Source organism: Oncorhynchus clarkii, chromosome 2 (genome assembly GCF_045791955.1).
Source record: "Oncorhynchus clarkii lewisi isolate Uvic-CL-2024 chromosome 2, UVic_Ocla_1.0, whole genome shotgun sequence".
NCBI classification, from domain to species: Eukaryota; Metazoa; Chordata; class Actinopteri; order Salmoniformes; family Salmonidae; genus Oncorhynchus; species Oncorhynchus clarkii.
In genome coordinates this window covers 81,970,474-82,113,719 of record NC_092148.1, presented here as the reverse complement: position 1 = coordinate 82,113,719, position 143,246 = coordinate 81,970,474, and the positions used below count along the sequence as shown (strand labels likewise).

General features: G+C 42.7%; 7 protein-coding genes across 11 annotated transcripts in view; 5 read left to right on the top strand and 2 right to left on the bottom strand.

Moving 5' to 3' along the window:
• Positions 1-14,570, bottom strand: part of LOC139374915 (ankyrin repeat domain 27 (VPS9 domain)) — a 32,899-nt gene extending 18,329 nt beyond the window's left edge. Inside the window, exons 1-17 of one of the 5 annotated variants that reach the window (XM_071116178.1) lie at positions 14,429-14,570; positions 6,144-6,263; positions 5,169-5,279; positions 4,661-4,817; positions 4,384-4,538; positions 4,019-4,078; positions 3,845-3,898; positions 3,597-3,662; positions 3,416-3,492; positions 2,979-3,100; positions 2,157-2,235; positions 1,852-1,990; positions 1,485-1,577; positions 1,152-1,270; positions 869-951; positions 579-694; positions 302-394 (exon numbers count right to left, since the gene is read on the bottom strand). In XM_071116178.1, coding sequence (XP_070972279.1) covers positions 302-394; positions 579-694; positions 869-951; positions 1,152-1,270; positions 1,485-1,577; positions 1,852-1,990; positions 2,157-2,235; positions 2,979-3,100; positions 3,416-3,492; positions 3,597-3,662; positions 3,845-3,898; positions 4,019-4,078; positions 4,384-4,538; positions 4,661-4,817; positions 5,169-5,279; positions 6,144-6,245 — 1,626 coding nt within the window. In that variant the 5' untranslated portion in view covers positions 6,246-6,263; positions 14,429-14,570. Of the gene's footprint in view, positions 1-301; positions 395-578; positions 695-868; positions 952-1,151; positions 1,271-1,484; positions 1,578-1,851; positions 1,991-2,156; positions 2,236-2,978; positions 3,101-3,415; positions 3,493-3,596; positions 3,663-3,844; positions 3,899-4,018; positions 4,079-4,383; positions 4,539-4,660; positions 4,818-5,168; positions 5,280-6,143; positions 6,365-14,428 lie in introns of those variants that run through there. The other 4 variants (XM_071116151.1, XM_071116169.1, XM_071116160.1 and 1 more) reach the window with 4 other exon arrangements.
• Positions 14,571-22,844: 8,274 nt separating this feature from the next.
• LOC139382784 (tudor domain containing 12) lies at positions 22,845-50,384 on the bottom strand. The gene is made up of 34 exons (XM_071126934.1): positions 50,361-50,384; positions 50,043-50,210; positions 49,642-49,778; positions 49,346-49,468; positions 49,151-49,206; positions 48,932-49,017; positions 48,612-48,834; positions 48,383-48,456; positions 48,160-48,272; positions 47,968-48,039; positions 47,819-47,873; positions 47,466-47,590; positions 46,205-46,349; positions 45,923-46,030; positions 45,335-45,520; positions 44,806-44,959; positions 44,582-44,709; positions 43,901-44,092; positions 43,113-43,241; positions 42,742-42,859; positions 42,403-42,542; positions 41,927-42,147; positions 41,587-41,668; positions 41,220-41,401; positions 40,774-40,981; positions 36,111-36,203; positions 35,718-35,893; positions 34,868-35,389; positions 34,579-34,646; positions 31,683-31,776; positions 31,381-31,494; positions 30,447-30,600; positions 30,129-30,189; positions 22,845-22,912 (listed from the first exon to the last, which is right to left on the bottom strand). The coding sequence occupies exons 1-34, from the start codon at positions 50,382-50,384 to the stop codon at positions 22,845-22,847; spliced, it is 4,599 nt and encodes a 1,532-aa protein (XP_070983035.1).
• A 6,608-nt stretch (positions 50,385-56,992) lies between these two features.
• Positions 56,993-61,883, top strand: LOC139374907 (Fanconi anemia core complex-associated protein 24-like). Its single transcript, XM_071116129.1, has 4 exons — positions 56,993-57,198; positions 57,640-57,785; positions 57,940-58,095; positions 58,383-61,883. Exons 1-4 carry the CDS (start codon positions 57,096-57,098, stop codon positions 58,623-58,625), a joined length of 648 nt encoding a protein of 215 aa, XP_070972230.1. The 5' UTR covers positions 56,993-57,095; the 3' UTR covers positions 58,626-61,883.
• LOC139374896 (solute carrier family 7 member 10b) lies at positions 61,408-77,010 on the top strand. Its single transcript, XM_071116117.1, has 11 exons — positions 61,408-61,579; positions 65,994-66,198; positions 66,441-66,592; positions 70,887-71,012; positions 71,292-71,445; positions 72,094-72,217; positions 72,428-72,531; positions 72,698-72,794; positions 73,003-73,152; positions 74,923-75,100; positions 75,364-77,010. Exons 1-11 carry the CDS (start codon positions 61,408-61,410, stop codon positions 75,486-75,488), a joined length of 1,587 nt encoding a protein of 528 aa, XP_070972218.1. The 3' UTR covers positions 75,489-77,010.
• A 354-nt stretch (positions 77,011-77,364) lies between these two features.
• On the top strand, positions 77,365-83,978 carry LOC139374889 (dihydrouridine synthase 2). The gene is made up of 16 exons (XM_071116105.1): positions 77,365-77,462; positions 77,784-77,927; positions 78,053-78,098; positions 78,259-78,350; positions 78,513-78,556; positions 78,771-78,831; positions 78,960-79,007; positions 79,096-79,161; positions 79,329-79,399; positions 80,578-80,664; positions 80,768-80,936; positions 81,217-81,338; positions 81,531-81,674; positions 82,238-82,325; positions 82,431-82,504; positions 82,742-83,978. The coding sequence occupies exons 1-16, from the start codon at positions 77,457-77,459 to the stop codon at positions 82,989-82,991; spliced, it is 1,512 nt and encodes a 503-aa protein (XP_070972206.1). The 5' UTR covers positions 77,365-77,456; the 3' UTR covers positions 82,992-83,978.
• Positions 83,952-109,053, top strand: LOC139374885 (nuclear factor of activated T-cells, cytoplasmic 3-like). Its single transcript, XM_071116092.1, has 9 exons — positions 83,952-84,415; positions 89,300-90,485; positions 90,906-91,068; positions 93,919-94,118; positions 97,654-97,826; positions 98,627-98,767; positions 98,845-98,900; positions 99,010-100,072; positions 104,947-109,053. Exons 1-9 carry the CDS (start codon positions 84,328-84,330, stop codon positions 105,054-105,056), a joined length of 3,180 nt encoding a protein of 1,059 aa, XP_070972193.1. The 5' UTR covers positions 83,952-84,327; the 3' UTR covers positions 105,057-109,053.
• A 9,883-nt stretch (positions 109,054-118,936) lies between these two features.
• Positions 118,937-134,351, top strand: LOC139374946 (autocrine motility factor receptor a). Its single transcript, XM_071116219.1, has 13 exons — positions 118,937-120,061; positions 125,630-125,722; positions 126,152-126,316; positions 126,540-126,692; positions 126,955-126,995; positions 127,667-127,799; positions 127,998-128,131; positions 128,332-128,442; positions 128,620-128,819; positions 131,180-131,286; positions 131,469-131,603; positions 131,845-132,035; positions 133,949-134,351. The coding sequence occupies exons 1-13, from the start codon at positions 119,813-119,815 to the stop codon at positions 134,127-134,129; spliced, it is 1,893 nt and encodes a 630-aa protein (XP_070972320.1). The 5' UTR covers positions 118,937-119,812; the 3' UTR covers positions 134,130-134,351.
• Positions 134,352-143,246: the final 8,895 nt, after the last annotated feature.

Genomic DNA, 143,246 nt, shown 5'->3' with positions numbered 1-143,246 from the left:
ACTGTGACTGCTATCCCATGTACTGTGACTGGTATCCCATGTACTGTGACTGGTATCCCATGTACTGTGACTGCTATCCCATGTACTGTGACTGCTATCCCATGTACTGTGACTGCTATCCCATGTACTGTGACTGGTATCCCATGTACTGTGACTGGTATCCCATGTACTGTGACTGGTTACATTTCTTCAGCTTTATCACTCAGGTTACCACACAAAGTGGCACAGTCAAGGCTGTTGGAATAAACTGTGCGTTTAAATCCAGATTTTAATTGGAGAGTGACTCCCCAAACTGACGTACATCCTCGTGTCCGTACATACAGGCCAGGTGCAGAGGAGTGTTGCCATTGTTATCCTGGGCACCGGAGTAAGCCTTATAGTGCAAGAGCAGCAGCTGGAGTACAGAGAGAGACAGATGGAGACAAACAGAATGAGAAAAATATAAATATGTCAGGGACAATTTTTGCATCTTTAGTGTAGCTCTCCTAGCCTGGTTCAAGATCTGTTTAGGAGTAGGCAAGGCAGCACAAACAGATCTGGGACCAGGCTATAGCTGTCCTGCTAGCGTCCTGGCTCACCGTGACTCGCTGGTAGCCCTTCTGGCAGGAGAGGTGAAGGGGTGAGAGGGCATGGTAGTCTGTGGCATTCACCAGGGCTCCCTTAGACACTAGCAGGTCGATCAACAGGGACTGACCTGCCACGGCAAAGACAGGCTTTTTATTTTATTTAGACAGTGGGAAATGAGGGAGAGAGATGGAAAGGGATGAACAGTACAGAATGTGGCAGACCAGGAATCCCCTGTTGTGTGGCCTGGTGGCAGTTTTCTGGACAACTTTATGTACCTCTGAAACCTGTTGGTATCTCTTACCGCAGATAGCAGCGACATGAAGTGGTGTGTATCCCCTGTCGTCTCGAGAGAAGGGCGTTATGATGGAGGGGTCATTCAGGCTCCTGTGGGCAGACAGAGTTGAAGAATAATCACATTTTTCAGTTCCTAAGCCATTAAATGGGCAGAAAGGGGAAATGATTGTTTCAGGTGAAAACCCGAGATGTAGTGAAAGAAATAACTTTTCCTACTGAGAATATATAATTTTTTATGATAGAGGAGTTGTATGTGTGTGTGTGTGTGTGTGTGTGGGAGCGGTACTCACCCAGAGAGACGGAGCTCACAGTGGTCACAGGAGCAGAGGGGGTGGCACCCCTTTACACCATCACTCTGGTTCTCACTCAACACACGCTGGACCTCTACCTCGTTACCATTGGCTATGTGCTGCAGGATCCATCAATCCACACGCAATCAGCAAAGATAAATAAAATGGATCAACACACACAATTGAGTAAAAAAAAAGAAAAAAGTGAATCAAACGTTTTCATATTAAAATGAAATGCTGAATGAAATTAGGTGTCCATCTGATGAATGAAGCATAACGTTATGCACAGTATAGCTTTCTCCCCTTCTTAAGGTCGGGGGACAGGGTTCTCACCTGAAACAGACAGTCTATGGGGGTAGCAGAGTTCTGGGAGAGCAGGTTTATCTTCTGGGTGAAATGCACTTTGTCGTTCAGGTCCCCTAAGCCCTGCAAACCTCACACACAGCCATAGTCACTCACTCTGCACAGGGGAGTGTTTTTCTCAATATCATTTTTCAGTCATTATTGTGGCCTGCTATCACAGGAATTGCAGTGATAAGTTGGTGTATCTAAGTCAACAATGTGCTTGGATAGGATATCAGCTACAACAACATATGTGCTTGTGGTGTATAAAGCCCCCTTCACAATATTGAGCCAAGCCAAGCAGGCCAGGACTAATGTCATGTAAACGACACCCTGTGTACTACTGTACTGCACTCACCACGCCTCCCTGGCTCAGGCCGAAGTTTCCCTGTCTGATGAACTCCACGGCGGCCTCGAACGACGTCAGGCAGTAGCTCAGCTCCTCCTTGGTGGAATTACAGAAATGGAAGTTCTTGATGTAGCTCAGGTTGGCCATCCTGGAAGAGTATGCTTGTTAGTTTAACATGGCTGTTAGTCATTAATTAATGACTATATTTAATTACTAGGTCCAAGTTATTCACTTATTCATTAAATGAGTAGTTCAAGTAGTCACCAGGCCCTTTAATGGTCAGTGGTATTACTAGGTTATAACTCCTTACTCACCAATTGGGGATTTCCGTCTTCACCAGTAAGTACAGAATCACAGACAGAAGGTCGTCTGCACACAGGGCCTCTAAACTAACTGCATATGGAGAAAAGGGAAATGAAAGAAGTTATTAAATGACTGTGGTTGCGTCTAAGGTTCAGTGACTGTGTGAGGTTTACAACTAGAGCATACAACAGGGAGAAATGGCTCTTCAAAATGAAGACATAAAACATCTTCATCCTACAAAACAGGAAAGTGTCCACACAGTCAGTGTAACCACTCAGACACTCTGCCTCTGTCCTCATTTAGGCTTTAAATTGGTAAATTGGTTGTTTGGCCATCAGAAATTAGGAGCGGATTGCAGCACTCTGCAGAGACAGGGTCTGGTTGTTATGTGGCAAACAAGGTTGGATTTGCAAAACAAACTGGACATACACATTAGGGCCCTACAGTTTCTGTTCTGTGGACCGAGTGTACACACCAAGTTATTATATTACCAGGGAGGGAGTGAATAGAACAGACAACAAATCCTGATCTGGGTTACAATGACCAGCCTTGAAAGACTTGTAGGCTGCTTATAATAATGTCATGTCTACATAAAACATTGGTAAATCAGCTTTTTATGCATTTTATGCATTTCTGGATGAAAGCAAACATTTTATTTGATGATACAACAATCAGCCCATTGAGAGTGGAATGCAAATGTGCCTTTAAAATGGAATCCGTCCCATTTGTGACGGTTCCATGCAAGTCTGTAACACTGTGTAAACTGCTGCTGATGTGACATGAAATGGCATAGGTAGGATGGACAGAGACAGACATAAAAAACAGACACATACCCGAGTGGCTGGGGGACTGCATGATTGTGAGAGACACCTTCCTGAGGCAGAGCAGTTTGTGTAGAGGAGAGGTGCAGCGGTTCAACTGGCTCAGCTCCCTCTTGGCCCGAGGGATATTTATACTGTAGGAGGAGACATAACATGGAAGTACAACAGGATAAGTTAATATTGATACTGTACGAGAGTGGAAAGACAAACATACTCCTATAGTCTATAGACACAACAACAGTAGTGGTGAAATGACCTGATAGGGATCTACTGCTATAAACCTGCTTGACACTATGGAGATCAATATGGTGTCAGTTCATTTTTGTTTGTGTTGTATGCAGACTTGTTTTTTGGCCAGCACAGAATTATAATGTGATGTGCATCACGTTATTGAGTTGTAATCATAAAAAGCAGAAATTAAAAAAGAGACCACGTGGAAAGAAAACAACCTAAATTCAGATTTGACCCCAAAGTCTTTCTGCTGCAGGTCCTGCAGGCCTCTGGTGGTTTTGTTGAAGGCAGAATCCTGTTGGAACAGTGATAATAAAACATATTAACCTTCACTGCATGGGAATTCTGGGCCTATAAATGACAGCATTATCAAATACTGTATAGTATTTATTTACATACCTGGCTGGCTTCAAGAGTCCCCACAAAATTAAAGATGAAATCATGGATACCATGATGTATATACATCTAAAAGAGAAAAAATATTTACTGACAACTTTACATAAAAATATATTACATCATTATAGCATCACACAACAGAATTTCACTGAGGACCAGCATGAAGAAACAGTCCAAAAAGAACCTAAAGAAGTAGCAGACATGTCAAATTTGAAAGTAAGTGTGAGGGATGACGACTAGGATAGAACTACCTCAACCGCCTGTTTGAGGAGAGTCATCTGGAGCTCCTGTTTGACCAGCAATTTCTGAAAGGAGGTTTAACAAATCAGCTTTACTTCTCAGGATTGTGTCCAATACGCAAGAAACAGTAGAAAATTATTTGAAAATGGGTTTTGTTTTTGCGTAGCAAAAAACATGCTACTCACCAGGCGCGAGTCTCTCAACAGGCACTGAAGACATTTCGTATAAAGAGAATTCACAGAGTCCTGAGGGGAGAGCACAGTTCCATGTTAAAGCAGTACGTCACAGCAGAAGTCATATAACTTATCTTATTATACATCTATAGCATACAATACATTAGTGTACATTACTATAGTATAGCCATTTCATATTATACATTAGTGTGTCATATTACTGTACACCGAGTGTACAAAACATTATGAACGCCTTCCTAATATTGAGTTGTACCCCTTTTGCCCTCAGAACAGCCTCAATTGGTCGGGGCATAGACTCTACATGGTGTCGAAAGCAGTCTAGCGTCAGATAGGTGTTGTTTAGGGTCAGTACTTACGATGTGGTGTCGCAGTCCCTTCTTTTCCTGCTCCTTAAATGAGTGGCAAAAGCTGCTGATGAACTTGTCCAGTTTCTCAACATGGCGGCCCAGGAACTCCCTGACATCCTCCACATTCTTCAGATAGTACGGGGCTGGGCTGGGGGCCACCTCCACTGTGAGAGAAAATAGGGAGAGAAGAAAGGTGAGTGAGATGGTGGCTGTATCTGATTCAATATGGACTAAACCATACACTAACTCAATCAACTTTTGTCACTTTGGAGGATAGCAGTACTACCTGGGCTTTGGTTGGTGTCAATGGGCCTGGCGATACACAGGATACTGTAGCTCTGCTCCTTCTCATTGTAGAAGGTCTCCTCAAACAGGATGGGCACATTGGCTGGGGCCTGGAACCCTAAGCCCAGTCTCACCAAGCTGTCCTGGATGGTCAGCTCCTATCAGACAGGACAAAAACACACAGGTAGTATCGTTGACCAAGATGTCTTAACCAAGAACGTTCTGCTTTATAGCGGCTGTTTACAATCAACTAAATGAGTATATAGCAGTGAAGGCTGCTGAGAGGAGGACTGCTCATAGTAATGGCTGGAACAGAGCTAATGGAATGTAATGAAACATGTGTTTAATGCATTTGACACCATTCCACTCTAGCCTTTATCACAAGCCTGTCCTCCCCAATTAAGGTGCCACCAACCTCCTGTGGTATAGAGAAAATGAAACTGCATGATATTTTGTGTAGTTGCACCAATGATACAACAGGAACTGTAGCGTTGGCAGATGGATCTTACCTTCCCATCTACAGTCTGATACCCTTCTCCAGATGGGTGTAAAACGTAGGTTTCAAACTGGGATGCTGTGTATGCACTAAGGGTTATGCTTCCACAGCACGGCACCAAAACCTGGGGCACAACCACACCATCATCAACAAGAGTAATCAACAATGCTTCTCGTGACTGACAGAATGGATTCATCAAAAGGTTTTATTGGTGAAGTACCCACAATAAAAAGCACCTGAGCCGACTGTAAAAAATGCTACTTCACATTTAAGACCGTAGCATTTATTTCTCTGGTACGGCCTACCACCCACATGCGATTCAACACCTATGACAGTAGTGTCTGCATGAGCTTTCTCTCACCCCCACTCCTTCCCACACTGTAGGAGGTGGTTACTAGACAGAGGTCTCCTTTGAGAACTTCCCAGAACACTAACAGTGGTGAGTCCTAGTAATGGTCCAGATATTATCCTCTTGATATTCCTTTGCTAACCACCAAGTAGGCTGAGAACCTTCTAAGTGGCCATTTTCTACAAATGGCAAGATAAAACTATTTCCCAAAGCAATAACATGGCCTCCCTCAACTATGAAAAATGTACTCTTTTCCTTTATGTTCTTCTTCTCTCTGCATAAATGGATGCTCTCGTGTCCTACATCTCAACCTAGCAGCTGAATCTTCAGCCTGTGTGGTACCAAATTGTCCTGCATTTTCTGGACAGTCGCGCTGGCCTAGCCCCATATGTTGAACCTTTACATGGTTTGATTCTGGTCCAAGTCTACACACAGCTCACAAAGAAGAAATGTCACTCTCTTAAATCCTGCATTTTCAGACAGAGGGGAGTAGTGCATTATAGCTGGAATATTTACTGTATATGATCATGCAAGCCTGAACACAATAGTTTTATTTCTGCTGAGCTTGGTAACATACACAATATAAAAAGGGCTGAGTACTATAGTATGGCCCCACAGCCACAGCTGTCCGTCACTCACAATGCCATGTAGCTCTGCCACTCTGCTGCACAGGTCGGGTCTCTGCTTCTCCAGTGCCAGGTAAAAAGGGTTCTTCAGGAGGTTCTCATCATACACAGCCATAAGGATCTGGATCTCTGGCTCCAGGGGGGAGGAAAAGAGGTGGACAGTTAACAGTAAATATGTGGTAGGAGGGAAGGATTCCATATTAGGTGACTGTCTGGCTGACAATTACAACAACAAAAAAATGCTTTCATGTTGCTCCATAAGGACGAAGACTCAGCCCAGGCTGGACAGAGAACATGTTAAAGTTGTTGACATGAAGTAGCCTAGGTAAGAGCTAAGTGGCTGGTTAGCTAGGGGTTTAGTCCACCAGCCAAATCTCTGTCGAACATGCAGTATATGTTGGCTATTTAAGGTAGCAATTAGCCTGGGGACGAGGTTAAGGGTTTGCCAAAGACTACAAACAGCTGCTTCTGTCTAGGTCCAGAGAGAGTCCTCTTTCCTGAAGCGTCTGAAACCACAACAGGAACAACAAGAATATTGTTCCTGTCTCCAGGGTTGCTCTCCTCCTCCCTCTCCCTAGCCAGCTGCCTCTCAGCTGAGCTCGTTAACATTCTCGGAAATTACATTACAAAAGCTGGTTCCCCACATAAGTGCATCTCTAGGGCCAGAGATTCTGTGTGTATATGACATGTTTAGAAGAACTTCATGAAACATCAACCTTTATTAAAGCAGTCAGTCTCTCAGAGACACACAGCAGGAAGGATCGAACCAACAGGTTGTTAAGGGCTCAATGCAGCATTCTCTCTCTCTCTCAATATCAAAACATTTCTGGGTAACAATTAAGTAACTTACTTTATTATACATAAATAGCTTCTTAGCAAGAGCACTTTCGAGCAAGAATTTAGCTATGACTGTCTTGAAGTGGTCTGAGTGGGGAGGGAAAACTTAAAACAAGTCATTATTGGCAGAGAGGTTGTGTCTATTGACTAATTTACCGAAAAGTGATGTCACCAGGCAGGGCAAAACTCCATCCCACCAAAAAAGGTTGGCCTGAAATCTTTATTTTCAAACAGCTCTAACACTAAAAGGGCATCAGCATCTTCACAAATTCACAGTATTCCAACCTCAATGTAGAAATAAATAAATAAATACAAAATCACATTTGACTGCACCAAGCCTTTACAAAATGTTCCAAGCCTCATCTCCTGTTGAAACTATTTTAAAAAAGATGAGATTTAGCCAGGTCATATGATGCCGTCCCTTATGTCTCCTTCTGATATAAAACTCCAAACATTCCATTGGAACATCATAAATACATAATGTGAGCATCATCCCCAAAATGGAGAACACCTGAATATGAAATCCATTTAAAGTCTCATCATCTGATAGAATAGATCAGGCTACTCACTTGTTTGCGCCGAGTAAAGCGGACTTGAGATGCTGAGCTCAACATCATTTTTACGAATCGCAGGAAAGATAGTAGATCAGCAGTAGCTCAGGCTCAGTGTGAAGACAGGAGCACTATCAACTTCCACCCTCATCTCTCTGTGTGCTCCCTGCCTGGTAGGCTATCAGATAGACGCTGCCTGATGGCCTGAAACCCTGAAGAATGTGCCGTGTGACCTGTCTGCAGGGTCTGAACCAGCCTGGTTTGTGGAAAACTTCCTTCAAACTTGTGGCCAGTGAACTGCACGGCTCGTAAGCATAAAGACGCATCTGTTTTCTTCAAGATAACGGACAAAGTATTTTCCTTCATCTGACCTTTCATGCTGTTTGGTCAAGCTATACCGTATATCTATATTACATTGAGACATCTTCTGATGGAAGTCCTTTTGTCTACTATATACACACTATACCGTGCATTTGGAAAGTCAAAACTGATCCAGCTCCTTCAAGTTGGATGGGTTCCGCTGGTGTACAGCAATCTAAGTCCTACCACAGATTCTCAATCCAACTGAGGTCTGGGCTTTGACTAGGCCATTCCAAGACATGTAAATGTTTCCCCTTAAACAACGCGAGTGTTGCTTTAGCAGTATGCTTAGGTTCATTGCCCTGCTGGAAGGTGAACCTCCGTCCCAGTCTCAAATCTCGACAAACAAGTTTCCCCCAAGAATTTCCCTGTATTTAGCACCATCCATCATTCCTTCAATTCTGAACAGTTTCCCAGTCCCTGCCAATGAAAAACGTCTCCACAGCATGATGCTGCCACCACGCTTCACTGTGGGGATGGTTTTCTCGGGGTGATGAGCGGTATTGGGTTTGCGCCAGACATAGCATTTTCCTTCATGGCCAAAAAGCTACATTTTAGTCTCATCTGACCAGAGTACCTTCTTCCATATGTTTGGGGAGTCTTCCACATGCCTTTTGGCCAACACCAAACGTGTTTACTTATTTTTTTCTTTAAGCAATGGCTTTTTTCTGACCACTCTTCCATAAAGCCCAGCTCTGTGACGTGTACGGCTTAAAGTGGTCCTATGGACAGATGCTCCACAGCGGAGATCGGAGCTTTGCAGCTCCTTCAAGGTTATCTTTGGTCTCTTTGTTGCCTCTCTGATGAATGCCCTCCTTGCCTGGTCCGTGAGTTTTGGTGGGTGGCCTTCTCCTGGCAGGTTTGTTGTGGTGCCATATTATTTCCATTTTTTAATAATGGATTTAAAAATAGGTGCTCCGTGGAATGTTCAAAGTTGTATTTTTTATAACCCAACCCTGATCTGTACAACTCCAAAACGTTGTCCCTGACCTGTTTGGAGAGGACCTTGGTCTTCATGGTGCCGCTTGCTTGGTGGTGCCCCTTGCTTAGTGTTATTGCAGACTCTGGGGCCTTTCAGAACAGGTGTGTTCACATATACACAGATCATGTGACACTTAGATTGCACACAGATTTACTTTAATTGTGTGACAGAAAGGTAATTTGGTTGCACCAGATCTTATTTAGGGGCTTCTGGGCAAAGGGGGTGAAGACACATGCATAACACTTTTCCGTTTTTTCTTTTAAAAACTAGTTATTTTATTCAGTTCACTTCACCAATTTGGACTATTTTGTGTATGTCCATTACATGAAATCCAGATAAATGTAAAATTACAGGTTGTAATGCAACAAAATAGGAAAAAACACAAAGGGGGTGAATACCTTTGCAAGACTGTACCCATCTATATAAAAAAGGTCCCAAAGTTGACAGTGCATGTCAGAGCTATTTGCAAGCCACGAGGTCGAAGGAATTGTCCGTAGCGCTCCGAGATAGGATTGTGTCGAGGCACAGATCCAGGGAAGGGTACCAAAATATTTCTGCAGCATTGAAGGTCCCCAAGAAAACAATGGCCTCCATCATTCTTAAATGGAAGAAGTTTGGAACCACCTAGACTCTTCCTAGAGCTGGCCGCCTGGCCAAACTGAGGGGCGAATCAGGGGAGAAGGGCCTTGGTCAGGGAAGTGACCAAGAACCCGATGGTCACTCTGACAGAGCTCCAGAGTTCCTCTGTGGAGATGGGAGAACCTTCTAGAAGGACACCCATCTCTGTAGCACCAATCAGGCCTTTATGGTAGAGTGGCCAGACGGAAGCCACTCCTCAGTAAAAGGCACGACAGCACGCTTAGATTTTTCTAAAAGACTCTCAGACCATGAGAAACAAGATTCAGGACCTCAGACTGGGGCGAAGGTTCACCTTCCAACAGGACAACGACCATAAGCACACAGCCAAGACAACGCGGGAGTGGACAGACCTGACATTAGCTGTATAAAAAAATAAAAATAATTTTGCTTTATCATTATAGGGCATGGTGTGTAGATGGATGAAGGAAAATCATAAGGCTGTAACATAACAAAATGTGGAAAAAGTCAAGGGGTCTGAATATTTTTCAAATGCACTGTTTATACAAAGGTATGTGGACAACCCTTCAAAATTAGGGCATTCAGCTATTTCCGCCACACTGTTGCTGACAGGTGTATACAATCGAGTACAGCCATGAAGTCTCCATAGACAAACATTTACAGTAGAATGGCCTCACTGAACTGTCATAGGATGCCACCTTTCCAACAAGTCAGTTTGTCAAATTTCTTCCTCAGTCAACTGTAAGTGCAGTTATTGTGAAGTGGAAACATCTAGGCGCAACAACGGCTCAGCCGCGAAGTGGTAGGCCACCCAAGCTCACAGAACCGTACCGCTGAGTGCTGAAGCGCGTAAAAAAAAGAATTTGTCCAACACTCACTACTGAGTTCCAAACTGCCTCTGGAAGCAATGTCAGCACAATAACTGTTCGTTGAGAGCGTCATGAAATGGGTTTCCATGGCCGAGCATCCGCACGCACGCACACAAGCCTAAGATCACCACGCGCAATGCCAAGCGTCAGCTGGTGTGGTGTAAAGCTTGCCGCCATTGTACTCTGGAGCAGTGGAAAAGTGTTCTCAGGAGTGATGAATCACGCTTCACCATCTGGCAGTGCGATGGACGAATCTGGGTTTGGCGGATGCCAGGAGAACACTACCAGCCAGAATGCAGTGCCAACTGTAAAGTTTGTTGGAGGAGGAATAATGGTCTGCGGCGGTTTTTCATGGTTCAGTCTAGGCACCTTACATCCAGTGAAGGGAAGTCAACACTACAGCATACACTGACATGCTATACAATTCTGTGCTTCCAACTTTGTGGCATTTTGGGGAAGGGCCTTTACAGTTTCAGCATAACAATTCCCCTGAGCACAAAGCGAGGGCCATATACAAAATGGTTTGTCAAGATTGGTGTGGAAGAACTTGACAGGCCCACAGAGCCCTGACCTCATCCACCTTAAGGATGAATTGGAACGCTAACTGCGAGCCAGGCCTAATAGCCCAACCTCACTAATGCTCGTGGCTGAATGGAATCAAGTCCCCAAAGCATGTTCCTACATCTAGTGGAAAGCCTTCCTAGAGCAGTGGAGGCTTTTATACAATAGCAGCAACAGAGGGACCAACTCCATACTAATGCCCATAATTTAGGAATGAGATGTTAGAAGAGCATGTGTCCACATACTTTGTCATGTAGTGTACATCGATTTCACACGGTTGTCAGCGTATAGTACTTCTCTGTTAAAAACAGACTGACCTCTAGCCAGTAAAGAACAATTGGATCACCTAATTTGAAGAGGCACCCTGAACACTTTCCTGAAGACAACACTTGTCTAACTTTCTTGCCTTTGTTTTGACTAGCTCTAGAATAAACAGAGTTAAAAATAGCAACATCCTGTCTAAGGCCTGTTTTAGGTTAGTAGTCTATTGGATTAGACTTATCGTGCCAGATCTCATCTTGATAACAAGTGCCTTCAACCTGTTTTATCTATAATGAAAGACACTTGTGAGAACAGTCAAGTACACTTTACAAATAGACTGGAGGCAATCCCATGCCTGGCTACGAGAAATGACAAATGTTGGAGACAAAACATAGGCCAGCCTAAACAATAAAGTCCTAGGGAAATGATACCAAGTGGAGCACATAACCAGGTTGGTCCACTACCTAAGGCGACATGTTACAATAGAAGGTCCCATGTTGTAACACACTGATCAATAGACTCCTTCTAGACGAGCAGTAACAATGATTGCAATTCAAACAAGAAGGTTTTAAAAACGTACTGATTCAATTGCACTTGAAATGAATAGGCCCATCGTTTCCTCTGCCAAAGCCATGGCAATGTTTGCAGAGTTGGACTCTGGTTTTAATTACCCAACACAGCTAACATCCATCCTGTTTTTTCCATGGAAAGAAGTGTACCCAGGCGAAAGCACAAGCACATACGTCGACAACATAGGCCTATCATAGATTACTGGAGTAAACTTGAAACATTGTGTCAGCCCCAAAGTTAACTGAAATGGACACTGCATCGTATGATCATGTGCTTGTCCAACAGAAAAAAATAAATGCAATTGATTTAATGTACTAGGCTAATTTAGAGTTCACTAATTTAGTATCCCATGGATAACAAGCCAAAACTGTATACAATTTGATGTCCCCACAAATCAGATTTCATGGACGACAGTCTTAAAACGTGCTCATCAAAGGCGCTGTAAAACCATGGCGTCTTGAATGCATAGGCTTGCCGGTATGATGCATGACTGACTTCATGGTCAGGAATAGAGCTTACCAGCTTATAGTTATAAAAAACAGAAATTAGTTACCTCTGGTTTGTAAGGCCATTCCATTCAGCCAGCGGAGTTCGCCGTCCATCACGTAGACAGGAAGAAACTCTCCGGAATAGAAAGGTGGAGGTGTGTGGTTCATGATGCTGTGATTGTGGTAACATACAGGAACTCAAGTCCTTCGGTTTTCCCGATCTGGAATACCTCACCATCAAATGCAGACTGCATTACCTCCCAAAATAATTTTATTCGGTCATCGTCACTGCCATGTATATTCCCCAACAAGCAGACACCCAGACAGCTCAAGGAACTACACTAGACTTTGTACAAACTGGAAAACGCATATCTTGAGGCTGCATTTATAGTAGCTGGGGACTTTAATAAAATAAACATGGGGAAAATGCTAACAAAATTTTATCAAACACATCTCCTGTACTACACGCAAATCAAAGACTCTGGATCATTGCTACTCTACCTTCCGGGATGACAAGTCCCTCCTTGGGCAAGTAACTGAAAAGTAACTGGCCAGTATAACTGAAAAGTTTGCAGGTTTGAAAACCTGAGCCAACACGGTGAAAAATATGTCCATGTGCCCTCGAGCGAGGCACTTAACCCCAATTTTCTCCAGCCATACTACTATGGCTGACCCTGTACAACAATACATTTCACTGTACCTATCTGGTATATGTGACAAAGCATTGTTTATTTTTGCTCCTCCCCAACTATAGGCAGAAACTTAAGCAGGAATCACCCGTGGTAAGCACTGTTCAATGTTAGTCTGACCAATCGGAATCTATGCTTCAAGATTGTTTTGATCACGAGGACTGGGAAATGTTCGGGTAGTTCATCAGGACATGCATAGAGGATGTTGTTTCCACTGTATCATAATCATGAAATGCTTTGAGAGGTTAGTTAAGGATCATATCATCTCCACCTTACCCGACACCCTAAACCCACTACAATTTGCATACCACACCAACTAATCCACGGACAATGCAATCACCATTGCACCCCCAGGGGTACAATAGTGCACAGGTTGAACAATTCCAGGAATTAGGTTACATTATAGATATATATACTGCAAAATTACACTTGATATATTGCAGGTAAGGGGTGTCATGTGTTTGCAATTTTCAGGCTGTAAGAGACAGTCAAAGTTCAATATCATACAAATACTTGCTTTGGAAGTGGACAAAAATATGGCCTGGAACAATGCTCACAAGACAGCATTGAAATCCATAATAGCTGGCCAGATTAGGGGGCACAAATTACTCTAGCAATGTAAGCAATGTTCTGTCAATTGGACATCGATCATTCCCTGCAAATAGAGACTTAGTAAGTGGACTGCACAAGCTACATGGGCAGAGGTTTCAGTGCCAGGTTTTTGTATTCTTAACTACATTAAACACGTTAGCTAGCCCAAGATGTACTCTTAAAAGGAGCCTACCGTTACTCCTTAATTTAACGTATGCTATTTACAAATGTAGACTGGCAGCCAAAACAGACAAATAAAATGTAATTGGCCACATACAAATATTTAGTAGATGTAATTGCGTGTGTAACGAAATGCTTGTATACTCCATCTAAAACGTGAATAGATTTTCAATTGTGAAACTTTCCTACAAAAATAAATAAAGCAATTTGTTCAGATCACATCAAAAATAACTTCACAAAATGAAACACTTAAAACACTGTTTTAACGGGTTTATCACAGTTGCAGCTGACATTTTTCAGTGACAAGTTTCTGACGGCCTTCTTCCGTTACACAGGTGTTCGGAGCACGCTAGGTATCACAGGTGGCCTCTCTTTCGTAAACACAACCCATAACATGGCGATATGGCTGTGTGGCAACACTAACCATATAAAAAGGTGTATCAATTTAACCTTTTGTTTTCATTAAATTATTTATTGGTGATATGAAATATCCTTATGCTTCCAAAACCGTACCGCAAGCAATGCGTGTACATGTTCAGACCGAGCATCAGGGCTTTTAACAAAACTCCCCCGCACAGAAGACGCATTCGTCCAATGATTTATGTGTTAATGGAACTGAGTCATGATCAAGGGATAACACGCTGCTTATCTTTCAGCTATCTAGCTGCAGTGGTTAGCTAGCTAGCTAGCTCACAGCAACAACGACGTCGGCTTACATTTAACGTTACATTCATACAAACACAATATGTCCATCTAACTTACCTCTATTTGCTAAACCCCGAGGAATTGCATTCCAAAATGCTCTTCTTCAAAAGACGTGCAGTAAACAGAAGTCACCATCTGATCCACCGATGTCTGTCAACACTTGACACCAGTCTCCATAATTTACTACTATTCTGAAAGCAGCAATAAAGGTGACGTCACTATCATAATGAGGAACGCTTCCAAATTAAAGCCCATATTTCAATCCATTGCATGGTTAACTCATTCAAAATATATATTTTAATCAACATCGATATGCATTGTGTTTGTAAGCAAATGCAAGAAGGAATTTATATATATTTTTTAATTATTTAGCCCACTCCTGAAAAATAAAATGTTAAAACTGGTATGTTGATAATATTGGGATTATAAGGAAAAAATATATTGTGTTGATGTAAAAGTGGGGTTTGGAGTACTCGGTATGGTCTGTAGATATGTTGTAATTTCATGGGGCAGTGAAAAATACGACGTGTTGTTGACCGTTTACTACACACATTTTACTACACCCAAATTCAGCATGTCTTTGTAAGGGGACTCTTATTTTGAGATAAAACAAATCCGCGATCGTGATCCCAGCATCATATCCTGCTGCATGGAGAACGGTAATCCCTCATTTGATGAGGGAAATAAACCCGAGTTCGGTTTTGTCAACAGGTGAAGGAAGGTTCGCCGATTTACAGCAAACCAATCCCGCTAATCCAGGTCAAATTGTTCAACGGCCTGGCTCAAATCATCAACCGAAAGGATGACACTCCACTGCGCATAATGAAGCCAAGTTACACTGTAAATCAACATACAGTATAATACTAAAGAAGCCTCTACTGCTCTCTAACACGTTCTTGAACTTGATTTGCAGAATAACATAGGTTTAAGTGTTTCTTTCACAGTGTAATGTAATAAAATGTTGCAATGTCAGTGTGCAATCGGGATACTTAAATGTGTACGTGACCTTTTACTCTTTTCTTATCCATCACTTATTCAAAAAGGGCTGTGATTTGTATTTTATATTCTAACATGAAACAGGGCTTTAAATCAGCAACACAGTGAACGTTTAGGCCTCAATTGCATAGGCGCTGGGAACCACTGGGAGCAAATGTCACAGGTCCCCTACCTACCCGTGGTAAACAATTAGTTTGTAATAGAGGGCCCTTTCAATATATTTAAAATGGGCCCAAATTAGGCATGTACAGTACCTTCAGAAAGTATTTACATCCCTTGACTATTTTCACATTTTGGAGTGACAGCCTGAATTTCAAATATATTTTATTTAGATTGTGTCACTGGCCTACACACAATACCCCAACATTTCAGTGGAATTGTTATTTATTTTTTTACAAATGAATACAAATCTGAAATGTTTTGAGTCAATAAGTATTCAACCCTTTTGGTCTTGCAAGCATAAATAAATTCAGGTGTAACATTTTGCTTAACTTACAAATTGCATGGGTTCATTCTGCGCAATAAGTGTTTAACATGATTTTTGAATTACTCCCTCATCTCTGTACCCCACATATACAGATAATTGTAAGGTCCCTCAGACCAGCAGTGAATTTCAAACAGAGGTTTTCCAATGCCTCGCAAAGGTCACCTATTGGTAGATGGGTAAATATTTTTAAAAAGCAGACATTGAATAGCTCTTTGAGCATGGTGAAGTAATTAATTACACTTTGGATGGTGTATCAATACACCCAGCCAATACAAAGATACAGGCGTCCTTCCTAACTCAGTTGCCGGAGAGGAAGGAAACCACTCAGTGACTAAAACAGTTAAGAGTTTATTGGCTGTGATAGGAGAAAAATGAGGATGGATCAACTACATTGTAGTTACACCACAATACTAACCTAATTGACAAAGTGAAAAGAAGGAAGTCGGCACGTTTGGGGCATATCCAACACATCACTGGGTACCACTTCATATTTTCAAGCATGGTGGTGGCTGCATCATATTATAGGTAGGGAGTGTTTTAGGATAAAAGGAAACAAAATAAAGTTAAGCACAGGCAAAAATCTTAGAGGAAAACCTGGTTCAGTCTGCTTTCCAACAGACACTGGGAGACAAATTCACCTTTCAGCAAGACAACAACCTAAAACGAAAGACTGGGTATACACCGGAGTTGCTTACCAAGACGACATTGAATGTGCCGGAGTGGCCTAGTTACAGTTGACTAAAATAGTCTTGAAATTCTAACATGTATTCACACCCGAGTCAATACTTATGTAAATGAGATATCTGTATTTAATTTTCAATAGATTAACAAAACATAAAAAAATTAAAAATAAAGTGTTTTAACTTTGTCATTATGAAAAAAAATCGATTTAATACATTTTTAATTCAGGCTATTACAACAAAATGCAAAATAAGTCAAGGGAATATGAACACTATATCAGACTTACACTGCCACCTGCTGATAAAGGTACAATGTTGAAATGTGTGTTAGTGAAAAGAGGAAGTAGGAAAGCAGCTATTAGATTTTGAAGCATGTCCATTCATGAGATCCCACCAATGTTTACCGACCATACCCTGTTCACCTCTTTACAGGTATTGTAATGAGTAGAAATGTTACATGTTTGGTGTTCCAGTAGTTACTAGGGTGATCCAGTTCTAAGTGTAATAAACTAATTATAACAGGGAAATTCAAGAAACAAAGAACTTTAATTTAACCCAAAAAACAAAGCTTTACATGGATTTTGAGACAAAAAAAAAACAATATGATACATGTTAATTGACAAGATCACACAAGCTACATGGGTATAGGTTTGCGTGATAGATTTTTGCCAGAACATCAGCACCCTCTTCAAAATTTAACAAATGCCTCTTCAGTAATCAACAAATGCCTCATTAGTAATCAACAAACGCAAGTTTGGACTACACACAAATATGGCCATTCTGTGAAAAGGTGAGACTCTCACAAACACAGGCCTCACAAGACTCTTCTGAAGGTCCCCCCAGGACCAGTTCAAACATTGAAAGGAAGTATATACACAGTCGTGGCCAAGGGTTTTGAGAATGACACAAATATAAATTTTAGAAGTCTGCTGCATCAGTTTGCATGATGGCAATTTGCATATACTCCAGAATGCTATGAAGAGTGATCAGATGAATTGCAATTAATTGCAAAGTCCCTCTTTGCTATGCAAATGAACTGAATCCCCCAAAAACATTTCCACTGCATTTCAGCCCTGCCACAAAAGGACCAGCTGACATGTCAGTGATTCTCTGATTAACACAGGTGTGAGTGTTGATGAGGACAAGGCTGGAGATCCCTCTGTCATGCTGGTTGAGTTCAAACTGGAAGCTTCAAAAGGAGGGTGGTGCTTGGAATCATTGTTCTTCTTCCTCTGTCAACCATGGTTACCCGCAAGGAAACACGTGCCGTCATCATAGCTTTGCACAAAAAGGGCTTCACAGGCAAGGATATTGCTGACGATAAGATTGCACCTAAATAAACCATCTTTCGCATCATCAAGAACTTCAAGAAGAGCGGTTCAATTGTTGTGAAGGCTTCAGGGCGCAAAAAAATTCCAGCAAGCTCCAGGACCGTGTCCTAAAGTCGATTCAGCTGCGGGATCGGCGCACCACCAGTACAGAGCTTGCTCAGGAATAGCAACAGGCAGGTGTGAGTGCATCTGCACGCACAGTGAGGCAAAGACTGAGGGACAGACTGATATTCTGCAAAAGGTACAGGGATTGGACTGCTGAGGACTGGGGTAAAGTCATTTACTCTGATGAATCCCCTTTACGATTGTTTGGGGCATCCGGAAAAAAGCTTGTCTGGAGAAGACAAGGTGAGCGCTACCATCAGTCCTGTGTCATGCCAACAGTAAAGCATCCTGAGACCATTCATGTGTGGGGTTGCTTCTCAGCCTAGGGAGTGGGCTCACTCACAATTTTGCCTAAGAACAGCCATGAATAAAGAATGGTACCAACACATCCTCTGAGAGCAACTTCTCCAAACGATCCAGGAACAGTTTGGTGACGAACAACGCCTTTTCCAGCATGATGGAGCACTTTGCCATAAGGCAAAAGTGATAACTAAGTAGCTCGGGGAACAAAACATCGATATTTTGGGTCCATGGTCAGGAAACTCCCAGACCTTAATCCCATTGAGAACTTGTGGTCGATCCTCAACAGGCAGGTGGACAAACAAACAACCAACAAATTCTGACAAACTCCAAGCATTGATTATGCAAGAATGGGCTGCCATCAGTCAGGATGTGGCCCAGGAGTTAATTGACAGCATGCCAGGGTAGATTGCAGAGGTCTTGAAAAAGAAGGGTCAACACTGCAAATATTGACTCTTTGCAGCAACTTCATGTAATTGTCAATAAAATCCTTTGACACTTCTGAAATGCTTGTAATTATATTTCATAGTAACATCTGACAAAAATATCTAAAGACACTGAAGCAGCAAACTTTGTGAAAATTAATGTGTCATTCAAAACTTTTGGCCACGACTATGTTAACAGTTTAGTGCCAGAAATAAGGGGTTAAATACATGGACAAATAAAAATGTTTCCTGATCTTTCTTATACTGTAGCTCTCAGATATAGGACAGACACTTCAGAACAAACTTCCTTTAAACATTTTTTTGGGGGGATATCCATTGTTCCATGTAGTTGATCTGTTATTCAATTTCTTTTGCATGGGCTAATAGCAGCAAAGACAAAAAAATAGTTTTTTCATATATTTTTTTTGATACTTCAAGGGCTCTTAAAATTCTAAATCAAATTGCAAAATGATGCTTGGTATGACCTTCTTTAAATAATTCCATATAGTTTAGCAGACCCCCCCACCTTACACAGGGCTTAGACTGTAACAGGTGAAACTGAGTTTAACCAACAAAAAACAGAATCTATATGAAGGAAATCCGTCGTAAATCCCAAATTAGAAAATAACATTTGTTTCTTTCCCTGTAAGCAGTCTATGGACAAGGTATGACAGCAATCCAAGATTTAGTTTCCTTGGCACCATTTTCAAATGGTAATGTTTTAGCATTTGTGGCACAAATCCCATTCAAGTCATAGTACTTATATTAGCATTTTTTATGGCTCATTACGTCCAAATTATCCTAAATTATCAAACATTGATTGCGCAGCTCAACTAATTTACTTAGATGATTTTGACCAGATGCACTAAAAATGCTAATTTAGGTACCATGACTTGCAGGGGAATTGTGCCACAAATGCAAAAATGAAAACACTTTTTACAACAAGTGCTTCACAGTGACATAGTCTAATCTGCCAAAGAACAAGCAGAAGCACAGAGGCAAGGAAAAACACCCAGATGGAAGAAACCTTGAGAGGAGTCAAACTATGGCAAAAACACTAACAGAGCCATCTTTTAAAGCTGCCATCAGCAGTTGAAACAAAATGTAAGCCTCACCAGTTTCGGTAAAAAGCTGAGGAATGGGCATGGAAAAATGCAACCACTCAAATTCATAGAGCTATTGATGCAAGGACTGACCAGCCATGATATTCAAAATGATAGTTTAACCATGTTGAGGTTATATAAATGTTTACATTTACTTTGTGAACAAACATTGGAGGAAAACAAGCTTTAATTTTGGGTTCTGATGGGGTACAACAGTTGAACTAAGCTCATAAGGGATTTCTAAGTTATATTCTTCAAGAATCAATGGGTACATATATTTAAGTCCAAAAATGGATGTAGCAACTGCAGATTGGATGAACTAACCCTTTAAATGGTCAATCTACATGCTTGGGTGAAATTAATCTACAATGGCTGCGTTTATACAGGCAGACCAATTTAGTTTAATGCACAATTACAGTGCATTCAGAAAGTATTCAGACCCCTTGACTTTTTCCACATTTTGTTACGTTACAGCCTTATTCTAAAATTGTATGGACCTTTTTTTTATTTTTATCATTTTTTTCTTCAGCCACTCAGTTAAAAAGGCACATGGCAGCCCACTTGGAGTTTACCAAAAGGCACCTAAAGGACTCTGACCATGAGAAACAAGATTCTCTGGTCTGATGAAACTAAGATTGAACTCTTTGGCCTGAATGCCAAGCATCACGTCTGGAGGAAACCTGGCACCAACCCTACGGTGAAGCATGGTGGTGGCTTCATCATACTGTGGGGATGTTTTTCAGCGGCAGGGACAGGGAGACTAGTCAGGATCGAGGGAAAGAGGAACGGAGCAAAGTACAGAGAGATCCTTGATGAAAACCTGCTCCAGAGCACTGAGGACTTCAGGCTGGGGCGAAGGTTCACCTTCCAACAGGACAACGACCCTAAGCACACAGCCAAGACAACACAGGAGTGGCTTTGGGAGAAGTCGGAATGTCCTTGAGTTGCCCAGCCAGAGCCTGGACTTGAACACAATCTAACATCTCTGGAGAGACCTGAAAATAGCTGTGCAGCGACCCTCCCCATCCAATCTGACAGAGTTTGAGATGATTTGCAGACAAGAATGGGAACCCCCCCCCAAAAAAAATCTCCGTTATTTTACCAGGTAAGTTGACTGAGAACACATTCTCATTTACAGCAACAACTGGGGAATAGTTACAGGGGAGAGGAGGATGAATGAGCTCAAGAAAACCTTGAGTATAATATAACGTCAATCGTTCTATACCTCTCTGAAGTGACAGCATCCACGATAATCCATTGTTTACTTTTGCTACAGCTAGCTTGATTAGATAAACTATCCATTTCATTTAGAGAAATTCCAAGTGTTTACATTTTTTTACTACACAACCCACTCCACACTTCGTAAGGGTGTTTACATATTTAGCTTGGAACTTCATTGTACTGCTGAAAGGTTCATTTTTAGCATAGAAGACTACTGAGTGTAGCTGTTGTTTTGTTAACTTTTATTTTGAAGGCTTTATTAAGGCCGAAGTTAATCTTTCGGTTCTTCTGGCGGGATTTGGGTCATACCGAATTAGTCCATGTATTGAAAGTAAAATCATTTATATTAGTTTACAAAGCAACTATTCCAAAACCATTGCACTTTAATTGAAAAATCACAGCAAAAATGCAGGTAGTCTGGAAGAACGTTTGTCTGAAAGTTGATTAATGATCATTAAGATTCATGAAAAAAAAATGTAAGTTCCATAATGGAGCTTTAAACGCCTCATGAGCAAAGCACAACCGTCGGTCTTCATCATAACCCAAAATATTTGGTTTTATTACACCATTGTTTACAAATGACAATAATGTAAACAATGTATAGCTTGGATGTCATGGACTGGTCCTCTCAGTTGGTAGAGCATGTCTCTTGCAACACCAGGATAGTTGGTTCAATTCCTAGGACCACTCATACGTAAAATATTGACGCACGAAGCATGCATGACTACGTCACTGTGGATAAAAGCGTCTGGTAAATGGCATATATACTGTTAGTCCTTGCACCTTGAACGCAGTCTATGAATTTGAGGGGTTACGTCTTACTAGCCCCATCCCTCAGCTGTATGCCAAAACAAGTGACAGGGCAGCAAGTAGACACGTGTCAAGTAGACACATGCTTGAAAACAAGGACTGTTTTCTTGAAATTGAACGTAACTTAAACCTATAATAAAACTGATTCGCGTTTTAGCCAACAACTATGTGTGAAAACGCTTATTGTAATTGTCCAGTCAAAATCTCAATTAAAAGTTCAGTTAACTCTTACCCAAATAATTGTGTTAACTCATCCTATACTCATGTGGCCAAAGCATAAATTGGAGGGGGGGACACTTCAGACAGTTTCAGAAACGCCTTCCATTTCTTCATAGAGGATGATGAGCTGGCCAATTAGCAGTCTACTTGCTTGAATATTTTTGATGACGGGTAAACGCCCTCACCATTCTGTTGTTGAGGTACGCCCTCACCATTCTGTTGTTGAGGTACGCCCACACCATTCTTTTGTTGAGGTACGCCCACACCATTCTAACACAGGAAAGCTGCTTTTTAACATACTTTTTTAAAAAACTTCAGGATTTTGGCAATGAGGCCCTTTCTCTACTTCCCCAGAGTCATATGAACTGGAGGATATCATTGTTATATCTGTGTCCAGTATGAAGGAAGTTAAAGGGTGTTTCGCAAGCCAATTCTAACTAGCGTTAACACAATGACTAGACGTCATGGGTATCTGCTAGTTTGTCAATTCCTAAGTAGTAAGTACTTTGATGTACCATTGTCGTAACAGATTTGAATACTCCATCATTATTCTCAATTCACTTGTGTTGAGTCTGATAGCTTAACATCAAAAAATCTTTAAACAATAAACCTGAAAACATGGAATTGTCATATGAAATGTGCTAAAATAGCCAAAGAGATGTGTCCTTCAAGTAGACATGAACGAAAAGTGTATAATAGTTAACTGGCTGAATTTATGTATTTTGGGGGGGATTGGCACTAGGTTCTTCTCAGTTGATGATTGGAGGGAGGATCGATGAGGGCCGTCTGTCTGCAGTCAGTCACTGCTACTGTCTGAGCTCACGTAGCAGCCTTCCTCCCCAGTGTGCCCCACAAAGCAGAGACCTGGGGAACACCAGCAACAGAACAAGGTGGTCATTCAGAACTACACTGTATATGCAAAAGTATGTGGACACCCCTTCAAATGAGTGAATTTGGCTATTTCAGCCACACCGTTGCTGACAGATGTATACAGTTGAGCACATAGCCATGCAATCACTATAGTCAAACATTGGCAGTAGAATGGCCTTACTGAAGAGCTAAGTGACTTTCACCGTGGCACCGTCATAGGATGCCACCTTTCCAACAAGTCAGTTCATCAAATTTCTACCTTGCTAGAGCTTCCCCAGTCAACTGTAACTGCAGTTATTGTGAAGTGGAAACATCTAGGAGCAACAACGGCTCAGCCGCGAATTGGTAGGCTACACAAGCCCACAGAACAGGACCACTGAGTGCTGAAGTGCGTCAAAATTGTCTGTCCTCAGTTGCAACACTTACTGAGTTCCAAACTGCCACTGGAAGCAACGTCAGCACAAGCCCTGTTCATCGGGAGTTTCCTGAAATGGGTTTCCATGGCCGAGCAGCCGCACACACAAGCCTAAGATCCCCATGTGCAATGCCAAGCATCGGCAGGAGTGGTGTAAACCTGGCCGTTTTTTCATGGTCCAGACTAGGCACCTTACATCCAGTGAAGGGAAGTCAACGCTACAGCATATGCCAGGAGAACGCTACCTGCCCAAATGGCGTCTTTCTTTTACCCCAACACAGTTAATCCTAAACCACACCCCGTTAATCAGAGAGGCGTTCTACTACGCTTCCATTGGCTAGCTAGAGTTCTCTCACTCACAGGCGATCAGAGCAGAGACAGTGACCTTCCAAGGTAAGGATGGAAAGTGTAATTTAACAAATTAGCTGCCTACCATAATGCAGGCCTATTATCATCATGTTTGGTAACATTTGCCCATGTATTTATTTTCAGAGTTTGAATGAGTTGTAAAAATGTCAGAGAACTCTTGTGAATTCCCTCTATTGAAGGTCAGCTAAGTTAACGTAGGCTACTTAACGTTACTAGCTCTGTATTTGAAGTTATAATATCATTAGTAGACTATTATCAGGTAAAAACATTCTAATTATTCATAATTTCTCAAATATTTATTCGCTAATCATTCAGTCGAACACTATGCTACAGCCATTGAATCTGTCTTTGAGCGTTAAGTGACGTTAATGGTTAGCTCGGTCCACGACATTATGTTATTACATTTTTCAATCTTGAAATACAAGGGAAAATGTTATTAATCAGTGATAAATTTCGTGCCGCGATATTCACTTCCAAACTTGGAGACCTCTCAAAGAATTGTAGGATGTCCCTCTGAATAACTGGGAGTGGTTTTGGCTTAACTGCGTTACGAAAAAGACGCACCCAAACGCACCCAAATGCCAACTGTAGTTTGGTGGAGGAGGAATAATGGTCTGGGGATGTTTTTCATGGATCGAGCAAAGTCCCTTAGTTCCAGTGAAGGGAAATCTTAATGCTACAGCATACAATGACATTCTAGACAATTATTTGGCAACAGTTTGGGGAAGGCTCTTTCCTGTTTAAGCATTACAATGCCCCAATGCACTGACCTCACCTATGCTCTTGTGGCTGAATGGAAGCAAGTCACTGGAGCAATGTTCCAACATCTAGTGGAAAGCCTTCCCAGAAGAGTAGAGGCTGTTATAGCAGCAAAGGGGGGGGGACCAACCAATTAATGCCCATGAGTTCGGAATGCGATGTTTGATGTGTCCACATACTTTGAAAATGTAGAGTATTTTGTTCTCTCTATGGCAAATTTTTATTTCACCTTTATTTAACCAGGTAGGCCAGTTGAGAACAAGTTCTCATTTAAAACTGCGACCTGGCCAAGATAAAGCAAAGCGACAAAAACAACACAGAGCAACACAAACAAATGTATAGTTAATAACACAATAGAAAAATCTATGTACAGTGTGTGCAAATGTAGAAGAGTAGGGAGGTAAGGCAATTACAATTTAGCTTTAACACTTAAGTGATAGATGTGCGGATGATGATGTCAAAGTAGAGATTTTGGGTTGCAAAATAGCAAGAGGGTAAGTAATAATATGGGGATGAGGAAGTTGGGTGTGCTATTTACAGATTGGTTGTGTACAGGTAAACTGCTCTGACAGCTGTTGCTTAAAGTTAGAGAGGGAGATATAAGACTCCAGCATCAGTGATTGTTGCAATTCGTTCCAGTCATTGGCAGCAGAGAACTGGAAGGAAAGGCGGTTGAAGTCGGAAGATAACCTTCAGCCAAATACATTTAAACTCAGTTTCACAATTCCTGACATTTAATCCTAGTAAAAATTCCTTGTCTTAGGACCACCACTTTATTTTAAGAATGTGAAATGTCTGAATAATAGCAGAGAGAAGGATTTATTTCAACTTTTATTTCTTACATCACATTCCCAGTGGGTCAGAAGTTTACACACACTCAATTAGTATTTGGTAGCAATGCCTTTAAAATGGCTTAACATGGGTCAAACGTTTCGGGTAGCCTTCCACAAGCTTCCCACATTAAGTTGGGTGAATTTTGGCCCATTCCTCCTGACAGAGCTGGTGTAACTAAGTCAGGTTTGTAGGCCTCCTTGCTCGCACACACTTTTTCAGTTCTGCCCACCAATTTTCTACATGATTGAGGTCAGGGCTTTGTGATGGCCACTCCAATACCTTGACTTTGTTGTCCTTAAGCCATTTTGCCACAACTTTGGAAGGATGCTTTGGGTCATTGTCCATTTGGAAGACCCATTTGCGACCAAGCTTCAACTTCCTGACTCATGTCTTGAGATGTTGCTTCAATATATCCACATAATTTTCCATCCTCATGAAGCCATCTTTTTTGTGAAGTGCACCAGTCCCTCCTGCAGCAAAGCACACCCACAACAAGATGCTGCCACCTCCGTGCTTCACGGTTGGGATGGTGTACTTCAGCTTGCAAGCCTCCCCTTTTTCCTCCTAACATAACAATGGTCATTATGACCAAACAGTTCTATTTTTTGTTTCATTAGACCAGAGGACATTTCTCCAAAAAGTACGATCTTTGTACCCATGTGGAGTTGCAAACCGTAGTCTGGCACATTTTATGGCGGTTTTGGAGCAGGGGCTTCTTCCGTGCTGAGTGGCCTTTCAGGTTATGTCGATATAGGACTGTGGATACAGATATTGTTGTACCGGTTTCCTCCAGCATCTTCACAAGGTAATTTTGTTGTTCTGGGATTGATTTGCACTTTTCGCACCAGAGGAACATTCATCTCTAGGAGACAGAACAAGTCTCATTCCTGAGCAGTATGACGGCTGCGTGGTCTCATGGTGTTTATACTTCCGTGCTATTGTTTGTACAGATGAACATGGTACGTTCAGGTGTTTGGAAATTGCTCCCAAGGATGAACAAGACTTGTGGAGGTCTACAATTTATTTTCTGAGGTCAAAGAGGAGTAAAAAGGCAAGCAAAGAGGCACTGAGTTTGAAGGTAGGCCTTTAAATACATCCACAGGTACACCTCCAATTGACTCAAATTATGTCAATTAGCCTATCAGAAGCTTCTAATGCCATGACATTATTTTCTGGAATTTTCCAAGCTCTTTAAAAGGCACAGTCAACTTAGCGTATGTAAACTTTTGACCCATTGGAATTATGATACAGTGAATTATAAGTGAAATAATCTGTCTGTAAATAATTGTTGAAAAAATTACTTGTGTCATGCACAAAGTAGATGTCCTAACCGACTTGCCGAAACTATGTTTTGTTAACAAGAAATTTGTGCAGTGGTTGAAAAAAAAAGTTAATGACTGCCACCTAAGTGTATGTAACCTTCAACTGCACCTGCTGGAGCGCGTGCTACGGGTGGGTGTTGCTATGACCAGTGAGCTGAGATAAGGTAAGGCTTTACCCTAGCAAAGACTTATAGTTGACCTGGAGCAAGTGGGTTTGGTGACGAATATGTAGTGAGGGCCAGCCAACGAGAGCATAAAGGTCACAGTGGTGGGTAGTATATGGGGCTTTGGTGACAAAACGGATGGCACTGTGATAGCAAACTGGACGTAGTCTGAGAAGAGTGTTGGAGGCTATTTTGTAAATGATGTCGCCGAAATCAAGGATCGGTAGGATAGTCAGTTTTACGAGGGTATGTTTTGGCAGCATGAGTGAAGAAGGCTTTGTTGCAAAATAGGAAGCCGATTCTAGATTTAATTTTGGATTGGAGATGCTTAATGTGAGTCTGGAACGAGAGTTTACAGTCTAACCAGACACCTAGTTATTTGAAGCTGTCCACATATTCTAAGTCAGAACCGTCCAGTAGTGATGCTAGTTGGGCAGCAATCGGTTGAAGAGCACGCACTTAGTTTTATTTATGCATTTAAAAGCAGTTGGAGGCCACGGAAGGAGTGTTGTATGGCATCGAAGCTCATCTGGAGGTTTGTTAACAATGTCCAAAGAAGGGCCAGATGTAAACAGAATGGTGTCGTCTGCGTAGAGGTGGATCAGAGAATCACCAGTAGCAAGAGCGACATCATTTATATACACAGAGAAAAGAGTCGGCCCGAAAATTGAACCTTGTGGCATCCCCATAGAGACAGCCAGAGGTCCGGGCAACAGGCCCTCCGATTTGACACACTGAATTCTATCTGAGAAGTACTTGCTGAGCCAGGCGTGGCAGTCATTTGAGAAACAAAGGCTATGGAGTCTGCTGATAAGAATATGGTGATTGACAGGGTCGAAAGCCTTGGCCAGGTCGATGAAGACAGCTGCACAGTACTGTCTTTTATCGATGGCGGTTGTGATATCGTTTAGGACCTTGAGCTTGGCTGAGGTGAACCCATGAAGGTACGGTGGGATTCTAAATGGTCGGTGATCTGTTTGTTAACTTGGCTTCTGAAGATTTTAGAAAGGCTGGGCTGGATGGATATAGGTCTATAACAGTTTGGGTCTATTTGAAGAAGGGGATGACCGAGGCAGCTTTCCAATCTTTGGGGATCTCAGACGATACGAAAGAGAGGTTGAACAGGCTAGTAATAGGGGTTGCAACAATTTTGGCATATCATTTTAGAAAGAGAGTCCAGATTGTGTAGGCCAGCTGATTTGTAGGGATCCAGATTTTTCAGCTCTTTCAGAACATCAGCTGTCTGGATTTGTGTGAAGGAGAAGCTGCTGCAGGGGGTGCAGAGCTGTTGGCCGGGGTAGGGGTAGCCAGGTGGAAAGCATGGCCAGCCATAGAAAAATGCTTATTGAAACGATTGATTATCGTAGATTTATCGGTGGTGACATTGTTTCCTATCCTCAGTGCAGTGGGCAGCTGGGAGGAGGTGCTCTTATTCTCCATGAACTTTACAGTGTTTCGGAATTAGTGCAACAGGATGCAAATTTCTGTTTGAAAAAGCTAGTCTTTGCTTTCCTAATTGACTGAGTATATTTGTTCCTGTCTTCCCTGAGACGTTGCATATCGTGGGGGCGTGAAAGCATTACTGGAGCCTCCTTGTCATTTTAAGTAGCTTGATACAATGATAGAAAGCGAGTGAAGCTAGTTAAAGGTTAAATAAATACATTTTAAAAAGTGAAAGAGTTTTGCGGCGGTAGCTACAGCGGGGAGAACAAGTATTTGATACATTGCCGATTTTGCAGGTTTTCCTACTTACAAAGCATGTAGAGGTCTGTAATTCTTATCATAGGTACACTTCAACTGTGAGACGGAATCTAAAACAAAAATCCAGAAAATCACATTGTATGATTTTTAAGTAATTCATTTGCATTTTATTGCATGACATAAGTATTTGATACATCAGAAAAGCAGAACTTAATATTTGGAACAGAAACCTTTGTTTGCAATTACAGAGATCATACGTTTCTTGACCAGGTTTGTACACACTGCAGCAGGGATTTTGACCCACTCCTCCATACAGACGTTCTCCAGATCCTTCAGGTTTCGGGGCTGTCGCTGGGCAATACGGACTTTCAGCTCCCTCCAAAGATTTTCTATTAGGTTCAGGCCTGGAGACTGGCTAGGCCACTCCAGGACCTTGAGATGCTTCTTACGGAGCCACTCAGTTGCCCTGGCTGTGTGTTACGGGTCGTTGTCCTGCTGGAAGACCCAGCCACGACCCATCTTCAATGCTCTTACTGAGGGAAGGAGGTTGTTGGCCAAGATCTCACGACACATGACCCCATCCATCCTCCCCTCATTACGGTGCAGTCATCCTGTCCCCTTTGCATAAAAGCATCCCCAAAGAATGATGTTTCCACCTCCATGCTTCACGGTTGGGATGGTGTTCTTGGGGTTGTATTCATCCTTCTTCCTCCAAACACGGCGAGTGTAGTTTAGACCAAAAAGCTCTATTTTTTTCTCAGCAGACCACATGACCTTCTCCCATTCCTCCTCTGGATCATCCAGATGGTCATTGGCAAACTTCAGACGGGCCTGGACATGCACTGGCTTGAGCAGGGGGACCTAGTGTGCGCTGCAGGATTTTAATCCATGACGGCGTAGTGTGTTTCTAATGATTTTCTTTGAGACTGTGGTCCCAGCTCTCTTCAGGTCATTGACCAGGTCCTGCCGTGTAGTTCTGGCCTGATCCCTCATGTTCCTCATGATCATTGATGCCCCAGGAGGTGAGATCTTGCATGGAGCCCCAGACCGAGGGTGATTGACCGTCATCTTGAACTTCTTCCATTTTCTAATAATTGCACCAACAGTTGTTGCCTTCTCACCAAGCTGCTTGCCTATTGTCCTGTAGCCCATCCCAGCCTTGTGCAGGTCTACAATTTTATCCCTGATGTCCTTACACAACTCTCTGGTCTTGGCCATTGTGGAGAGGTTGGAGACTGTTTGATTGAGTGTGTGGACAGGTGTATTTTATACAGGTAACGAGTTCAAACAGGTGCAGTTAATACAGGTAATGAATGGAGAACAGAAGGGATTCTTAAAGAAAAACTAACAGATCTGTGAGAGCCGGAATTCTTACTGGTTGGTAGGTAATCAAATACTTATGTCATGCAATAAAATGCAAATTAATTACTTAAAAATCATACAATGTGATTTTCTGTATTTTTGTTTTAGATTCCGTCTCTCACAGTTGAAGTGTACCTATGATAAAAATGACAGACCTCTACATGCTTTGTAAGTAGGAAAACCTGCAAAATCGGCAGTGTATCAAATACTTGTTCTCCCCACTGTAACTGACTGCAAATAACTCTAGCTTCTGGAATTTAGTGCAAATGGTTCTAAAATCTTACCATTTGAAGTCTTCTTTTCATCTTCCTCAAATCGGTCGAAATCCAAACTAACAAAAGCACTCTGAGGACATCACAATTCACCTTAATCAATATTCATTATGAATAAACAACGAGGCATGACATCTACTAGAACATTCTGTTACTGTAAGCAAAACTCTCACAACTCCTCATCTGAAAGGCCATGTCTTTTATTTTTTAGTTCTCAAATGCCAAAAGGACAAAATATCCAAAGTATTTTTACCTACAGGTATTGCTAGCTGTACAAAGGAGGTTAGGAGATAAACATACTATATTTTTCCCTCTAATGAAAAGCACTACCTTTTGCTTGAGGAGCATCTTCCAGTCTCCCCTCTCCTGTTTGACGAGCCTGATGACTGGCTCATTGCACTTCATCTCCCAGGAGCACCTCTCTGCAGTGATGTTACTGTGGAGCTCCAGGTCAGCACGATAAGGCCTGTCATTCACACACGCACTATAGGCAATAGTTAGAGATGTAATATCAAATTAAATGCTTCTCTCATTTGTGATGCAGGGAATTTACAGCCCCAATGTTGACTTCATCCTGCACACAAAATGTTACCTTGCACGGGGAGTTATTTAAAAAAAAAATATATATATATATATATATATTTTTTTTTTTTTACCCCTTTTTCTCCCCAATTTCGTGGTATCCAATTGTTGTAGTAGCTACTATCTTGTCTCATCGCTACAACTCCCGTACGGGCTCGGGAGAGACGAAGGTTGAAAGTCATGCGTCCTCCGATACACAAGCCGCACTGCTTCTTAACACAGCGTGCATCCAACCCGGAAGCCAGCCGCACCAATGCGCCGGAGGAAACACCGTGCACCTGGCCACCTTGGTTAGCGCACACCGCGCCCAGCCCGCCACAGGAGTCGCTGGTGCGCGATGAGACAAGGACACCCCTACCGACCAAGCCCTCCCTAACCCAGGCGACGCTAGGCCAATTGTGCGTCGCCCCACGGACCTCCCGGTCGCGGCCGGTTACGACAGAGCCTGGGCGCGAACCCAGGGACTCTGATGGCACAGCTAGCGCTGCAGTACAGCGCCCTTAACCACTGTGCCATAGAATAGAAACATTAACAGCTCAGCACTTGCCTCAAGCTACTTAAGATTTGTTTAAACTAAAAAACATGACGAGAAAAATAACCTCAATCTAATGGTGACACCTCATTGCTCATTTACAAAAGGCACAAAGAAAAACAAGAAACTGAATAAGAACACATGACAGACCTGTACACCACTCTGTCAGGGAAGAATTCACATCTCTGATCCACTGGTTCTCTGAGCTTTATGTTCAGTGTGACTGTGTCATCTCTCTGGAACCACTTGATCTGTGGATGGAAACTGAAAAATACTAACTAAATGTAAATCTGCGATGGATTAGAGTCAGTTCAGTCAATTCATATATTTATTAAGTAAACTGCTTTTAAAAATGGAATTGACCCCATGCAACACTGATGCGCAATACGTAAATAGAAAATCAGCTTAATTTGACTATTCAGAAATATAAGGGATACGTGTATCTCAAATACCTTTTTGGTGCATCCACATCAACCTTGACAACACTGATGACTTTCTCACTGTTGACTTGCTGGCCGTTGACTTGCTTCTCATCGATCAAATGACCTGAATAAGACAAATCAAACTTTGTCACATGCGCCGAATACAACAAGTGTAGACCTTCCCGTGAAATGCTAAATTACAAGCCCTTAACCAACAGTGCAGTTCAAGAAGAGTTAAGAAAATATTTACCAAATTAAAAAAAATTATAAAAACACAATAACGAGGCTATATACAGAGGGTACCTGTACCGAGTCAGTGTGCGGGGGTACAGCTTAGAGGTAATTTGTACATGTAGGTAGGGGTGAAGTGACAATGCATAGATAATAAACAGCGGGTTGCAACAAAAGGAGGGGGGGGGTCAATGTAATAGTCTGGTGGCCAATTGATTAATTGTTCAGCAGTCTTATGGCTTGAGGGTAGAAGCTGTTAAGGAGCTTTTTGGTCCTAGACTTAGCGCTCTGGTACTGCTTGCCGTGCAGTAGCAGAGAAAACAGTCTATGACTTGGGTAACCGGAGTCTCTGAAAATGTTATGGGCTTTCCTCTAACACGCCTATTATATAGGTCCTGGACTGCAGGAAGCTTGGCCCCAGTGATGTACTGGGCCATACACACACCCTCTGTAGCGCCTTACGGTCAGATGCTGAGCAGTTGCCATACCAGGTAGTGTTGCTACCGGTCAGGATGCTCTCGATGGTGCAGCTGTAAAACTATGAAGATGTGGGGACCCTTGACATATTTTTCAGTCTCCTGATGGGGAAAAGGTTTTGTTGTGCCCTCTTCACGACTGCATTGGTGTGTTTGGACCATGATAGATTGTTGGTGATGTGGACACCAAGGATTTTGAAACTCCCGACCTGCTCCACTACAGCCTCGTTGATGTTAATAGGGGCCTGTTCAGCCCGCCTTTTCCTGTAGTCCACGATCAGTTCCTTTGTCTTGCTCACATTGAGGGAGAGGTTGTTATGCTGAGGGAGAGGTGGTTGTCTGACCTCCCTATAGGCTGCCTCATCGTTGTCGGTGATCAGGCCTACCACTTGAGTCATCAGCAAACTTGATGGTGTTGGAGTCGTGTTTGGCCACCCAGTTGTGGGTGAACAGGGAGTACAGGAGGGGACTAAGTACACACCCCTGAGGGCCCCCAGTGTTGAGGATCAGCATGGCAGACGTGTCGTTGCCTACCCTTACCACCTGGGGGCTGCCTGTCAGGAAGTCCAAGATCCAGTTGCAGAGGGAGGTGTGTAGCTCTAGGGTCCTTCGTTTAGTGATGAGCTTTGTGGGTGTAACCGGAGTGAAATGGCTAGCTAGTTAGCAGGGTGCGCGCTAATAGTGTTTCCGTGACGTCACTCGCTCTGAGACCTTGAAGTAGTTGTTCCCCTTGCTCTGCAAGGACCCCGGCTTTTGTGGAGCGATGGGTAACGATGCTTCGAGGGTGGCTGTTGTCAATGTGTGCAGAGGGTCCCTGGTTCAAGTCCAGGTAGGGGCGAGGAGAGGGACAGAAGCTATACTGTTACATGGGCACTGTGGTGTTGAACACTGAGCTGTAGTCAATGAACAGCATTCTCACATAGGTGTTCCTTTGGTCCTGGTGGGAAAGGTCAGTGTGGAGTGCGATTGAGATTGCCTCATCTGTGGATCTGTTGGGGTGGTATGCAAATTGGAGTGGGTCTAGGGTATCCGGGAGGATGCTGTTGATGTAAGCCAGGACCAGACTTTAAAAGTACTTCATGGCTACCGACGTGAGTGCTACGGGGTGGTAATAATTTTGGCAGGTTAACTTCGCTTCCTTGGGCACAGGGACTATGGTGGTCTGCTTGAAACATGTAGGTATTACAGAGTCAGTCAGGAAGAGGTTGACAATGTCAGTGAAGACACTTGCCAGTTGGTCTGTTCATGATTTGAGTACACGTCCTGGTAATCCATCTGGTTCCGTGGCTGACCTGTCTAAGTCTTGCTCACAGGCTACCGAGAGCGTTATTACCCAGAACAGCTGGTGCTCTCGTGCATGCTTCAGTGATGCTTTCCTCGAATCGAGCATAAAAGGCATTTAGCTCGTTTGGTTGGCTCGCGTTATTGGGCAGCTCGCGTCTGGGTTTCCCTTTATAGTCCGCAATAGTTTTCGAGCCCTGCCACATCCGACGAGCGTCAGAGCCGGTGTAGTAGGATTCAATCTTAATCCTGTAGTGACGCTTTACTTGTTTGATGGGTAGTCTGAGGGCATAGCGGGATTTCTTACAGGCGTCCGGATTAATGTCCCACTCCTCGAAAGCAGCAGCTCTAGCCTTTAGCTCGATACGGATGTTGCCTGTAATTCATGGCTTCTGGTTGGGATATGTACGTACGGTCACTGTGAGGACGACATCGTAAATGCACTTATTGATGAAGCCGACAACTGAGGTGGAAAATTCCTCAATGCCATTGGATGAATCCCAGTACATATTCCATTCTGTGCAATCAAAACAGTCCTGTAGCGTAGCATCCGCGTCATCTGACCACTTCCGTATTGAGCGAGTCACTGGTACTTCCAGCTTTAGTTTTTGCTTGTAAGCAGGAGGATACAATTATAGTCAGATTTGCCAAATGGAAGGTGGGGGAGAGCTTTGTATGCATCTCTGTGTGTGGAGTAAAGGTGGTCTAGAGTTTTTTTCCTCTGGTTGCACATGTGACATGCTTGGAGTAGTATGAAGAGCCAGCCTTATGAGGTACAACAATGGTGAATGGCATATTAGACTACTCAAAATATTTGAGTCTTTATACATCTTTGTTGATCATTATCAACTTCTGTTTTCAACAATAGTGAACGTCATGGTTCAGACCATACTTTTTGTACATTGTTGATCACTATCAAACTAAAATAGTTTTCATACCATTTTCAATGGGGCGGGGAACTGCAGAAATCCAGTCTTTGGGGGTGAATCCTTGTAGAGCTGTATGCCTGCATGACAACACAAGTCTTGTGAACATCACATGTTGAAGTGAGATCAATGCAACACTAGCCATTGATCCCATTTAGAGCACTCATAGTGAAAGAATCAAACATCAGAAAATGTATTTTTATTGACCGACTGCATCAAAGAAAAAAAAACTATACTAAGAACAGTAAGCGAGCAGCAAGGAAGAAGCCCCTGTTTCCCAGTGAAAATGAAGAACACCAACCTCCATGTTTGTGTGGCGCCTTGGAGGTTAGCTATGAGGCTCCTCCACTGCTCCATTTTGGGGTCGTTGTGCTCAGTTGTTGGGGCAGGTAACTGTGGCTCGCTAGTTGATGGGAGTGGGGCAGATATCTGGGCTTCGCTAGGTGTTGGGAGAGCGGAAGGTATCTGGGTCCTGTCCATGAGTGTTGGTAGTTGAGCCTCGCTCGGATCAGGAACTGCTGCTAATGGGGCCTCCTGTGGCTTGGGCGAGAGCTGGGACGGGTATATAAAGACATTGTTCATCCGAGGCTGGGGTGCATGAGCAAAGACTTTCTGGTCCATCTGGTGCAGATCTGCTGAGGCCTTCATATGGCACTGGGACAAGTCTGTCTGGGCATGAAGCACAGACGTTTGGGTCTGGGGCTGGTCTACAGAAACCTCCTGGCCACAGTGTAAGCGCTCGACAGCTGCCCTCATCCTGTGGACCAGGGCCTCCTCTGCAGCCTGCACCTTGTCCTCCAAGGTCACCCCAGAGCCATCCGGCCTAACAAACAAACAAACAAACAAACAAACCAACCAAGCAGACGAGTCACGACACACAATCGTAATAGGTTGGTAATGCAGTGCTCTCATTAAGTACTGAGGATTTTTTTTTTTAAATGTATGATTGACCTCCATGTCCTATCTGACGTGACTCCCATATCTGCACACAGCCCCTGGTGTAGCAGCATCCATTTTAACATGTTGTATTACATTGTGCCGTATTATAAGTGGAGAATGCTGTTGGATGTCAGTGTACAGTGTCTTGTGTTATGGAGGTCCCATGGTGCACGAAAGCCTGGTTACCCATGGGCATAGAGGACTGAACTCACACTGTGGTGAGCGGGGCATCCACAGCACTGGCTCCAGGCCCAGCCCACTGACAGAGCTCATTCAGCAGGTCCAGGTGCTGAGGGTTGCTGGTGCCCATCCCCGTGCTCAGGATCTCAGCGTGGACGTTGTATTCATTTATGAAGGTCTTCAGGCCTGGTAGTCGTGTCATCCGCACCTGAGAACAAAGCACATTTTTACATTTTAGAAATTTTGCAGACACTCTTATCCAGAGCCATTTACTGGAGCAATTAGGGTTAAATGCCTTGCACAGACAGATTTTACACCTAGCCTAACGCTCTTAACCGCTAGGCTACCTGCCGCACAAGGATTAAGTGTTTGTGTTGAAGATTTGTTGAAATTCAGCTGTCTGTAGTTGTAGTAGAAAAACCTACCATGGGATCTACGAAGACAGTGTTTCCCAAACACAGAACAACCTTGGCTTGGTGCTGCAGGCCTTTGATCTTCTGACTGATGGCCCTGGTGACCTGAAACCACACCATTATAATAATGTCATTGTAACTTGTTGTTCTAGAGTCATTCGTTATACACTTTGAAAAGGTAAAGGTCCAACAATAGCAATTGGCATTCACAATATGAGTCTCAGCAATCACATTCCACCACGCCAGGAAATCTGTTCCTTTTATTCTCTGTTCCCAACGCACTAGACGGCCAGTTCTTATAGCCTTCAGCCATAAACTTTTCCTACTTCTCCTCTGGTGATGTAGAGGTTAACCCAGGCCCTGTAGCCCCCAGTTCCACTCCTATTCCCCAGGCGCCATCATTTTTTGACTTCTGTAACTGTAAAAGCCTTGGTTTCACGCATGTTAACATTAGGAGCCTCCTCTCTAAGTTTGTTTTATTCACTGCTTTAGCACACTCCACCAACCCGGATGTCCTAGCAGTGTCTGAATCCTGGCTTAGGAAGGCCACCAAAAATTCAGAAATTTCCATCCAACTACAACATTTTCAACAAGATAGAACTGCCAAAAGGGGTGGAGTTGCAATCTACTACAGAGATAGCATGACAGAACTCTGCAGACTATCCAGATCTGTGCCCAAAAAGTTTGAGCTTCTACTTTAAAAAATCCACCTTTCCAGAAATAAGTCTCTCACTGTTGCCGCTTGTTATAGGCCCCCCTCAGCCCCCAGCTGTGCCCTGAACACAATATGTGAAATAATTACCCCCCATTTATCTTCGGAGTTCGTACTGTTAGGTGACCTAAACTGGGATATGCTTAACACCCCGGCCATCCTACAATCAAATCATCAAGAAACCTACCAGGTACAACCCTAAATCCGTAAACACGGGCACGTTCATAGATATTATCCTGACCAACTTGCCCTCTAAATACATCTCTGCTGTCTTCAACCAGGATCTCAGTGATCACTGCTTCTTTGCTTGCGTCCGTAATGGGTCCGCGGGCAACCACACCTCATCACTGTCAAACGCTCCCTAAAACACCTTTCTGATCTAAGTGGCCCAGGTATCCTGGAAGGATATTGACCTCATCCCATCAGTAGAGGATGCCTGGTTATTCTTTAAAATTGCTTTCCTCACCACTTTAAAAAAGCATACCCCGTTCAAAAAAATGTTTGAACTAAGAACAGTTAAAGCCCTTGGTTCACTCCAGACTTGACCAGAACAAAAACATCCTGTGGCGTACTGCATTAGCATCGAATAGCCCCCGCGATATGCAACTTTTAAGGGAAGACAGGAACCAATATACACAGGCAGTTAGGAAAGCAAAGGCTAGCTTTTTCAAACAAAAATGTGCATCCTGTAACACAAACTCCAAAACGTTCTGGGACACTGTAAAGTCCATGGAGAATAAGAGCACCTCCTCACAGCTGCCCACTGCACTGAGGATAGGAAACACTGTCATCACCGACAAATCCACTATAATTGAGAATTTCAATAAGCATTTTTCTACGGCTGGCCATGCTTTCCACCTGGCTACCCCTACCCCAGACAACAGCTCTGCACCCCCCACAGCACAAGCCTCCCACACTTCTCCTTCACCCAAATCCAGATAGCTGATGTTCTGAAAGAGCTGCAAAATCTGGACCCCTACAAATCAGCTGGGCTAGACAATCTGGACCCTCTCTAAATTGTTGCAACCCCTATTACTAGCCTGTTCAACCTCTCATTCGTATTGTCACAGATCCCTAAAGATTGGAAAGATGCACGGTCATCCCCCTCTTCAAAGGGGAAGACACTCTAGACTAGAGGTCGACTGATTATGATTTTTCAACGCAGATACAGATTATTGGAGGACCAAAAAAGCCGATACCGATTAAATCGGACGATTTCTTTTTAAATTTATTTGTAATAATGACAATTACAACAATACTGAATGAACACTTATTTTAACTTAATATAATCCATCAATAAAATCAATTTAGCCTCAAGTAAATAATGGAACATGTTCAATTTGGTTTAAATAATGCAAAAACAAAGTGTTGGAGAAGAAAATAAAAGTGCAATATGTGCCATGTAAAAAGCTAACGTTTAAGTTCCTTGCTCAGAACATGAGAACATATGAAAGCTGGTGGTTCCTTTTAACATGAGTCTTCAATATTCCCAGGTAAGAAGTTTTATGTTGTAGTTATTATAGGAATTATAGGACTCTCTCTCTATACCATTTGTATTTCATTAACCTTTGACTATTGGATGTTCTTATAGGCACTTTAGTATTGCCAGTGTAACAGTATGAGCTTCCGTCCTTCTCCTCGCTCCTCCAAACAGTCACCATCAAAGCAGCGTTGCAGAGCAAGGGGAACAACTACTAGAAGGCTCAGAGCGAGTGACGTTTGAAACTCTATTAGCGTGCGCTAACTAGCTAGCCATTTCACTTCGGTTACACCAGCCTCATCTCGGGAGTTGATAGGCTTGAAGTCAAACAGCGCAATGCTTGACGCACAACGAAGAGCTGCTGGGAAAACGCACTAAAGTGCTGTTTGAATGAATGTTTACGCGCCTGATACTTGTATGCTCAGTCAGATTATATGCAACGCAGGACACGCTAGATAATATCTAGTAATATCAACCATGTGTAGTTAATTAGTGATTATGATTGATTGTTTTTTATATGATAAGTTTAATGCTAGCTAGCAACTTACCTTGGCTTACTGCATTCGCGTAACAGGCAGTCTCCTTGTGGAGTGCAACAAGAGAGAGGCAGGTCGTTATTGCATTGGACTAGTTAACTGTAAGGTTGCAAGATTGGATCCCCCGAGCTGACAAGGTGAAAATCTGTCGTTCTGCCCCTGAACAAGGCAGTTAACCCACCGTTCCTAGGCCGTCACTGAAAAATAAGAATGTGTTCTTAACTGACTTGCCTAGTTAAATAAAGGTATATATAAAATATATATATACATTTTTTTTTCTTCTTTTAAACGATTTCCGATTGTTATGAAAACTTGAAATCGGCCCTAATTAAGCGGCCATTCCGATTAATCGGTCGACCTCTACTCTAGACCCAAACTGTTACAGACCTATATCTATCTTACCCTGCCTTTCTAAAGTCTTTGAAAGCCAAGTTAACAAACAGATGACCTACCATTTAGAATCCCACCGTACCTTCACTGCTATGCTATCTGGTTTCCGAGCTGGTCATGGGTGCACCTCAGCCATGCTCAAGGTCCTAAACGATATCATAACTGCCATCAATAAAAGACAGTGCTGTGCAGCCATCTTCGTCAACCTGGTCAAGGCTTTCGACTGTCAATCACCGCATTCCTATCGGCAGACTCAACAGCCTTGGTTTCTCAAATGACTTCCTCGCCTGGTTCACCAACTACTTCTCAGATAGAATTCAGTGTGTCAAATCGGAGGGCCTGTTGTCCGAACCTCTGGCAGTCTCTGGGGGTTCCACAGGGTTCAATTCTCGGGCCGACTCTCTTCTCTGTATATATCTATGATGTCGCTCTTGCTGCTGGTGATTCTTTGATCCACCTCTGTATACACCTGGCCCTTTGGACATTGTGTTAACAAACCTCCAGACAAGCTTTGATGCCATACAACACTCCTTCCGTGGCCTCTAACTACTCTTAAAATGCAAGTAAAACTAAATGCATGCTCTTCAACCGATCGCTGCTCGCACCCGCCCGCCTGTCTAGCATCACTACTCTGGACTGTTCGGACTTGAGGAACACTAGAAATACCTAGGTGTCTGGCTAGACTGTAAACTCTCCTTCCAGACTCACATTAAGCATCTCCAATCCAAAATCAAATCTATAAATCGGCTTCCTATTTCTCAACAAAGCCTGCTTCACTTATGCTGCTAAACATACCCTCGTAAAACTGATCCTTGACTTCGGCGATGTCATATGCAAAATAGCCTCCAACACACTGTCTTTGCTAGGTAAAGCCCCGCCTTATCTCAACTCACTGGTCACAATAGCAACACCCACTCATAGCACGCGCTCCAGGCGGTATATTTCACTGGTCATCCCCAAAGCCAACTCCTCCTTTGGCCGCCTTTCCTTCCAGTTCTCTGCTGCCAATGATTGGAACAAATTGCAAAAATCACCGAAGCTGGAGACATATCTCCCTCACTTACTTTAAGCATCAGCTGTCAGAGCAGGTTGCCAATCAATGCACCTGTACACAGCCCACCCACCTCATCCCCATATTGCTATTTACTTTTTTGCTCCTTTGCACACTAGTATCTCTACTTTCACATATTCTGCCACTATCGCCTATTTTTTGCCTTACCTCCGTAATCTTACTACATATAGGTTTATCTATTGTGTTATTTGACTGTACATTTGTTCATCCCATGTGTAACTGTGTTGTTTGTGTCGCAAGGGCTTTGCATTATCTTGGCCAGGTCGCAGTTGTAAATGAGAACTTGTTCTCAACTGGCCTACCTGGTTAAATAATAGTGAAACATATATATTTTTTTTATTTTAAAAATCTCAACACATAATTTTAGCTTCTGTAACATAGTCCATGGTCATTGGTTCTAATAATTTAAATGTTCTACCGCTAAAGATGAGCTGCCAAAAAGTGAGTGAGAAAGAGCCCAGTGAGTGTAGCCTGGTGTAAGAGACCTTGGGGTTCCATTTGACCTCAGCGTCGATGGGCATGGCCCTGCAGACAATGATTTCCAAAGCCTGGGGCGGCAGTGTGTGGAACTGGGCCGGCAGCTGCAGCAGCTGGTGGGATTTCACCTCCTGCTCACGCCCCTCATCCAGGAAAAGAGCCCTCACGCTGCAGAACATCCACTCACCCTTGTCCGGCACCAAAGTCACCCGCACCCTGCAAGACAGGTAGGAGAGGAGCAGTGGGAGGAGTTGTTAAGGAACGTGAGGTAGAGTGTGCATTGGGTTGATATGTGACAAAAGCATTTGACCCACCCAGAGGATTTGGACTACACTTCACTGCATGTAACTGCATGTAACCATTACTTGGTATGTTGTTTAAACCTGCTTCATGGCCATATAACATACATCATCAGTTATGAAAGTGACTGAATTAATGTTGTTTGTTTTCTGACCTGTGGTAGACCTCATCCTCTTGTACTCCGTACAGCCCTCCCTCCAGAACCTCCTTAGCACCCAGCTTCTCAGCGGCGTAGTATGTAGTCATTGCTGCTGCCAGGCTCTCATAACGGTCCTCCTTCTTACTCACAATGCGTCCGTAGTAGACGGAAGCAGTCTTGATGAACAAGGGCAGAACCTTTAAAACGTAAGAGTGAAAAAAATATAGATATTCATTTGAATACATTCGGATAGTATATTAAGCTATATTACACCTGTGATCTCATTGGAAAAGCTTGAGAGGATATGTCCAACTTTGGCATCTGTTCTTGCCTGATTTCTACACCCCCGAAACAAGTGTTATCATATAATATGCTGACTCACCACAATAGTTCCAGAGTCTGGTTGCAGTGGCTGGTCTGTTATGGGGCTGATGCTGTGTCGATAAGAACAAACACTGCTGTCCCTGCAATAGAGCAAGAGTCACATTAAGCACTACATAAAGAATATCAGGTGCCACCTATTGCTGCTGTGCCCTTGAGCAAAGCAATGAATTACAAAACTATAAAGTTCTATTCTTAAGTGCATAGAACAAGTACCCAAATGCAAGGTTCAGCTCATGTCTGAGTATTGTAACATGCATAACAGCAAATCAAATCTAGCTTTAATGTCCCATGGAGAAATGCTCTTGACAGGGTATTGTCTGCATCTCAGCTGCACTGACCTGCAGAAGCCAAAGCTCTTGAGGTATCTGCACAGAGGCTTGTCTGACTTCTGTTCCTCCTTGGCCCGCAGGACTCCCTGGGCGAAGTGCAGCAGCTCTGGAGGCAGCGAGGCCTCAGTACGCTTTAGGTAGCGCAGGACCCCGGTTACGTGACGGGCATTCCTCTCAGATAGAAGTAGCACTGACTTGGCAGGGTGAGACGTGCTCTCTGCAGCACGCTCCTGTCAATCACAGAATCCAATATGAAAAGGAATTCACAAAGTAGACTATCCTCATACAGTCAAAGAAGATACACTTACACAGGTGCCATCTGAATAAATTATGTAAAAGGAGACCACTCAGGGCCATCTTCTGACTTGAGATCTGCCCGCTAAACTAGACGTCTCCCAGAAAAAGTCAGAGCTGTGCACGCTTATCTCAGCTCTGAATCCAGGACTGAGCAAGAGAAAGAACATATTAGTTTGTCCTAACGTTACCTTGTCTGAAAGGTTCTGGAAGTTCTGGGACATGCAAAACAGACGGCTGCCAAACAGCTTAGGTGAGCTTGGGAAGCCGTAGTGCACAACACACGTTGCATCACAGATACCCAAAGACTTCATACACTCATTGGTGGTGACTGGTAGACAGAAAGACAAGGAAAGAAAAACAGGTCAGATTGGACAAAGGGCAAATTGGAGAAAAAAAATAGAGACAAGCTTACTTTCAATCAAGCAAACTGAGCTGACAGACTATGCCATAAAATGGAAAGATGTATGATATTTTTTAATCATTGCAACTGTCAACTCCTAAGAAAATGCAATTGTGCATCAGTTCACCCAGAATGACATGAGTGCCAGGTCCAATGGGCTTCTTCCACTGCTCAGTCACAAAGTCAAACTGGTAGGTTAACTCCTCGTGGACCTTCAGGGAGAAGGCTGATGTGTTTGAAACAGCCTGAATGACAGATACAAGAAACAAACATTTAGTTGACTAAATATACATGAACAATGTATTTTTTGTTTTTCTAGTGCTGTACACTTGTGGTAAGATGTCCAAAAATAAGGTTGCAAAATGCAAATCGTACAACTTTTGAAATGTAGCAATGTCTTTTTCTTTCTATAGTACCCCGTACCAGCAGGGGACAGGACGTCCAAAAATAAGGTTGCCAAAAGAAGAGATATAGAGAGATATAGATTGCTGTAGTTACCTTGAAGACATTTTCAGCCTCCTCAGCAGAGTTGGTGATGACGAGGGTCTTCTGGGCCACGTCGGGGGTGAAGTCCAGCGCCCCGAGCAGGACAGAGATCTTAGTGCAGTCCAGACACAACAGGATAATCTTGGGGAGGCAGAAGAGAGATGAGAGAAGGCTTTCTATTTTTTTTTTACTTTTTATTGAAGAATATATACATGAGTGAAACTTTGCTTTGAGAGACTTTTAGACCTTGTTTGACTCTTGGACCCTTCTTCCCTTACTAAAAGTAATGACTAGTCTAAATGAGATACGATGAAAGCAATTTTACTGCCCCATTACATAGTTTTAATCAATCACAAATCCAACCAACAGGCCCTTCAAATCAGAGACAGCTACACACTTAAAGGGATAGTTCAGACAAAATCTATATTTGAGTGGAATCACCCTTAACTTGTGTCTGAAGGCACAAAGTGGCATAATCCACAATAATCCATTACTTTAGTTTAAAGTGTTTTTGAGGAAGTTTCTGCTTGCGATGCAGCTTTGCTAACATCGGTCCGGCTGTTTACATTCATGAATTTGGACGAGGCTAATTATGCTTGATCCTGGCTGCGGCAGAAGTAAACAATGGATTATTGCGGATTCTGTCACTATGGGCCTTCAGACAACTCAAAGTAAGGGTAATTCCACTTAAATATAGATTTTGCCTGAACTATCCCTTTAACCAGCTCTCTGATGGTGGAGACCCTCCAACCTTTGTAGGTTTTCAGATTTATTTTGTTGTCAGTCCTCTCAAAACTGACCTGGTGCACATTGCCGTAGAGTGCGGCCTCCTCCATCACCGTGACGACAACGGTGGGGTTGCTCATGTGGTTGAGGAGCAGGCCCTCCAGGGGGCGGCTCCAGCGCTTTCCCACTGCGATGATCTGTCTGGGGCACGACACACGCTCCTCGCTGGCTGTCACCCTCTGGAAGTGCTGCAGGATGATGGTCATCTGAGGAAAGCGGGAGAACAGTCAGACAAACTGCTGAGGAGACAGTGGCGAGGGAGGAAAACAGACGAGACAGGGGTATTTTATTAGGACCCCCATTAGCTATTGCGAAAGCCACAACTACTCTTCCTGGGGTCCACAGAACATGAAACATGACATAATACAGAACATTAATAGACAAGAACAGCTCAAGGACAGAACAACATATATTTAAAAAACGGCACACACAACCTACATATCAGTACATACACACAAAATATCAAGGTCAAATAGGGGAGAGGCGGTGTGCCGTGAGGTGTTGCCTTTGAAGCGCAGATGACCGGGATTACTGCTTTAAGCAGTTGAAAGCACTGGAGTCTGGTCTTTGAGCACTGGAGTCTGGTTTGAGTCCCATCTTGGCTATTTTCCGGTCTGTGCCCCTTTACCATGTGTATCTCCTGTTCTCTCCTTTTGTCTTATCACTACAGTTGAAGAACAGTCAGTGTCTCTCACCTCGTCCGGGGCTCTAGAAAATAGCAGGTCCACTTCGTCCAGCGCCAGGTGACACAGCCGCAGGAACAGGAAACAGTGCAAACGGAGCAGACGCACAAGGCTGAACGGAGTGGTCACCACCACCTGGCCTGGAGAGACACACACAAAACACAGCAGGAGAGGAATGTAGTAATACTCCTGTCTGTCAAACCGAACTGTCCTGATCCTGTGAATAATGGTCTTACAGTTGTTCTGGATCTTAACAGTCTTTGCCTCGTCCTTTCCCAGTCCCAACAGTATGACCATGGGGTGGAGGACTTGGAAAGTCTGGCTCTCCTCCAGCAGGTCAATCACAGTCTGGGCTTTCTCCCACCCCGGGCACAGGATCACCGCTATGGGCTGAAGGAGACCGCACATAATGTGGTATTAGATAAAACGGAATAAACACAAATGGATCCTTTAAATGCAGATTTGTCAGCAGAAAACCATGCCTGACTTACTGGACATAGTTAGGTAGGTTACTGCTGTTTGTCATTGAACCCTAACAAACCAATTAAACACCCAGATTTCTACATACTACTTTGTCTACATAGAGTGGTATCACCATGAACGGAGCTGCAGAGGCCTGTACCAAAACTAAGATTTTCAACTGTCTAATTGAAGCTAGACAATTTTATTAGGGGGCAAACAGAGATAGTTATCCACCACAATAATAGCAGGGGAAACACTGGAAATCACACCATTCCTGTCTAGTGCTCTACTTGCTCAACTCACCCCGGTGCGAGCAGAGAGGGCGCTGAAGACGGAGGAGAGCTGCATGTGGGCCAGGAACGGGGGAATGTAGGTGAGGGGCTGGTCTCCGCTGTGGGAGATGAGGACCGTGTCACAGCCCCTGGCCACCGCCGGCCAGCAGTAACTCTCAGCCACAGACGGGCCGGCATACTTATTCCTCATCAAGATCTGAAAAGAAACACAATGCACATTACCAATCTTCATGACATACTAGTCTAGACATTTACAGATTTTTCACCTAGTCAGCTTGGGGATTAGAACCAGCGACCTTCAGTTATTGGCCCAATGCTCTTAACCTAGGCTACCTGCTGCCCATGCGACAGGACATTATTATTGCCTAAGATCTTCAGGGTAAAATGTTGAACAGTCATTTCAAATGTTCAACTAATTATATTTATACAGAACAATCTCAACTTCCATTATCATATTCCTAACATTACATTTTCACAGTTGTAAATACGTCGACTATAGTCATTTAGCAGGAGCTCTTATCCAGAGCAATGTACAGCGCTCAGTGCATTCAAAATACGTTCCATTTGAAAGTTAGAACATAGTTGAAAGCAAACCAACCCTCCGGAAGGTGTCAGTGATTGGAGCATTGGCCAGACTGGTGCAGGGGTCCAGAGTAAAGGCAGAATGCACCATTATCCCACTCCTGCTTGGATCAGTATGGACGATCTGACATGAGGAACACTTAAGTCAGTCATGGACAGTAGATATTATTGTATGTGCACAAAACATGTCAATATATTTGGTGACAGCTACCCAAGGAAGTGAAGAGTATATCTGCATCCAGTCCATTGATGATTATTTGAACTTTTTTTTATAAATTAAGGTTGATTCGATACTTACAGTGACTTCTGATGAGCCTACATCTGTGTTCAGAGGGTCAGGGTTTAGCAACTGCAACAACCGAGCGCAGACAAGCTCCTCCTCAATGGTTGGCTGCTCTGTGAAGACAAACTCTTGTGTCCGGTCTACTAGGTCACTAGGAGTACTGGAAACACAGATTACACTTTAGTACAGACATTCACATTAATAACAAAAATATAAACGAAACATGTAAAAGTGTTGGTTCCATGTTTCATGACCTGAAATAAAAAATCCCAGACACTTTCCATATGCTCAAAAAGCTTACTACTCTCAAATTTTGTGCACAAATGTGTTTACATCCCTGTTAGTGAGCATTTCTCCTTTGTCAAGATAATCCATCCACCTTACAGGTGTGGCATATCAAGAAGCTGATTAAACAGCACGATCATTACACAGGTGCACCTCGTGCTGGGGACAATAAAAGGCTTCTCTAAAATGTGCAGTTGTGTCAGACAATGCCACAGATGTCTCAAGTTGAGGGAGCATGCAGTGCATGGCGTCATGTGGCTGAGCGGTTTGCTGATGTCAACGGTGTGAACAGAGTGCCCCGTGGTGGTGGTGGGGTTATAGTATGGGCAGGCAAACTATGGACGGACAACGAGCACAATTGCATTTTATCAATGGCAATTTGAATGCACAGAATTACTGTGACAAGATCATGAGGCTCATTATTTAAAGTTCTGTGACTGACAGATACATATCTATATTCTGTAGTCATGTGAAACCCATAGATTAGGGCCTAATGAACTTCATTTCAAATTGACTGATTTCCTCATATGAACTGTAACTCAGAAAAATCTTTGAAAATTGTTGCATGTTCCGTTTATGTTCAGTATTTAAATCTAGAAAAACTTTCACCCAAGAAATTCAACAACGTTTAATTGTGAGAAAACACACATATCACTTGTCTTAGCTCTTAATGTGATATACTTTTGTTCACTGCATTTTGGATCCACAGGTTGACTTTCACCGTTACTATGAAAGCATTCAGCAGATGGCGCTTTAAAACAACTCTGACAAATTCACTAACTTACATATGGGCAAAGTCATGGTTGAAAGGGAGGTAGCATTAGAATGGTTGAAAGGATGGCAGCAGTTTATTTGACAATTTAAAATACACATTGCAAAGATACACATGCCAAAATTGTTGAGGATTAAAGTCACAATACTTTTTTTCCATTAGGTCCTCTAATTAGAACAGAGAAAGTGAGTGGTAGTGGCAGGAGGGTTGTGTTCATACCATACAGCCGTTTCAGTCTGTTGTCCGATCTGTTGAGCTGCAGTGACCGTCTCTTCCTCTGCTTTCTCCGTGACCGCAGAGATCCTCTGAACACCACGTTCCTCCTTCTGTTCAATAAGCTCAGTCTGACAATTAAACAAAAGGTGCTTTACAGCATTAGTCCACGTCTCTTTTTGACCCAAGATTCACTACGGAGATTCCATTTTGGTTCACATAGTGCAAAAGTTTGGGAACTTTTGCACTATGTGAACCAAAATGGAATCTCCGACTTAGAAACATATAGAAGCCGAGTTCTTGTGCAAGTGAATTTTTACAAAAACAAGAACGGCTATTGAGATCATCCAGAAACTCACATTGGGAATAGCAGCCCTTTGAGTGCTCGAAGTAGGATTCAGAAACTTCTTGAATCTGTCGAGATCCAGAACAAGTAAGAATTTTATTAAATGTCATTCAAAGCAGATTAGAACCGTAGCATGAAAGTAGAAGACTAAAGCATTCTCACCTTAACAGATTCAGATTTCTGGACAGTTCTGACTCAAGAGACATGTCGGTTTCCTCTCCGGGCTCATCGTCCCTGAAAGAAGAACGCTATGATTAAAAACAACAATGTGACATAATCGTACTACAAAAGGCAGCCCCACTGCCAAATGACCTGTTGAGCAATAAAAACAATAACTAAAGCTATATAACAAACCTCTCGACTTCGTCGCCATCAATCTCTGAAAATGTCTTGAATTTCTTGTTCTGCGGCTGCGCTGCCTTCTTTTTTCCTCCCTCTAAGGGATTTCTTCCATTTTCTAGGCTTTTCTGTAAAACAACAAGTAAATAACGTAAGTGTTGATTTCACAGGATATAACTTTTTGTTTGTGCCATGATTCCAACTGCTGCACCTTATTGAGGGTAAAATAGTCAGTCACCTTTGGATTTGATATCTCATTGGAAGTCTTCGATGCCTCCTTCACAGATGCCGTTAGCTGGCACTGATCAGACACTAAAGAGATCAATAAAGAAGGTTAAATTAAGAAAATCTTACTAAGAGTTTCCCCCTCAAGTTCATGCAGTGATATTTTACAACGAAAACTTTTTGAAAGACATATAATAAACTGTTCTTAATGAAGACTTCACAATAACTGAAGGTGCATTCACCTTGATTATGAACGATTGGGTCCTGCTGCCGGAGCCGGAAATCAGAAAGTGATCGTACGGTACAGCCGTCAGTAGCCAGGAAGTTCTGAGTTTCAGAAAAGATGTCACAAGCCAAGACGGCTGGGGATCTATCAACAACACCATTTTTTCCACTGGTTTGATGGGCCTTCTGGCTTGTGAAGTACGCAAACTTCTTTGAGACCAGATCATCGTTCACACAGATCTAGAGAGATAACCATCTTTTAGCTTCAAAGTTGTATAGAAAAACTGTGATCGCTAGTTATGGGAGGCATCACCACTGATTGTATGTTGTACAATACCTTGACATTTTTGACAGTCAAGTAGAGCTCAATGGCAGTGCAATCTGCCTGTGTTTCACACAACACTGCCTCCATCTCAGTAGAAGCTTCAGATCAGAGAATCGAACAGAGAGCACAGTTAGGACTGATATAAAGCAATGAGACTCCAGCACTACGAACTGTGCTTTCTCAATTCAGTGATCTCTATTGAAACTGACCTTGCAGGAGAGGATTACGTACCTTGTAAGAGATTGTGCAAATAGCGTGTGGCAGAGCTGTCCCATTGCGTTGATGGTCTAGAATGAAAACAAGAGCTCTATAGGGTGAGTAGTAATAACTACTAACAAAGGTGATTTTAATTGTACAAAATAATTACAGTAATGTTGATGCATATTTTAGTACATCAATTTATTCGGCACTGCAGTCCACCCTTACATGAGCTCAGCTTTCTCCAGGCAGTCTCCAGACACGTGCAGCGTCATGGGATGAACACCAGCGAGCTGAAACTTCCTCACCCAGAAGGGCAGCTGCAAAAACGTATCTAACAGAGCCCGAATCCTGGGGAAGAATGGAAGGGCTCCGTGATCAGCCAATTACATTTCATGACATACATTAATCAAGTGCAAAACCAAGAAGATGGACAAAGACTGTCAGAAGTCGAGAGCCTTTTTGGTTGCCCTTTGCATCAGCTGGCACAATGGGGATGTGTGAGTAAGTGAATTAGGACATACTCATCTGAGCTGACGATGACGCGCTCTCCGTGGTCAACTAGGAAACACATGGCCTGGGTTCCAACGGTGCCCAGGAAAAGAGACTCAACGATGGCTCGGCACCAGCTCCTTAGGGCAGACCAGTACACCACACACACCTGGGGAACACTACAATTATGATGCTCAATTTTTTCATATAGCAGTGTAGTAACTAGTCAGTCAACTAATAGATGAATTTATCATTCATGACCTATGCCAGTCAAGCAGAGCTGTAAATGCACATTCACTTTCAAAAACAAGAAATGTCTTTAATCATGTGCCATATACTCAAGTTGATTACCCTAAACTCAAGATACTAAAACAAACATTCCACAGATTACATTGAGCTCTAATCACCCTTCACTCTCTCCACAGACTATTACCTGTCCCGACTCTATAGTTGAGAGTTTGATCTTCTGCACATGTAGGTTGACCTCATGATAGAAAAGGTTCATTTTCATTTGCAGATCATCATATTCTTTTTTATTCTCGACCGCTTCTATCCCTGGTCCCTTCACAAACCGACCCCACAGACAGGACGGGTTCTCCACCTGTCAAAAGAAAACATGGTGGTGAAACCGTTTTCAATTTGTAAAGCAACAACATACATTTGCAAGGTAACAAAGACAGCCCATTGGCAATCTAGATAGATATGTTAGTTGCAATGTTGTGTGGAATAGCACGCATAGATAGCTACTTACTTTCAACAAATTTATTTCAAGCATGATTTCAACCGTCACTGACAGTTTGGTCACCTGCAAGACATGGGGTTCAAATTCATAAAACTACTGTAGCTAGCAAATGTACATCATTTATCTGAATTTGCTACACGCATATAGTTACTTAAAAAAAAAAAAAATGATGACCAACAAATACAAAAAAAACTGAAATATACAAACAAGAGTACATAAACCTAACAGACAGTGGTATTACATATCAAGATTCATTTTCCATTTGTTAAATACTTTCATGGTGCGTATTGCTTTTACATTTACTGTTCATTTCAAAATAGAATTGATATATTATCTTAAATAATGTGAAGAAGGATTGTTCTCTGCCCACTTCCTTTTATTGACAAAGAATCTTCCATGAAAAATAAACAAATTAACAATGAAAGTTAAATCAGGGTCCATTGCATTTGGTTCAAAATAAAACATAATATCAGTCTCTCAGATTAAAATTAATAGTCGTTTCTTTTCAAATTAAATCTTCTAACTCACTCCAAAATCTTCTGACATAAGAACAGTCCCAAAATAAATGGTCAAGTCTCTGGGTCACAATCACAAAATACACATTTGTTATCAATAGCTATTTTAAATGTGTATAATAAAAAGGTCTTTCCAGGGTAAATTCTATGAATGAGTTTGTATGATACTTCTTTCACCTTAGATATACAATATTTACTAGATAACAACTCAACTTTGTTCCAGTTCACTTGTCCTAGGGCTGCATTCCAATACATTTTAGCAGAGGGAATAGTAACATATTGACAGTTTCGTTATATACATGTTATTACACTTATAGTTTAAAATGTAAATTCCTTCTAGTTGTATTGAGTCTACAAAATCCTCAACAGTTGCACTTGGAGTATTGTTATATTCTCCTAAAAGAAGAATAGCACCTTTAGGGATAGCTCTAACAATTTGATACTCCTCAGGAGTGAATGTAAGTAGCTTTCCATCATTGTGATTGGTCTCCAATTTTCTATCATCATAGAATCTTTGTTTGGTTTGGGTATTACAGAAATTAGGCCCTGTGTCATAGAAATATGCAGGACCCCTAAATCAATTGCTTCCTTAAAAACATTCAATATAAATTCAATAATATCCTCCTGAACATATTTATAGTCATTCCCTGGAGATGTGTTATTTTTATTTTTTTTCATTAATAGAAATAATTTCATCACAAGACTTTTGGAAGTCTTCATCTATGAATTTTGCACAGGCTTTGACAGAGTCAAGAAAGGCAGATATGTCACTAGTAGGACAGGCATTACTGGTATAAAAGTTACCATAGAATTCTGAAACATCTTTGGGGTTTTCATTTTCTTTGCCATCTATATTGAGCTTATGAATAAGTTCATCTTCCCTCAATCTTTTAAGTTCAGCAATTTCTTTACCTCTCTTCATGGCTGTTTGTCTTATTTCATATTTCATTAGTTCCCAATATTTTCCATAAGACTAAAATAGTTGGGCTTTCCTCCAATTGTCTTGTATAATATATTTGGCATCCATCTTGAAATTATCATCTTCCAACAGTCTACTATTGAGTTTCCAATAACTTCGATTCGGTTTAACTTCAAATCCATTCATATTTAAAAGATAATATAACTTTATGATCAGTAAGAATTTATGGATACCTTGACTACATAATTATCTAATGAATTAGAAAGTCAAGAATTGACTTCTGGTTGATGTCTGGACATGTCCTTGTTATGCCAAGTGAATTCCTTTTTATCAGGATATTTAGATATCCAAATATCGACTAATCCAAGACATAATTAATCCTGAGTTTAATAACCTATGCTGGATCTGTTAGGAAGGGATATCTGTCAATCATCACATTAGATACAGAATCAAAATCTCCAACTAAGATAATTTTCATATCCTGAAATACACCTAACTCTTAATTTCTTCAAATTCTTGAAATAATATCCTGTTGTTTTGTTTGGATGCATAAATATTCCCTAAAAAAACATTTCACTGTTGAAATTTACTGTTAAAATTAACCAACGTCCAGAGTGGTGAGTCTTACTACTGATGACCTTCCCTTTAAATGCACCTCTTAAAACTGCTACACCTGCAGAGTGGTTGTTGCCATATGATAACCAGATATCGGCCCATTGATTTTTCCAAAAAGATAGATCGGAAGAATAAGCATGAGTCTCTTGTAAAAGTCTGCATTAAACCATTTGCAATACAGGAAAATAGCCTTACCCTTGAGTAAATTACAAATACCCCTGACATTAATTGAACAAAGAGATAGACAAACTTCAACCAACAACCTTGTTATGCTAATACAAGCTTTTCCTAAGGATATGTAACTCAAAAGTATTTCCATCCCATTATTAACCTCTCCAACAAAAAAACTAACAAATATAGGTCATGAAGTTACCAAAGTATTCTTACTCCCACAAGGGGGAGACATTGTGTAGACTTTACAATAAGCAGTTATTCATCTATAGTTAGTGTTTAGTTGACCAGTTCTCAGGTCAGCCTTTTCTCATTCAAGTGTTTGTGTACATTTTTATAATAAAAGGCTGCTTTTCACCTGGTAATCAGTTTTTTGGCCTGACAGTTCTGTCTGAGTTAGACTCTGGCTTTCACTCAAATGTTCTGATTTGGCCGCATTTCTTTCCCATCGATGATCACTCTTGCACCGATAAAAAAAAATGCAATTTTCCCTGCCTTTCGAGCTGCAGCCACAGTTTCTCTCGTCACTTTGGCTGCTGAGGTCAGATCCTCCGTAAACCTCAATTTGCGCTTGATGAGGAATTCACAATTCTTAGCTCGCCTCCAAAGATCCTGTGTAGATCTGTTGGTTGTCCTCGGTCTCTTGTCTTGATCCATAAGTCTTCCCAAACGATGTCTACATTTTCCTGAAGTTTGGCTTTTGAGTCGGGAATGACAGCTCACAGATGTCAACTCTGCATTTGATGTCCTCCGCCTGCTCTGGAATTCCATGGAGCCTCAGGTTCCACCTGCGCTGGTATCTATCCGCCTCATTCCCCTTTTGCTTGAGTTCAGCAGCTTCTTTTCATTTTCCTGGCTGATAACTTCCACTTTCTTCATGTCACTTTTGAGGGTTTTCACTTCTCCAAAGATAGTCAGATTTTTTAATGGCCTCAATTTTCATTGTATTCTCCCTAACCATGACCTCCAAGACATTTGCCCTTTCATCTATCTTTGCTGTCAAAAGCATTGCGATATGGTTTTGTATCTCAAGAAGTGACATATCCTCTTGGCCTCTCATCTTTTCCCCCTGGGGCTTGACTGAAGTTCGGGGGTCATAAGGTAAAGGCCTGAGCTGGGGACTGGAGGGGCGCAAGTTGTGAGCAATGTTGTCTGTGCTCACCACATTTTCATCACCCCATTGCAGTATTTCCCCCCACAGTTACATTCCGAAGAGGAGTACCCAAAATCATACTCTCTTTTGTGGTTAATTGTCCATCTGAAGATCTCTCAATTTCTTTCAAATCGTGGCAGTTTCCATGTACGTTTGACAAGTTAGTTTGAGCTAGCTAGTGTTGTCGCAAACTTAAGTTTTAGAGGTGAATAACTTGCAGAAAGTAATAAATTACTTTGGTAAATAAACTAAACCATATTCATACAGGGTTTTATGACCGTAGAACTAATCCAATGGTCATAATCGGGTAAGGAAATCCAATAATTCCTTCAGCTACCAAAACAAATTATCTGCACTGATCGCCATCTTGCGCGCCATCCAATGACACGCATATATTTACTGCAAGGTAGCTAGCTAGCGCACCTTGTTAGTTTAGCTAGCTAAGTTATAGTAGCAACTTTACTTACACTAGCAACTTAAATTGACATTTTACTTCACATTTAAAAGTCTGCTTTTGGTTGTAGTTGTGCATTTCTCTGATTAAGCTAACTTAGCTAGAAAGCTGAATGATTTGAAAGTGTATCGGGAAATGCAGTCTGAGTAGTTACAAAAAGGTAATTGTTAATAATGATCAACTTTGCAGTGCCAAAGACCACTGTAATGATCTAAAAAGGTATTTGAATGATCGCTTACAAACATTTAGTGACATGGTGGCTGTCGTGCATGACAAACAATTGGTATTAGCTGCTACCTTGTTTTGAAACTGAATGAACTTATCAGCTGAAAGTCATTACTACATAAATTCATGGTCGGTCAAATCAATGAGGTTCAGGTTCAAACATATCGAGCTCACACTATTTTGCCCAACATCACTGTCATGAGGAAGAGCGAAGCCTAGACAATAATATATATAGTATTTGGTACAGTATCGCATTCAGTCCGAGGTTTTGGGTAGCTGTGTTTCTTACCTGTTTCAACTGATTCCGAGCGCGAGCGTGTAGTTGTCGAGACTGCGCATCATCACGACCGCAACGTGGTGATGGATCGATAAAAAAAAGTATACAGTTCAATGTACTTGCTAGTCCACAGGATGGCGCTATTTATTGTATTTATTTAACTTTTATTTAACTAGGCACGTCAGTTCAGAACAATTTCTTATTTACAATGACGGCCAGTCAAAAGGTATCCTGCTGGGACGGGGGCTGGGATACAAATATTTTATATATTTTTTAATAAATATAGGACAAAACACACATCATGACAAGACAGACAACACTACATAAATAGAGACCAGGCAACAACACAGTGTAACAGTATAATTTTAGACCGTCCCCTCGCGCGAACCAGGGACCTTCTGCACACATCAACAACTGACACCCACGAAGCATCGTTACCCATCGCTCCACAAAAGGCACCGCTAAATAAGCTAGCCGTTTAACATCCGTTACAACAGCATGGTAGCTCACAGCTGCCCTTGTCCATTAAAGTTGATGACGTGGTTGTTACTGACAAGAAGCACATGGCTGAGCTTTTTAATCACCACTTCATTAAGTCAGGATTCCTATTGGGCTCAGCCATGCCTCCTTGCCCATCAAACATTTCTAATCTCCCACACCTTCTAATTACAACTAACCTCGATGCTCCTCCCTCTTTTTCCCCTGCCCTGATATAAAGTTTCTCCCTGAGTCACTGAGTCTGAGGTGCTAAAAGAGCTCCTTAAACTTGACCCCAAAAAACCATCTGGGTCAAATGGTTTAGACCCTTTCTTCTTTAAGGTTGCTGCCCCTATAATCGCCAAGCTTATCTTTCCTCTCTGGGGAGGTTCACATTGCTTAGAAGGTAGCCAAGGTTAGTCCTTGAATTAAACTGTTATAGGCTTAATTCTATTTTGCCCTGTTTATCAAAAGTGTTGGAAAACGTGTCAATAATCAACTGACTGGCTTTCTTGATGTCTATAGTATTCTCTCTTGTATGCAATCTGGTTTCCGCTCAGGTTACGGATGTGTCACTGCAACCTTAAAGGTCCTCAATGATGTCACCATTGCCCATGATTCTAAGAAATGTTGTGCTGCTATTTTTATTGACTTGGCCGAAGCTTTTGATATGGTAGACCATATCCAGCTCAGCGAACATTCTTGTGGGCCAGCTAAGTAGAATTGGTGTCTGAGGGCCTGGTTTGCTAACTTCCTCTCTCAAAGAGTGCAGCGTATAAAGTCAGAACATCTGCTGTATCAGCCACTGCCTGTCACCAAAGGAGTACCCCAAGGCTCGATCCTAGGCCCCATGTTATTCACAATTTACATCAACAACATAGCTCAGGCAGTAGGAAGTTCTCTTATCCATTTATACGCAGATGATACAGTCTTATACTCAGCTGGCCTCTCCCCGGATTTTGTGTTAAAAGCTCTACAACAAAGCTTTCTTAGTGTCCAACAAGCTTTCTCTGCCCTTAACCTTGTTCTGAACACCTCCAAAACAAAGGTCATGTGGTTTGGTAAGAAGAATGCCACTCTCCCCACAGGTGTGATTACTACCTCGGAGAGTTTAGAGCTTGAGGTAGTCACCTCATACAAGTACTTGGGAGTATGGCTAGACGGAACACTGTCCTTTTCTCAGCACATATCAAAGATAAGGGCTGAAGTTAAATCTAAACTTGGTTTCCTCAAGCTTCCAAACTAACCCTGATTCAGATAACCATTCTACCAATGCTAGATTACAGAGACGTAATTTATAGATCGGCAGGAAAGGGTGCTCTCGAGTGGCTAGATGTTTTTTACCATTCGGCCATCAGATTTGCCACCAATGCTCCTTATAGGACTCATCGCTGCACTCTATACTTCTCTGTAAACTGGTCATCTCTGTATACCTGTCGCAAGACCCACTGGTTGATGCTGATTTATAAAACCCTTAGGCCTCACTCCCCCCTATCTGAAAGATCTACCGCAGCCCTCATCCTCCACATACAACACCCGTTATTTTGCCTTTTGGTAGGCTGTCATTGTAAATAATAATTTGTTCTTAACTGATTCGCCTAGTTAAATAAAGGTTAAATAAACAAATAAAATAAAATCAGAAGAGTTACAGGGTGTGTTAAGTGGTGATGTCCCATCCTTTCAGGTTGTTGACCTGAGGTAGGACTAAATAGATTTAAATAGTGGAGTAGGGTGGTGTTTATTTCTTTTAAAGTATTGTGTTATGGTATTTGTTTAAGGGAGTATAAGGGAGTTGTACTCCAGTCTAGTAGGTGGCGGTAATGCAACATTTATTGGATGCCAACCGCCGTTAAACCTCATCGAAGAAGAGTTATTTATTGAACATTTGGAGGAAAGCTAACTTTGCTTTGAATGAAGAGCTGACATATCGTTGTCAAAATGGCGATAAAACCTCCCGTTCTTATGAACGCCGTTCCCCCGTACGGGCATGTTATTGCCAACGAGAAGTGGAGAAGCTCAGTCCTCGTGCAAAGTTTGAAAGGTAACAGTAGCTAAGTCTCTTGCCAGAGAGTAGCTACAGTAGCTAAGGCAACTAAAGTTATTATATTAACTAACCTGTGGCTAAGGGTTGGCTAGCTAGCTAACGTTAGATAACATTGTAAACAAACAACTTAGCCAGCCCAACTTCAGTCACTGTATTTACTTTATTAGTTACACATGTCATTGAAGTTACGTTACATTACAACGGAAATACATTTTACAAACAAGTTTAAACAAACATTCGATACACTAGTTACCAGTAGGAACAAACAATCGATATTATCAGCGGACACCCCATTGTCAGTGCTAGCGCACAATGTCGCTTCATGTCTGTTTTAATATAAGACATGACGATTAGATAGTAAATACTGAGTGATTGTAAATAAAGTCTATTCTCGTTTGTTACATTCTGAACATGGTGTCGTTGAATTCCTGATTTCAGGAACTGGAAGTGTGAAAACAATATTTGAAGAAGAACTTGGCGTGGTGGACTTTCATCTATCTAACAAGAGCTGCATCTTGTATGTCTCTGAAACTGACATTGTGGCTGGAAACAACTACAAAAGAAAACTTGTTAGGTTTAGAAATGTAAGTCTACTTTTGGTGTTCGGCACTACACTATTACACTACTACTACACACTTGATTATGCTGCTACATTCTAATGTATAGAATGACTGATATAATATTTTAATGTCAATTTTTCCTTGGTGATGTTCTAATCTTCTCCCCTCTCTGTTGCAGGCCAACATCAGCCTCCAGGGCATAGTGCTGGTGGAGAAGACCCAGCTCAGCGAACAGTACTTTTCTGCAATGCAGAAGTTTGTGGTGTTTGAGCTTGGTCTGACACTGCTACCTGTTGCCAGCCAGCTTGAAGCCTCCCAGCTACTCACACAAATAGTAAGTCATACTTTCACACGAGAGAAAACGAGTGAAGAGTTTTGTTTAGAATTGTCACTTTACAAGTTTTCCTGGTTACATAAATGCGCATTAAACTCAAACTGGCATACAGCCATTTAGAACTCAATAAATCAAATTGTATTTGTCACATGTGCCAAATACAACAGGTGTAGACTTCACAGTGAAATGCTTGGTTATGAGCCCTTCCCAACGATGCAGTTTAAAAATGATAATAGTCTAACCATGTATGATGACAGTTGACTAATGAGTTGTCCTCTCCTCTGCAGGTGCACGGAGAAAGTAAAGACAACCCGTTCCGCAGGAGGAGTGTGTCTTGGCTGCTAGACCCCTTGATCATGTCCCTGGTTCAGCAGATCCCTGGGGTAGGGAAGGTCAAAGCCATGGCCCTGCTCCAGCACTACTCCAGTATCCACCAGCTGTGCAACGCAGGAACACACGAACTGGAACACATCGTGGGCCCGGCCACGGCTCAGCACATACGCAACTTCTTCCACGACCCATTGGTCTGACTCTGACCAAACGCCACAGCTCATTGACAAATCAATACTTGTTTTATGTTCAAGTGTGTAAGGAGGGCAACAGTGAACCTGACACAATGCTGTAAAGCTAGAGAGACTTCCTTAGTTGGAAATCTAGTGGAATTTATAGTTTGTTTTTTCTTCACATCTCTATGATACAAGTTTATACAAACAGAATGCTTTGGTGCCTCTCTGTGTAATGAAAAAATTTATTGCAGTTCTTGTGACCCATGGGCCTATAATATGGGTCAGTGCTATTAGGGATCCTTGGAATATCCCTACCCTTAACCCTAACCCTTACCTAACCATTGTAAATTGAAACTTCAATGAAGGGGTCCCAAGGATTCTCAATATCATGTGTTGCACAAGACATCACAGAGCTACATTGAAAGTGTGTGTGTAACTGACCACAAGATGGAGTAGATGATGCTCTTTCCTCATCCAGAACAATTCATAAACTTCCATTGGAATAAATCAACCTTAACCAAGGACTGTTTTACTTGAACTGATTGCAGGTGCAAATGGTAATACAATATGGGTACCTTTTCCAACCGACGTTAGAGCCTACAGGGAAACCTTATAACTTCAATGAAATGGCAGATCCCCTGGCTTAGTTCAATCCAATCCATTTGCACTAAAGCATTCCGCCTCAATGAAGGCACACTTTCTTGGCACAGCTGTCAAAGGCCTTCTTTCCCAACCACAGTCAGGACTGCCTTTTATACCATTCTGACCATGTGACCTGGGTTGGCTGCGTGGAGCTTTCCCTGGCCAGTGACTTCTCTCTGTGATACCATTCCATCCCTTCCAAATCCAACAGGAACTAACACTGGCATGCTGGCCAAAGCATGAATTGACTGAATGAATTGACTCCTACCTCGGCTCCCCCATTCTTAAGAACTGGAACTACATTTCTTCAAAAAAAAACTTTACTCATTTTGGGATCTTATGAGTGTTAATGCATTTGGACAGGACAGACTTTGTTTGCTTGTTTATTGATATGGGCTCCTGAGTGGTGCAGTGGTCTAAGGCACTGCATCTTAGTGCTAGACGTGTCACTACAGACCCTGGTTCGATTCCAGGCTGTATCACAACCGGCTGTGATTGGGAGTCCCATAGGGCGGTACACAATTGACCCAGCGTCGTTAGGGTTTGGCAGGGGTAGGCTGTCACTGTAAATAAGAATTTGTTCTTAACTGACGTGCCTATTTAAAGGTTAAATAAAATATCTATTTCAATTTTGTGCTTCATCTAAACTTTTGACCCAGTGTGATGCTGTGAACGTTTGCGTTTCACAATGAGATAATACCCTGCTGGCAGTTAAAAGGCAGTCTAACCTACTGGCAGTTAAAAAGCATTTGGTTGAAGAAGTCTTCTCTTTGTTTTTATCACTCCTTCCCTCTGTCCACCATCCAGTTACCCAGAGTGGCTCCTGTGACGTATTGGTTTTCTGCTCGGCTTCCTCCTTTAAGCGTCGCAGCACACTGCTGGCAGTGTTCGTCTTTCCTCCCTCCCTGCCTGCACACAAAGCAGCTGGCCGTTTTATTGGCCTTCTAACAGGATCAGCTGAATCCAGGCCCTTTATTGTGCAGTCTGTGGTGTTAGCGAGAGAGGCAGAGAAAAGACCTGGTACGACTGCACAACTTGACTTCCTAAATTCCACTAGGGTCCTTTAGAGAGGAAGGGAAGCATGAAGAAGGCCGCCTTTGGGATGCGTGCGCTGGTGGAGCAGAGGCGTGAGCCCTCCTCTTTGGGTTTCCTCTCCCGGACAGTTCAAATGTGGGCTCTCTCATCAGGAGGCTGTTCAGAGTTGCATCAATGTAACATGACAGGCTAATTTTAGAAACAAGACAACAGAGGGGCAGAGTTGTGTGAATGGGAGTGTATCTGGCATGAAATGCACACAGAGGAGAGTATTTGCTAAAATATGTTCACAAGTAAATTATAAAGCTGGTACATGATTTTAATGATTTTTTTTTGGGGGGGGGGGTCCCTGTCATCCATATGTTTTGTAATCTATTTATGCTATTTTTTTCCCCTAGAATTGAAAATAGTAATTATGTTGAGGATGATTAGACTACTTTTATTTGGAGTCCGTTTCTACTGTAGTAGTAGATAAGGCATAGTAGGTGGTGTGTATGCTTGTTAAATTCATTATTGCATTTGCTCTTTCATCCCCTATAAAATATTGATCAGTTGGTCAATAATTTAGTATATTCTATTACTCCATAATGGAGTGCCTATGTTCACTGTGGTCACAGTTGTATAGTTTTATTTAACATGTATTTTCTATGACTGTTTGCAATTCACAAGATGTAATACTCTGATAGTTGAGGACATTGATGAAGAGAATGTGTGTACTCTGAAAGGAGGGCATGAACACTGAGCAGTCGAGATTATGCACACACAGTTGTGTTCAAGATGGGGGGGTTTACTCAAATTGGAGAGTTCACCAAACGATGATGTTTGCAAGCCTCAGCTAAAAAGCATGCCATCCTATCATGTCCGGTATTGAAACAGAACATTTGGTATAACCAAATATTTATTGTGAAACTATGGACTTCGAAGTTCGAGGGGATCTTCGAGTGAGGTTGAGTGATTGTACGAAAAGTCCTGCGCAGCGACGCTCAAGTACTTGATGGGCCATGGCACGAGAGTGGGGTAGTTAGCATTCTACCCTGGACAGCGGCAGATTATTGCGCAAGCGCACCCTATTCAGTGTGCATCAATACCGTGTGTGAGTTCAAGAGAGGGATTCGAGAAAGCCTTTGATATGGTTGCAGACATGGATGGAGGAAAGCGGAAAAGAAGTATCTGCTCACGGCAAGAGCCGTTGGCTTCACTGAAGATCTTGAAAGATGGGAACAACAAGCGTGACGAAATCCCCGATAGAGTGACTCTGAAAAAAGAAATAGGACTTTTAAGCGCCTGTACAATAATCATAGGTAAGGTTGGTAAAAATGTATTGCATTTTAGAGACTTAGGGGGTGTTTGTTCATTGTTTTATTTGAATGCGCACTTTATAAAATAACGTTGTAAATTTGCTATTGACAACATTTGCCGTTACTGAATGAAGTTTTCCAACGATGGATTATGTAGTAGGCCTATTATTCAAGTTAATATCTTATCTTTAGTCACAAGTTTAATGTTTAGAAATAGGCCCATCTTCTCACCTGTGATGCTAAGAATATGGTACTATTTGATCTGATCGTGTGGTAACATGACAAATAAATATGTGCATTAAATATCTACCTCAATGCTTACGTGGCCAAAATATATTAAGTCAGTCAAGTAGCACATTGGTTGTCAAGCAGAAGCAAATTTTCTGCTGAAGCAGAATAAATGGCAGGGACTGCTTTAATAAATCTAATCTGCTTGTTGAAGGGTGCAAATTAAGATATAAACCCAAGTGTCACCTACTAACCAGTTACATTACCAGGAAGAAATATTGTAATCAGATTACAGATACTTTTGAAAAACTAGATGGATTACTTTTAAATTCAAGATGTTTGCAAAAAATACATTACGACACCTTTCTGTTTTCGCAATGACATTCAATTCAGCATTGGAAAAAAAATAGCAAATTTAAATTTGTTCCACCAAAGGGAGTCCACAAGTCAGAGGCCACTACAATGACACACCACAGATGTTAGATGGATCCTCATCAGGCCAAAGTAATCAGGTTACATGACTGATTTGGGGTAATCCCAAAATATCACTACTGATTTACAGTAAAGTAAATCCCACTATACAGTCTGGAAGATGCATATGTATCATGACTAATAAAGTCAATTTTAGGTGGTTTTGGTTTTCAGACTAATGATAAATATGCTGAAGATTTCAGCATGCTCTGTTGCCATTATTACATATGTTCTGACTTGACTGTTTACATTTGTTTTAGAGTTACTGTAAAATGGTTATTTAACTGAAAGTCTAAAGTGTAAAGAAAAGGCCTATGCTCTATGCCATTTCTACTGACAGTTATGTTTTTCAATTACATTTCCTCACAGCAGGCCCCAACCTACTCTAGTGGCTTTTGATAAGTTACATTAAGTAAACTTTTTTTCATCAAGATCGGTCCTGGAGAAAAAAGTGAAAATCCCTTTGACTCCTGGAAGGTCTGTTCCACCACAGAATGCAGATATTTTTTATTTAACCTTTATTTTGACAGGGAGTCATGCTGAGACCACAGTCTCTTTCACAGATGAGCCCTGTATACACATCAATATACACTACACACATATACACCATATTATGCACATCAAAACACGAAAAGCAAAACACAATCATAGAAAATAGTACACAAATTGATGCACCAATGCGTGTGTGGAAGAGAAACACAGTACAGACCACCAACTGTGATTGGACAAATTGAGCAATCCAGACCAGGAAGTCTATGCTGGCATCCACCCTGTTGTTTAAAAGTTATACATCCCAGTATTAGCATTTCTGACAGGGGCACAAACCTAAATGAAAGCCGGCCGTGTAGAGTCTAGAAATAATGCAGGAGATGAGTTGAATTCAATTCTTGCGGATGGCTCATGCCTGAGCTCGACAGTTAAGAGTAAATAATTTATGTCCAGTTATGTAATGGAGGTCTGTGCCACTTGGCTGCCTTCTGCTGTGCTACTCTGAGTGCTCTACCCTGAATGTGTTGGTTGGGATACACTTGGTCTTCGTCTAAAATGGCACCCAATTCCATAATGGCACTACTTTTCAACGGGGCCATTTCCCTTGGACATGGTACAGCCATATTGGAACCCAGCTCATTTTATTACTTCAATGAGTGTGGTTGATGTTGAAGCAAGCCTCTTGAGTTAGATGGTAGCACTTCCTACTTTGACTGCTTGATCTCCTGTCTAAAGCTCTGTTCACTCACATCAACAGTATAATTGTTCCATTTCTGAGGTCCGCTGTGGACGATGTGTTAACTTGTAATGATCGTCAGGGAGGATATTTTTCTCAAGTATATCTGAAGAGAGAGAGCCATATCATTTCAGGGTTGATGTGAGGATAAATCAGTGAGTACCCTTTAGCTAGCTCAATCGGAAGTGTATAGACCAGATTATATAATATCCCCACTTTCTATATATCTGTTGTTTAGATCTCAATGTATTGTTTAGTGTTTTTCTTTGTTTCCAAACACATGATACAGTTTTATCAGATTTTATAATAGCCATATAAATATATACAGTACCAGTTAAAGGTTTGGACACACCTACTCATTCAAGGGTTTGTATTTATTTTTACAATTTTCTACATTGTAGAATATTTTTGAAGACATCAAAACTATGAAATAACACGTTGAGTCATGTAGTAAGCAAAAAAGTGTTAAACAAATCAAAATATATTTTATATTTGAGATTCTTCAAAGTAGTCACCCTTTGCTTTGAAGACAGCTTTGAACACTCTTGGCATTCTCTCAACCAGCTTCATGAGGTAGTCACCTGGAATGCATTTCAATTAACAGGTGTGCCTTGTTAGAAGTTAATTTGTGGAATTTATGTCCTTCTTAATGCAAAGAGAAACAACAGTCCATCATTACTTTAAGACATGAAGGTCAGTCAATACGGAACATTTCAAGAACTTTGAAAGTTCTTCAAGTGCAGTCGCAAAAACTATCAAGCGCTATGATGAAACTGGCTCGCCACAGGAAAGGAAGACCCAGAGTTAACTGCACCTCAGACTACAGCCCAAATAAAAGCTTAAAAGGGTTCAAGTATCAGACACATCTCAACATCAACTGTTCAGTGGAGACTGCGTGAATCAGGCCTTCATGGTAAAAATGCTGCAAAGAAACCACTACTAAAGGACACCAATAATAAGAAGAGACTTGCTTGGGCCAAGAAACACGAGCAATGGACATTAGACTGGTGGAAATCTGTCCTTTGGTCTGATGAGTCCAAATTTGCGATTTTTGGTTCCAACCGCCGTGTCTTTGTGAGACGCCAAGTAGGTGAACATATGATCTCCGCATGTGTGGTTCCCACTGTGAAGCATGGAGGAGGAGGTGTGATGGTGTGGGGGTGCTTTGCTGGTGACATTGTCTGGGATTTATTTAGAATTCAAGGCACACTTCACCAGCATAGCTATCACAGCATTTTGCAGCGATACGCCATCCCTTCTGGTTTGCACTTAGTGGGACTATCATTTGTTTTTCAACAGGACAATGACCAAAACACACCTCCAGGCTGTGTAAGGGCTATTTGACCAAGAAGGAGAGTGATGGAGTGCTGCATCAGATGACCCGGCCTCCACAACCCCCAGACCTCAAACAAATTGAAATGGTTTGGGATGAGTCGGACTGCCGAGTGAAGGAAAAGCAGCCAACAAGTGCTCGGCATATGTGGGAACTCCTTCAAGACTGTGTGGAAAGCATCCCAAGTTAAGCTAGTTGAGAGATGCCAAGAGTGTGCAAAGCTGTCATCTAGGCAAAGGGTGGCTAATTGAAGTATATTTTGATTTGTTTAACACTTTCTTTGGTTACTACATGATTCCAAATGTGTTATTTCATAGTTTTAATATCTTCACTATTATTCTACAATGTAGAAAATAGTAAAAATAAAGAAAAACCCTTGAATGAATAGGTGTTCTAAAACCTTGTAGCTGGAAACGGCAGATTTTTGTAATGGAATATCTACATAGGCATACAGAGGCCCACTATCAGCAACCATCACTCCTGTGTTCCAATGGGACGTTGTGTTAGCTAATCCAAGTTTATCATTTTAGAAGGCTAATTGATCATTATAAAACCCTTTTGCAATTATGTTAGCACAGTAGAAAACTGTTGTTCTGATTTACAGAAGGAATAAAACTGGCCTTCTTTAAACTAGTTCGATTCGATAACAGGCTCAAAATGGCCAGAAGCAAAGAACTCTTCTGAAACTCGTCAGTTTATTCTTGTTTTGAGAAAGGAAGGCAATTCCATGCGAGACATTTCCAAGAAACTGAAGATCTCGTACAACGCTGTGTACTACTCCCTTCACAGAACAGTGCAAACTGGCCCTAACCAGAATAGAAAGAGGAGTGGGAGGCCCCGGTGCACAATTGAGCAAGAAGACAAGTACTTTAGAGTGTCTAGTTTGAGAAATAATAGGCCTCTATACGCATATGTTGATATTCCATAAAAATCTGCTGTTTTCAGCTACAATAGTCATTTACAACATTAACAATGTCTGCACTGTATTTCTGATCAATTTGATGTTATTTTAAGGGACAAAAAAAATTGATTTTCTTTCAAAAACAAGGAATTTCTAAGCGACCCCAAACTTTTGAACGGTAGTGTATATTTTTAAACAGTATTTACATTGCTTGTTTTTGTGTGTATGCATTCTAGTAATACCTTCTCCCTCTCCACAGGGAACATCATAGGTTCTGGAATCTTCATATCTCCTAAAGGGGTTCTAGAGCACTCGGGTTCAGTGGGTCTAGCCCTGATTGTGTGGATACTAGGGGGATGTATAGCTGCCCTGGGCTCCCTCTGCTATGCTGAGCTGGGGGTTACCATCCCCAAGTCAGGGGGGGACTACTCCTACGTCACAGAAATATTTGGAGGCCTTGTTGGGTAGGTACCTCTGTCTCCCACACCTACAGTTTATTTCACACCCAATGTGTATAGTTTGCAAGCTGATTATGAAATATGTAACATTAGGTTGGATCAATGCAGACTACTTTGGGAATACATTTTTAATTTATACTTTCATGTGCTTTTCTCTGTGATGAAATTCACATGTTGTTGATGTAGCCTATGCATTACTTTTTACCCCAAATACAATTCTGTTCAATTCTGTTTCTTTCCCATCCTAGGTTCCTTCTGCTGTGGAGTGCAGTGCTCATCATGTACCCTACCACCCTGGCTGTCATCGCCCTGACCTTTTCTAACTATGTCCTACAGCCTGTCTTCCCAGACTGTGTCCCACCCTACATGGCCACACGCTTGCTGTCAACAGTCTGTCTATGTGAGTACTGCACCATGCGTCTGACTGTGTGTGTGCGTGCATGCTTGTGTTATGTTTTATGGGAAGTTTATCTGGTGCAACAGAGTAAAATATATCTTATGTAACAATTGCCTCTAAGCCTTTTAAAACTCTCAGAGAGGAGGTAGGAATATTAACATGCATGGTGTATCATTTAGAGAATGGAAGGGGGAGACAGGGATATTAACATGCATGGTGTATCATTTAGAGAATGGAAGGAGGAGACAGGGATATTAACATGCATGGTGTATCAAATAGAAAATGTAAGGGGGAGACAGGAATATTAACATGCATGGTGTATCAAATAGAAAATGGAAGGGGGAGACAGGAATATTAACATGCATGGTGTATCAAATAGAAAATGGAAGGGGGAGACAGGAATATTAACATGCATGGTGTATCAAATAGAAAATGGAAGGGGGAGACAGGAATATTAACATGCATGGTGTATCAAATAGAAAATGGAAGGGGGAGACAGGAATATTAACATGCATGGTGTATCAAATAGAAAATGGAAGGGGGAGACAGGAATATTAACATGCATGGTGTATCAAATAGAAAATGGAAGGGGGAGACAGGAATATTAACATGCATGGTGTATCAAATAGAAAATGGAAGGGGGAGACAGGAGGGGGAAGAGTGAGCCGGAAAGTTAGGGAAACAAAGACTGATGTAGAGTACAGTTTCTAAAGTATGTATAAAATCATCCCAATGGGCAAAATATGCCATGGGATGTCCTAGTGGCCTAATTCTCTGGTTGTAAATTAGTTTTAAGTTCTTTATCAAGGAGACATTTGGTTTTTAGGTGGTTATAGACATCCTTTTATTGGTCGCTAAAAATACATCTAAAAACATCCTTTTACAACGAAGTTGACTGTGACGCCACAAAAGACATTCGAATGACGTCACTGCAACCATTTTTGTGAACCTGGAGGAACTTGGACTTAAATTCAATGTCATGTACAGTGTCTGTCCCATTCGCTAAAGTTAGAGCCAATTTTGTCGCCTGTGATTTGTGTATTGCTTTTCACAGGGGTGCAACACCCCTCACTCTGTCTACAATTTGGACATGCTAGTATTACTAATTACTTGGCAACAAGCCTGAGGGGACCTCCACTGTACCTCCACTGAACCCCATGAAGTAGAGAAAAAAAAAACACAAAATCCCCATTGTACCATGATTGAGCTGCGGAAAAGCCAACAAGCCAACAGCATTGTGGCCCATGTTTTTTTTTATTGTGTTCCTTGCTTTTAGGAGCCATTATTCTCACTTGTTTTTGGGGGGACTGGATGCCAAGGATCTGGAGAAAACGTGAGCTTTCTCTCAGCCTCTTCAGGGACCTGCCCGCCTGTCCTCTCTGGGTTTTGTTCTGTTGCATCGGAAGCGGTTTGTTTTGGGGGCCTTGACACCTAGCCTTTGTTTGTGAGAGCCAGGCCACCATGAGAAAGAGAGGCAAGCCAATGACAGTGATGGACGAGGTGAAACAATTGTGTCCACCCCTTTGCCTTACCATTTCCCACATTCCAGTCTGCCATGGCAACTGCTAGGCCGCTGCCGCCCGACCAACACCATGTGCCCAGGCGTGAGCCCTGACTGACTGGGATAGAACATGTCACATTACTGTGCACCTCACGGCTTGCCTGGCATCCCTAATGCCACATTCCGATTGGGCGAGAGCTCCCCTATGTGAGGACAAACATGACTTTTGACTAATCATTGTTGGTAACATTCTTAGGCTACCATATTCTATACCTGGGTTTAAATAGTATTTTGTTTTCTCAATAAATGCTTGCCTTAAAGTAACTGTCCAGTGTTTCCAGATTTCTATGAAATATGACCTATAATTAATTATAATGAGTGAAATAGTTTTCTTTACAAATTTTTTATTATTTAAGTATGCTAAAAAGCAGCTTTTCTGTGTTAGAATGGTGTGGGCGTACCCCAACAACAGAATGGTGTGGGCGTACCCCAACAACAGAATGGTGTGGGCGTACCTCAACAACAGAATGGTGTGGGCATACCTCAACAACAGAATGGTGTGGGCGTACCTCAACAACAGAATGGTGTGGGCGTACCCCAACAACAGAATGGTGTGGGCGTACCCCAACAACAGAATGGTGTGGGCATACCTCAATAACAGAATGGTGTGGGCATACCCCAACAACAGAATGGTGTGGGCGTACCCCAACAACAGAATGGTGAGGGCATACCTCAACAACAGAATGGTGTGGGCGTACCCCAACAACAGAATGGTGTGGGCGTACCCCAACAACAGAATGGTGTGGGCACACCTCAACAACAGAACGGTGTGGGCATACCTCAACAACAGAACGGTGTGGGCGTACTTCAACAACAGAACGGTGTGGGCGTACCCCAACAACAGAACGGTGTGGGCGTACCCCAACAACAGAATGGTGTGGGCGTACCCCAACAACAGAATGGTGTGGGCATACCCCAACAACAGAATGGTGTGGGCGTACCCCAACAACATAATGGTGTGGGCATACCCCAACAACAGAATGGTGTGGGCATACCTCAACAACAGAATGGTGTGGGCATACCTCAACAACAGAATGGTGTGGGCATACCTCAACAACAGAATGGTGTGGGCATACCCCAACAACAGAATGGTGTGGGCGTACCCCAACAACAGAATGGTGTGGGCGTACCTCAACAACAGAATGGTGTGGGCGTACCTCAACAACAGAATGGTGTGGGCGTACCCCAACAACAGAATGGTGTGGGCGTACCCCAACAACAGAATGGTGTGGGCGTACCTCAACAACAGAATGGTGTGGGCATACCTCAACAACAGAATGGTGTGGGCGTACCTCAACAACAGAATGGTGTGGGCGTACCTCAACAACAGAATGGTGTGGGCGTACCCCAACAACAGAATGGTGTGGGCGTACCCCAACAACAGAATGGTGTGGGCATACCTCAATAACAGAATGGTGTGGGCATACCCCAACAACAGAATGGTGTGGGCGTACCCCAACAACAGAATGGTGAGGGCATACCTCAACAACAGAATGGTGTGGGCGTACCCCAACAACAGAATGGTGTGGGCGTACCCCAACAACAGAATGGTGTGGGCGTACCTCAACAACAGAATGGTGTGGGCATACCTCAACAACAGAATGGTGTGGGCGTACCTCAACAACAGAATGGTGTGGGCGTACCTCAACAACAGAATGGTGTGGGCGTACCCCAACAACAGAATGGTGTGGGCGTACCCCAACAACAGAATGGTGTGGGCATACCTCAATAACAGAATGGTGTGGGCATACCCCAACAACAGAATGGTGTGGGCGTACCCCAACAACAGAATGGTGAGGGCATACCTCAACAACAGAATGGTGTGGGCGTACCCCAACAACAGAATGGTGTGGGCGTACCCCAACAACAGAATGGTGTGGGCATACCTCAACAACAGAACGGTGTGGGCATACCTCAACAACAGAACGGTGTGGGCGTACCTCAACAACAGAACGGTGTGGGCGTACCCCAACAACAGAACGATGTGGGCGTACCCCAACAACAGAATGGTGTGGGCGTACCCCAACAACAGAATGGTGTGGGCATACCCCAACAACAGAATGGTGTGGGCGTACCCCAACAACATAATGGTGTGGGCATACCCCAACAACAGAATGGTGTGGGCATACCTCAACAACAGAATGGTGTGGGCATACCTCAACAACAGAATGGTGTGGGCATACCCCAACAACAGAATGGTGTGGGCGTACCCCAACAACAGAATGGTGTGGGCGTACCCCAACAACAGAATGGTGTGGGCATACCTCAACAACAGAATGGTGTGGGCATACCCCAACAACTGAATGGTGTGGGCGTACCCCAACAACAGAATGGTGTGGGCATACCCCAACAACAGAATGGTGTGGGCGTACCCCAACAACAGAATGGTGTGGGCATACCCCAACAACAGAATGGTGTGGGCGTACCCCAACAACAGAATGGTGTGGGCGTATACTGATCATAAAAAATATTAATGCAAGTCGACTGCTGACTGGCAAGCCTCTATGAGAAATAGCAAACATTTTTAAACATTCTGTTTGAGATACAAGCTTGAGGTGTTTTTTTTTACTGGTTTTTTTCTCAAATGTATGCTTTGGCCACAAATACGAGTATAGGACGAGTCAACAACGTTATTTGGGTATGAGTTTTTTTTTTTGAGAAATTTCAAAAGTCCGATTTTCACTGGACAATTACATTAAAGTATTTGTGTGTGTGTGTGTGTGTGTGTGTCTGCAGTGTTCCTGACCTGGGTGAACTGTTCCAGTGTACGTCTGGCCACCAGGATCCAGGATGTGTTCACGGTGGGGAAGCTGGCGGCCCTGGGTCTCATCATAGTGGTCGGCCTGGTGCAGATCTGCAAGGGTGAGACACACACACACACACACTCACCCTCTCTCTAGATTGGTTTTCATTATAGCAATCCGGGGACATGCAAGACGTTTTGCAACTGAGTAGTAGGTTTCTTATTTAGCAAGTTCAGATAGTACCTCCCCGTTTCCGTTTGCTTTCTTCGGTTTTGTGTCTACTGAACATGACCCAGGTGCCGAAGGTCATTAGCACCTTTAAATGGTCAAAGAGACTATCAAGCTATTTCCCTAAAACAGCCCCCCAGACATTGATGGTGAATTTGTACTTCTCCAGGTAACTACGAGGGACTGACGCCTCAGGTGGCCTTTGAGTTCAGCACGACTCCCTCGGTTGGGCAGATCGCTCTGGCTTTCCTTCAGGCCTCATTCGCCTTCAGTGGATGGAACTTCCTGAACTATGTCACAGAGGAAGTGGTTGAACCGAGACGGTGAGCTTCTGGTTCACCAAACATTATTTTCTTTTGTATTCTATTCTATTCTGTTTATCAATCCAATGTTGTGTACTGAATATGTAGTCCGGCTGTGAATGCATGAAAGCAAGCATTGTGGAGTGATGCATAGTTGTATGTTGTGATGTTATATCAATGAACATATTGCTAAGGAAAACATTCTATAGAGTTATATTTTTGCATATCACCTGCCTTCTTATTTCTCTAACAGTGCATGATATATGAGACTGTGTGTTGATTGCATGGTTTGTATACAGTGTAGATTACCTCATCAATGGTTTGTGTACCGTGTGGATGACCTCATCGGTAGTTTGTGTACCGTGTGGATGACCTCATCGGTAGTTTGTGTACCGTGTGGATGACCTCATCGGTAGTTTGTGTACCGTGTGGATGACCTCATCGTTAGTTTGTGTACCGTGTGGATGACCTCATCGGTAGTTTGTGTACCGTGTGGATGACCTCATCGGTAGTTTGTGTACCGTGTGGATGACCTCATCGGTAGTTTGTGTACCGTGTGGATGACCTCATCGGTAGTTTGTGTACCGTGTGGATGACCTCATCGGTAGTTTGTGTACCGTGTGGATGACCTCATCGGTAGTTTGTGTACCGTGTGGATTACCTCATCAGGAACCTACCTCGTGCCATCTACATCTCTATCCCATTGGTGACCTTTGTGTACACGCTCACCAACATCGCCTACTTCTCCGCCATGTCACCCGAGGAGCTGCTGTCATCCAATGCTGTGGCTGTTGTGAGTAACGCTGTTCGCTTTGCTTTGCAAAATGACAAAAACTGCATTGCGTACTGTACTTTAATGGTGCCCTTATTTGATTTATTGACCTTTAATGAATGTTCAACACAATGCATGTTTACATAGAGATTACCTTTCATTTGCTGTACATCAAGAGTTATCCCTGGCTTGAATTGTGTCTTAAATGTAAACCTTCTTGTTCTGCTGCAGACATTTGGAGAGAAGCTGCTGGGGATGTTCTCTGTCATTATGCCCATCTCTGTAGCCTTGTCTACGTTTGGAGGCATCAACGGCTACCTCTTCACATCTTCTAGGTGAGGGGTCAACCCCGGTGGATGGTGTCCTCTAGACTGGCTTTGTCTCAATCCACAAGGATGCAGCCTTTGGATTGAGACACAGCCATAGAAACGGAGGCGTGTGTGTGTTTTTTAAGTAAATTAAATGTTTATAAGCCCTCTAGGTTTTTATTTGTCTTTCTAGATTGTGTTTCTCTGGGGCCAGAGAGGGACATCTACCCAGCCTGCTGGCTATGATCCACTTTAAGAACTGCACCCCTATCCCTGCTCTCCTCTGCTGCGTAAGACTACCTAACACTACTACGTCTCTACTGTATGTTTTGTTTCACAAACAACACTCAGTGGCCAACATGCAGGTCCTATATCCCTCTACCTTATGTCTTCAATAACGGTCTCTCTCTCTCTCTCTCTCTTTCTCTCTCTCTCTCTCTCTCTCTCTCTCTCTCCCTCTGTCTCTCTCCCTTCTCTCCCTCTCTCTATGTCTTGCAGTGTACTGCCACCATTGTAATCCTGTGTATAGGAGAGACACACAACCTGATCAACTATGTGTCCTTCATCAACTACCTCTCCTATGGAGTCACCATCGCAGGCCTGCTCTATTACCGATGGAAGAAGCCCAAACTTTACAGACCAATTAAGGTATTATTAATACAGGCATGGTTCAATCATGGCCCCTCAGATAAATGATTGCCACAGTAATTGACAAAAAATAACAAACTACAGCAACACAGTGAACCTGTTCTCATCACCTGTTAAAAACAGAGTAGAAGCAGCTATTTTCCTCTGTCCTCTTCACTCGGGTGATTCATTGGAAAGTGAGACGTCATGTTGACTCTCTCTTCATTATAAAAACACAATCTGTTCTCATCGACCTGGCCAAGGCTTTCGACTCTGTCAATCACCGTATTAGCCTTGGTTTTTCTATTAGACTCAATAGCCTTGGTTTTTCTAATGACTGCCTCGCCTGGTTCACCAACTACTTTGCAGACAGAGTTCAGTGTGTCAAATCGGAGGGCATGTTGTCCGGACCTCTAGCAGTCTCTATGCGGGTACCACAGGGTTCAATTCTCAGGCCGACTCTTTTCTCTGTATATATCAATGATGTCGCTCTTGCTGCGGGCGATTCTCTGATCCACATCTATGCAGACGACACCATTCTGTATACTTCTGGCCCTTCCTTCGACACTGTGCTAACTAACCTCCAAATGAGCTTCAATGCCATACAACACTCCTTCCGTGGCCTCCAACTGCTCTTAAACGCTAGTAAAACAAAATGCATGCTTTTCAACTGTTCGCTGCCCACATTCGCCCGCCCGACTAGCATCACCACCCTGGACGGTTCCGACCTAGAATATGCAGACAACGATAAATACCTAGGTGTCTGGCTAGACTGTAAACTCTCCTTCCAGACTCATATTAAATATCTCCAATCCAAAATCAAATCTAGAATCTGCTTTCTATTTCGCAACAAAGCCTCATTCACTCATGCCGCCAAACTTACCCTAGTAAAACTGACTATCCTACCGATCCTCGGCGATGTCATCTACAAAATAGCTTCCAATACTCTACTCAGCAAACTGGATGGAGTTTATCACAGTGCCATCCGTTTTGTTACTGAAGCACCTTATACCACCCACCACTGCGACCTGTATGCTCTAGTCGGCTGGCCCTTGCTACATATTCGTCGCCAAACCCACTGGCTCCAGGTCATCTATAAGTCTATGCTAGGTAAAGCTCCGCCTTATCTCAGTTCACTGGTCACGATAACAACACCCACCCGTAGCACACGTTCCAGCAGGTATATCTCACTGATCATCCCCAAAGCCAACACCTCATTTGGCCGCCTTTCCTTCCAGTTCTCTGCTGCCAGTGACTGGAACGAATTGCGAAAATCCCTGAAGTTGGAGACTTTTATTTCCCTCACCAACTTTAAACATCAACTATCTGAGCAGCTAACCAATTGCTGCAGCTGTACATAGTCCCTCTGTAAATAGCCCATCCAATCTACCTACCTCATCCCCATACTGTTTTTATTTGATTTATTTTTCTGCTCTTTTGCACACCAGTAGCTCTACTTGCAAATCATCATCTTCTCATTTATCACTCCAGTGTTAATCTGCTAAATTGTAATTATTCGCTCCTATGGCCTATTTATTGCCTTCCTCCTCATGCATTTTGCACACACTGTATATAGACTTTCTTTTTTCTACTGTTTCATTGACTTGTTTATTGTGTTATTGGCTTGTTTATTGTTTACTCCATGTGTAACTCTGTGTTGTTGTCTGTGTCACACTGCTTTGCTTTATCTTGGTCAGGTCGCAGTTGTAAATGAGAACTTGTTCTCAACTAGCCTACCTGGTTAAATAAAGGTGAAATAAAATAAAATGAAAATAAATCCCTTCTCATCAGGTAAACCTACTTGTTCCTATCACCTACCTGATGTTCTGGGCCCTGTTACTGGGCTTCAGCCTGTACTCTGAGCCTGTAGTGTGTGGTGTTGGGCTGGTCATCATGCTCACTGGTGTACCAGTCTACTTCCTGGGGGTGCACTGGAAAGCCAAGCCAAAGTGTATCTATGACTTCATCGGTGAGTGTCCTCTTGAGTCCTGCAAATACATGCTTGTTTTAGTAATCCTGGCCTCTTTCTTTGCCCCCCAAAATATCTGAATTTCTGAATTCAACCACATATTTTTAATGGTATTCAAACTCCCTAAACCCTATATTTAACAAGTATCAAACCATTCTTTATTTAAGGAGACCCAGATATATGGCATTTAAAAGGAATACTATGTTAGTGGTCTGGTCAGACACTTTTTTGAGATGCTAAACATGGGACCTGTTTTCTCACAGAGTCAGCAACCTACGTGGCACAGAGGCTGTGTTTCGTGGTCTTCCCTCAGTTCGACCCCATCGAGATCAGTCCAATCGAAGAATGGCCCGACAAATCTTCTGACACTCTATCTAGGAAGTCTTAAACTCTTTTTGCCTTCTGAAGTATTTTTCTTTTTGTATATTCTGTCACTGTATGAGTACAGACACGGCCTGTTCCTTATAGTGGAGCCCCTTGTCTGGTCTCTGGTAACCTCAGACTCATATCCATTTCTTTACAGCTAGGTGGAATTGCCTGCGTTTTGATGCATGGGCCACTTGCAAAAAAAATGTATTCTCTTTTTGTACTAAGTCGCCAAGGACAACAAGCTAATGGCAACAGTATCACATTTTGAAACAAACTTCATATGCCCTAAGGAAGTATTTGAGCCTTTGGGTTTTAATTGACCTAAGATTTACTGTGCATCATTGTGCCTTTTAGGGGAAATTGTGTACCTTTTTAACAAAAATGTACCTTACCTATTATTTGAATTTGGAATTTGCTTTGCTTTGTGTGTTCCTTATGAGAATTTGAAAAGCACTGTGGTCTTCCATGTTCTGCTTCTTGCCAGTTGTTAATTTGCCACATGTCATGACTTCCTCAGATTTGTGAACATATTCAAAACTATCTGAACAAAGACCTCAGAGCCTTTGACTGGAATCCTTTGGAAATTAATCTCTTTAGCCAGCAACAGCCAACAACATAGATGTGTTCTGATTGTATACTGCTGAATGATAGATGGTTGTAGTTGAGTGTCACTATGTTTTTACAGTAATTAGTTTGTTTAACTTTTGCCATTGCCTTTAACACTACTGATTCTATGTCATATACTGTAAATACACGACAACTGTAATGTTCACAGCTGACATAATTACCCAAACACCAATTTATACCGATGTTATGTGGAAGTAAAACTGCTCACAAAATGCTTGCTGGACTTTTCTAATGCTTGTTTCTAAACTAAGATTCTAATATCAAGTTAACTTATTTTATTTTCTATTCTCTACCACACTTAAAACTAAATGCTGTGCTGGTAACCTGACAAAAACATACAAAAGGCCTTTGCTTTTCCTGTGGTGCACTGTACTGCCATTCCATTTATTTTCCCTAAACAGAGCTCTTTAACTGATATTGTGTTCTTCATATGACCAGGCCCTTGACTGTTACTGTAAAAAAAAAAAAAAAAGATGATGATGATATGTTGCATTTCTTTTGAAATTAACATACATTTTAAGTAGCCTAGATTTATAGATATATATACTGTATTGTAGTAGATATATGGATACTGTACTTGATACCACACATTACTCAAGGAACATATTTAATGCCAATAACCAGATAATGATGTAGGTTTAGGATATCATTATGTAGTTTGTTAGTACTACGTGAGTCTGAGTTGTCTCTCCAACAACTGCCATGATCATTAAGCCAGTCAGGTAAAACACAGTGCTTATGCAAGATTTATTACTACTTTATATCCATTTTAGTTCAGATTTCTAGAGCAGTCTTGATATGAAGAGCTTTTACACTGTAAATTATTTGTAAAGCATCAGGTGTTTACAATGGGTTCAGTACTTGGAATGTTAACTGGAATGTATTTTAGTGCACTTTTTTGTAAATGAGAAAATGACAATAATACCACAATAAATCAAATACCTATCGGAAATGAATGACTTCATGCTTTGTCTGCTTTGTTTCATTGCCATCATCATTTATCATAATGTTGCACTCACTATAAAGTATTCAACTGTTTAAATTTGCCAATAATGTACCAGTAACTGCCAGCCAGAGAGAAAATGTAAAAAAAAGTATTTATATGTGGCTTTAAAATATTGTAGCTTATAATGTGTTTTACGTTCATCAGGTTTACACCGCCGGTACAGTTAGGTATGCAGCACACAACACACAAAGGACCACTTTAGAACAACGTTACTCGTAGTGAATTTGTCTGTTCTATGCAGTAATTTCTATTCCAAATCGGCGAGGTTTGATGATGCAAGATTTCAAACAGGAAGTAGAGTCAACACGCGTTCCGGGGGATCAAATGAAGACCACTATAATGTACTTTCTGTAAATGACGGTGAGTTATTTTGATTATGGAGTAAAAACAGGATATCGTAAGTGCCAGATGTGTGTCCTCCAATATTACCAGCAATACGTTATATCTGCCACGTTTCTCTGGTTGTACGCAAGCGAACAGCGACACCAAACATGTTTGTCAACGCAGCTAAAACTGTCTTTGGCTAAAGCAATGCTGTTATTACCCTGATTCGTATAGAATTATACCCACCATTCGTTGTTGATTACTTCACGTAACCTAACCTCTTCACCAAGAAGAGACTCAGGACATGGACAGCTTGTTGTAATCGCTTTGCCTGTTTTCTGTTTCCATTCGAACCAGGCGAATAAAGAAAAAATGACGGCCAATACAGTGGGTAGACTGTGTTTCCGCAATGTAAATGCACTGGCACCTATGGTGCGTGTTGGCACCTTACCAACGAGACTGCTGTCCCTGGATTATGGTGCTGATATTGTGTACTCTGAGGTAAGTCTGTCAGTGGAGAAGGTGTGCTTCATTTTATGGCTTTGGGGCAATTGCCTGTCAATCTATCTTTTGAAACTGTTGTCTTTGATTACTGTGTTCAATCCATTTTATTGTATGTTTTGTAGGAGTTGATTGACATCAAAATGGCACAGTGTCAGAGAGTTGTCAATGGTAAGTTTGTCTCACCTACCCTACTACAGTCCTTTGATTACTGTTGTTGTAACAACTGTCACTGTGAGGTGTGTGTGTGTGTGTGTGTGTGTGTGTGTGTGTGTGTGTGTGTGTGTGTGTGTGTGTGTGTGTGTGTGTGTGTGCACGCTGTGATTTGCAGAGGTCTTGGAGACGGTGGATTTCGTGGCTCCTGATGAGAGAGTGATGTTCAGGACCTGCGAAAAGGAGAAAGACCGTGTTGTCTTCCAGATGGTAGGCTATACACGAGAGCCTTCACTGTCTGCAATGTTTCATTAGAGGAATTGGGGGGGGGCTATTGAAGTCAATATTTTACATAGACAGGACTCATGTCCTTATTTATTCAACATGTCAAAGATGGGACCAACATGACTATGCCTCTTACTGTTTCTGCAGGGAACTGCGGACCCAGACAGAGCACTGATTGTGGCGCGACTAGTGTGAGTCTTGAACATTGTATTTCTGTTGTCCATCTATTCTTTCTGTTCCATTTCTACTGGTATATAGGAAGAACATGTAAGCATATTTTGTCAGCAACTGAGGTCTAGGTTGAGAGGCACTATAGTCTGTTCTATGGTCTACCTCACAAGTGAAAAGAAAAGCCTTATTGCCCCATGGCACCTGTTCTTATATATTCCTCTTTGTAATGTGTAGGGAGAATGATGTGGCTGCCATCGATGTGAACATGGGCTGTCCTAAGGAATACTCTACTAAGGTGGGCTATGAGTGACACAGTCAGCAGCCAACAAATAGTCAATGAATGGTCAGTCAGTTCAGACCTAATATAATGTTCACACTAAGGTATCTGTCTGCTGACCCCTCACTTTTCTGTATCTCCTGTAGGGTGGGATGGGAGCTGCTCTGCTCTCAGACCCCGACAAAATCGAAGCGGTGAGTTGTCAATCTTCTCCCCCATCAGAAAGCTAATTGAATTTGTTGAGAAATAATATCTATATTTTTGTCATCTCTCTTTTTCTAGATTCTTAGAACACTTGTGAAAGGAGTGTCCAAACCAGTGACATGTAAAATCAGAATATTGCCCACAGTAAGTTTTAAAAGGACAATGCCTTTTCTACAGCAATTAGATGGGTGTCATGTGTTTTGAGCCAAATTCATTAGTCTTTTGACCTCACTTGTTAAAGATTACATTCACCATTAAAATTGTACTTGTGAGGCAGACTGACTGACCCCTGTGTTTATGTGTGTGTTCAGCTGGAAGATACTCTTAGTCTGGTAAAGAGAATTGAGAACACGGGTGTGGCAGCTATTGCCGTTCATGGCAGGTAAAGTCCTGTTCTTATCATACCCTTTGTTATACTACATGATCAAAAGTTTGTGGACACCTGCTCGTCGAACATCTCATTTCAAAATCATGGGCATTAATATGGATTTGGTCCCCCCTTTGCTTCTATAACAGCCTCCATCCACTCTTCTGGGAAGGCTTTCCATTAGATGTTGGAACGTTGCTGCAGGGAATTGCTTCCATTCAGCAACAAGCATTAGTGAGGTTGGGCCCTGATGTTGGGTGATTAGGCCAGGCTCGCAGTCTGTGTTCATCCCAAATGTGTTCGATGGGGTTGAGGTCAGGGCTCTGTGCAGGCCAGTCAAGTTCTTCCACACTGATCTCGACAAACCATTTCTGTATGGACCTTTCTTTGTGCATGGGGGCATTGTAATGCTGAAACAGGAAACTGAAACAAAGGGGCCCCAGACCATTAATCCTCCTCCACAAAACTTTACAGTTGGCACTATGCATTGGGGCAGGTAGCGTTCTCCTAGCATCCGCCAAACCCAGATTTGTCCGTCAGACTGCTAGATGGTGAAGCGTGATTCATCACTCCAGAGAACGCTTTGCTTGGCAATGCTCATGGTGATCTTAGGCTTGTGTGCGGCTGCTTGGCCATGATGCTCCCGGCGAACAATAATTGTGCCGACGTTGCTTCCAGAGGCAGATTGGAACTCGGTAGTGAGTGCAATCAACGGTCCAGTTCTGTGAGCTTGTGTAGCCTACCACTTTGAGGCTGAGCCGTTGTTGCTCCTAGAAGTATTCACTTCACAATAACAGAACTTATAGTTGACCAGGGCAGCTCTAGCAGGGCAGAAATTTGACAAACTGACTTGCTAGAAAGGTGGCATTCTATGACGGTGCCACGTTGAAAGTCACTGAGCTCTATAGTAAGGCCATTTTACTGCCAATAATTATCTGTGGAGATTGCATGGTTGTGTGCTCGATTTCATACACCTGTCAGCAACGAGTGTGGCTGAAATAGCCAAATCCACTCATTTGAAGGGGTGTCCACATACTTTTGTATATATATTGCATTTTGCATTCATCTGATTTTAGATGCTTGATTTTGTGTGAAACTAGTGATTTATAGAGATCCAAATCTTTTTGTGGCTCATTTTCTTTTTTGGCATTTTGCATATCCAAATTGATTTGTGACTGCCTCTACTTCCTCAGGTTAAAAGATGAAAGACCAAGACACCCTGTTCACTGTGACTTCATCCAGGCAATAGCTGAGGCGGTGTCCATTCCTGTCATCGCTAAGTGAGTCGCTCTGTCTCTCTCAAAGGTGTTGTGAACACGGAGATAAATAAATTATTATGTGACCGACTGTCCTTGCCTTCGACACTTACTGTATTTTGTGTAGCGGAGGTTCTCTGGACCGGGTCAAAGCCCACGCTGACATCGAGGAGTTCCGGAAGGCCACCGGGGCGTCCTCTGTGATGGTTGCCAGGGCGGCTATGTGGAACCCCTCAGTGTTCCGCAGTCAGGGACTGCTGTCTGTGGAGGAGGTCATGGAGGAATACCTCAAATACGTGAGTCTACCGCCCTTCGTCCACCTTATCTCACTCTGCAGGAGACCCACTGTGTTAAAATGCCAAATTCAACTATCACTTTCATATTGTAGATTGACATATTGTGGTATGACATAGGAAAGTTACCTAGGCTTGTTTTTTGATCTGATAATGACGCAATCACAAACTACAGGGACGTTAATCAAAGATTACTTGCTATATGCCAACTTTACCAAGCATAAAATACATTGTGTCATGTTAGAAGCCAATTAAGAAACATTTGTGCTTTTTTTATTTGTAGGCCATCCGCTACGACAACCATGCCTTCAACACCAAGTACTGCCTCTGTCAGATGCTGAGGGATAAGGTGGAGTCTCCACTGGGGAAGCAACTCAAATCTGCCCAAACCAACAAAGAGATCTGGTACATGTCTTTTGAATCATGATGTCAGAGAACTTCAGAATTCCAGTATTCTATTTAAATTCCTAGTAAATGTAGTTCTATTTCATATATTATTCTATTGGTGAACATTTTTGGTAATAAGTACTCAAAAATTGTAGTATTGGTACTCAAGTTTGATGTTTGGGTATTTAACTCTACACCTGTGTTTTCCAGTGAGGGATATGGGCTGCAGGAGTACTATACGAAGACCCAGGCAGAACTACAAGCCAGAAGGGAAGCCATCCAAACCAACCACAATCACCCCAACCAGCCTGTTCTAGATGGTGATGTCACCACAATGCATGTCAAATTTGAACGGTTTGTTCTAAGGCCATTTGGAACTCCTCTTACACATCTCTCTCATTGGGTTACAGCAGCTCTACTCTGTCTGGTGGATAATGTTTAAGGGATGACCTGACCAAATTTGCATAGAAATTTAATTTACAGATTGTTACTCTAATTGAAAGCAATACTAAGAAGCTGTAGATCTGTTCTATGTGCATTATTTCTATGCTCCCTGTTCTTAAGTTTAGTTTTTGCATCTTGTACTGTTAGTTTTGTACACCAGCTACTATATTTTTGGTTATGGAAAAGATATGTCACAGCGGTTTAGATGGTACAATGATTCTCTACACAATAACTGGTGGTTTTGTCAAAATCTGAAATTAGGCGAACTATTAGAATTTCAGCAACCAGGAAACGTCGGAGCAATTTCTGCATAGTGCACCTTTAAGACCATTGGTTTATGTCTAGTAAGTCACTAGTTGAGTTGTGTAGGCAGGTAGTGGGAAGTCCTGTAATATATTACTGTGAATATTACATATTGCACGTATTATTATGACTGTACATAGTATGATGGATGTGTGATGTTGGTGTGTCAGGAGGGAGTACCCTGGAGAATTCAGCCCTAAGATGTTCCTGCTGGAGTGGAGCCGCAAGGAGAACTTAGAGCAACCACGATATGAGACAGTAAGATGACCACTTTAGATTAGCCATGGTCTTTCAACATACATGTCAAAACCAGAGTGCATTTATGTGTAGTGTGCCTATGTGCATTGTGTATGATGTTTTCAGGTACAGCGCTCTCAAGACCGGGCCTTCCAATCCATGGTAACGATGACAGGGAAAAAGTACAGATCCACTCTGTGGTGAGTTAATAGTGAAAGTGTTATAGACATTTTAAATGTTAGTCATTTAGCAGATGTTAGTTCACAAAAGGCTTAATTAATTTTATTTATATTTATGACCAAGTTAAACCCTGGGAATTTAAAGCTTGATAACACTGTTATAACACACAATGCTTAAAACAGTGTTATTTACTCATACAAATGCTAAAGTACACTGTATTCACACATAAAAACACATTCTCTTTTATAACCATGCAGGGAGAAGTCAAAGAAATATGCAGAGCAGGCTTCTGCTATAGTATGTCTACGTGTTTTGGGGCTACCAGAGGGGCGGGCTGGTGAAGAGTACTCTGGGTTGGTGGGCAAGAGGAAGAGGGAGGAGAAGAGCAACGAGACGCCAGATAAGGAGGACACCACTACATACTTTGGAGCCAGGAAAAGACACCTGAAGCACCTGAAGACATCTGAAAACCCAGAAGAGCAACGGGTCACCAACTATTCCAAATAGTGTACAGCACAAGACATGCACAGCCTGACTACTACACTGTGTAACAACTGTGTAAAATTATTGCTTTACGACCGCAATAAGACAGCATGTACCTTTTATATTAAATGGTGACGACTGTTTTGCAGCAGGGGTCAGCTCTTACCATGGGGAGTGATTGATACAGTAGCGGTCATATTATTGTGAGATTGAGACATGGCAACGAGTAGTGTACAGTGTCTGAGATATTCTGTCAGCTCCCCCCCCAAATAGTCAAACAGACATCAGCATGAGGTGTTCAATGCTATTTATTTTTTCTCCTGGATTATTTTGTTTAGTGACAACAAGCCTGTTCGGTGTTGGTTTGCAGAAAACATGCTCTGCATGGGATTATTAAATGGCCCTATTATTATTTTATTTTTTGATAAACCAAACTGGTAATCGGATTAGTTTACAAAGAAACCGGTCCAAATGTGTAACAAGACAGTTTGTCAGGCTACTTGAAATCATGCATTCTGCTTACTCTTGCAATATTCAAAGGTTTCTTCTGTAAAGTCACAATAGAAAACCACTTATCAACTTTCTGCACTACTCATATTGACCAGAAGCAAGTTTTTATTTTATAATTCTTGACAGGAGTGTATGTACAGTGTAGTGAAATCTGCCAGAGGAGGGCGGCACAGGAGCTGTATAAAGAGAGTTAATTTTCTCAGGCAGTATTTATTGCACCATTGTCTCACATGGGACCTTACAAAATTAGGAAAACTTGCTTTTTATGTTTTCATCCCAAATTAATTGGTTGTTGCTCTTTCACGTTAAACAATAAACGTTTTTGTTGATTGTATACATTGACAGTTGGCTGCTATTGAATCAATTGTTTTTAATTAAACAGTTTGATTCTAATTATCTTTATTCGTATCCAGAGACACTGCCGTGTCAGGTGATTTGATACTCTAATAATCTCTCACCAGCTACTGTACTTGTACGCAGGCTGATGCCTGTGGTGGATTTAGCTGACGTCATGAACGGAGCTGTCTGTCAATGCTTTGTTTGTAATATGGAAGTTTAGTGAGTAGACTGACTGCTTCTTCAAGGGTAATCGAGAATAACTACAGACAAACTATTGTCTATGCGTCTTTTTTATTTGCATAACTGAACTGGTAAAGTATCGAGAGATTATAACGTCGTTATAAATGTCGTCTGGAGGGAACACGCATTTTGGATTCGTTTTAACTATTTACAACTTCGGATAGGCTTCTTGCTGTTAATAGTAAAAACAAAAAGTATTTCCTCCTTACGTCGTTAATCTTGAATGCAGTTCTGAAACAACGGCAAAAAAAAAAACGACTCGTCAGACCGAATGAGTACTGTAAATTTTAGCGGCAATGAGGAGCTGGACTTCAGACTTATTTTCGGGGAGGAGGCGCAACAACAGCTAGGCCCCGTAGGTGAGTTCTCTTCTTTTTTTGATGCAACAATGTATTCGCCAAAGCCGTAATAGAATGTTATAAAGTTAACCATTCGATGCCAATTTGCCTTGGCTACCTGGTCCTGGAGCTAAAGTAGAAGAACTACGAATGTAGGCTGCAGTCATTGACCTATATGTGTCGCTACTGTCTTGTAGGGCAGGGTTCACCAACTGGCGGCCCACGGACCGAATTTGGCTCGCGGGTGATTTTATTTGGCCCCAAAATTTTCTGGAACAAAAAACCCCAAATGTTTTTATTTTTATTTGTTGAACATAAAATACTGTAAAAACACCAGCAAATCATCTCCCAAGTGATTTAAATGTTTGAAATCTGTTCCAAAGTATGCATAATAAAGAGATATGTGATTGTACACAAATGTAAACAAGGTTTGAAATTGTGTTTTAATCAAATATATCTGGTCTACAAATGATTTGCAATTATGTTCTGGCCCCCTAAACCACCCGCTCAAGAAAAAAATTGTCCCGCTGCTGAATCTAGTTAATTATCCCCATTGTAGCCTAATAAACCTAGACTGTCAGATTCAGTTGAATAAGCATTTGCTTGTTATATCTTTAAATGTGTAGCTGACTTAGGCAACATTAATATTTTGAAAGTTCTAAAACGTATAACACACATGTAAAATACTAGACCAGTGTTTTACGATCACACTGCATAATACACCAGCCATTCTGAATGATGTAGAGTTTATTCACTGGTGTAAAGTACTTAAGGGAAAATACTTGACAGTACTACTTAAGTAGTTTTTTGGGGTATCTGTACCAGACAATTTATTTAACTAGGCAAGTCAGTTAAGAACAAATTCTTATTTACAATGACAGCCTACCAGGGATCAGTGGGTTAACTGCCTTGTTCAGGGGCACAATGACAGATTTTTACCTTGTCAGCTCAGGGATTCGATCCAGCAACCTTTCGGTTACTGGCCCAACACTCCAACCACTAGGCTTCCTGCCGTCCCAATGGGACTCATCTCGTCCAAAAAGTTGACTCAAGTTTGCCAAAAATCACCTGGATGATCATCAAGACTCTTGGAGGAATGTCCTATGGACAGATGAGTCAAAAGTATAACTTTTTGGACAACATGGGTCCCATTATGCCTGGCGAAAACCAAACTCTGTATTCCACAGTAAGAACCTTATACCAACAGTCAAGCATGGTGGTGGTAGTGTGATGGTTTGGGGATGATTTTCTTATTTTCCTCAGGACCTGGATTACTTCCCTTAATAGAAGGAACCATGAATTTTCCATCTGTGCGCTGAAGCTGAAATGCAGCTGGGTCATGCAGCAAGACAATGATCCAAAACACACGATCAAGTCTACATGAAAATGTCAAAAAAGCAACACATTTGAAGTTTGGAAGGGCCTAGTCAAAGTCCAGACCTAATCCCAATTGAGATGTTGTGGCAGAACTTGAAATGAGCAGTTCATTCTTGAAAACCTCTGAGTTAAAGCAGTTCTGCATGCAAGAGTGGGCCAAAATTCCTCCACAGCGATGTGAGACTGATCAACGACTACAGGAAGCATTTGCAATGTATTGAGTGTAAGGAGGCAATTGCTTCTTCACACAGGGGAATTGGGTGTTGCGTAACTTTGTTAATTAAATAGAGTAAGTATCATTTTTTTTATTTTCACTTTTTATTATTTATTTGTAAACTCAGGTTCCCTTTATCTAATATTAAGTTTTGGTTGAAGATCTGATAACATTCAGTATAAAAAATATGCAACATTTTAGGGAAGGGATTGATTTCACGGCACTGTACCTTAAAAAAAGAGGTAGGGGTGTGGATCAGAAAACCAGCCAGTATCTGGTGTGACCACCATTTGCCTCATGCAGCGCGACACATCTCCTTCGCATAGAGCTGACCAGGCTGTTGATTATTGCCCCACTCCTCTTCAAAGGCTGTGCGAAGTTGCTGGATTTGGCGGGAACTGAAACACGCTGTAGTACATGTCGATCCAGAGTATCCCAAACATGCCCAATGGGTGACATGTCTGGTGAATATGCAAGCCATGGAAGAACTGGGACATTTTCAGCTTCCAGGAATTGTGTACAGATCCTTGCGACATGGGGCTGGCTGTATGTTGTCATGCTGAAACATGAGGTGATAGCGGGTCAATGGCACGATAATGGGCCTCAGGATCTCGTAACGGTATCTCTGTGCTTTCAAATTGGCATCAATAAAATGCAATTGTGTTTGTTGTCTGTAGCTTATCCCTGCCCATACCATAACCCCACCTCCACCATGGGGCACTCTGTTCACAACGTTGACATCAGCAAACTGCTCACCAACACGTTGCCATACACACTGTCTGCCACCTGCCCGGTACAGTTGAAATCGGGATTTATCTGTGAAGAGCACACTTCTCCAGCGTGCCAGTGGCCATCGAAGGTGAGCATTTGCCCACTGATGTCGGTTAATACGACAAACTGCAGTCAGGTCAAGACCCTGGAGAGGACGACGAGCACGCAGATAAGCTTCCCTGAGATGTTTTCTGACAGTTTGTGCAGAAATTATTTGATTGTGCAAACCCACAGTTTCATCAGCTGTCCGGATGGCTGGTCTCAGACAATCCTGCAGGTGAAGCTGGATGTGGAGATTCTGGGCAAGCATGGTTACACGTGGTCTGTGGTTGTGAGGCCGGTTGGACGTACTGCTCACTTTCAGGGATGGAAGCAAATTTGTGCACACAATTTGAGATAAATAAGCTTTTTGTGCATGTGGCAAATTTCTGGGATGTTTTATTTCAGCTCATGAAACATGGAACCAACACTTTACATGTTGCGTTTATATTTTAGGTCAGTATAATTTTTACTCCAAACATTTTCCCCCGACACCCAAAAGTACTCATTAGCAGTACAGGAAAATGGTCCAATTCATGCACTTATCAAGAGAACATCCCATTGTCATCTCTACTGCCTCTGTTCTGGCCTACCTCACTAAACACAAATGCTTTATTGTAAATGATGTCTGAGTGTTGGAGCGTGCCCCTGGCTATCTGTAAAAATAAAACAAGACAATTTTGCCATCTGGTTTGCTTTAATATATGGAATTACATACTTTATTATATTTAAAACCAAATCTTTTTTGATTTTTACTCAAGTAGTATTTTACTGGGAGACTTTCACTTTTACTTGAGTCATTTTCTATTACGGTATCTTTATTTATACTCAAGTATGACAATTGGGCAATTTTCCACCACTGAGTTTATTACACAGTTATAAATTGCACTGATACATTGGATTATATCTAATCAGATCCTGGTCCAGTTTAAATTTGGACAGCACTGACATGCAAAATCCCAGTGGCTCAATATACGCTGAGTGCACAACACATTATGAACACCTGCTCTTTCCATGACATAGACTGACCAGGTGAATCCAGGTGAAAGCTATGATCCCTTATGGATGTCACTTGTTAAAATGGCAATATGTAACTTTTTGGGCAACCTGACCAAATTCACAGAAATGTGAGTTATAGATCTATCATTCTACTTGAAAGTAAGTCTTAAGAAGTTGTAGATCTGTTCTATGTGCGCTATTTCTATGATTCCTGTTCTTAAGTGGTGTTTTTGCTCTTTTATTTTTGGTTTTGTCACCAGCTGAAAATACAATATTTTTGATTATCGAAAATATATTTCACAGAGGTTTAGATGGTACAATAATTCTTTACACTATACCAGCTTATTTTGTTACAATAGGCGAACTAGAGTTATAGCAACCAGGAAATGGTGTAGCGAGTTCTACATAGTACAACTTTAAATCCACTTCAATCAGTGTAGATGAAGGGGAGGAGAAAGGTAAAGAAGGATTTTTAAGCCTAGAGACAATTGAGACATGGATTGTGTATGTGTGCAACTCAATATTACGAAGGTGTTCTTAAGGTTGTTATACTCAGTGTATAACTATGTACTTTGTAGGATAAAATACTATTTTACTGACAACTGCCCATTTTGCCATTTTAGATAAAGATTTCAGCAGCAGTTTTCAGTAGAAAGGGACTCATAAGGGGTCAAATGCCAGCGACATTGGGGTATGAAAAGTGAAAGGTCATGTCTACTGTAATATAAGAGTATAAATCATAATAACAGCCGCCCACTCCCTTCTTGCCATAAGCCCTTCTCTTGTCTGTTTCCTTCCTTATTTCTAAGGGTTGTAAATGGCACCCGCAGCTCATTCAGGCGCCACACTCTACCACTCAGCCAGAGGGGTTGCTGAGCCCATGTTGCATCAGATAATATTTATATTCATTACATTCATTGCATTTGCAAATAAGTCAAAGCCAAAGGCAATTATTTTATGTGCTCCATATCAAGGCACAATCAGCCATTTGACCTTTCACCCTCTTTGCATTTTGCATGCAGACCAGACCAGGCCAGAGATAAACAGTGTGCGTGGGCGTGTGTCCTGTGTGAAACTGTTTATTAGTAGTAGGCCAATTCTAATGCTGCTGCTTCTGCTCTGTTGACAGCTGTGAGCACATACAGTTATGCGAACTAGCCTGGCGAGTGCTGCTGTTAATCTATATATCGCCATTCCACAGTGGCCCCGCTAAACAGGTCAGTCTCTAGTCTTCCCCACATTTTGTAGAGACTGCAATGGCATTTATGACAAACCTTTCCCAGTGGGTTAACCTATAGATGGCTAGTCTAGGCTGTTGTCGGATAGATGCAAATAGAGAGTAATAGATCAGAGAATTATAATTTGTTTGTCTGTTCTTTTGTCTGGACTCCGGATTAATACAGGGCGCAGTGGCACTGTTTTTATCTGCTACGCTCTAAAGAGTAGACACTTTTCATTGCAAATGAACAACCCTCTCAATTGGCCTACTTTCTTTCTATACCCAGCTGGTCCAGACCCTGATGACAGCACGCAATACTACACCACCCAGCCTATTGGCCAGGCCCAGGACGTACAACAGAGTCACCAGCGCCATCAAGCTGTCTCTAACCAGGCTCCTCTGCAGGCCCATGGTAACTACCACCCTAGCTCCAGCTATGAAGATCACGGTTCCACATACAGTGCCACTGGACACATCCCCAAGGCATTTGACTGCCCAAGCATCCAAATCACATCCATTAGTCACCAAGAGCTGGTCTCCAGCCAGGATGCCGTGCTCATCAGCGGGGCAGATGGCGGGGGGGAGTGCAGCCACGAGCGTTCCTTGTCCACGGACCACCTCTACCTGTCCCTGGACCCCTGTTACAGGGACTCATCCTCCCTGAACCCCAGCCCCTGCAGCAGCCTGTCCTCCAGGAGCTGGCTGTCTGACATGTCTTCCTGCGAGTCCTTCTCCCATGTGTATGACGACGTGGAGGCTGAGCTAAACGAGGCGGCCGCCCGCTTCACCCTGGGCTCCCCGCTGGCTTCTCCCCTGGCCTCCCCTGTCTGCTCGCCACAGGGCCAGGCCGCAGGGGGATTTGGGGTAGAGCTGTGGCAGCAGCAGTACTTCATGAACACCTACTCACTCTCGCCCCGACAGTCCCCTCGCGGGTCCCCCCACCAGTCCCCTCGCCAATCGCCCCGCCAGTCCCCCTGTCACTCCCCGTGCAACAGCGTCACAGATGAGAACTGGCTGAACCTGCGTCCCACCTCCAGGTCTGGCTCAAGACCCACATCCCCTTGTGGGAAAAGAAGGCACTCCAGTGCCGACGTCCACTTAGCCTCCCCCTCCCCCTCGCCACACCACTCCCCCAGCCCCACACCGGGCCACTCTCCCAGGGGCAGTGTGACAGAGGATACCTGGGTGGTTGGAAGCCCTGGTGCCATGGGGGCCCTCCTGTACAGCTTCCCTGAGGTAGACGTTCCGTCCAAGACCAGGAGGACCTCTCATCACATGGGTCTATTGCAAGCACAGGGAGATTCCGGGCAGAGGCTGGAAGACCACAGAGCGGCTTTGCCTAACCTGGATTCACCTGCAGAGGAGTCTGGGTCTACTCTAAAACAGGATGGTCTTTTTGAAGAACTTTTTCTCTCGGTTCCTTCACACTTCACCTGGAGCAAACCCAAACTTGGCAACACACCCCTTTTCAGGTTTGTTATTCATAATCACATTGGCATCAATACTCACATGTGTGCTTCATAATGCCAACCACTGGTTGAAAACGTGCTCTCATTTCCCCGATCACTCAGCATGGTGCAGACATTGTACTACCATAGAACCCTAGCAAGGCAAAGGGTCAGCACAGCTTAACTAAAGGTGAAGAACAAACACAGACCCCCATGGTATTTTTAACACCAAATCTGAATGACTATGTTTATGAGAAAGAACTGCTGGGTCATATTCATTAGTGCACACACTGTGGCAAAATTTACCAAAACGTAACAAAACAAACTACATTTAAAATGAGCATTGCTTATTGGACAAGTTCAGGTAGTTCCCTCCCTGTTTCAGTCTGTTTTCTTCCATTTGCTGCCTAATTAATACAGCCCTGTGTTGCCTCCCCCACCCAGAACCTCGTCCCTGCCCCCTCTGGACTGGCCCCTGCCCAGCCAGTTTGGCCAGTGTGAGCTGAAGGTAGATGTGCAGCCGCGGGGCCACCACAGGGCCCACTATGAGACAGAGGGCAGTCGGGGGGCCATCAAGGCTGCCTCAGGTGGACACCCTTTAGTCAAGGTAAAAAGCAAGACTTACACAAAATCATGACACCAGACCTGGATTCAATTAGTATTTTAACTTGGCAAGCTCAATCTAACACAGCTAAAGTATTTAGACACCTTCTATGTAAATCCAAGTCAACATGACAAATGTATCAGGGTCAGTGTCAGGCTCTCACCTAGAATATCAATATGGTTGTGCTATTGATACAATGCAAACTTTGAGGGTCTCTAAGAGATCAAAGCAAAACAGAAAATGGTTAAAACGTTATGCCTGGTTCACATAAATTGTGTTTTGATTAGCTGCTGTTTGCAGTTCAGTTGTAGCCTTGAAGTGTCAATCAACGTGTTATATCCTGAGATATCAAAGGAAGTGTTACATTGAATTGACTCTGATGCTAAAGCCACACAGCTTCACTCTCTAGTCCTCTGTAATGCCACTAATAACAGTGTTTCCCCGTACATTACATCACATAGGCGGGTTCAACATTCCTCAATCTCATGCTCCTTTATGGCACAACAAATTTGTGGTGACCTCAATTGGTTTCAATTTGGACATTTCATTGCGGGCAATTCTGGATATTCCTTACAGGACTCCTGTAGGGAAAGCGCACTACAAACCCTCCATAAGTAAACTAAATAGTGCTCATCCTTCAGGTCACATTTTAGACGTTCTCTGAGTGTAATGCTATCTGTACAGAGCTTTGGTATTGTTTTGGCATACTGTTTATAAATAGACCCAAACATGATGAACACAGTTATGCATATGTAGTGAAATGTACATTATTCAGTTCATGTTGTCATTATAATCACATTATAATCAGGTCTTCTTAGAAAACAGCTCAGAAAAAGAGTGCTCATAATTGACTATGTATGATAAATTGAGTTGGCGTTTTGTGCAATTACTCACTGCTGTTGCTTGAATCAGACATTTATATAACAATAAGGTTTATCAGAGGTTTGTGAAGCTTGTTGATATACAGTATATTAGGTTCAGTAAATATGAGGGTAGCGTATTCAAATTCTACCAACCACAAAAGCACTAATCTCATACTGTATGATAGCCAAGTCCCCAACAGCAAAAATATACAGAGCTCCCCCCTCCGCCCTTTCTCTCTCTCTCTCTCTCCCCCTCTCTCTTTCTCTCCCCCCTTTCTCTCTCTCTGTCTCTCTCAATTCAATTCAAGGGGCTTTATTGGTATGGGAAACATATGTTAACATTGCCAAAGCAAGTGAAGTAGATAATATACAAAAGTGAAATAAACAATAAAAATGGATTAGACTCTCTCTCTCTCTGTCTCACTCTCGCTCACACTATCTCTCTCTCCCTCTCTCTGTCTCTGTCTCTCTCTATTTGTCTCTCTCTCCCGCCTCTCTCTCCCTCTCCCCCCTATATCCCCCTCTCTCTCTGTCTCTCTCTGTCTCCCTCTCTCTACCTCTATCTCTCTCTCCCCCCTCTCTGTCTCTCAGTCGCTCTCTCTCTTTGTCTCTCCCTCTCCCCCTATATCTCTCTGTCTCTCTCTTTGTCTCTCCCCCCTCTCCCTCTCCCCCTATATCTCTCCCCCCTCTCTCTGTCTCTCTCTGTATATCTCTGTATCTCTTTGTCTCTCTTTGTCTCTCTCTCTCTCTCTCTCTCTCTCTCTCTATCTCTCTCTCTCCCCCTCTCTCTCTGTCTCTCTCTCTCTTTGTTTCTCTTTCTTCCCTCTCTCTCCCTCCCCACTATATCTCTCGCCCCCATCTCTCTCTGTCTGTCTCTCTGTCTCTCTCTCCACCCTCTCTCTCTGTCTCTCTCTGTCTCGCCCCCCTCTCAGTTTATTGACATTGCATTATGTAAATGATTGATACATGGTAACCCTCAGACAGACAGCCTTTTGCCAGTGGGCTGCAATGGGACTGTATCACCTAACGTCTAGCAGAGCACTTTTTGCCAGTGGGCTGCAATGGGACTGTATCACCTAACGTCTAGCAGAGCACTTTTTGCCAGTGGGCTGCAGTGGGACTGTATCACCTAACGTCTAGCAGAGCACTTTTTGCCAGTGGGCTGCAGTGGAACTGTATCACCTAACGTCTAGCAGAGCACTTTTTGCCAGTGGGCTGCAGTGGAACTGTATCACCTAACGTCTAGCAGAGCACTTTTTGCCAGTGGGCTGCAGTGGGACTGGACTACTACTCTGGATCAGGGTGCAGCCATTCTGGAACAGATGAAAGCTGAGATAAACAAAGCTTTACCAAGGCCTTCATGTAATGTACACCAGCTGGTTTATTTTGGGGAGGGGGGCTTAATTACTCTGGTGTTAAAGCCACACAGCTTCACTCTCTAGTCCTCTGTAATGCCACTAACAGTGTTTCCCCGTACATTACATCACATAGGCGGGTTCAACATTCCTCAATCTCATGCTCCTTTATGGCACAACAAATTTGTGGTGACCTCAATTGGTTTCAATTTGGACATGTCATTGCGGGCAATTCTGGATATTCCTTACAGGACTCCTGTAGGGAAAGCGCACTACAAACCCTCCATAAGTAAACTAAATAGTGCTCATCCTTCAGGTCACATTTTAGACGTTCTCTGAGTGTAATGCTATCTGTACAGAGCTTTGGTATTGTTTTGGCATACTGTTTATAAATAGACCCAAACATGATGAACACAGTTATGCATATGTAGTGAAATATATTTATATATTTACATTATTCAGTTCATGTTGTCATTATAATCACATTATAATCAGTTATAATTATAAAACAGCTCAGAAAAATAGTGTTCATAAGAAGAAGTGAAACAGTGTATTTATAGCTTTGTAAATCAAATGCTCTAGTATGCTTCAATAGTATGCTTATTAAAATCTCTATGGATTGGTTTCATTTTCAGCTCATTGGATACAACGAGAAGCCAGTCAACCTGCAGATTTTCATTGGAACGGCAGACGATCGCTACTTGAGACCGCATGCCTTCTACCAGGTGCACAGAGTAACAGGGAAAACGGTGGCTACTGCTTGCCAGGAAAGTGTAATAAGCAGTACAAAGGTTCTGGAAATACCTCTGCTCCCCGAAAACAATATGTCCAGCAGGTACTGGTCATAACCATGCAAGATTTATGTTTTCAAATGCTAAAAATATAACATTTGTGCTTCTGATTTATTGGTTTTATGATCTAAAATGTAAAATGGTTCCCACTGTGAATTCTATTCCTTTTTTAAGATTTAGAATAGATCATAGCATGTAAAAATGGGAACGGGTTGTTATCTGAAGAATAAGCATATTTCTACATAGTGAAAAAAAATGTTTAACAGACCATAGCTTTGCTAAACTCAGCAAAAAAAGAAATGTCCTCTCACTGTCAACTGCATTTATTTTCAGCAAACTTAACATGTGTAAGTATTTGTATGAACATAACAAGATTCAACAACTGAGACATAAACTGGACAAGTTCCACAGACATGTGACTTACAGAAATGGAATAATGTGTCCCTGAACAAAGGGGGGTCAAAATCAAAAGTAACAGTCAGTATCTGGTGTGGCCACCAGCTGCATTAAGTACTGCAGTGCATCTCATCCTCATGGACTGCACCAGATTTGCCAGTTCTTGCTGTGAGTTGTTACCCCACTCTTCTACCAAGGCACCTGCAAGTTTCCAGACATTTCTGGGGGGAATGGCCCAAGCCCTCATCCTCCGATCCAACAGGTCCCAGACGTGCTCAATGGGATTGAGATCCGGGCTCTTCGCTGGCCATGGCAGAACACTGACATTCCTGTCTTGCAGGAAATCACGCACAGAACGAGCAGTGTGGCTGATGGCATTGTCATGCTGGAGGGTCATGTCAGGATGAGCCTGCAGGAAGGGTACCACATGAGGGAGGAGGACATCTTCCCTGTAACGCACAGCATTGAGATTGCCTGCAATGACAACAAGCTCAGTCCGATGATGCTGTGACACACCGTCCCAGACCATGACGGACCCTACACCTCCAAATCGATCCCACTCCAGAGTACAGGCCTGGGTGTAACGCTCATTCTTTCGACGATAAACTCAAATCTGACCATCACCCCCGGTGAAACAAAACCGCGACTCGTCAGTGAAGAGCACTTTTTGCCAGTCCTGTCTGGTCCAGCGACGGTGGGTTTCTGCCCGTTGTTGCCGGTAATGTTTGGTGAGGACCTGCCTTACAACAGGCCTACAAGCCCTCAGTCCAGCTTCTCTCAGCCTATTGCGGACAATCTGAGCACTGATGGAGGGATTGTGCATTCCTGGTGTAACTCGGAGAGTTGTTGTTGCCATCCTGTACCTGTCCCGCAGGTGTGATGTTCGGATGTACCGATCCTGTGCAGGTGTTGTTATACGTGGTCTGCCACTGCGAGGACGATCAGCTGTCCATCCTGTCTCCCTGTATTGCTGTCTTAGGCGTCTCACAGTACGGACATTACAATTTTATGCCCTGGCCACATCTGCAGTCCTCATGCCTCCTTGCAGCATGCTTAAGGCACATTCACGCAGATAAGCAGGGATCCTGGGCATCTTTCTTTTGGTGTTTTTCAGAGTCAGTAGAAAGGCCTCTTTAGTGTCCTAAGTTTTCTGTGACTTTCATTGCCTACCGTCTGTAAGCTGTTAGTGTCTTAACGACCATTCCATAGGTGCATGTTTATTAATTGGTTATGGTTCATTGAACAAGCATGGGAAACCGTGTTTAAACCCTTTACAATGAAGATCTGTGAAGTTATTTGGATTTTTACAAATTATCTTTGGAAGACAGGGTCCTGAAAAAGGGAGGTTTCCTTTTTTGCTGAGTTTATTTTGTCATGGAAATGTGGCTGCCTTCCATAGTAGAAAAATCCAGGTATTATTTTGTCTCAAGACTAGATCTCTCTCACACTATCTGATACATGTTGTGACTAATCAACAAACTCCATAAAACCATCAAATTACTATTCATAGCATTATGGGCCTATTTTATTAGCTTACTACACTGCTCAAAAAAATAAAGGGAACACTTAAACAACACAATGTAACTCCAAGTCAATCACACTTCTGTGAAATCAAAAAGTCCACTTAGGAAGCAACACTGATTGACAATACATTTCACATGCTGTTGTGCAAATGGAATAGACAACAGGTGGAAATTATAGGCAATTAGCAAGACACCCCCAATAAAGGAGTGGTTCTGCAGGTGGTGACCACAGACCACTTCTCAGTTCCTATGCTTCCTGGCTGATGTTTTGGTCACTTTTGAATGCTGGCGGTGCTTTCACTCTAGTGGTAGCATGAGACGGAGTCTACAACCCACACAAGTGGCTCAGGTAGTGCAGTTCATCCAGGATGGCACATCAATGCGAGCTATGGCAAGAAGGTTTGCTGTGTCTGTCAGCGTAGTGTCCAGAGCATGGAGGCGCTACCAGGAGACAGGCCAGTACATCAGGAGACGTGGAGGAGGCCGTAGGAGGGCAACAACCCAGCAGCAGGACCGCTACCTCCGCCTTTGTGCAAGGAGGAGCACTGCCAGAGCCCTGCAAAATGACCTCCAGCAGGCCACAAATGTGCATGTGTCTGCTCAAACGGTCAGAAACAGACTCCATGAGGGTGGCATGAGGGCCCGACGTCCACAGGTGGGGGTTGTGCTTACAGCCCAACACCGTGCAGGACGTTTGGCATTTGCCAGAGAACACCAAGATTGGCAAATTCGCCACTGGCGCCCTGTGCTCTTCACAGATTAAAGCAGGTTCACACTGAGCACATGTGACAGACGTGACAGAGTCTGGAGACGCCGTGGAGAACGTTCTGCTGCCTGCAACATCCTCCAGCATGACCGGTTTGGCGGTGGGTCAGTCATGGTGTGGGGTGGCATTTCTTTGGGGGGCCGCACAGCCCCCATGTGCTCGCCAGAGGTAGCCTGACTGCCATTAGGTACTGAGATGAGATCCTCAGACCCCTTGTGAGACCATATGCGGGCGTGGTTGGCCCTGGGTTCCTCCTAATGCAAGACAATGCTAGAACTCATGTGGCTGGAGTGTGTCAGCAGTTCCTGCAAGAGGAAGGCATTGATGCTATGGACTGGCCCGCCCGTTCCCCAGACCTGAATCCAATTGAGCACATCTGGGACATCATGTCTCGCTCCATCCACCAACGCCACGTTGCACCACAGACTGTCCAGGAGTTGGCGGATGCTTTAGTCCAGGTCTGGGAGGAGATCCCTCGGGAGACCATCCGCCACCTCATCAGGAGCATGCCCAGGCGTTGTAGGGAGGTCATACAGGCATGTGGAGGCCACACACACAACTGATCCTCATGTTGACTTGTTTTAAGGACATTACATCAAAGTTGGATCAGCCTGTAGTGTGGTTTTCCACTTTAATTTTGAGTGTGACTCCAAATCCAGACCTCCATGGGTTGATTTGATTTCCATTGATAATTTTTGTGTGATATTGTTGTCAGCACATTCAACTATGTAAAGGAAAAAGTATTTAATAAGAACATTTCATTCATTCAGATCTAGGATGTGTTATTTTAGTGTTCCCTTAATTTTTTTGAGCAGTGTATATTCAATTATTAGCTTTTATATTCAAATGGCCTTTATATAATGTTGTCTTGTACTTGTATGTCTCCCTCTATAGTATTGACTGTGCAGGCATCTTGAAGCTGAGGAACTCTGACATTGAGCTCAGGAAGGGGGAGACAGACATCGGGAGGAAGAACACGCGTGTGCGAGTGGCATTCCGTGTGTATATCCCTCAGCCTAGTGGAAAGGTCATGTGTCTGCAAGCTGCCTCTATTCCTGTGGAGTGCTGTGAGTATCTTCAGTAGGGCTACATATTGTATATGGCAGGGTTCCCCAACTGGCGGCCCACAGGCCAAATTTGGCCCGCGCGGGATTTTATTTTTCTGAGCAAAAAAGAATAAAATATATATCTTTTTTTAAAGATATATTTTTTATAGATTGTTGGACATAAAAACACTAGCATATCATAATTTTGGAAATCTGTTCCAAAGTATTCCCATGCATAATAGAGAAATATATATGATCGTATACAAATGTAGCAAGGTTTGAAATTATTATGTTTTAGTTAAATATATCTGGTCCACAAATTATCTGTAATTATGTACCGGCCCCCTGACCATCCTCTAGTTGATGGTCCCTGGTATATGGTATGTACATACATTCAAAGATACATGTACATGATTCATAGAGTCCTGAGTTTTTCTCCATTATGGGACTTAAAAAAAAATGTTTACCTTTATTTAACAAGTCAGTTAAGAACAAATTCTTATTTTCAAGACAGCTTAGGAACAGTGGGTTAACTGCCTTGTTCAGGGGCAGAACAACACATTTTTACCTTGTCAGCTCGGGGATTCGATCTTGCAACCTTTCGGTTACTAGTCCAACGCTCTAACCACTAGGCCAGCCTGCCGACTTGACCAAGAATACTCTTTATTTATGTAACCTGTATTAAATTATTGGCTATAATAATTAGGCAAGGCTATAACTAGAAGTCAGAGGTTTCCCCTTGAATTTATTTTATACAGTAGCTTACATAATGTTGTTTTACTGTATAGTATATTTAATAGTTAAATGTAATTGGCTTGCAGCCCAGCGCTCGGCCACAGACCTTCCCCAGATGGAGAGCTGCAGTCCCGTCAGCTGCTTGGTCAGTGGGGGGGAGGAGATGGTCATCACCGGCTCCAACATATCCCCAGAGTCAAAGGTCATCTTCCTGGAGAAAAGCCCTGGTAAGAGATGGTGATGCTGCCCAACTTTAGCAGAGGTTTATTAACGTGTTATTAATTGTGATGTTTTATCTCTCCAGATGGACACACACAATGGGAAGTTGATGGAAAAGTTATTGGTGAAAAGAGTAAAATAGTAAGTAGTAATGTACATTACGTTAATAAAAGTTACATGAAATGGACCTCACAGAAACTGTGGATCCCTTGAATAGATAATAAATCATTTTGAAACATTCTCTTTGCAGTCCAGAATCGTGGTTGAGATTCCTACCTACCACAACACAACTGTGAGCTCTGCAGTCCAGGTGCAGTTCTATGTGTGTAATGGGAAGAGGAGAAGAAGCCAGACACAAAACTTCACATACTTGGCTGGTGCTTCTCCACACCATTATCCCACTGCCATTGACTGTGCAGTTGTGGCTACTCGGGTGAAGCAAGAGCACGGAGACTCATCCTATCTGTCTACCTGCACCAATCCCCCTGGCCTATATCCAACCAGCAGCCAGCTGACTTCTCCTGACGGGGCCTTCTCTCAGGACAAGCCCTTGTATGGTTCCTCTGGTGGTCACCCAGTGCCTTGTGATCCACCCTCCCAGGCAGCATACACTCCCTCTGGCTCCTCGCCTCTTCAGCACTCCCCTCACCTCCACAGCTACAGCCCCAGTATGGGATACCAGCAGATAAGCCTTGTGCATACACCTGACCCCATGCCACCCATTCGGACTAGGCCTGTCTATCAGGTCACACAACACAATGTGCCTTACAGTGGCCAGGCCAGCTCTCCCATGAGACCTGGCCCTGCCGCACCCCAGGTCAATCGACCTCAGTCTGCCCAGACCAGACCAGCTGCCTCCAGCCCTCATAGGGAAATGTACCAGAGCCTCATTGGACCTGATCTCTCTGGCGCCACTCTCCAGTCTGCGGGAAACCACACCCAGAATACAACCCAGCTTCACTCTCTAAGCTACCACTGCTCCCAATCAGACTCTGATCTGGTAGCCCTACAGGCTGAGTATAATCTGAGCTATCACTCTGCAAGAAACTTGCCTGCCTCGTATTCCCCCACCCCTGGAGCACAAGCAACCTGCTCCACCTCCCCGTCAGCATCAGCCTCCTCTGGGGGTCCTCTGAGGCAACTGTCCCCCAGCAGAGCCCAGGGCCTGGCCTCTAGTAGTGACCCCCAGGAATGTCCCCCGGCCCCCCATTTCCATTTCTCAAACGACCAAGGGAAAGTGAACATCAAGCAGGAACCAGAGGAGAAGCTGCCTCTCGGCAACATGGGGCTCCAGGAGATCACACTGGATGATGGTAAGAGGCTCAGATGATAAATGTTCTCTAGGGCAGGTATTCCCAAACTGGGGTACTGGGGTATGCGCAATGCTGTTGAGGGTACGGCAAATAAAAATGTGATTAATATAAAAATATGTATTTTTTATTATTAAAAACATTTATATAAAACATTTAAATATTCTAACATTTTCAAACAGTATATTTTTCAACGGCGCTATACATTTGTGTGAGGTTTTTTTCTCGCCTGAGTATCCTCGTTTTACTGCCAAAGGTAAAATTAAACAATCTGGTGTTCAGCAAAATAACAACACAATGTTCAATACAGGTAGCCTAGTCAAATAATTAACATCCAGTTACATTAACCGTTACTCTTTCGGGAATTCCACTAATTCCACTGTAGTCAAACGTAGCTGCTGCTCATTCCGTTTGCTCAAAAATAGTTAAATGGTTAAAAAAAGTTGTTCTGCTTCCACGAGCACATCAGTAATTCTAATTTGTTGTTAGCCCAGCTAGCATGGACACTGACAGTTGTGAATCTGATGCAGCCGAAGAGCTACTGCCCCCTTACCCGGGAAAGCACCTAACAACAGACAGGGACGTTGGACCATCGAAGAGACACAAATATGATGAGAACTACATTGATTTGGGGTTCACTTGTATTGGGAGTAGTGCCTTTCCTCATCCACAGTGTGCTATATGTGCAAAAGTACTATCTTACAACTTGATGAGACCATCACTCTTGCGCAGACATTTATAAACAAAACACGGCAATTTGAAAAATAAGCCGCGGGAGTTTTTTGAGCGAGAATTAAGACTACTTTTATGTATAAAAGCAGATACCATTAATAAGAAGGGGCTGGAAGAGTCTTATATGGTGAGCTACCGAGTGACGAGGACAGGCAAGCCCCATACTATTGTGGAGGACTTCATTCTTCCTGCTGCTGCAGATATCGGCAGCAGGGTAGCCTAGTGGTTTGAACATTGGAATAGTAACTGGAATGTTGCAAGTTCAAACCCCCAAGCTGACAAGGTACAAATCTGTCTTTCTGCCCCTAAACAGGCAGTTAACCCACTGTTCCTAGGCCGTCATTGAAAATAAGAATTTGTTCTTAACTGACTTGCCTAGTTAAATAAAGGTAAAATATATATATTGCTGGGGGAAGGCCAAAAAAGCTATACAGACAATGACTTTATCAAACAACACTGTTTCAGGACGCATCAGTGACATGGCAGGAGATGTTTTGAAACAATTACTTCTTCGCATACAAGCCAGTGAATTATATGCGTTACAGCTGGATGAGTCAACAGACATGGTGGACCTAACACAGCTCCTGGTATATGTCTGTTACATTTATGGGGGGGTCAATTAAGGAAGACATCCTCGTCTGCAAACCACTGGAAACCAGGACAACAGGAGAGGATATTTTTTAAGTACTGGACAGCTTTGTGACATCAAATGGACTTTGGTGGTCAAGATGTGTTGGTATCTGTACTGATGCCGCAAAATGACAGGGAGACATAACGGAGTGGTAACGAGCGTGCAAGCAGTTGCTCCAGACGCCACTTGGGTACACTGCAGCATCCACCGAGAGGCTCTTGCTGCCAAAGGAATGCCTGACAGCTTGCATGATGACGGGTTTCTCACACGACTGGCCTATCTGGGGGATGTTTTTTCTTACCTGAATGATCTGAATCTAGGATTACAGGAACAATATTCAATGGACTGTCTGCAACTATATTTAATGTGTGGGACAAAATTGAGGCTATGATTAAGAAGTTGGAGCTCTTCTCGGTCTGCATTAACAAGGACAACACACAGGTCTTTCCATCATTGTATGATTTTTTTGTGTGCAAATGGACGACATCAAATGTGATATAGTGAAGCACCTGAGTGAGTTGGGTGTGCAATTACGCAGTTACATTCCCGAAACAGATGACACAAACAACTGGATTCGTTATCCCTTTCATGCCCTGCCTAAAGTCCACTTACCGATATCTGAACAAGAGAGCCTCATCGAAATTGAAACAAGCGGTTCTGTGAAAATGTAATTTAATCAGAAGCCACTGGCAGATTTCTATCCTGCATTGGAAAATCGCACTGTTAAGACACTGATGTCCTTTGCAACCACGTACCTATGTGAGAGTGGATTCTAGGCCCTCACTAGCATGACAAAATAAATACAGGCACAGACCGTGTGTGGAAAATGATTTAAGACTCCAATACAAAACAAAATTGCAGAGTTATGAGCATCATTTTAAGCACACCCTTCTCATTAACCTGTGGTGAGTTATTCACAATTTTCAATTAACAAATAAAGTTTTATATGTAAGATGGCAAAATAAAGAGCAAAATTATTGATTATTATTATTTGTGACCTGGTCCTATAAGAGCTCTTTGTCACTTCCCACGAGCTGCCTTGTGACAAAAACTCACACTTATTCTTATGTTTAATAAATGTATCGTATAGTGTGTGTGCTTACAATGATGACAAAAAACAACATTTGAGAGTGCGCTGACCCTTGTGCTAGAGGGGGTATGTAGCTGGAGGTTGAATGTTTAAAGGGGTACGGGACTATAAAATGTTTGATCTTGGGTATTTAGAGCACAGTTATTACTGGGCCATTAGTTATGAATGAAGGGGTAGAATAGATGATTTTTCCCTATCTGATCGGTCTTATTTATTTTATTCTCAGGGGAGTTACTTTAAAGAAATCGGTTAGAAAGCAAAAATAAAGAACATTACAGTGCAGGAATCAATGGATGCCATTGCACTGTGGGCTAGGTGATAGGCAGCATTAGGGCTGGCTGTAATTACAAGCCTTCAGGGGCCAGGCAATGAACCATTAAGCTCTCAGGCTCTCACCATGCCGACCAGATATTTTAATGAATCACCTCTCGCTGGACGGACTGTGTTTGTCCCAACCACACAGTCGGTCACTGTTGCCCAGTTTTCTTGTCACCATAGGCATATGCCCACTGGGTCTTTGTTTGCTGTCCTACAGGGCTGCATGGCTGCCTGCCCATGCATGTGTGTGTGCGCGCTTGTGCACATATGTCTATGTGTGTTTGCGTACAATACGATCTAGGTCAGGGCTCTCCAACCCTGTTCCTGGAGAGCTAGGTTATCTAGCATACCTGATTCTAATAATTAGCTGGTTGATCAGCTGCATCAGGTTAGTCACAACTGGGGTTGGAGTGAAAACCTATTACCAGGTAGCTCTCCAGGAACATAGTTGAAGAATGCTGATCTAGGTTAATTATAGGCAGGGGCCCTGGTTGCTAGTTGAGGAGATAACACTTTTAACTGTGATTGGTATAGCATAGACACTATAATCACACAGAAGAGACTAAAGGTACTTTGCATGCTAATCTTCTTCAGTTACCGTCTGTGGCACAGCTGTCACAGCGCAGTGATGACAGGTATTCATAACAACCCCACAACCCCCTCACTACATATGGCTTGGAAATAAGACCCCTGGTCTGAGTTTGGTGGAAGGGTCCTCTTTGAACTTGGACTTTCACCCTACAGGGTTTCTGCGACTCTGATACATAAATTAGGGTACAGCAAGCTTATGCCACATTAGGTGATAATGATTTAATTAAAATGATTTAATCCACGACAAGCATTTCGCTACACTCGCATTAACATCTGCTAACCATGTGTATGTGACAAATAAAATTTGATTTGATTTGATTTTAATTTCAAATGACAGTGATTTCATTGATTTACAGTGCTGGGATCTTTTAGGTTTAGTAATTTTGTTTTGCTTAAAGCATAAAATAGTTTACGGCCCTTACAGTGTCTTGTAACTGGTCTTGGAGGAAGGGAGCTGGTGCAGTCAAGCTGTCTTGAGTTCCCGTCAGTCTGTTGGTTGGGAAAGCCAGGGACTTGTTATTTTGGTACCAACAGTGCTAGCCTGGTGCTGTGTGTTTGTTTACATATGTTTGTTTGGGCGGCAGGTAAGCAGTTAGAGCGTTGGGCCAGTAACCAAAAGGCCTGATGATTTGAATACCCGAGCCGACAAGGTGAAGCATCTGTCGCTGTGCCCTTCAGCAAGGGATTTAACCCCAATTTGCTTCATGGGTGCCGTACTACTATGGTTGACCCTGTAAAACAACACATTTCACTGCACCTGTCCAGTGTATGTGACAATTAAACATGTTTTTTCCCTTGCTTTTTTACATATGGTCTTTCATCTACCCTCATACACAGCTCGGGTTTCATACACACCACATTTTCATGGGCAGGCTATGAATAGACAGTGTATATGTGGCCTTATAATCCATGTGTTTTTGTTGCACTGTGGGGAATATAAATAGACATCACAAATACAGACCGGAGCCTCAGCCATCGACATGGATCACACCCTTTGATAAAGCTCCAAAATATGTTTCACCATACAGCCAATTCTAACCTTTAGACCAGGCCTCAATGCTTGGTTGTTTTTCACAATGCGTGACATCTGTAGATGGAGAGTGTCATTAAAATAATACAATGTAGGTTCTTAATTTGATCAGTCTTTTGTTGATGAGAATTTTCCGGCACAGCAGGAAATGCAAATACTTCTAAAGTTTGTAAAATTGAAACCTGATTTGCCCTAACGTAATGTGTATCATCCCTTACAAAATATATTAATGAATTATTGCTGCAGGATTATTTTCCAGCTGTAGCAAACTGGCTCAAATTAAGATCCTACATCTGTATCAACAATGCCCTGCATTGTATGTGTCAGTGTTTTATTGCTTGATGTGTCATTTACTTACTTTTACATTTGTGATTTGGTTTATATTTAGGAGATGGGCAATGCTGCCCTCAGATGGCTGAATCAACTATAAAAATACCAACAACAAGAGACTTGAAACTAAACCCCTGTGTGTCTCTCTTTTGCAGTGAATGAGATCATCGACAGAGACATATCTCAGCTCATTGGTGGTAGTGCAGCAGAGTCCAGCCAACCAGGACAGGATCCTTATGAATGGGATTCTGTGATTCTCCAGTGATAATGTTCTTCCATTCTTTGTCTTTCATTCATTTTCTAATCATCATTACTCAGGACATGAGTTGACTGGTGCTATCAATGCATTTGGCAGTTCTATTATTAACTGATCACAATTTTGATGGCAAAACTGTGGTGGCTTAAAGAGATTCTCCTGTCCTTTTGTATACTTTTTAGCCAGTAGTTTTGAAAGTAGCGCTTACAAGCCAAAAGTTGTCCCTGAAAATTGCATACTATGTCACATATGTGCACCAAGTCATTGCTCTCTCTGTCGCTCTGCTGTGTGTGCATCTTGCTAGCTGTCAAATGGCGAGGGGCTGAAGTTTATTGGCTAGAACTTGAATTGCTAGGGGGCTGGCCCATGTGGGGAAAATGTGGCAAAAATGGCAACAGCACAGCTTCACAAAAAGCAGTCGCTTTCAAACTAGGGATTTCGTGACTAATTGAGATAAGACAGTAATTCTGCTCATAGATTATGCATGTATGAACTACACATTGACACATCCATCCCAAAGCGGGAGGTTGAACAAATAATTAGTAGTCACCAAAGTTCCCAAGCATGTCTTTAACTGGTGCAATTACCAACCCAGTCACTGGTAATTCATATAGGTGGTTAGGTTGTAGAGAAGTTATGCCTGTTTAACAGATCACGATTTTCAAGTCAAACTAAAGTATCTTTCAGGAAAAAAGATGGCTATGTCTCTCATACCAAAGATTTTCCTGCTGCCTTTTGAAAAAGAGCAGATGGAGGCACAACTAAAATATGTCACAGCTAAAATGTCTATAAATGCATAAAAATGACTAATTTGCTGTTGAAAGAACCTTGATGTCAATGAAGAGGCTGAAGAAGGCCAAATAGTAAATGCTGTATTAATGTAATATTTATTGGCAAAATACATTAGATTTTAATCTATTTTTTTATACTGTAGCTCTTGCAGTTGTATGATTCTTTAGAATAATGATTCATTTTCATAGCCTTGTATTGCCGGCCTGGTATTGTATGCCCATTTTCTATTTTAAGATTTTACTTTCCAAAGAATGTACAATATTATAAAGAATTATATGACACTCTTTGGCAATATGTCAGGTGTGAAGCAGCTATTTCAAAGTCAAAGTTTCTTCATCAGGTGGTTTTGTTCAATTAAAAGAAAACAAATGTAAAAAATCTTGTTAGCTGTATCTATGAGTGGTATCAAAATGATATAGGCCTACAACAGGTGGGTCGTGGGTGTAGGTGGTTACACTTTCACCTTTTTTCCCACTCAGTCAACACATGCATGATGTTGCGACCACAGGAATGAGAACATGTACAGTGTTTTCAGAAAGTATTCACACCCCTTGACTTTTTTTAAATTGATTAAATTCAGATTTTGTTTCACTGGCCTACACAATAGCCCATAATGTCAAAGTGGAATTATGTTTTTAGAAATTTTTGTAAATTATTTTCAAATTAAAATCTGAAATATCTTGAGTCAATAAGTATTCAACCCCTTTGTTATGGATAGCTTAATAAGTCACATAATAAGTTGCATGGACACTGTGTGCAACAATTGTGTTTAACATGATTTTGGAATGACTATCTCATCTCTGTACCCCACACATACAATTAAGTAAGGTCCCACAGTCGAGCAGTGAATTTCAAACAGACTCAAACAGAAATACCAGGGAGGTTTTCGAATGACATGCAAAGAAGGGCACCTATTGGTAGATGGGTAAAACAAATCCCATTCACTACAAAGATACAGGCATCCTTCTTAAGGAACTTCAGTTAGTGTTAAATATGACTGCTAGAATCTTGACGAGAACCAAAACATTTGATAATTTTACTCCAGTGGTAGCCTGCCATCCTGTTAAGGCTCATGCTGATTTCAAGGTTTTACTGCTAACCTACAAAGCATTTCATGGACTTGCTCCTACCTATCTCTCCGATTTGGAGACTATGCTATGGTCACAAGATGCAGGCCTTATTGTCCCTAGAATTTCTACACAAGCAGCTGGAGGCAGGGCTTTCTCCTATAGAGCTTAATTTTTATGGAATGATTTGCCAATCCATGTGAGAGACTCAAGCCTCAGTCTCGACTTCTAAGTCTTTACTGAGGACACATCTCTTTAGTAGGTCCTATGATTGAGTGTAGTTTGGCCCATGGCAGCAAAGGTGGACGGCAAGGAGTGATGAACTGCCCTTCCTGTCTCCGCCTGGCCGGCTCCCCTCTCAATTCAATTCAAGGGGCTTTATTGGCATGGGAAACATACAGTGGGGCAAAAAAGTATTTAGTCAGCCACCAATTGTGCAAGTTCTCCCACTTAAAAAGATGAGAGAGAAATTTGCATCATAGGTACGTACACTTCAACTATGACAGACAAAATGAGGGAAAAAAATCCAGAAAATCACATTGTAGGATTTTTAATGAATTTATTTGCAAATTATGGTGGAAAATAAGTATTTGGTCACCTACAAACAAGCAAGATTTCTGGCTCTCACAGACCTGTAACTTCTTCTTTAAGAGGCTCCTCTGTCCTCCACTCGTTACCTGTATTAATGGCACCTGTTTGAACTTGTTATCAGTATAAAAGACACCTGTCCACAACCTCAAACAGTCACACTCCAAACTCCACTATGGCCAAGACCAAAGAGCTGTCAAAGGACACCAGAAATAAAATTGTAGACCTGCACCAGGCTGGGAAGACTGAATCTGCAATAGGTAAGCAGCTTGGTTTGAAGAAATCAACTGTGGGGGCAATTATTAGGAAATGGAAGACATACAAGACCCCTGATAATCTCCCTCAATCTGGGGCTCCACGCAAGATCTCACCCCATGGGGACAAAATGATCACAAGAACGGGGATCTAGTGAATGACCTGCAGAGAGCTGGGACCAAAGTAACAAAGCCTACCATCAGTAACACACTACGCCGCCAGGGACTCAAATCCTGCAGTGCCAGACGTGTCCCCCTGCTTAAGCCAGTACATGTCCAGGCCCGTCTGAAGTTTGCTAGAGAGCATTTGGATGATCCAGAAGAAGATTGGGAGAATGTCATATGGTCAGATGAAACCAAAATAGACCTTTTTGGTAAAAACTCAACTCGTCATGTTTGGAGGACAAAGAATGCTGAGTTGCATCCAAAGAACACCATACCTACTGTGAAGCATGAGGGTGGAAACATCATGCTTTGGGGCTGTTTTTCGGCAAAGGGACCAGGACGACTGATCCGTGTAAAGGAAAGAATGAATGGGGCCATGTATCGTGAGATTTTGAGTGAAAACTTCCTTCCATCAGCAAAGGCATTGAAGATGAAACGTGGCTGGGTCTTTCAGCATGACAATGATCCCAAACCTACCGCCCGGGCAACATTTCAAGGTCCTGGAGTGGCCTAGCCAGTCTCCAGATCTCAACCCCATAGAAAATCTTTGGAGGGAGTTGAAAGTCCGTGTTGCCCAGCAACAGCCCCAAAACATCACTGCTCTTGAGGAGATCTGCATGGAGGAATGGGCCAAAATACCAGCAACAGTGTGTGAAAACCTTGTGAAGACTTACAGAAAGCGTTTGACCTCTGTCATTGCCAACAAAGGGTATATAACAAAGTATTGAGATAAACTTTTGTTATTGACCAAATACTTATTTTCCACCATAATTTGCAAATAAATTCATTAAAAATCCTACAATGTGATTTTCTGGATTTTTTTTCTTCTCATTTTGTCTGTCATAGTTGAAGTGTACCTATGATGAAGGCCTCTCTCATCTTTTTAAGTGGGAGAACTTGCACAATTGGTGGCTGACTAAATACTTTTTTGCCCCACTGTATGTTAACATTGCCAAAGCAAGTGAGGTAGATAATATACAAAAGTGAAATAAACAATAAAAATTAACAGTAAACATTACACTTACAGAAGTTCCAAAAGAATAAAGACATTACAAATGTCATATAATGTATATATACAGTGTTGCAACAATGTACAAATGGTTAAAGTACAAAAGGGAAAATAAATAAGCATAAATATCAGTTGTATTTACTATGGTGTTTGTTCTTAACTGGTGGACCTTTTCTTGAGGCAATAGGTTACAAATCTTGCTGCTGTGATGGCACACTGTGGTATTTCTCCCAGTAGATATGGGAGTTTATCAAAATCGGGTTTGTTTTTGAATTCTTTGTGGATCTGTGTAATCTGAGGGAAATATGTGTCTCTATGGTCATACATTGGGCAGGAGGTTAGGAAGGGCAGCTCAGTTTCCACCTAATTTTGTGGGCAGTGTGCACATAGCCTGTCTTCTCTTGAGAGCTAGGTCTGCCTACGGCGGCCTTTCTCAATAGCAAGGCTATGCTCACTGACTATCCTACCGATCCTCGACTTCGGCGATGTCATCTACAAAATAGCTTCCAATACTCTACTCAGCAAACTGGATGCAGTTTATCACAGTGCCATCCGTTTTGTTACTAAAGCACCTTATACCACCCACCACTGCGACCTGTATGCTCTAGTCGGCTGGCCCTCGCTACATATTCGTCGCCAGACCCACTGGCTCCAGGTCATCTACAAGTCCATGCTAGGTAAAGCTCCGCCTTATCTCAGTTCACTGGTCACGATGGCTACACCCACCCGTAGCACGCGCTCCAGCAGGTGTATCTCACTGATCATCCCTAAAGCCAACACCTTATTTGGCCGCCTTTCGTTCCAGTTCTCTGCTGCCTGTGACTGGAACGAATTGCAAAAATCGCTGAAGTTGGAGACTTTTATCTCCCTCACCAACTTCAAACATCTGCTATCTGAGCAGCTAACTGTTACGTTCCCAAGATTATGTGTTGTAGTTTGTGTATTTGCATGTGTTTATTTCAGGAAATGGCTTCCTGAAATCCACCAAGCAGCTGATTGGTCGACTCCAGGGCTAATTGGAGAGCTGACCCCGCCCCCTCGTCAAGACACAGCTGTCTCCAGTTACACATTCATATCTAGGTGCTGCTGTAGGCCCTCCTTTGTTGGTGACAAAAGCACCAAATCATCAGCAAACAGTAGACATTTGACTTCAGGAACTAGTAGGGTGAGGCCGGGTGCTGCAAACCTTTCTAGTGCCCGTTCCAATTCGTTGATATATATGTTGAAGAGGGTGGGACCTGTTAGTTTTTCTTTAAGAATCCCTCCTGTTCTCCACTCATTGCAGTTGCAAATGAGAACTTGTTCTCAACTAGCCTACCTGGTTAAATAAAGGTGAAATAAAAACATATAAAAAATTACCTGTATTAACTGCACCTGTTTGAACTTGTTACCTGTATAAAAGACACCTGTCCACACACTCAATCAAACAGACTCCAACCTCTCCACCATGGCCAAGTCCCAGAGAGCTGTGTAAGGACATCAGGGGTAAATTGTAGACCTGCGCTAGGCTGGGATGGGCTACAGGACAATAGGCAAGCAGCTTGGTGAGAAGGCAACAACTGTTGGCGCAATTATTAGAAAATGGAAGAAGTTCAAGATGACGGTCAATCACCCTCGGTCTGGGGCTCCATGCAAGATCTCACCTCGTGGGGCATCAATGATCATGAGGAAGGTGAGGGATCAGCCCAGAACTACACAGCAGGACCTGGTCAGTGACCTGAAGAGAGCTGGGACCACAGTCTCAAAGAAAACCATTAGTAACACACTACGCTGTCATGGATTAAAATCCTGCAGTGCCTTAATCATGTATTAATCATTTATTTACTAACTAACTAAATAATCCCAGAATTGCATAAACAAACAAACAAACAGTAGATATGGTTACAAGGAAATGATAGGGGAGGTTCCCTAGTGGGCTAAGCCGATATGACGGCTTGGCGGACAAAGGGAAGTGGGTGTGGACTGAGAAGGGCGCGAAAGACAAAAGAGTCACTAAAACAGTTGATAATTATAGTAATTGAAATGCTAATCCTTTGCACATGAACGCTCACTCATTCGGGAATAATTGCAATCAATATATGTTTACGCTCAGTCTGTCGCTGTGATCTCTGTTGGAATCGTCTGTCTTTCTGTTGGAATGTTCATCCAAGCATCTCTCTGCTTCCCTGGAGTCTTTCGTGGTTAGAATGAATACTTCAGAGTACCATTCAGAAATGGTCTTATAGAATAGATGTTTCGGCGGTTGTCGGTCTTCGCATTCCAGGTCGACATAATTTCTAGCTGCAGACTAGTAATTTGTATCGAAGATTTGCTCTTATTTTGTTGGGATCGATAGTCTCAGAGTTTAACCATTTCCACTCGTGTAGCCAATGCTCAACGTGGTATGGTTGGGAATTCAACAACCATTACAACCTTAGCTTATACTGAGGTTTTTGTGGTCTCTACTCCAACCTTTGCCCCCTCGGTGATCGAGGTACGCATGATCTGAAGAGGATTTCTTCAGGTGGGTTTTTATTTGTAACAGTAGAAAAGGGCTGTCCCATGAGCCAGATAATGTCTGTGCTCCTGGGGGCGGGCCAATGACTTAGTTCAACTTTAAAGGGAATACAATACTCTCACATTAATGGTTTAACACAGCATCACATCATTTCACAAATAGTTTCATCTTTACTCATTCATTTTATACAATAATTGGACGCAAACCTCACAACCGAGGCTCTTGTATAAACATAGTTATTGTAATGTGGCTGTATTGTCTTTCATGAGGTCACAAACATGAAACAAAACGGTCCGGGTCGTAGCTGGCTTCTCCACCGACCGTTTACACATTCTCCAAAACATGGATATTGTTCAGTTCTCAAGTTCTGTGATGTAGAAGAAGTTCCTTTGTTCTATTGTGAAACTCTCTCTCTCTATACTGTGTGGCCAGGAGGAGAGAGTCTCCTTCAGGAATTTACAACCTGAGATAACAGAACCTGGGTGTAGGAGAGGAGAGAGAGGGGGATGCCACGCTCTATACCCAGAAAGGGCCACATCATGACAGAATTGAGGCAATAAATAGGCCATAGAGGCGAAATAATTACACTAGCATTAACACTGGAGTGAAGATGTGCAGATGATGATGTGCAAGTAGAGATACTGGGGTGCAAAAGAGCAAAAAGATAAATAACAATATGGGAATGAGGTAGTTGGGTGTGCTATTTGCAGATTGGCTGTGTACAGGTACAGTGATCGGTAAGCTGCTCTGACAGCTGATGCTTAAAGTTAGAGAGGGAGATATGTCTCCAGCTTTAGTGATTTTTGTAATTCGTTCCAGTCATAGGCAGCAGAGAACTGGAAGGAAAGGCGGCCAAAGCAGGTGTTGGCTTGGGGAGGACCAGTGAAATATACCTCCTGGTGGGTGTTGCTATTGTGACCAGTGAGCTGAGATAAGGCAGGGCTTTACCTAGCAAAAACTTATAGATGACCTGGAGCAAGTGGGTTTGTTGATGACTATGTAGCAAGGGCCAGCCAACGAGAGCATACAGGTCACAGTGGTGGGTAGTATATGGGGCTTTGGTGACAAAATGGACGGCATCGTTTATTTTTATACCTTTATTTAACTAGACAATTCAGTTAAGAACAAATTCTTATTTTCAACGACAACAGATTTTTTACCTTGTCAGCTCGGGGACTTGATCTTGCAGCCTTTTGGTTACTAGTCCAATGCTCTAACCACTAGGCTACCTGCCACCTCTGCTGCCCTTGTGATAGACTACATCCAGTTTGTAGAGAGTTGGAGGCTATTTTGTAAATGACATCGCCAAAGTCAGTTTTATGAGGGTATGTTTGGCAGCATGAGTGAAGGAGGCTTTGTTGCAAAATAGGAAGATAATTCTAGATTTAATTTTGGATTGGAGATGCTTAACGTGAGTCTGGAACGAGAGTTTACAGACTAACCAGACACCTAGGTACAGTTGAAGTCAGAAGTTTATATACACTTAGGTTGGAGTCATTAAAACTCGTTTTTCAACCACTCCACAAATGTATTGTTAACAAACTATGGTTTTGGCATGTCAGTTAGGACATCTACTTTGTGCATGACACAAGTAATTTTTCCAACAATTATTTACAGACAGATTATTTCACTTATAATTCACTGTATCACAATTCCAGTGGGTCAGAAGTTTACATACACCAAGTTGACTGTGCCTTCAAACAGCTTGGAAAATTCCCGAAAATGATGTCATGGCTTTAGAAGCTTCTGATAGGCTAATTGAAATAATTTGAGTCAATTGGAGGTGTACCTGTGGATGTATTTCAAGGCCTACCTTCAAACTCAGTGCCTCTTTGCTTGACATCATGGGGAAATCCAAAGAAATCAGCCAAGACCTCAGAAAAAAAGTGTAGACCTCCACAAGTCTGGTTCATCCTTGGGAGCAATTTCCAAATGCCTGAAAGTACCACGTTCATCTGTACAAACAATAGTAAGTATAAACATCATGGGACCACGCAGCCGTCATACAGCTCAGGAAGGAGACGCGTTCTGTCTCTTAGAGATGAACGTACTTTGGTGCGAAAAGTGCAAGTCAATCCCAGAACAACAGCAAAGGACCTTGTGAAAATGCTGGAGGAAACGGGTACCAAAGTATCTATATCCACAGTTAAACAAGTCCTATATCGACCTAACCTGAAAGGCTGCTTAGCAATGAAGAAGCCACTATGGTTTGCAACTGCACATGGGGACAAAGATCATACTTTTTTTTCATCATGTCCTCTGGTATGATGAAATAAAAATAGAACTGTTTGGTCTTTGAAATGGACAATGACCCCAAGCATACTTCGAAAGTTGTAGCAAAATGGTTTAAGGAAAACAAAGTCAAGGTATTCGAGTGACCTCAAACCTATAGAAAATCTGTGGGCAGAACTGAAAAAGCGTGTGCGAGCAAGGAGGCCTACAAACCTGACTCAGTTACACCAGCTCTGTCGGGAGGAATGGGTCAAAATTCACCCAACTTATTGTGGAAGGTTACCCGAAACGTTTGACCCAAGATAAACAATTTAAAGGTAATGATTCCAAATACTAATTGAGTGTATGTAAACTTCTGACCCACTGGGAATGTGATGAAAGAAATAATTCTCTCTACTATTATTCTGACATTTCACATTCTTAAAATAAAGTGGTGATCCTAACTGACCTAAAACAGGGAATTTTTATGAGGATTAAATTTCAGAAATTGTGAAAAACTGAGTTTAAATATATTTGGCTAAGTTATATGTAAACGTGTATGTTGTATGTAAACTCTTCAGCTGTATTTGTAGTTGCCCACATATTCTAAGTCAGAACCGTCCAGAGTAGTGATGCTAGTCAGGCGAGCGGGTGCAGGCAGCAATCGGTTGAAGAGCATGCATTTAGTTTAACTAGCATTTAAAAGCAGTTGGAGGCCACGGAAGGAGAGTTGTATGGCATTGAAACTCGTTTGGAGATTTGTTAACACAGTGTCCAAAGAAGGGCCAGATGTATACAGAATGGTGTCGTATGCGTAGAGGTGGATCAGAGAATCACCAGCAGCAAGAGCGACATCATTAATACATACAGAGAAAAGAGTCGGTCCGAGAATTGAACCCTGTGGCACCCCCATAGAGACTGACAGAGGTCCGGACAACAGGCCCTCCGATTTGACACACTGAACTCTATCTGAGAAGTAGTTGGTGAACCAGGCGAGGCAGTCATTTGAGAATGTCTGCCGATAAGAATGCGGTGATTGAAAGAGTCGAAAGCCTTGGCCAGGTCAATGAAGATGGCTGCACAGTACTTTCTTTTATCGATGGCGGTTATGATATCGTTTAAGACCTTGAGCGTGGCTTAGGTGCACCCATGACCAGCTCGGAAACCAGATTGCATAGTGGAGAAGGTACGGTGGGATTCGAAATGGTCGATGATCTGTTTGTTAACTTGGCTTTTGAAGATTTTAGAAAGGCAGGGCAGGATGGATATAGGTCTACAGCAGTTTGGGTCGAGAGTGTCTCCCCCTTTGAAGAGGGGTATGACCACAGCAGCTTTCCAATCTTTGGGGATCTCAGACGATGCGAAAGAGAGGTTGAACAGGCTAGTAATGGGGGTTACAACAATTTTGGCCGATCATTTTAGAAAGAGAGGGTCCAGATTGTCTAGCCCAGCTGATTTGTAGGGATCCAGATTTTTCAGCTCTTTCAGAACATCAGCTGTCTGGATTTGGGTGAAGGAGAAACGGGGAGGAGGGCTTGGGCAAGTTGCTGCAGGGGTGCAGAGGTGTGGCCGGGGTAGGGGTAGCCAGGTGGAAAGCATGGCCAGCCGTAGAAAAATGCTTATTGAAATTATCTATTATTGTAGATTTATCGGTTTTGACAGTGTTTCCTAGCCTCAGTGCAGTGGGCAGCTGGGAGGCGGTGCTCTTATTCTCCATGGACTTTACAGTGTCCCAGAACTTTTTGGAGTTTGTGTTACAGGATGCAAATTTCTGTTTGAAAAAGCTAGCCTTAGCTTTCTTAACTGTCTGTGTATATTGGTTCCTGACTTCCCTGAAAAGTTGCATATCGCGGGGGCTATTCGATGCTAATGCAGAATGCCACAGGATGTTTTTGTGCTGGTCAAGGGTAGTGAAGTCTGGGGTGAACCAAGGGCTATATCGGTTCATAGTTCTACATTTTTTGAATGGGGCATGCTTATGTAAGATGGTGAGGAAAGCACTTCTAAAAGAGCAACCAGGCATCCTCTACTGACGGGATGATGTCCTTCCTTCCAGGATATCAAGGCCAGGTCGATTAGAAAGGCCTGCTCACTGAAGTGTTTTAGGGAGCTTTTGACATTGATGAGGGGTGGTCGTTTGACTGCGGACCCGTTACAGACGCAGGCAATGAGGCAGTGATCCCTGAGATCCTGGTTGAAGACAGCAGAAGTGTATTTAGAGGGCAAGTTGGTCAGGATGATATCTAAGAGGGTGCCCATGGTTATGGATTTAGGGTTGTACCTGGTAGGTTCCTTGATCATTTGTGTGAGATTGAGGGCATCTAGCTTAGATTGTAGGACAGCCGGAGTGTTAAGCAAATCCCAGTTTAGGTCACCTAACAGTACGAACTCTGAAGATAGATGGGGGGCAATCAATTCACATATGGTGTCCAGGGCACAGCTGGGGGCTGAGAGGGCTCTATAACAAGTGGCAACGGTTATTTCTGGAAAGGTGGATTTTTAAAGTAGAAGCTTGAATTGTTTAGGCACAGACCTGGATAGTATGACAGAACTCTGCAGGCTATCTCTGCAGTAGATTGCAACTCTGCCCCCTTTGACAGTTATATCTTGTTGGAAAATGTTGTAGTTGGGGATGGAAATTGCAGAATTTTTGGTGGCCTTCCTAAGCCAGGATTCAGACACGGCTAGGACATCAGGGTTGGCGGAGTGTGCTAAAGCAGTGAATAAAACAAGCTTAGGGAGGAGGCTTGTAATGTTAACATGCATTAAACCAAGGCTTTTACGGTTACAGAAGTCAACAAATGAGAACACCTGGGGAATAGGAGTGATGCTGGGGGCTGCAGGGCCTGGGTTAACCTCTATATCACCAGAGGAACATAGGTGGAGTAGGATAAAGGTACGCCTAAAGGCTGTAAGAAAAGGATGTCTAGTGCGTTCGGAACAGAGAGTAAAAGGAGAAGATTTCTGGGCTTAGAAGAATAGACTCAAGGCATAATGTACAGACAAGGGTATGGTAGGATCTGAGTACAGTGGAGGTAAACCTATGCATTGAGTGATGATGAGAGAGGTTTTGTCTAGAGGCACCAGTTAAGCCAGGTGAGGTCACCGCATGTATGGGGGGTGGAACAAATGAGCTATCTAAGGCATGTAGGGCAGGGGGGCTCTACAGTGAAATAAGACAATAATAACTAACCAAAACAGCAATAGACAAGGCATATTGATATTAGGGAGAGGCATGTGTAGCCAAGTGATCATAGGGTCCAATGAGCAACAATAGGTGAGTCAGGGAGCCGTTCGGTAGTCGCTACTATGGTAGGCAAGCTGGAGACATGACGATTCAGACAGCTAGCGGGCCGGGGCCTAGCAGATGGTCCTTCGGCGACGTCGCAACGGAAGAGCCTTTTGAAACCACCTCGGATGATTACATCGACAGACCAGTCGTGATGGATCGACGGGGCTCCGTGTCGGCAATAAAGGGTCCAGGCCAATTGCCAAAAGAGCTGTTGGAGCCCAAGAATTAGCTGGTGGACCTCTTCGGCTAGCCGGGAGATGGTCCTAGCTTGAGGCTAGCTCAAGGCTAACTGGTGCTTGCTTCGGGACAGCAGTAGCCATTCGAATGCAGCTTGCAAGCTGCTGTCCCTAAGAGTGTGTCACGACGTGCCAGACTTCAGTTGTTTGAGTCACTGACGTGATCTTCCTGTCCGGTTTTGCCCCCCTTCGGCTTGTGCGGTGGAGGACATCTTTGTGGGCTATACTCAGCCTTGTCTCAGGGTAGTTAGTTGGTGGACTCTTGATATCCCTCTACTGGTGTGGGGGCTGTGCTTTGGCAAAGTGGATGGGGTTATATCCTGCCTGGTTGGCCCTGTCCGGGGGTATCATCAGACAGGGCCACAGTGTCCCCCGACCCCCCCATTCTCAGCATCCAGTATCTATGCTGCAATAGTCTATGTGCTGGTGGGCTAGGGTCAGTCTGTCCTATCTGGTGTAATTATCCTGTCTTATCTGATGTCCTGTGTAAACTTAAGTATGCACCCATCTCTCTCTCTCTCTCTCCCCTCCCAGAGAACCTGAGCCTTAGGACCATGCCTCAGGACTACCTGACCTGATGACTCCTGGCTGTGTCCGTCCTCAGTCCACCTGGTCGTGCTGCTGATCCAGTTTCTGCTGTTTTGCCTGTGGCTATTTAATCTTGAGGTGCTGACCTGTTGCACCCTCTACAACCACTGTGATTATTATTTGACCCTGCTGGTCATCTATGAACGTTTGAATATCTTGAAGTAAGATATGGCCTTAATGGCCATGTACGCTTATAATCTCCACCCAGCACAGCCAGAAAAGGAATGGCCACCCCTCAGGGTCTGGTTTCTCTCTAGGTTTCTTCCTAGGTTCCTGCCTTTCCAGGGAGTTTTTCCTAGCCACCATGCTTCTAGATCTGCATTGCCTGCTGTTTGGGGTTTCAGGCTGGGTTTCTGTATAAGCACTTTGTGACATCTGCTGTTGTAAAAAAAAAAAAGCTTCATAAATACATTTGATTTTATTGAATATAAAGTGTTAGGTTAAATCCAACACAACACACTCTTCATATTTTCAAGCATGGTGGTGGCTGCATCATGTTATGGGTATACTTGTCATTGGCAAGGACTAGGGAGTTTTTTAGGATAAAAATAAACAGAATAGAGCTAAGCAGAGGCAAAATATTAAAGCAAAACCTGTTTCAGTCTTTTTTCCACAGACACTGGGAGATAAATTCACCTTTCAGCAGGACAATAACCTAAAACACAAGGCCAACTATACTACCGCTTACCAAGAGGACGTTGAAGGTTCCTGAGTGGCCTAGTTACAGTTTTGAGTCAAATCTGCCTGAAAATCTATGGCAAGACTTGAAAATGGTTGTCTAGCAATGATCAACAACCAATTTGACAGAGCTTGAACATTTTTTAAAATAATAATGTTTAAATATTGTACAATTCATGTGTGCAAAGCTCTTAGTGACGTACCCAGAAACATTCACAGCTGTAATCGCTGTCAAAGGTGATTCTAGCATGTATTGACTCAGGGGTGTGTGAACTTATGTAAATTAGATATTTCTGTATTTAATTTTCAAGAAATGTGTTAAAAGTTCTAAAAACATGTTTTCACTTTGTCATTATAGGCGTATTGTGTGTAGATGGGTGAGAAGAACATATATTTAATACATTTTGAATTCAGGCTGTAACATAACAAAATGTGGAATAAGTAAAGGGGTATGAATACTTTCTGAAGGCACTGTAGGTATGATGCCTTACTCTGAATGAGGTCCCTTGCTGAGACAACATGGCTGCGTTCACACAGGCAGACAAATTCTGATATTTTTTTATGTAACTAGAGCGCTCTCTGATCCAGCCAATCCAGAGAGGAATCCAGATGCTCCAAAACCGGAAGTACACCGAAATAGACGCAATAAAGTGGAAACTCAGAGATATTGCTACAGCAACATGCAATAGGAGGGTCGACACAGTTAAGCCTTTTACGTTTTTTTCAGAGAGACGCCGATATACAGTTGGTATTTGGCGACATCGTACATAGTTATCAGCGTGTACGAAATGTCAAGAATTTTTAATCCTGGTTACTAGCTAGCTAAACTGTTGTTGATTTACCAGTCGTCCATATACCTAGCTAGCTAGCTAGCTAGCCAAGGAGGATGCATATCAAATGTTACCACGGTATTAGCTACAAACGAGATAATTAAGTTAACGTTTTCTAAATAACGCTAAATTAAATGTGCACTACGCATAAATCGCTGCAACATTTCCTGCTTGCTTGCTAAAATTCTAATAGTTCGCCTAATTTCAGTTTGTGATAAAAACAGATCAGTATACCATATAAACCGTCGATAAATATCTTTTCAATAACCAAAAAATATAGTATTTTCATCTGTTTGAAGCTGGTGTATTGAACTGAAAGTAAAAGAGAACATTTAAAACGGGAAGGAAAGATATAGCGCACACAACATATCTACAGCATCTTGGACTTGCGAATTACATATCTATTACTTAAATTTCTATGTGTATTTGGTGGGGTCTTCCAAAAAGTGACATTTCATCTTTAAATCACTAGTTGATAAAATAATCTCTCGAAATAGGTGTTTACTCAATACGTATTTATCTGAACTTTCCAAAGTGGCAAACCTTGCACCAGTCAATATGCCTTTGCTGTTTTTGGAGAGATTTCCATGGCCCAGTTTGCAGACATATACAGCTCTGAGTGCTGTATTTCTCGCTGGGTCAATATTGAGTGGCTACTGTACTGTCCCAGAGCCAGTAGAGTACACACAGACACAGAGCAGTTCTCCTGTAGAAAGTGATGATGTTGATGAGGACCCAATCACCAGCCTTAGCGATGTGGCAGCCACTGTCCGGTTGTACCTGGTCTCAGACACTGTTTTCGTTTGGGTAAGTTCATGAACTCTGCTCCTGTGGTTTGTTGATAGTCATGCTTTGAATTGTACTGAATTATCTGAATATTGTGTAGCGGACTAAACTTCACTCCATGGTAAAGGATGTTTAATGATATACTTCACCAACGGCGTGGAGCTGAGAACAGGCTTTGCGGAATCTAGCTCCGACCACATCGATTTGCCTGAGGTCAATACTTAAAAACATATAAATTATGAAACGGCCAACTTGTACCTATGTTTATCCTATGTAGTTGCGTGCCTTTCTTTGTTTGCTGAAATCCATACTTTTTCAATAAAGGGTTTCTACATGTAGAATAATAATGAAGACATCAAAGCTATGAAATACCACACCATGGAATCATGTAGTAACCAAAAAAGTGTTAAACAAATCAAAATATATTTGAGATTCTTCAATGTAGCCACCCTTTGCCTTGGTGACAGCTTTGTACACTCTTAGCATTCTCTGAAACCAGCTTCATGAGGTAGTCACCTGGAATGCTTTTCAAACGGTCTTGAATGAGTTCCCACATATGCTGAGCACTTGTCTGCTTTTCCTTCATTCTGCGGTCCGGTCCAACTCATCCCATACCATCTCAATTGGCTTGAGGTTGGGTGATTTTGGAGGCCAAGTAATCTGATGCAGCACTCCATCACTCTCCTTGGTCAAATAGCCCTTACACATCCAGGAGGTGTGTTTTGGGTCATTGTTCTGTTGAAAAACAAATCATAGTCCCACTAAGCGCAACCCAGATGGGATGGCTTATCGCTGCAAAATGCTGTGGTAGCTATGCTGGTTAAGTGTGCCTTGAATTCTAAATAAATCACAGACCATCACACCTCCATGCTTCACGGTGGGAACCACACATGCGGAGATCATCCGTTCACGTACTTTGCGTCTCACAAAGACATGGCGGTTGGAACCAAAAATCTCAAATTTGTACTCATCAGACCAAAGGACAGATTTCTACCGGTCTAATGTCCATTGCTCATGTTTCTTGGCCCAAGCAAGTTTCTTCTTATTATTGTTGTCCTTTAGTAGTGGTTTCTTTCCAGGAATTCGACCATGATGGCCTGATTCACGCAGTCTCCTCTGAACAGTTGATGTCTGTTACTTGAACTCTGATTGCTTATTTCTGAGGCTGGTAACTCTAATGAACTTATCCTTTGCAGCAGAAGTAACTATGGATCTTCCTTTCCTGTGGCGGTTCTCATGAGAGCCAGTTTCATTATAGCCCTTGATGGTTTTTGCAACTGCACTTGAAGAAACTTTCAAGTTCTTGAAATTTTCCAGATTGACTGACCTTCATGTCTTAAAGTAATGATGGACAGTCGTTTCTCTTTGCTTATTTGAGCTGTTCTTGCTAAAATATTGACTTCGTCTTTTACCAAATAGGGCTATCTTCTGTATACCAACCCTACCTTGTCACAACACAACTGATTGGCTCAAACACATTAAGAAGGAAAGAAATTCCACAACATATCTTTAACAATGCACACCTTTTTAATTGAAATGCATTCAAGGTGACTACCTAATGAAGCCGGTTGTAGAGAATGGCAGGAGTGTACAAAGCTGTCATCAAAGTAAAGGGTGGCTACTTTGAAGAATCTCAAATATAAAATATACACTTTTTTTTTTTTTTTTGGTTACTACATGATTCCATATGTGTTATTTCATAGTTTTGATGTCTTCACTATTATTCTACAATGTAGAAAATAGTAAAAAATAAAGAAACCTAGAGAGGAACCAGGCTATGAGGGGTGGCCAGTCCTCTTCTTGCTGTGCCGAGTGGAGATTATAACAGAACATGGCCAAGATGTTCAAATGTTCATAAATGACCAGCATGGTCAAATAATAATAATCACAGTAGTTGTCGAGGGTGCAGCAAGTCAGCACCTCAGGAGTAAATGTCAGTTGGCTTTTCATAGCCGATCATTAAGAGTATCTCTACCACTCCTGCTGTCTCTAGAGAGTTGAAAACAGCAGTTCTGGGACAGGTAGCACGTCCGGTGAACAGGGCAGGATTCCATAGCCGCAGGCAGAACAGTTGAAACTGGAGCAGCAGCACGGCCAGGTGGACTGGGAACAGCAAGGAGTCCTCATGCCAGGTAGTCCTGAGGCATGGTCCTAGGGCTCAGGTCCTCTGAGAAAGAGAAAGAGAGAATTAGAGAGAGCATACTTAAATTCACACAGGACACCGGATAAGACATGAGAAGTACTCCAGATATAACAAACTGAACCTAGCCCCCCGACACAAACTACTGCAGCATAAATACTGGAGGCTGAGACAGGAGGGGTCAGGAGACACTGTGGCCCCATCCGATGATACCCCCGGACAGGGCCAAACAGGAAGAATATAACCCCACCCACTTTGCCAAAGCACAGCCCCCACACCACTAGAGGGATATCTTCAACCACCAACTTACCATCCTGAGACAAAGCCGGAGTATAGCCCACAAAGATCTCCTCCATGGCCCAACCCAGACAGGAAGATCATATCAGTGACTCAACCCACTCATGTGACGCACCCCTCCTAGGGATGGCATGAAAGAGCACCAGTAAGCCAGTGACTCAGCCCCTGTAATAGGGTTAGAGGCAGAGAATCCCAGTGGAAAGAGGGGAACCGGCCAGGCAGAGACGGCAAGGGCGGTTTGTTGCTCCAGATCCTTTCCGTTCACCTTCACACTCCTGGGCCAGACTACACTTAATCATATGACCCACTGAAGAGATGAGTCTTCAGTAAAGACTTGAAGGTTGAGACCGAGTCTGTGTCTCTCACATGGGTAGGCAAGCCCTGCCTCCAGCTGTTTGCTTAGAAATTCTAGGGACAATTAGGAGGCCTGCGTCTTGTGACCGTAGCGTACGTGTAGGTATGTACGGCAGGACCAAATCAGAGAGATAGGTAGGAGCAAGCCCATGTAATGCTTTGTAGGTTAGCAGTAAAACCTTGAAATCAGCCCTTGCCTTAACAGGAAGCCAGTGTAGGGAGGCTAGGCACTGGAGTAATATGATCACATTTTTTGGTTCTAGTCAGGATTCTAGCAGCCGTATTTAGCACTAACTGAAGTTTATTTAGTGCTTTATCCAGGTAGCCGTAAAGTAGAGAATTGCAGTAGTCTAACCTAGAAGTAGCAAAAGCATGGATACATTTTTCTGCATCATTTTTGGACAGAAAGTTTCAGATTTTTGCAATGTTACGTAGATGGAAAAAGCTGTCCTTGAAACAGTCTTGATATGTTCGTCAAAAGAGAGATCAGGGTCCAGAGTAACACCAAGGTCCTTCACAGTTTTATTTGAGACGACTGTACAACCATTAAGATTAATTGTCAGATTCAACAGAAGATCTCGTTGTTTCTTGGGACCTAGAACAAGCATCTCTGTTTTGTCCGAGTTTAAAAGTAGAAAGTTTGCAGCCGTCTACTTCCTTATGTCTGAAACACAGACTTCTAGCGAGGGCAATTTTGGGGCTTCACTATGTTTCATTGAAATGTACAGCTGTGTGTCATCCGCATAGCAGTGAAAGTTAACCTTATGTTTTCGAATGACATCCCCAAGAGGTCAAATATATAGTGAAAACAATAGTGGTCCTAAAACGGAACCTTGAGGAACACTGAAATTTACAGTTGATTTGTCAGAGGACAAACCATTCACAGAGACAAACTGATATCTTTCCGACAGATAAGAGCTAAACCAGGCCAGAACTTGTTCGTGTAGACCAATTTGGGTTTCCAATCTCTCCAAAAGAATATGGTGATCGATGGTATCAAAAACAGCACTAAGGTCTAGGAGCACGAGGACAGATGCCATTAAAAGGTCACCTTCACAAGTGCAGTCTCAGTGCTGTGATGGTGTCTAAAACCAGACTGAAGCATTTCATATACATTGTTTGTCATCAGGAAGGCAGTGAGTTGCTGCGCAACAGCCTTTTCTAACATTTGAGAGGAATGGAAGATTCGATATTGGCCAATAGTTTTTATATTTTCTGGGTCAAGGTTTGGCTTTTTCAGGAGAGGCTTTATTACTGCCACTTTTAGTGAATTTGGTACACATCCAGTGAATAGAGAGCTGTTTATTATGTTCAACATAGGAGGGCCAAGCACAGGAAGAAGCTCTTTCAGTAGTTTAGTTGGAATAGGGTCCAGTATGCAGCTTGACGGTTTAGAGGCCATGATTATTTTCAGCGTTGTGTCAAGAGATACAGTACTAAAACACTTGAGTGTCTCTCTTGATCCTAGGTCCTGGCAGAGTTGTGCAGACTCAGGACAACTGAGCTTTGAAGGAATACGCAGATTTAAAGAGGAGTCCGTAATTTGCTTTCTAATAATCATAATCTTTTCCTCAAAGAAGTTCATGAATTTATTACTGCTGAAGTGAAAGCCATCCTCACTTGGGGAATGCTGCTTTTTAGTTAGCTTTGCGACAGTATCAAAAATAAATTTAGGATTGTTCTTATTTTTCTCAATTAAGTTGGAAAAATAGGATGATCGAGCAGCAGTGAGGGCTCTTCGATACTGCACGGTACTGTCTTTCCAAGCTAGTCGGAAGACTTCCAGTTTGGTGTGGCGCCATTTCCGTTCCAATTTTCTGGAAGCTTGCTTCAGAGCTCAGGTATTTTCTGTATACCAGGGAGCTAGTTTCTTATGAGAAATGTTTTTAGGGGTGCAACTCATCTAGGGTATTGCGCAAGGTTAAATTGAGTTCCTCGGTTAGGTGGTTAACTGATTTTTGTCTTGGGTAGGCATAGGGCCTTGGGTAGGCATAGGGAGTCTGGAAGAGCATCAAGGAATCTGTGTGTTGTCTGTGAATTTATAGCACGACTTTTGATGCTCCTTGGTTGGGGTCTGAGCAGATTATTTGTTGCAATTGTCATAAAATGGTGGTCCGATAGTCCAGGATTATGAGGAAAAACATTAAGATCCACAACATTTATTCCATGGGACAAAACTAGGTCCAGAGTATGACAGTGAGTAGGTCCAGAGACATGTTGGACAAAACCCACTGAGTCGATGATGGCTCCGAAAAGCCTTTTGGAGTGGGTCTGTGGACTTTTCCATGTGAATATTAAAGTCACCAAAAATTAGAATATTATCTGCTATGACTACAAGGTCCGATAGGAACTGAATGAGGAACGCTGTATATGGCCCAGGAGGCCTGTAAACAGTAGCTATAAAAAGTGATTGAGTAGGCTGCATAGATTTCTATATTGAAATTTGCTATCGTAAATGTTAGCAACACCCTCGCCTTTGCGGGATGCACGGGGGATATGGTCACTAGTGTAACCAGGAGGCGAGGCCTCATTTAACACAGTAAATTCATCAGGATTGTCCAAACTTTTGACTTTGTACAGTATATTCCAGAAAGCTTGGTCTTGGTGAAGTTCATCAGAAACTTCCTGTACCGTGGAGATTAGTCCGCTAGATATTGTGCTGATATTGCAATTGAGACTTCCGTAACCCGGGACAAACTTTTACCTTGATATTGAAATAATGGATTTGTGATAGTGTCAATTTGCTGTTTCATTTGATGGCTGATTTAACGTTCAATTCAATATGTCATGTTGATCAGGTGATGGTGAATACAGCCTGCTGTGTCCTGATGCTGATTGCAAAGGTGATCCAGTGCATTGTCTTTGGGCCGCTCCGTGTCAGTGAAAAACAGGTAAGTAGGAATGTGTTTGGTGTTTTTCTAGGTAATGTCATTCATTAACCAGGTAGCCTAATGTTTTTCTTTGAAACACTTACTGCAAACTGCCAGGTCCCCTGTAACTGGGGTATAATGGGAATGTAATTTCATTAGTAGTCATTGAGATATGATCGAGGCCACTATCATAAACATTTTATTATGCAGCTGAATTAAATCCTAGCCAATGTAGGCAATGAGCGATTCCTCACGAAACCCAGATGAGATGCCTGGATAAGGCCAAAATGTAATAAATATGCCAATCTTTGATAAATCATTGCTCAATTATGCTTTTAGATACAACTGTAAAATATGTCAACAATCCTTCCTCAAAACAAGAAAGCTATTGCAACTAAATCAAATGTTGTAATGCCCTATCTGCCCTGGCTGCTTTCTCTGTCGAAACAGCACCTAAAGGACAAGTTCTGGAACTTCATCTTCTACAAGTTTATCTTCATCTTCGGGGTGCTCAACGTTCAGACGGTGGAGGAGGTGGTGATGTGGTGTCTGTGGTTTGCTGTCCTCGTCTTCATGCACCTCATGGTCCAGCTCTGCAAGGACCGCTTTGAATATGTTCGTTTCCAATAGTCCTATATAGGAGTTATCCTCTTCTCACAATATTGTTTCATCATTTGTATTTAGCCAATATCTGTAAGGCTAATTAATAGTGTCTTTGTTTTGTAAAACAAACTCTAATTTCCCCGGTTCATAAATAGGGTTTTTAATGTTATGATATTCTATTACCATCCACGGCAGTATCGTACTTTATCATTGAGTCTTGTGTGTGTTGTTACAGCTGTCATTCTCACCCACCACTCCTATGGTCAGCCATGTGAGGGTTCTGACCCTGCTGGTGGGTATGCTGCTGACCTGCTGTGGCTTGGCTCTGCTCTGTGGGCTCCTGGGAAATCCCCACGGCGTACACACCGTCACCTTCATGGCCGCTGAGGTAGGATGCCTGGAGCCCGCTCCCCAGGTGGATCTCAACTGTTTTTCCTTAATTCATCGTGTCTCCTCGCCTCAGGAGAGGAATTTTTCTCCAATGCATTTTGAGATGGAGGCGACATTTAAAAAGTCTATTGGGTCCTCTTGCCTTTGTTTCTCTATTCTATATGGATAAACATTTGCGGTGTAGTGCTTAGCTGCCTGTTTTTAATGTATACATCATGGTCATTATCTAACCAGACCATTGTTTTCTTGTTTCCTTTCAGTGTATGCTGGTGTCCGTTAGAACTGGACATGTCATTATCCGGTAAGTGATTGTGCAGGCAATTGCCAAAATATTGTATATCTTGTATAAACCATTACCAACTGGTGGTACATCTTGTTAAGGTTCCCCAGCATGAAAACCAAACATGGCACTCAAACAGAAGGGGGATCTAACAAATAGTCACTGACATCAAACAAAATGAAACAGGTGGGGTTTTAGGAAGGGTTCTGAAAGATACTCTTGTGGCTGTCCACTGAAAGTTGCATAGCAACAACAACTGGAACCTAAAAGACACCCACCATGAGCATCCACTAAATGTGCCCACTAAGAGACAAATAAAATAAAAACCCACACCAAACTCAGACAGGAAGCAAACCAAAATGTTGGAGCAAAACAAAAACGGGGAAGATCAGATAAAGAATTGTTTTCCTAGAAATCTAATAGGGAGTTGACCTTCCACATCTCTCCAGACAACTGGGGCACTGGGCCAGCACTCTTAAAAATCACCTGGGCTAGCACAGGTGAAACACCTTCCCACTAACAAGATGACAAACCAGCACAGGTGTAACACAAGCTGACTAACAAAGTGACAGCCAGTCTGTGCGCCCCACGTGCTAACGTCAAACCTCTAAATATAAATGGAAAATCCAAAGCCTGTAACAATCTGAAAAGGACGCACGCACGCACTGAACACCTGTTCCTGCTTCCTCCAGGTACTTTATCCACCTGTGGGACTTGAACCATGAGGGCACCTGGGAAAGTAAAGGATCCTACGTTTACTACACTGACTTTGTGATGGAGCTGGCTCTGCTGGGGCTGGACCTTATGCACCACATCCACATGCTGGTGAGTTCAACACCCATCCTCACATCCACTCACTTTCACACAAAACAACTGCACAAGAGTGGCATGTCCCTATTTGACTTGTTACTAGTGTCCATGTATCTATTGGTCCCTTCATGTTGTAACCAGAATGTCTTCTTTCTCCTATCCTCTCTGCTCTTTTCTCCTCTTTCTCTCCCTCTTCTCCCCTTCTCCTCTCAGCTGTTTGGTAACATCTGGCTCTCTATGGCCAGCCTGGTGATCTTCATGCAGCTGCGTTACCTGTTCCATGAGGTGCAGAAGAGAATCCGTCGCCACAAGAACTACCTCCGTGTCATCAACAACATGGAGGCCAGGTTTGTTGCTCAGTCAAGCTTTATCTTTCTACATACTGAACAGTACCTGTATTTATTTACATTACATTGTGTTATAGCTGTATCCATCTATGCTCCGAGGGATATTTGAAGGCAAAAGGTTGAAAGCAAAAGATTAATTTCCATGATCTGAAAAGAAAATGGGCAAAGTATTGTTCTTCTAAGTATATTGTTGATTGCAGGTTTGCTGTGGCCACCTCTGATGAGCTGGTAGCGAACAATGATGACTGTGCTATCTGCTGGGACTCCATGTTGACAGCACGCAAGCTACCCTGTGGACATCTCTTCCACAAGTGAGCAGATATGCAAAAACGCTTAACCCCCATGCAGTGTGCATTTCAGCAATCACAACTATCTATTCTGCTATACATAACTCCAGTCCATTATCATGATTTAACATTATGCCTAGTGCTACATAAAATTAAAGCATTATTATGGTCACTATTAACAGTGTGTTTTTGTGTGCCCAGCTCTTGCCTGCGTTCCTGGTTGGAGCAGGACACGTCGTGTCCCACGTGCCGTATGTCTCTGAACATCAGCGAGGGGGCTGGAGGAGAGAGAGAGGAGAGGCAGAGGGAGCCCATGCTGGAAGACAACATGGGCCCTGGAGGCCCCGGGCCAGATGCAAGGCAACACCTCAACCAACACAACCACTTCTTCCACTTTGATGGTGAGGCCCCAACACTCACCCAGTATACTCACTTTTCTACTTTTTTACTAGTACCCAGAATCAGAACCAATTTATTTCACAGGGACAGGAGACATTAATCAAAATTTAGGCTTAAGTGTAAATCATAGTCCCGCATCCCATTGTGACATAGCTATGCGTTTCTGAGACCACCGTCTGCGGGGGACGCACTAAATTCCCAACCAACGTATCTCCGGTATGTGTCCTCTATATTCATTTGAGTGTGTTGACAGTTGGAGAAATTGCTTGAGCCATGCTGAGAATTCGAAAAGTATCAAAGCCAACGGTCCAATATTTTAGAACATTGCTTTGCGTACATGTTTTGGTCCTTTAAAAGTATGTAAATACGTAGTAGGTTTTATTGGTTTCTCTCAGTCAGACTGAATTGTACACCAATTTACATTCATAACATAAATAATTATCAAATAGTAAAATCCTAAAACAGTAAAACACTTAATATAATACAATGTTAAAATATGCAATATATGCTGAATGTACAAAACATTAAGAGCGCATTCCTAATATTGAGTTGCACCCCACCTTTGCCCTCAGAACAGCCTCAATTCATCAGGGAGTGGACTCTACAAGGTGTCGAAAGCATTGCACAGGGATGCTGGTCCATGTTGACTCCAATGCTTCCCACAGTTGTGTCAAGTTGGCTGGATGTCATTTGGATGGTGGACCCTTCTTGATACACAGGATACTGTTGAGTGTGAACCTGGCAGTGTTGCAGTTCTTGTCACAAACCGGGGTGCCTGCCACCTACTACCATACCCCGTTCAAAAACACTTAAATATTTTGTCTTGCCCATTCATTCTCTGAATGGCACACATACACCATCCATCTCTCAATTGTCTCAAGGCTTAAAAATCCTTCTTTAACCTGTCTCCTCCCCATCATCTACACTGATTGAAGTGGATTTAACAAGTGACTTCAAATGTTATTTGTCACATGCGCCAAATACAACCTTACCGTGAAAAAAAATCTAAATCAACTAAAGGAAAAATAGTAACACACAATAAAATAGCAATAACTAGGCTATATAGTCAATATGCAGGGGTACGAGGTAGAGGTAATATGTACATGTAGGTTGGGGTAAAGTGACTAGGCATAGATAATAACAGAGTAGTTTGTGTGTGGATTCCACTGAGTGTACATCAAGCCTGTGCAAGAGTCAGTGCAACAAATAATAATAAAATAAGGGGGTCAATGTAAATAGTCTGTGTAGCCATTTGATTAACTGTTCAGCAGTCTTATGGCTTGGGGGTTGAAGCTGTTAAGCCTTTTGGTACCAGACTGGGCTTTCCGGTACTGCTTGCCGTGCGGTAACCGAGAGAACCGTCTATGACTTGGGTGGCTGGAGTCTTTGACAATTTTTAGGGCCTTCCTCTGACAGCACCTGGTATAGAGGTCCTGGATGGCAGGGATCTCGGCCCCAGTGATGTAATGGGCCATACACATTACCCTCTGTAGCATGTTGCGGTTGGATGCCGAGCAGTTGCCATACCAGGCGGTGATGCAGCTAGTCGGGATGCTCTCAATGGTGCAGCCATTGATCAGTCTATGTCATGGAAAGAGCAGGTGTTCTTAATGCTTTGTATACAAACAACAATACTATAAATACATGGTGTGGGTGGCAGCTTTGTATTTGTATTTATTAAGGATCCCCATTAGTTCCTGCCAAGGCAGCAGTTACTCTTCCTGGGGTCCAGCAACATTAATGCCGTTATATACAACTTCAAATATTACATTACATTTCATAACACTTTACACAATACATTAAGTGTGTTTCCTCAGGCCACTACTCTACTACCACATATCTAGAAAATACATATTTCCACACAGGGTTGGCGGCTTCATGTTCAGCGTCATTGAGGGCAAGGAAAAGGACCGGGCCAAGGAGAGTCCCCAGGGCCACCCCACATGAGGGACTCTCATTCAGATGGGGCACCATAATGACCTGTTGTCTCCTGTCAGAGAGAAAGTCCCAACCCCATGGGACTATTTCAGGCCTCACCCCCATTGACAGGATATTTTTGATTACAGTAGTTAACCCTGTCAAGTTTTTTACTCATCAATGTAAATGTCAGTGTTGGCTATGAAACTAAATGACATCTGTAGTCCCTACTAGTTTTGTTGTTTTCTGGATCAGGCATCAGTATCTTTAGGGCCAAGAGTAACACCCATAAAATATGCAGATAGACATCCTCTGTGGTTAATCTGACACAGTTGGCAACTATTCAGGCTTTTCTCTCACCACTCTAAATCCATATACAGATTAGAGAGGACACCTCTCCATGAATATCTAATGAGCTTGACCGTGCATGTATCACCCCTACTAGGGTCTCGCATTGCCAGCTGGCTGCCCAGTTTCTCTGTGGAAGTGATGCACACAACCAACATCCTGGGAATTGTACAACAGGCCAACAACTCCCAGCTCAATGCCATGGTCAGTGTTTGTGGGGTCCATCCATTACTTGTTTTTCTTTTTACCAGTGTCTCATTATATTCTTGTTAACTTTCACCTGTGCTATTCTCTCATGTCAGTAACAATGAAGATAAGGAGGTAAAGAAAGGAGGCTACTTTAGATGTTTGAAATAATGCTACATCTCCTCTCTCGCTATCTTTAGGCCCATCAAATCGGGGAGATGTTTCCGGGGGTTCCCTACCATCTTGTGCTGCAGGATCTGCAGCTGACCCGCTCTGTAGAGGTTACCACTGACAACATCCTGGATGGACGCATCGTGGTTCCTTTCCCCATACAGGTCAGTCCCACACTGCTACAGGGAACTCCACACGCTGGTTGTGTGGGTGCTTATGTGGTCTCCTTGGATGTGACATTAACATAAGGAAGGGCTAAAATAGAGTTCAGGGTCAATTCATCCCATGAGCCGATACCCAAAATGACTTGAGAAAAGCCTTCTTGGGACACTTGACTTCCACAGTAAGTTTAGAGCATACCTGACTTCCAGGTCTGCTTAAAATGTCTGCTGTCTCCATCTCCAGCCTGTGGATCACTCCGCCTCCCAGGTCAACCCCTCCCCACAAGATGTGGGTGGGGCCAGCGGGAGTTCAGAGTTCGTGACCCCCGAGGTGGAGGACTTTGAGGTCAGAGGCAGCCGCTTCTCCAAGTCAGCCGAGGAGAGACAGAAGATACTGCTACAGAGGAAAGATGAGCTACTGCTACGAGCACAGAGGTACTGGATCTGCTTATTTAAAGTTAAAAAGAAAGTACTGACTTCAATGGAACACTTCCAGTTCCTAACCTGCTAGCCTGGATTTCAAATTAATCTATTATGGATGTTGCAAATGACGCAAATGGTCTATTTTATCATATTTACTACCTTTCTATGCTCTGTTTGTGCCCACTTGTCTATTGGTGTTTTTGTTAGAATATTTGGTATTGTATGCTAAAGGGGTCGTACCCTGTGCTTTTCACCTTTTCATGCTGCTCTATTCCATTCAGCTCATTGTGTTTCTCATGCTCCTGTTAATGGTACTGATCTCTATTGTCAGCGATGGCTAATAATACGACCTGGTCATGAGGCTCTGAGCAGCACTGACCCTATTAGCTCACCGATAGACATGTCCCCCGGCACCAGGACATTAACATGCCTGGCTTTAAATAGTACTTGTCTTCTTTCAAATACAGTTCGTTAGATGGGCAGGGTCTGCAGTTGCACTTGTGGGACTATTCTATTGGTTCCATTGCACCAGGCAAGCTAAATCAAGCTGAGCCAAAGTCTTTTTTTTTTAAATAAGCCAATATTAAATACCACCCTAGCTTCATGTCCACATCCCGGCTCAACCTTAACCCTAGCCTCAACCCTAACTCTAGGCTCAACACTAGCCTCAACCACAACCCTAACTCTAGCCTCAACCCTAACCCTAGCTTCATGTCCACGTCCCGGCTCAACCAAAAACCCTAACCCTAGCTTCATGTCCACGTCCCGGCTCAACCAAAAACCCTAACCCTAGCTTCATGTCCACGTCCCGGCTCAACCAAAAACCCTAGCTTCGTGTCCACGTCCCGGCTCAACCAAAAACCCTAACCTTAGCTTTGTGTCCACGTCCCGGCTCAACCAAAAACCCTAACCCTAGCTTCGTGTCCACGTCCCGGCTCAACCAAAAACCCTAACCCTAGCTTCGTGTCCACGTCCCGGCTCAACCAAAAACCCTAACCCTAGCTTCGTGTCCACGTCCCGGCTCAACCAAAAACCCTAACCCTAGCTTCGTGTCCACGTCCCGGCTCAACCAAAAACCCTAACCCTAGCTTCGTGTCCACGTCCCTGCTCAACCCTAGCCTCAACCCTAACCCTAGCTTCATGTCCACGTCCCGGCTCAACCAAAAACCCTAACCCTAGCTTCGTATCCACGGCCCGGTTCAACCAAAAACCCTAACCCTAGCTTCGTGTCCACTGCCCGGCTCAACCAAAAACCCTAACCCTAGCTTCGTGTCCACGGCCCGGCTCAACCAAAAACCCTAACCCTAGCTTCGTGTCCACGGCCCGGCTCAACCAAAAACCCTAACCCTAGCTTCGTGTCCACGTCCCGGCTCAACCAAAAACCCTAACCCTAGCTTCGTGTCCACGTCCCGGCTCAACCAAAAACCCTAACCCTAGCTTCGTGTCCACGTCCCGGCTCAACCCTAGCCTCAACCCTAACCCTTGCTTCGTGTCCACGTCCCGGCTCAACCAAAAACCCTAACCCTAGCTTCGTGTCCACGTCCCGGCTCAACCAAAAACCCTAACCCTAGCTTCGTGTCCACGTCCCGGCTCAACCCTAGCCTCAACCCTAACCCTTGCTTCGTGTCCACGTCCCGGCTCAACCCTAGCCTCAACCCTAACCCTTGCTTCGTGTCCCGGCTCAACCAAAAACCCTAACCCTAGCTTCGTGTCCCGGCTCAACCAAAAACCCTAACCCTAGCTTCGTGTCCACGTCCCGGCTCAACCAAAAACCCTAACCCTAGCTTCGTGTCCTAGTCCCTGCTCAACCCTAGCCTCAACCCTAACCCTAGCTTCATGTCCACATCCTGGCTCAACCGTAACCCTAAGAACCCAGCAGAGGTCTTAAACTAAAACCTGCTCCTCTCTTCCTGCGCCCCTCTCAGGAGATATCTGAGCAAGAGCCCAGAGGAAAATGCTGCTGCTATGAACGACGATGATGAGTACGATGAAGGTCTGCCCTCTCTTGAGGATGACATCCCAGCAGGATCAGTTTTAGACTCTATGACCCTGCGACGCAGAAAGTTAGCGGCAGCTGCTGAGCGCCGCATGCACACTTACCAGTGAAGAGGCTGGACTGGGAACTAGGGCCGGGATGATACCAGTATTACCATACTCGTTAGTATCATGGCAAGGAAACCAAACACAAAGCGGAATTAACTTTAGGAAAACATCCCTTATGTTGGAATCAAATGTAATTATGTTGTCATCCAGAGTCACATGTATTTATTTTCCAAGCTGTAGCAAACAATATCTTGCATACAGCAGGTTATTAAAGGACCAGAGTTAGATCTGCTTCGTGTTTTAATTTTGGTCATGGAATTTTTTTTGTGATACTGGTATTGTCACAGCCCTAGTGGGAACCAGTAAGATTTAAACTGGTTATGACAGGTCTCACTGTACCACCAAACCTGCCCCTCTACAGTCCATCTAGGGCTGGAGTAAGTAACCTACTACTGAATGGACTGTCTATCTGTTAAATTAACCTGAGAAATGTGCATGATTACATTTTTTCCCACCCTGTGTTTTAAACATGAGATCCCAGGCTTTGTCACAATGGACCGTGACCGGGAGCCCCATAGGAGGGCGCACAATTGGCCCAGCACTGTCTGGGGTAGGGGAGGGTTTGGCCGGTGGGGCTTTCCTTGGCTCATCATGCTCTAGCAACTCCTTGTGATAGGGCCGGGCACCTGCAAGCTGAATCCCGTCGTCAATTGAACATATTGGTGCGGCTGACATCCAGCTCAAGCAGGCGGTGTGGTAAGAAGGCAGCCAGCCAGGCGGGTCATGTTTCGGAGGACTCATGACTTGGCCTTTGCCTCTCCCAAGCCCATTGAGGAGTTGCAGAGATGCCAAGGGACCTAATTCGGGGAGAAGACTAGGTAAAAAAAAAAACTGCTTGTGGCGATAACACCCAGAACACGCCTGTTCAGGGTCAGGCCTGGTTAGTACTGAGACGGGAGACTGCCTGCCAATATATTATTAGACAGAAATCTGTATTGTCCACATTTCTGCTCCTATCTCTACCATGAAGAAACATTGAACAGACAGTCTCCATCTACTTTCTGATACTGCAGAGTCTAGTACAGTTTGATGTAGGAAAGATCTATTTTCTGTCCTGAATACATATATAGGCGCACGTACTCTTCATTTTTCAAGAAAAACGTTCAGTTTCATTGCCTTGTGTATTGATAGTGTACCACTATGATTCATAGCTAAAAGCCACATTTGAATTTGTATTATAAGGAGTTGAAATATGAATTGATTCTTTATTTGTGTACATGCGTAGATGGCATAGGTAGCATTTAGATCGTCTACATGATTCTTCAAAACCTTGGGTAAAGGCTTTAGCTGGATCACACTTTATTTGAATGGTACTGACCTATAGTGCCTTCGGAAAGTATTCACACCCTTTTACTTTTTCCACATTTTGTTAGGTTACAGCCTTATTATAAAATTGATTCAATTGTTTTTTCCCCCCAATTTATACACAATACCCCAAATAAAAAACATATCACCTTTACATAAGTATCCAGACACTTTACTCAGTACTTTGTTGAAGCACTTTTGGCAGCAATTACAGCCTCGAGTCTTCTTGGGTATGACACTAAAAGCTTGACACACCTGTATTTGGGGAGTTTCTCCCATTCCTCTCAAGCTCTGTCAGGTTGGATGAAGTGTTGACGCACAGCTATTTTCAGGTCGCTCCAGAGATGTTCAACTGGGTTCAAATCCGGGCTCTTTTTGGGCCACTCATGGATATTCAGAGACTTGTTCCGAAGTCACTCCTGCATTGTCTTGGCTGTGTGCTTCGCCCCAGTCTGAGGTCCTTAGCGCTCTGGAGCAGGTTTTCATCAAGGATCTCTCTGTACCTTGATCTGTTCATCTTTGCCTCGATCTTGACTAGTCTCCCAGTCCCAACCGCTGAAAAATATCCCCACAGCATGATGCTGCCACCACCATGCTGCCAGGTTTCCTCCAGGTTTCTTCCAGACTAATCTTGTTTCTCATGGTCTGAGAGTCTTTTAGGTGCCTTTTGACAAACTCTAAGCGAGCTGTCATGTGCCTATTACTGAGCAGTGGCTTCCATCTAGTTCCAAACTTCTTCCATTTAAGAATGATGGAGGCCGCTGTGTTCTTGGGGACCTTCAATGCTGCAGAAATATTTTGGTACCTTTCCCCAGATCTGTGCCTTGACACAATTCTTTCGACCTCAAGACTTGGTTTTTGCTCTGATATGCACTGTCACTATAGGTCCTTATATAGACAGGTGTGACTTTCCAAATCATGTCCAATCAATTGAATTTACCACAGGTGGACTCCAAGTTCTAGAAACATCTCAAGGATTATCATTGGAAGCAGGATGCACCTGAGCTCAATTTTGAGTCTCATAGCAAAGGGTCTGAATACTTAAGTAAATAAGGTATTTCTGTTTAAATGTTTTTATAAATTTGCAAACATTTCTAAAAACCTGTTTTTTTGCGTCATTATGGGGTATTGTGTGTAGATTGCTGAGGATTTGTTTATTTAATCCATTTTAAAAAGTCAAGGGGTCTGAATACTTTCCAAATGCACTGTATGTAAGGATTTCATAATACAGGGTTTCCCAAACTCGGTCCTCGGGGGCCCCAAGTGGTGCCCATTTTGGTTTTTACCCTAGTACTTCACAGCTGATTCAACTAATCATAAAGATTTGATATTTTGAATAAGCTGTATAGTGTTACTGCAAAACAAATCTTGCACCCCATGGGGTCCCGAGGAATGAGTTTAGGAAACGTTGCCATAACACCTTCATACCTGTACATAGACATCTACGTCTTGCTCATTGTATTTTGCATTGTGAGAAGTATTTGTAGTGATATTTTATTGAATTCATGCGGTGTTGTCCTTTAAACATTTTTTTTTTTTATGTCTCTCTATGCATGCATCTGGATCATCATGATCTGCCAGAGGCTTCTCGTCTTAGTATTCCCTAGTAGAGTTGCAAAGTTCCAGAAATCCTGGTTGAAAGATTCCCAGAATCAATTTTTTTCTGGAAAACCACGGAAGTTTGGGACTTGTGTTTTGTAGTTACAACTCTCCTGAAATGAACAGCTTTTTACGTGTCACAAAATGTTAGGCTTGGTCTTTGTAGACCTGGACTATACTATGACGTTTGTGTTTTGTTTTGGTTGCACATTTGCACCTTGAAACAGTATTTCTTGATATATAATATAGATGGCACGGTATCCTTTGGACTATCAACTGGATGATGGAACTGTTTACAGAATGGTATGTCAAATTATTTAGCAAAAATGCATACGTAACTAAATCATAGGAATGCATTTTGTTCACTTAATTTGTGCCTAAATTCAACAGTGGATCAAGAATGATTTATTTATATATATATATATATATATGCATACATGCATGCATACATATACAGTGGGGCAAAAAAGTATTTAGTCAGCCACCAATTGTGCAAGTTCTCCCACTTTAAAAAGATGAGAGGCCAGTAATTTTCATCATAGGTACACTTCAACTATGACAGACAAAATGAGAGAGAAAAATCCAGAAAATCACATTGTAGGATTTTTAATGAATTTATTTGCAAATTATGGTGGAAAATAAGTATTTGGTCACCCACAAACAAGCAAGATTTCTGGCTCTCACAGACCTGTAACTTCTTCTTTAAGAGGCTCCTCTGTCCCCCACTCGTTACCTGTATTAATGGCACCTGTTTGAACTTGTTCTCAGTATAAAAGACACCTGTCCACAACCTCAAACAGTCACACTCCAAACTCCACTATGGCCAAGACCAAAGAGCTGTCAAAGGACACCAGAAATAAAATTGTAGACCTGCACCAGGCTGGGAAGACTGAATCTGCAATAGGTAAGCAGCTTGGTTTGAAGAAATCAACTGTGGGAGCAATTATTAGGAAATGGAAGACATACAAGACCACTGATAATCTCCCTCGATCTGGGGCTCCACGCAAGATCTCACCCTCACGTGGGGTCAAAATGATCACAAGAACGGTGAGCAAAAATCCCAGAACCACACGGGGGGACCTAGTGAATGACCTGCAGAGAGCTGGGACCAAAGTAACAAAGCATACCATCAGTAACACACTACGCCGCCAGGGACTCAAATCCTGCAGTGCCAGACGTGTCCCCCTGCTTAAGCCAGTACATGTCCAGGCCCGTCTGAAGTTTGCTAGAGAGCATTTGGATGACCCAGAAGAAGATTGGGAGAATGTCATATGGTCAGATGAAACCAAAATATAACTTGGTAAAAACTCAACTTGTCGTGTTTGGAGGACAAAGAATGCTGAGTTGCATCCAAAGAACACCATATCTACTGTGAAGCATGGGGGTGGAAATATCATGCTTTGGGGCTGTTTTTCTGCAAAGGGACCAGGACGACTGATCCACGGTAAAGGAAAGAATGAATGGGGCCATGTATCGTGAGATTTTGAGTGAAAACCTCCTTCCATCAGCAAGGGCATTGAAGATGAAACGTGGCTGGGTCTTTCAGCCTGACAATGATCCCAAACACACCGCCCGGGCAACGAAGGAGTGGCTTCGTAAGAAGCATTTCAAGGTCCTGGAGTGGCCTAGCCAGTCTCCAGATCTCAACCCCATAGAAAATCTTTGGAGGGAGTTGAAAGTCCGTGTTGCCCAGCAACAGCCCCAAAACATCACTGCTCTAGAGGAGATCTGCATGGAGGAATGGGCCAAAATACCAGCAACAGTGTGTGAAAACCTTGTGAAGACTTACAGAAAACGTTTGACCTCTGTCATTGCCAACAAAGGGTATATAACAAAGTATTGAGATAAACTTTTGTTATTGACCAAATACTTATTTTCCACCATAATTTGCAAATAAATTCATAAAAAATCCTACAATGTGATTTTCTGGATTTTTTTTCTTATTTTGTCTGTCATAGTTAAAGTGTACCTATGATGAAAATTACAGGCCTCTCATCTTTTTAAGTGGGAGAACTTGCACAATTGGTGGCTGGCTAAATACTTTTTTGCCCCACTGTATGTATATGTGTGTGTATGGATATATATATATTTTTTTTAAATTATTTTGGTAAATACTTTTGTAATGACTGTATTTTACATGTGAAATGACCCTCTACAAATACAATGCATAGCTACTTTAGATGCTGTAACCCTGTTTGGTCTTTGCCTTGTTTTAGAAACAGTAGTGTTTTCTTTACAACTGCACTTCGTTGGAGAAATGGGTGGTTTTAAACCTTAAATGGGTCATCCAGTTGAAATCCTGCATAGCTCTATACTACACATCATGCTAGTTTCCACCTTTTTCCATTTGCCCCCCACCAGTTTGGGTCCCTATACAGTATTACTATGGTACTCTGTGACTGTCATTTTTCACTAGAGGGCAGTAAGAGTACACTAGTCTCCAAGGGAACGTTCACTGTCTCAATCATTGAGGTTCAAATTCTCCCTCTTCATGATACACTATGCCCAGGTTAAACAGAACAACAATATTTTACAGTAGAGACTGTTGTATTGAGCACATCCCTGGTATGACCAATTTTAAAGCCTATTACTGGCTATTAAGTTTCTAGCAACAATGTATGTAACTGGTTTACGAGCATTCAGATTCAATATGATCGCTCTTTTTCAGCTATGCACCTTTTTAAAGGCAATGTTTTTTTTTTCCTGCATTCGCGGAGACCTCTTTAACGGTAAACACTACATATGTCGGCTCAATCGGAAATTACCTTTAAATGTCAATTGCGCTATAATGCGAATCTCCTGCGGTCTAGCCTAATTTTGTGTTTTGTATGAGAAATGCTACAGCTCCTGACCTCTCACCGTTACAATGGCCTTCATCTAGTGAGACTGATTGATGGTTTGTCTATGTCTAACCAGGTCAACCAAGGTCATGGGAAGTCGAGGCATGTGTATGTCACCATCCATCCGTCTGTAACTGTCAGCCATGCATGCCACCTCTGTAGCTTCTCTAAAGACTGGCAGCAAGGCCTTTCAAATTGTTTTAGGACTTTAGGTAAGAGAGCGAAAGGAGAGGCATATTCAGAGGGAGGTTTGCTGAACAGAAATATAAACGCAACATGCAACAATTTCAAAGATTTTGAGTTAGTTCGAACAAGGAAATCAGTCAATTAAAATAAATGAAGTAGGTCTTAATCTATAGATTTCAATGACTGAGAATACAGATATGCATCTTTTGGTCACAGACCTTGAAAAAGAAAAGTAGGGGTGTGGATCAGAAAACCAGTCCAGTATCTGGTGTGAAGACTATTTGCCTCATGCAATGCGACACATCCTTTGCATAGAGTTGATCAGGCTGTTGATTGTGGAATGTTGTCCCACTATGCGAAGTTGCTGGATATTGGCAGGAACTGAAACGCGCTGTCGTACACATTGATCCAGAGAATCCCAAACATGCTCAGTGGGTGACATGTCTGGTGAGTGTGCAGGCCATGGAAGAACTGGGACATTTTCAGCTTCCAGGAATTGTGTACAGATCCTTGTGACATGGGGCCGTGCATTATCATGCTGGAACGTGAGGTGATGGCGTCAGATGAATGTTACGACAATGGGCCTCAGGATGTCGTCACAGTATCTGTGCATTCAAATTGAATAGATAAAATGCAATTATGTTCATTGTCCGTAGCTTATGCCTGCCCATACCATAACCCCACCACCACCATGGGGCACTCTGTTCACAACGTTGACATCAGCAAACCGGTTGCCCACACGCCGCCATACATGTGGTCTGGTTGTGAGGCCGGTTGGACGTAATTGTCTAAAATGACGTTAGAGGTGGCTTATGGTAGAGAAATTAACATGCAACAGCTTTGGTGGACAAAGAGCGTCCACTGGGTCTCCGGCTATGAGTTCTGGTGAATTCACAACTGAGAAAAGTGCCAAGAAGAAGAAGAGAGAAATATTTGCTTGTTTTCTCATTGTGTACCAAGACTGGGAATCGGAGCAAACCCAATCAACAGCTTATTAATAGTTTAACGCTGGATATCTGACCGCTGTGTTAAGCATAACAATATTTTGAGAAATATCTAATCAATATATTTACATAATTTGCACCTAGATTACCTAGTCCTGTTTGCATTTGCAGAGACTTATTCTGCCAATTCCCTCCTTGGGTACACCCAAACAGGTTATCAAATGTGTGATAACACAAAATATACACTGAATTGTATTAGCTAGCATGATTAGTCTCTAACCTCGGTAAATTGCCTCTTCTTGCCACCATTGTTGGAGATAACACCGGGTCCTAAGCGGGACAACTCCAGTGGTAGAACAGCGTGGTAATGCTGCTGGTATAAAGTGTTGCTGAGCCTCTTATCAGGCTGACCGGCCTCTCATTCTCTCTGCAGGACAATGAGCAGCTGAAGTGAGTCTTAATTGGTTCTGCACCAGTCAGTCGCTGAGGTGTGCATGTGAGATACAGTACCTGTTTTGGCTATAGCTAGTCTAGCACTATTTGCCAGACTCATGGCGCTCCAGTGGCTGTGGGAAGAGACTAGGCTATAATATCTTGTGGTACTAAGGTATACCTCAAAGTCCCTGGGGGTTACAGTATTCACCCCCAGTGTTAGTGGGATTAAAATGTCTTTATTTTTGTGAAGTGGAAGAAAAATTGTAACATTTATTTAAAAAAATATATATGAACAAATTAAAATAATATATTGATTAGATAAGTATTCAAACCCCTGAGTCCATATATGTTAGTATCAGCTTTTGGCATTGATTACAGTCTTTCTGGGTAAGTCTCCAAGAGCTTTCCACACCTGGATTAAGCAACATTTGCACATTTTATTATTTTTCTAAATTCAAACTGTCTAATTGGATGTTTGATCATTGCTAGAAAAAAAAGTGCAGGTCTTACCATCAGTTTTTTTTCAAGCAGATTTAAGTCAAAACTAACTCGGCCAGTCAGGAACATCCACTGTCTTAGTAAGCAACTCCAGTGTAGATTTGGCCTTGTGTTTTAGGTTATTGTCCTTCTGGAAGGTGAATTCATCTCCCAGTGTCTGGCCACTTGAAAATATGGAGTGGTACTCCGTAATAGGTTGGATCGTAACAATCCAAGGAGTGGACCAAGGCGCAGCGTGCTTAGGGTTCATAATTTATTTAAATGTTTATTTTACTAGGCAAGTCAGTTAAGAACAAATTCTTATTTTCAATGACGGCCTAGGAACAGTGGGTTAACTGCCTGTTCAGGGACAGAACGACAGATTTGTACCTTGTCAGCTCAGGGATTTGAACTTGCAACCTTTCAGTTACTAGTCCAACACTCTAACCACCTAGGCTACCCTGCCACCCCAAATGTGAACCAGCAACAAAACAATAAAGAGTAACAAACAAACATACAGCCTTGTAGGGCTCAAAAGCAACAATATAAAAACAAGATCCCACAAACAACAGGTGGGAAAAGGCTGCCTAAATATGATCCCCAATCAGAGACAACGATAGACAGCTGTCTCTGATTGGGAACCATACCAGGCCAACATAGAAATACAAAAACTAGACTACACATAGAAATAATAAACTAGAACACCCCCCAGTCACACCCTGACCTTCTCCACCATAGAAAATAAAGGCTTTCTATGGTCAGGACGTGACATGGATTGGATTTGCCCCGAACATAACCTTTTGTCCTGAATACAAATGATTAATTGGTTTGCCACATTATTTGCAGTATTATTTTAATGCCTTGTTGCAAACAGGATGCATATTTTTGAAAAAAAAAACAATTCTGTACAGGCTTCCTTTTCGTTATGTTAATTAGGTTAGTATTGTGGAGTAACTACAATGTTCATACATCCTCAGTTTTCTCCTATCACAGCCATTTAAACTGTAAATATTTTAGTCAACAATCCCTGAGCGGTTTCCTACCTATCCGGAAACTGAGTTAGGAAGGTTGCTTGTATCTTTGTAGTGACTGGGTGTATTGATACACCATCAAAAGTATAATTAATAACTTCATGTTCAAAGGGATATTTAATGTCTTTTAAAAAAAAAATATATATATATATATATATATATATATATATATATATTTTTTTTTTTTTAACCCATCTACCAATATTGAAAAATATATTTCACCTTTATTTAATCAGGTAGGACAGTTGAGAACAAGTTCTCATTTACAACTGCGACCTGGCCAATATGAAGCCAAGCAGTGTG

Excerpts from the sequence above, each read along its gene's own strand:
- LOC139374889 (XM_071116105.1), top strand. Across the intron at positions 78,351-78,512 it reads ACCGTGTTGTCTTCCAGATG|GGAACTGCGGACCCAGACAG; the intron begins GTAGGCTATACA and ends CTGTTTCTGCAG. Across the intron at positions 80,937-81,216 it reads TGGAGGAATACCTCAAATAC|GCCATCCGCTACGACAACCA; the intron begins GTGAGTCTACCG and ends TTTTATTTGTAG.
- LOC139382784 (XM_071126934.1), bottom strand. The coding sequence starts at position 50,384 with ATGCTTGAAATAAATTTGTTGAAA. Across the intron at positions 48,835-48,931 it reads TGACTGTCAAAAATGTCAAG|ATCTGTGTGAACGATGATCT; the intron begins GTATTGTACAAC and ends TTATCTCTCTAG. Across the intron at positions 30,601-31,380 it reads CCTGACAGAGTGGTGTACAG|TGCGTGTGTGAATGACAGGC; the intron begins GTCTGTCATGTG and ends TATTGCCTATAG.
- LOC139374896 (XM_071116117.1), top strand. The coding sequence starts at position 61,408 with ATGGTTGCAGACATGGATGGAGGAAAGCGGAAAAGAAGTATCTGCTCA. Across the intron at positions 72,218-72,427 it reads CATCCAATGCTGTGGCTGTT|ACATTTGGAGAGAAGCTGCT; the intron begins GTGAGTAACGCT and ends GTTCTGCTGCAG. Across the intron at positions 72,532-72,697 it reads TACCTCTTCACATCTTCTAG|ATTGTGTTTCTCTGGGGCCA; the intron begins GTGAGGGGTCAA and ends TTGTCTTTCTAG.
- LOC139374946 (XM_071116219.1), top strand. The coding sequence starts at position 119,813 with ATGCCTTTGCTGTTTTTGGAGAGATTTCCATGGCCCAGTTTGCAGACA. Across the intron at positions 126,317-126,539 it reads GCAAGGACCGCTTTGAATAT|CTGTCATTCTCACCCACCAC; the intron begins GTTCGTTTCCAA and ends GTGTTGTTACAG. Across the intron at positions 131,604-131,844 it reads TGGTTCCTTTCCCCATACAG|CCTGTGGATCACTCCGCCTC; the intron begins GTCAGTCCCACA and ends CTCCATCTCCAG.
- LOC139374907 (XM_071116129.1), top strand. The coding sequence starts at position 57,096 with ATGGCGATAAAACCTCCCGTTCTTATGAACGCCGTTCCCCCGTACGGG. Across the intron at positions 57,199-57,639 it reads CCTCGTGCAAAGTTTGAAAG|GAACTGGAAGTGTGAAAACA; the intron begins GTAACAGTAGCT and ends TCCTGATTTCAG. Across the intron at positions 58,096-58,382 it reads CCCAGCTACTCACACAAATA|GTGCACGGAGAAAGTAAAGA; the intron begins GTAAGTCATACT and ends TCTCCTCTGCAG.
- LOC139374885 (XM_071116092.1), top strand. The coding sequence starts at position 84,328 with ATGAGTACTGTAAATTTTAGCGGCAATGAGGAGCTGGACTTCAGACTT. Across the intron at positions 98,901-99,009 it reads TTGGTGAAAAGAGTAAAATA|TCCAGAATCGTGGTTGAGAT; the intron begins GTAAGTAGTAAT and ends TTCTCTTTGCAG. Across the intron at positions 100,073-104,946 it reads GGAGATCACACTGGATGATG|TGAATGAGATCATCGACAGA; the intron begins GTAAGAGGCTCA and ends TCTCTTTTGCAG.